This window comes from Tinamus guttatus, unplaced genomic scaffold (genome assembly GCF_059628265.1).
Source record: "Tinamus guttatus ecotype Peru unplaced genomic scaffold, ASM5962826v1 Tinamus_guttatus_pri_ptg000035l, whole genome shotgun sequence".
Lineage (NCBI taxonomy): Eukaryota > Metazoa > Chordata > Aves > Tinamiformes > Tinamidae > Tinamus > Tinamus guttatus.
In genome coordinates, this window is record NW_028288569.1 from 6,922,481 (window position 1) to 7,024,794 (window position 102,314).

Consider the following 102,314-nt stretch of genomic DNA (forward strand, 5'->3'; position numbering starts at 1 on the left):
CTTGGTTCAAAGGCAGAGCTAACACGCGGATGTGTTCAGTCCCAGACCTCATCTTTCCTTAGCTCTGTTTCTGGAACGACACGTAGTAAAGTGAAACTAGGCTGGGCCACTGGGCCTATTGCCTTCCACCCTCCACTTGCAAATGCTCATCAATAACAGATAGTACCACAGAACATGCACCAGGGCTTATTGAACTGATCTTTAATTATGGGCAAAGAAGTAAAATAACTCACTTAGCAGTTCCAAGGATAGCAGTTTCATACTGATGTTGCCAAGTTCAGCACATCCATCTTTCTGTGCTCTGCTGGCACACACATAGGTACTGACTTCAAACTAAGGGGGTATAGGAATTAGCAATGGAAGAAGACATGGTTCAGGGTGTAGAAGGTTCTCACTAGCTCCTGTTTTTCCTCAGGTCTTTGGGTGTTTTCTTTCACCCTCAAAGAGGGGGGAGAGAGGGGGAGAGAGAGAGGAGGGGGGATTTTTTTTTCTTTTTTACAATTGGGATGATAGTCTTGCAGTAAAACAAGACTTTGACACCTCAGCTCACAGACTTCAAGCTGGAAGAAGATTAAATAATCTTTATTTAAGCACAGAGCAGGGATCCGACCTCATCTAAGTACTAGAAATGGGAAAATCAAAACAAAACCAAACCAAAACCAAACCACATAGTTTGCAATTTTATTTCTCTTGATAATCCCATCGCCTTAATTCTCTTTCTTCAAAGCTCTATACGGAATACTGCCAAATCTTCTATTTGTATTTATAAACTGCACGTCTCCAAAAGACCTCCAACTGTGAGACAATGACTATTAGCTAAGAGTCAGGGTCAAGTACAAATTAATATTTCCAATAAATGTACAAATAATTTATTTTAAATTCAAAACGTAGAGGTACAAACAAAATATTTAAGAAACAATAAATTCAGAAGTGTAAACAATCATAGAAAATATACAAACTGCACCAATTTTACCACCCACCATTCTTCAAAGAAAACAGAAACACAATCAAGGCCTAATTTTTTTTTTCTCCAGATTCTAGTTAAGAGGTAGAAGACCACTGTGAGAGACTCAGCAAAATTTAGCTCAGTAGAATTACACCAGAAGTTATTTTGGCCTAAGTATTTATAAACGTAACAAGCCTGTAAAACATGCTTCTTATCAAGAGCTCTTAGTTTATACAATTAAATCCGACATGGCACTTTCCAAGAGCACCTTTCCTGATAAATACAGTTTTATGGTTTTCCAAGTAGAGGAAACTGTGCTTTTCTATTATAAGAACAAAGAGAACATTTAAAAATAGGCACGAAAAGTCCTGATTATCAAGGCAGGTGTCTAGAAAACACGATTTTTTTTTTTTAACCTCACTTGTTCTGGAAAGCCACACTGGGCAAATAACCTGCAGCTACAAAAGACAACTTTTTCAGAGATTTTGCCAGAACTTTATGTTAATTTATTTGGGTGGCAAAATCCTCCAACAAAATAAAGTTAATGGGTCTCTTTTCTACTAGATAAAAGCAGAAAAAATGTCCAATTTTACATTTTGTTGTCATTCAGTGAGTCTCTACTAAATGCTACAATTCTGTCCTTTAAGCAAAAAGCATTACTTGGTTGAGACATACATAACCAAGTTCAGTAAAATATGCCCAAGTAATCTCAGAGGAATGTATCTTCCTTTTTTGTTCCTCAATCAACCTGCTACAATTAGAAATAAAATTTGGAGTTTTTCAGACAATATATACAATTTCATAAAAAAAAATAGGAACAACTTGCAAGCTCAATGACATACAACATTATTCATGAAAAAAAAAGACAAACTAATTTTATTATATATAGACTGGTTCATAAGTGCATTATTTAAGTTGTTGCATGCATGCAGTAGGGCTTGGGGTTGTTTAGAGAACTTAACTATAAAAAAAACCTGTTAAAACTTCCATCATTTAGCTTAGCAAGGACTTTCACAAATATCTGATGAAAGCTATTTGATTTCAGAAGTAACAAAATCAAATGTGCAGTCTTAATGCCTTCTTACTCTGTGATAATAAGAACACTTTTGAAGATGTAAATACGGTAAAAATCCCAGCTGAGAGATTCAGCTCATAAGCGCTCAATGAGGACTCTGCTTCCTTTAAGGAAACGAAAACAGACTTAGGCCACGGTTCATAAAATAGCACCACAGAGCAGAGTCACCATGGTAGTACGTTAGGAACAGGTAATATGCATTTACTAGGCAGCTAAATCACCCGATCATTTAAATGACAGTCTTAGGTATGAACAACAGAGAGCTGTGATAACTGAAAATACACCACAGAAGAAGGCAGAAAAACATTACTATCTATTTTCATTAATGAAACATTGTCTTGTGAAAGGAAGAAATCATTTAAAATACAGTGAACTCATTATCCTCCTACTACCAAAAAAAAACAAAAAAAAACCCAAAAAACCAAACTTTGCAATATATAATGCTATTGGGCTTTCTTTCATGATATTATTCTTTTTTTTCAAACTATTATCTCAACAGTGTCAAATACGACATACAGTAAAAAAACTGCATGCTTGATTACATGAAAGAGATATCTGTAAACCACAACACACAGTTTACAATTGTGGAAAAAAAAGAAAGAAAGAAAGAAAGAAAAGACAAATAGCAACCATAATGGAATTGATATTATCATCAATAAAGACTGATTACCTAAATTACAACACAAAACAAACAAACAAACAACAAAAACGCATTTCTCTCTTCCCCTCTCTCCCACCTTCTAAATAGGTCAAAGAGTCATTTCTGCCACAGATTAACTCAAAGCCATGTGTGTGCCAACTACCTCACTCTGGACAAAAAAAAAAAAAAAGAGAGTTTTGCTGGCTTAACACTTTAGATAGTCTGAGCTATCTGTGCAAATTTGTCCAATCGAATTGAAGCAAATAAGGAAGCAGTTAAACCGTACCAGTGGCAGAGCTGACAGCATTGCCTGACAAGTAATCCTTAACAGCAAACACAATCTTCTGCAGAATAAGAAGCTTTGCAAAAGGAAAGTACCAAAGACAGGTTTTGTAATAGGAAAGTTACAGACATAGATTTTCATGTTAGGCCTTCTGATTCCTTTACAAAATTTCCTCCAGCTCCAAAAGGAAATGTGTGTATATTCAAGGAAAAGTACTACCTACTTAAAGAAAAATCTTATTCAGACAAACAGGAATAAATATTAAAATCACAAATTAAAACTATGATACTTCTATAACATTATTCTTTGAGAGCTTAGTGCAGACTCAAAAAAGCTGTATTTTAAGAACACATCAAATTTAATTACTTGTTTTTCTCATGTATACCTTCGTTATCTCTTTCACTACATGTCCTTTTAATGGTTGAGACAAAAATATTTATGTACAAAGCAATTACTTTTAACCCGATAGAAATGGATCCAAAATTTTATCTTTCTATATGATTTCTATATGCTATATTTAGACAACTGATCTTCTACACATGCAAAATACGTTTCACAACATCAGAAAATGGTCTCTCATATTTCAAAGCTTGCCCAAAAATGAGAAGATAAAGCTGAGTATGTTGGCAGATTTTTTTCTGTAGTTTCACAAAATCAATTTTAGATATACCAGACTACAAGTCGGAAAAGCCAACTGCTGATCCAGGCATTACCTAAAATAAACCTTCATGCATTTGTTTTTGTTAGCCCTATGAACAGAGAAAAAAGTTAATAAAACTTCTCAGGCTTCCATTAAAAAAATCCTTTTTCAAATTACAACCCTCTGACACTTTCAAAAATTGAAACTGCTTCTTCTCTATCTAATTTTGCAGCAGAGAGCCACTAAGGTAAAACAACAATACATTTGTAGTGCCTCAGTGTCTTCACTGAGTGCTATTTCTACCCAGGCAGCAATCTTTTTTTTTTTTTTTTTTTTTTTTTCCTATCTTCCACATGCCAATCCAGCACTCTAAAAGAGAGAACTAGAAACTAGAGTGAGAACTCCCAGTTCCTTCGACCCAGCTACTGCCTCCAGAGTCTGACCCGGCAGCTGTTTCACAGACAGAAATAACTTCTCTCTCAACAAAGCAGAGAAAGGCTCTTGAAGAGGCAAATCCTGCAAACCGGCCAATTTAAAACTTTGATGTCCTTCAGGAGGACAAGGGCTCACCCGTGAAGCCTGCCCAGATACCCTAATGCAACCACACCACTCCCAGCACCCAATCTCCCGATTAACAGAGCACTGCACAGCCCTGCCCTACAGTCTAGTCATGAATGCTGCTGCCCCACAAATACACCATGCACTCGGCTCAGTTGGAAATGCAGCACCTTAAAAATCTCCATTTTTTCCAAAGTTCCTCCATGCTAATCGCAGTTAGATGTCAGCTCGATTGCAGTAACTACTCTCCTGAGAAGTTCATCTTCTTGAACTTTCAGGAAGAGAGGACGGCTAATGGCTACTGTATGTACAAAGGCAAGCTTTATTGCCTCCAGGTGAACTGCACTTGGAGCTGGGCACATAGCTGGTAAAAGTCCAACATGACACGTATGTTCTCTGTGAAAGCTGTTTCTGAGGACTCATTACGCTGGCCTTATCAAGAACCAAACTCTTGAGTAGGAGTGAATTTCAGCTCAGAACTGAAAACAAGGCTTTCACAGTAATTAAACAACTTTGCATGGGACTATGGTCAGAAGAGTTGCTTTAAAAAAGCACTAGTTGATTTCAGTGACACAGTAGCACCAAAAGATAAAATCCATGGATTCAGAGAGTTAGGATATGACCCTTCATATCTGCATTTCTATGATTGACATTACTGACCTCAGAGGAATTAACACAAAAACTGTAGAGGCATCAGTTTTTCACACTGCGAAATGCAGTACTAAAACTTGAGGTGGTGACTTCTCTAGGTCACTTGATTTTTCTTTTGCAAACATCCATTACCAATTATATGACAAAAGAGATTTCCCCTCTCACTTTTGTGGTATACTAAAGTAACTGATCACTTTTAATGAAAAGAATATAGCAAGGGCAAAGCAAAATGCACACACTAACACTTACCTAAAATTTAAGGGGAAAGCATAGCCTGGTTAGCTTAGCACATTCACCAACAGACAAGAAACGCAGCTTTTTATCTACATCTTATTAGAATGCCAAATAGTGAATGTATGGAGAAAAATCAAATAAACAATCAAACAAAAAAAAGCAGCGGAGATGGCAAGGAATAGTTTTACTCGTGACATTTCCTTTTAATGCATGTAGCTGAAGGAGCTGTGATGCATCAAGCACATGAAGTCATGCAGATCCCAGTCCCAGCATGACAGCGGCATCCTCCTGGAGGCCAAGGACATGCCACCAAGTCTGCTACTGTGACACTGCAGGGCAGTCTTGAAAACTGTGTTCCCAGCTCACAAGCCCTTTGGAAACCCTTATTTAATAAAACCTGCCACTACTTCCATTATTAGTCTTACCTGGAAAAGAACCTGGAAGAAGTCTTATTTTCCTTTCGAAAGTTTTTTTCCTTTTGAAAGGAAAACCTAACCCCAGGGGAAACAAAGGCCAAAATCTGTTTGAAGTTCCTTAGTGTTTGACTCCTTTAAGACATTTCAGTGCCCCTAACTAACCTAATTCCTTGCCAAAAACTTCAGCTCAAGGACAAAATAATGTCACTATTTTGGAACCTCGCCTTGAGGAAACCCAGCTCTGAAACACTGGCAAAGATGCTCTTTAGTAAAAGTATAGGAAAAAAAAAAAAAGCCTGAAAGGCAACTGCTTTCATCTTTTTCCTCTGGTTGTGTCCATACATGCACAGACTGCATATATTAGCTCAGTTCCTTCCCATATTGTTTCCTTCTTTTCACACAGTAAGAATTCAAGTCTGCTTTTTCAAGGAAAAAAAAAGAAAAATATATCAAAGATTTACTAACACATTCACTGAACTGAGTTTACAGTAAATATCCCCACAGTCTTCAGAATTTATTACATGGAACCCAGTTATTAAGATACCATTTAGATATGTGAAAATAAAGTGCATCATGACCCTCATGAAGAACTTTGCTGATCTGAGGTTAGCATAGTTAGTGCCAGGTTTCAGCAAGACTAGTAAAATGATAATGAAAACATAAATTGGTAACAGAAATCTAAAATCCAAATCAGCACGCACAAAAAATGCAAGTTTTGTATAAACGGAGAAAAGAATAAGAAAAAAAAAATGGAATCCCTTGTCCTTCATGCAACTGAATTGACTATACAGCAACGCCGACATGCCGCATCTGAAATGAAGAATCACAGTCTGTTTGCTTTCCATCTACTATTCCTGAATTCAGCTTGCAGCTTTCTGGTGTCTGACTGATTTCACCTCGTGCAGGGGAAGTAGTAGCTTGGGGGACATCTACAGAAACAGTATCAGATGAAAAATCTTGTTTTTCTGATGAAATGCCAATTTGTGGGTCACTCCCCTCTGTTCCATCATCACAGTTTATGCCATCATCAGCCTCCTCCAGCTGCTGAACACATTTCAAATACTGTTGCAGAAGGCTGCTGTCCTGCTCACTATTAGAGCTCTCTTTACTTTCCCCATGTTCCCCCTGGCCATCCTCCACATCAGAAAGATACTCTGAAACAGAATTGTCACATTGTTTTACTGTTTCCAAAGAAAGAGAGCTCTCAGCTTCTTCTGTAAAACTCTTCTCAGAGCTACACAAGTCACTGGCACAAGCCTGATCAGCCACAGAAGAATGAAAACCAGAATCTGGGAACTGCAGTAAAGATTTTTCCTGAGGAGCATCGCTAGGTGGGATTAAGCAGCAAGGATTAACCTTGCTAACATCTGGCGAGGTTTCTTGCTCAAATGCGGATGATTGAATAGATGGTTCTGAGGGACAAGAAGTATTGGCTGAAGGGACTCCATGTTGCCAAGAAGTACCTAAATTTTGGGTCACTGAAAGCTGCCATTGTTGAAGAGATTTAACCTGTAAAGGATAAAAAGGATACCATTATGAAACACAACATGTAATGAAAGGATACGTTAATATTTTTTTCTGTTTGAGAACCAAGTTGTCCACAGGCAACACAGCTTGGCACTCAGTTTGTTTCATTCATCCTGGATGTCTAACAGTCCCATTTTACCTCCTGCTTCTACTCAGCTTATTTAACTTTCCTTACATTTTGTCCTTCTTCTTCCAAGCTATATTCTAGCATTTAGAAACACAGAGTTTCCTGTTTCACACATCTAAATGCTTCCCCCGCCACCACCAGAATACAAGAAGATAATAATTTGGCAGTTGCATCCTAATAAGCTACTGAGGCTGTCCCAAGAGAAACCTTATTCATTAAGAACCAAACGTATTCATTAGCACCTCAATATCTGCAGTATGAAGCAAAGTTTTTTGAACTCATTCTTAGGGCAAAAATAAGAGGACTAAAGCCATTACCTGGTTCCAAAGAAATTTGAGTGCCTCCTCCTGTACAAGCCTTTGAACTTTATCTTCCTCTCTTTCTTTTCTTAGTCTACAAGAACACACATTCAAAGATATACAGCTTAAGTAAGCAACATCTGGATAACAAGATCAATGAGTCTACATTAAAAAAAAACTGCTCACAGAACAGCTCTCTTGAAAGATAGCGCAGAGTCAAACATTTAGCTACTACTGCAATTTGTCATCAATATGCAATATTAAATAAATCCTCAATTTATGTCTTACAAATAAACTTTGATAACAATCATAATGATAATACCATGCAAGGAAGAGAGAACCCCTCTCATCACTGACAGCGGAATAACTCTGGAAGTTTAATTTTGAGACCCTCTATGAGACAAGTCAAGAAAAAAAAATTCAAAAGTCACACTTTACAACTGTTATTGTGATTATCCACTAAAAACATCAAAGTCCTGGTTCCAGAGGAACAGAAATGTTTCTTCTAACTCAACCCATTCACACATTCATCTGAGAAGATGAGCAGTTATGTGCGTGTCCACGTGTATGTTATGTATCCAATGATGCCACAGTCTTTCATTCCTGCTACTAGGAGCTGCTATATGCAGTTATATTGAGATCATTTTATACCTATTCTGAAACACTTGTCATGTTTATTCAGATTTGAAAACACACACAGACCTCAACTTACTTTTCTATTTCATCGGTAAGGCAAACGATGTGCTCCTGCATTCTGCTTAGCCGAATTTCATACCGCACCTCCTTGGCTCGGGGATGGTAGTTCCTCGTGTAGAATCCTCTCCAGCAGGCTTGGAGCTTTGTAGCTGCTCTAGTCACTTGCTGCAGTTCAGCTGCACCTTGATTAGCTGCGGATGATGCATCAGAATTTTCTCCTGCGCTCTGATCAGGGCAAAGAGTTGTAACTACTGGCTCAGCACCTAGTGATGCGCTGGGGTGGCCGTGCAGAACGTGCTCTTCAGAGGGGGCTAAATTATTGCTGCTGTTAGCAGTCAGTTTAGGTGTTACTGGATCAGGAGACAGCAACAATTTGCTCTCTTTAACGGTCTCTTGAGTTTCCACACTTTCTGCTGCTTTGTTGGAGTGCTCTTGGCAAACAACCCAAGAAGTTCCTTCTTGCTGGGTAGCGGCTTCTTCCCTATCTTTCACAGATTCAGCTACTGTTTCACCATCATCTTCTAGGTCCAGGCTGATTCCATGCAGCCTGGGGTCTGTAGTAGGAGACACTGGAGACGATCCTGAAGCAACTGGCATAAAAGTAGACTCTGAGGATAGAAGGCTGCTGTTTAGTTTGTCCTCATCAGTCTGTATATCTTCAAGGTATAGCTCCTTGTGACAGCTTCTTTCGAGAGGAAAAGTGTTCTTTACTGCATAGGAATGGTCATCATTGGCACTTGGTCCAACCCAAGAATTCTTCTGGACGACAGGTTCTAGACAGGCAGAAAGCCATACTCAAAAAAAATCACATAGTATTTCAACAAAGTATCCTCCTTTAATCCATAGAGATTCATATTTGGTTTTTAAATAAGCACCTAGATAGCTAAGTAGCAGGATTTAAAATGCTAATAATCATAGTCATTACTGTGTAGCATTAAGGATAATAATTACTTATCACAGTAAAATCCAGAAACCTTATAAATACCAGGTACAGTAAACTGCGCAAATTGCCTTCCTCAGAAGAATTACACTTTAATCAGATGCAACAGTCAAAGTAGCAACTTTTTAGCTTACTGGCTTTCATTTATCACCTAAAGAACAATCTTCTTATCATTTCAAGATGTGAAAAAGTGTGAAATATAAAGTGTGTTAGAAAACAAAGTATTCCTTCAGTTCAAAATCTCCCCAAATTAAAAGATAACAGGGCCTTGTTTTGAAATTCTCTCCATAAGGTAATTAGATTAAAAAAGAAAAATAATAAAAAGGGGGGTTAATCTCCACATGTAAGAAAAGAGGAGAACGTTTGCACATTACCACTTTCAAGAACTGTCTGTGGTGGCTGGGTTGGATTGCTGTGTTCATATGCAACTGGCTGAGCTTTCTTGGGGGTGGAAGATGTAGGTGGTCCTTCATTTTGGCTTTGATGCATCAGCTGCCTCTGGTGGAACCTAAGCACAGAGGTCCAATAGATTTTATATTTCTTTAAAACTTTTTTTTTGGCACAGAAATCATCTAAAAGTACTAATCGAGAGAAAAACGTGATCAGACCCTTCTAAGAGGCTAGTTATAGTATGTTGTAGGTGTAGGGTTCTCTAACAGGACCACTCACAAAGTAGAGACTCACACAACCTGTCTTCTTGCTACAGGTCTCGGATGTTTTAGGTTGCTCCTGCTCCTCCTTCCTCCCGCTCCTTTCACCTTCTTACAAGTACATGCACCAGAACAAAACACAACCCCACACAACCTTAATGCAGCTCTGCATATGTACTGATAAAGTAGTTATTTGCACAAGTAAAGTACGCAGATATTTTAAGAGAATTTTGCAGGATACACTATGCCTATACTTATAGAAGAGTTTGAATAATGGAGGAAACATCTTCTATATTTGAAAATAACTGAATGCAGGTATCACTATTACTGGGGGGGCGGAAGGCGACAACAAAATCCTACCACTAATTGACAAAAAAGAGTATTACTGCAAGCTGCAATCATCCTCCACAATCTGACAGTGGCTGTTTCAATACTGCTAAATTGAAATATCATGAGTTAGATGTCAGAAAGCCCGACTGTCTTAAAACCTTAAAAATGAAAATCAAAAGTCATATCTTACAAGCCAACTTTCTGAATTCTTCCCAAGAGCACGTCACTGAGCAGAGTAAGAACATAATCACACTTTTCAGTTTTCTCCTTGAAATTGCCCCAACACTTTCTGCAACTTCCCCACAGATACCCCATGCACACCTGCAACATGCAAGAACTTCAGCTTCTTCTATAGACTCTCAAGGCCAGTCCTTTTGGCTGAGCTGCCACTCTGCCCCTAACTACAATACTCCTGTACTTCAAGTACAATATCAGGAACAGTGTACCTCAAAGGACAACCTTAGCTCTAAACCAAACAAAAAAACACACAAACAGCACCAGCAACAAAGCAGCTAATCATGCAGCCTACCATAATGGTCTTAACTTACAGTAAAAAGAGAGTTTTCTGACTTTCTTGTGTGGGATGAATCTCAGTATATTTTTTGTTTTAATCACAGCCCCACCAAAAATCCCCTTCCATGTCTGATAGAGCACAGATTGAAAAATAATGCCTCTAGATGGTCCAGCAAGCAGAAAAATGCTTTCTGCTACTGTCTGGCTTCTCAGCTCCTTCTAGGTTACATCCTGTGACCTCATTCTCCTTCCCTTCTGCAGTCATCATTACTTTTTTAAACACTTCACAGGAAATATTATTTTATCCAACGCAAAATGAGACACATAATTAGACTCCCAAGCAAGCTTTCTAACAATAGAGAAACAAAAAGTTCTCACCTTTGTTTACTCAATATTTTTTCCAGCTTGGCATCCTCTTCAGTCTGAAGACCGTATGCAGATATAAGAGGACAAACAGTTGCCAAGTACTGGACTAACTGAACATGCTGTCCAGGTCGATACGATCTTCCTTTTCCTTGACTGTAGAGCCATTCTGCCTTTAAGCTAGTAAGGAGAAAAATAATCATCATTAATGCCTGTCATAAAACTCCTGACTTTGGTTGGGAGCCTTGTCAAAAGGTGAAATAGAAATAAGAATGGTTTGTCTTTAACCAAAAAGTTAATTTCTATTAATTTGGAAAACAAGGCAGTAGGTCTTGGACTCTGCTCATATATTGAACTAGAATGCTTTAATGCTGCATAATGATATTTTCTGGGAAAATTAACATAGTTGGACTGTTTTGAAGTCAAGAATTTTAACATGACATCTCTACTGCCATATATATACACACATATGGTACTGACAAAATGATTAAGCAAAAATTAATGTAAATTTAACTGGTTACATTTCATTTGGTTAAATTATTTTTTAAAAGAAACCCTAGATCTGAAAATAGACCCACAAGTCAGATACTTTACAAAAGAGCACGCTTTATCATTTCCCAAGAAAATACTTTTAATATCTGCAGACTTTCCTCAATCTACAAAGTCAAAGAGGTTGTAAACTTGGAAGGGATAACAGGCTGCTGATAATTTAATACCGATTTGTTAAAGTCTTACTTTGAGTCTAATAATAAAATATCCCCCAATTTTTTATTTCCGCTTAAACAAACTTGTAGTTTTACAGAATAATTCCAGTGAAACAGATGAAAAATCTCAAAACAGCAACAATATTCATTGGGCTGTTTCTCATGCATGCCTTAGCAAGACAAACACTATTTTATATCATATTCACTTTACTATTTTTTATTATATAAAAACAGAACTTCAGCTTAGCCAGACTCCATCCAATACTTTAAAAACATGATGTTACCTTTCCTTTTGAGAAATCACATATCCATCAAGAACTTTAAGGTTCAGACACCAGCTGACAATGTATGGCCTATAGTCAAAGCGACTATAGGCCATACATTGTCAGCTGGTGTCTGAACCTTAAAGTTCATGATGGACTATGTGATTTCTCAAAACCAGGAAAGAAACCTGCAGAACATAAAGAGTCTTTGTTAACGGAAGAGAACAATCGTATGCTTACTGAACGTACCACAGTTTTGCTGGTTAGGGCTAAACATCTCACACGATAATTACAAACACACTGAAAATCAATTTGCTTCTTAAACATGAACATTTTCAAAGTGCCTATCAACTACTGCCTATTGATTTTCCTATTAATTCTCCTGTAACTACTATAGCTCTTGTAAAGTATTACCTTCTCTTAAAACATAGGTGATGGTTTGACGTGTAGAAAATTATAGTATTTCTACTATTCCAGGTCACTACAGCAGCTATAGAAATGTTGACAAAATCAAGGCATACCAAAAAGCTGAGAAACACTACCCTATTTTAAAGGGAAAATCTGTCATAAAAGTAAGATGTTCTTCCAACACAGAAGTCTGTCAATTTTGGTTACTTCTGATTTAAAATACCACCACCACCATCTCCCAATGGAGATACATATATATTCATACAGGCTGAATATTTGTTTCCCTTACGCAGTGCTTGATAAAGGGGTAAAATGAGACACGAGCCCTCAAAGTTCAGTTGCGATAAGTGCATTTTAAACTTCTGTTCTGAGCAGATAATCTGCAGATAGCCCCAGCAGCTGCTCAGCTTTCAGTCTCTAGGCAATCACTGAAAATATTCTATGAACGTAGTATACTGTCAACATCCCTGGATAATAATAATCATAGTAATAAAGGCAGGTTTAAGGCCAAGCAAGGGTTATTTCAAAGCAGAGAGCCCATTTACATCTTCTACGTCTTACCTCATTTAAGTCTCTGATTTCATTTTCTGCCAAAGAAAAAACAGTCAGATTCTGAGGTAGGCAAACAGGGGCTGTACGAAGGGAGGTTATAATATTTCCATGTAGTAACAGAGTCTATAAAATAAAAATGTGCTGATGAAATGTATGCTTGTTTGATTAATGTGCAGAATACAAACTAAACAAGAATTATGGTGCCATCAAAACTATGTGTTTTTTTTTTCGTATTCTAGTGAGGAAAAAATATGCATTTTACATTTTAAAGCAAAACTTTATCATCATAACTCACAGAATTAAAGTGTATTCACCTTTACAAGTAGTATATTTAAAAAAAACAACACAAGAAACAATTCTCATGTTCTTCTGTGTGAGGGTTATGGTGATTTCTGAATGATGAGTGCTTTACCAGGCAGCAATATTCCAAGCAAATATCTTTTTGCAAAGAATGCCACAAAAACAGATATAAAATAGCAACTACCTTTAGAGACATAAGCTTGGAGAGATCTCCTAACTGAGATATGTTGTTGTCCGACAAATCAAGATGCTGAAGGGATATACAGGAATTGATCTGTTCAATGGCCTTTTTAAAAAATAAAAAATAAAGTCAATAAGAGCAAGTCTTGTACTTTTGTTTAGCCCTTAAACAGATATCAGCAATTAGAAATAATTCTGGAAGCTAAAAAATACTGCACAAGTAACCCTCCAACTAATGAATTTGACCATGCTTCTACACAGTTTGCTTTTAAAGAGATGATTACTTTTCTGTTTTCAGACAATGTTGCCAATCTCATTACATTTTGATATTAAATCACTTTCTTTTTACACCTAAATAATTCTTTTCCAAATTTTGTCCTCCTAAATTTCATATACTCGTAGATACAGAGCTTTAAATATTGTTTCCATGAAAACCAAAAATAAAAATACAGATTTCTTTGAAGTGGAACAAATTTGTAAAAATGTTCTTCTCCGCCTTTTTTCAAATTTCCACAAAACAGATTCTAGAAACTGTATAGACAAGACATACTTTACCTTCAGGTTATTTCCTGCCAAGTTCAGCCATTCCAGATGCACCAGATCCTTCAGCCCTTCCACATAACCAATACTGTTATGAGGCAAATTCAGCACCCTCAGCTTGGTCAGTTTGGATACACCCATCATTCGGACCAAACGATTGTTCGCCACGGATAGCTGCAGATTGACACACAAACAGAAGAAACAGTTTCAACCATTAGGCTTTACAAAGCAGTCCAGTTTTTATTTTAGTGGCTAAAAAAACATTCCAAGAGAAATTATTTCAATCTGTATTTTCCATTTGCAAGCAAACAATAACGCAGGCACAAGAAATGACAAGAGCAAGGAAACAAATTACTGATAAAAGAAAACTGTCTTCACAACTCACACTTAGAGAAATCCTCCTCCTAGCATTATCTAATTAAAGAAACAAAATTAATAATAAAATTAAGAAAGAAATTAATAAAATTAAATTAATTGTTTTATATTAAAAGAAGTTTTTTAAACAGAATTGCCAAGCCATTTTGCAAATTATTGCACTATTTGCAGTAAGAAATCATACTTTCAGTGATAATTACTTGGATTTGCATAGCTTTGTCTTTGGGGGACGATACTCTGATTTTTGCAAGCATCATGCATATGCTAAATATTGCTAACATTAGCACCCTTATTAATTTAAATGGACTGTTGCCGGTATTATGATTAAGTATAAGCACTAGCAATGTCAGGGCTTATATGATTTGACAGGTTAATGAGAAAGCAGAGAACGCACACACACATTTCACATTTTTGTATTTGCTATTTGCACTTCATCCTGTTCCACATCTGTCCAGATCTATCCTGAATGTAATGTAAAATGGCTACTCACAACTGCTAGTGTTTATTTCATTTTTATAAACGGAGAATAAGAATTTATTTGGAAAAGTAATAAAACAAAAATCAAATTATATGGGCAAAAAAAGGGAAATTGAAGAGGATTAATTTATAAAGCATGCAAAACACAGGAGGAAGCCAAATCCCAGTGGCAGGATGCAGCACCACTGATAGAAGTTTTCTTTCTAGGGTGATACTTCATGAAATATTTTAAAACAATTTGTCTTTGTGCAAATTCTAGTAACTAATCCTACTCCTTTGTGAAGATTCAGACCCAAAGGGAAAGAGTGTGTATCCATACTTAGACCTACAAAAGATAATTAAATTAAGCTACATCTAACATTATAAAAATCAAGCATGCAAAAGCAAAAAAAAAAAAAAAAGTGTCTAAATTGTTAGAGTTGTCAATGGCCTTTTTAAGTGTTCCTCTTCTCACCCCCACCATAAGGTTTTACTGAGTGCACTTTTAGTTATTTGAGTAACAGCCTGGACCACTGTCAATGGTAGGGCTGCACAGAAAACAAGATTTTCTATTTCAGTTAGCATCATTTGTTTTTCTATGAAGAGAGCAACTGCTAACTGATTTCAATTACAAGATGTGGCCCTAAAACAGGAGCATTTTAATTAGTATCACAGTTCCAATATTTCATAGGAAATTCAATTCTAGTAACACTTACCTGCATCAGGTTCCTGCATTTTTCCAGGTGTTCCAATTTAATTATCTGGTTTTTGTCCAGAATTAGAGTGTGAGTATCAGCATCACAGGGTAAAGTTGGACCCAGTTTTTGCAATCCTTGACCTGACCAGTTAATGACCAAGCCTTAGAAAAAAAATAAAAAATAAAAAATCCTGAGCACTTGAGAATAAATGAGAACATACACTAAAGGTGCAAAATAAGCTAAAGAGATTTGTTTTAGAATCCATACAGATAATTTACTTAGTGAAGAAAGTTCATTCGTATCATAAAACTGAAACAAATTCATTATTTCAGGTCAAATGTATTAAATAACTGATGGAATTAATGGAAGATGTGGATCCCATTCCTGTTCCACTAGAGAAATCCAGTGCAACCTGGGCATACCAGTAACAGTCTGAGTCTTTGAAGCAGGAAGAATGAAATTTAAAGCTAAATTTAAAGCTTCAAAGGTATCTACATTTTTCCATGCTGCAGGTTTTGAGCAGTTCTTTGACCTCTACCTATTTGAGTGGAAGCACTCTCTAAAGTCCTGCTTAGAGGCAAACTCAGAACATGCCTAGTACTCACTAGTACTTGTCTGCAGGATCACACTCCATGCACAAGAGCAACTACATCTACTAAAAACAAACAAACAACCTACAAAACCTAAACATTTCACCTTCCTAGAGAGTTCCACTAAACACTCTGCTAAAATATTTGAAAATTAAGGCACTTAATTTGGAAATGTGAAATACCTACGCAATAGCCTGAAGGAAAACCTGAACACCAGCCTTACATATCATGAATAATAAAGAATATCTTTCTGAATAAAAGCCTGCAGTTTCCTCTTTATCCTTTTTCTCTGTCTCAAAAACAAACAAACTCTGGCTCCACTTTGACAGCGCCATGTAAGTGAACTCAAAGAGCTTTCAGACCACGACTGACCCCTCTCTGTTATCACAACTAAGATGCTTAAATTCAATAGAAGAAATAAACTTGGGGTTCAAAACCCTCTCTTCATGGTTTTCTACCAGCTATTTTAAGGCATGCGTCTTTTTAGCTGTTTGACTTCTGCAAACTGGTGTATGTAACCATCTTATCAGGTGAAGAATGTGTCCAATTCAGAGCCAGTGATTCCACTCTAAGACTTCAATGTCCAAAGGCTTAATTGCATCTAGCTTTAGGATTTTGGTATTTGTTTCTCTTGATTCCAACAGTAGGATAAATGCTACACAGCCCAGTAACACCTCCAGGGAAAAAGTCAGAATAAGGAATCCATTCCTATAGCCCTGCTACAGATGATGTTTGGTGGGAGCAAATTATCAATACGTTAGCATATCATTTAATTAATGGAACAGACAAGTAACGTATTCTAGCCAAAAACTACTAATACAGAGACTTAGAAGGAAAAAGAATTGTCATCTACAGGGAGCTTGAACAACCAGGTTATCTGCAAATAATCGTTTCCATATGCTCATCATCTGCTATGTATTCTGCATACCACCCCTATAAACTAGTGCTTGCTTATCCCTACTACGCTCAGTACAGTCCTTCCTGCTCTCTTTATGCAGCATGTTTTAGAATGGCAGTCTTATACCCAGTTCTTGTACTATATATGAAGGACTCTTACAGTTTGTGTGAGCTTAGGATGGAGAGACACATTTTTAGTGCACGGATTTGTCAACTAGAGAATATATATTTTAAAAAAAGTCTCTGATGAGATTTCCTTCTCAAACTAACAACAGTCCACACAAAGGGCAGCAACACCCAGTGAGCAAAATTTTTGAACGTTCAGGAGAAAAAGTACTGCACTTTTCTTATTTAAACAACCATGTCTGTAAAAACGGGGGCCTCTCTAATCACAGAACTAGCCGATTTTCCAGGGGGCTCTTCATACCCAGGAAAAAGAAATAATGAAGATCGCACGTTAGGGCTTCGGCAGATCCGTACGTCAGTAGCCGCGAGGACAACCCAACTCAGAAACTCGCAAGTCGCGCTCAGGCCTCTGCTTGCTCGCGGAGCCCTGAGGCCTCCTCGGCAGCATCCCCGGTCGCCCCTAGCTCCCGTTCAGGGGCAGAGAGGGGCGCACGGAAGGCGGGTGCCGCCTCCGAGGCCCTCCCCGCCCGCCCCTGCAGGCAACGGGGCCCGGTGCGGCGCCCAACCCCGGCTGCGGCGGGGAGGGCCCCCACACACCGGGCACCGCGGGGTCTCCCTGGACTCGTAGCTGCGGCCGCGCAGCCCGGCCCGCGCCCTCGCTTCCCCGCACTACAACTCCCAGGGTGCGCTGCGCGCCGCGGCCGTTTAACGGTGCCCAACGGCCACCCTGGCGAGCCCCTCCGCGCGCGCCCCCTTGCCTGCGCCGCCCCGTTAAACCCGCCGCCACTGCACCCCTCGGCGCTGCCCTTACCCGCCGCAGCCGGCGAGGGCGCCTCAGGCCCCGCCGCCATCGCCGCTCCTGTTGCCGCCATCGTCGCCGCTTGCCAGCGACGCCAGGCAACGGGGCGCCAGGCGCCGATTGGCTATCCTGACCGCGGGGGTGGAATAGTGGCTTTTTTTTTCCCCCTTTTGTGGTGAATGCCCCGGCGCGCAGGACGGCCGCGACGATTTTAGGCGAGAACCACGAAAACGACAAAAATAAAACAGGTCAGAGCCGCTCCGGCGCTCCGCGAGAGCCGCCCCTCCCCGCGGGAAGCGCCCCCTCCCCGCCCGGTGACGCAGCGCCTCCCGGCATGCAGCGCGCGCCTTTAGAAGGCGGTTTCCCATGATGCCCTGCCCTTCTCCGCCGCGGAGCCGCTGCCGCCATCATGAAGTAAGGGCCGCCATGTCGGCGGCGGCGCCCGCCGCGGTGCTATCGGGCGCCATCGGCCGCGGGGCAGCGTCGCGCCCGCCTCCGGGGCTGCCCCGCGCCTTCCGCTAATGCTTCTCTCCCGCACAGGGTCGAGCTGTGCAGCTTCAGCGGCTACAAGATCTACCCGGGCCATGGGCGCCGCTACGCCCGCACCGACGGCAAGGTGAGGCGAAGGGGGACCGACCGCGCCGCGGCGGCCTCGCGTGGGGTCCGGGCTCGGCCTCCTGCGCGCCCGCGGCGGGCGCCGCGGCCGCGTAGCTGCTAGTGAGCCAGTCCGCTTGGTGCTGCCCCTGCGCCAGCGCAGGAGGCAACGAGTCGTGTTCCGAGAAGGGCTTGGGTGCGCTATCCAAAAGCCCTGTTCCGTTCTGCTATAAATATTGTATAGGGTTATTATAACCAACCTACCAGTTCTTTTTAGAGTGGAATATAGCAGCTTAATACTTCTGCACCTTCTGTGCAAAAAGCAATTCCTTCAGGCTGATTTAATGGAGCGCCTTCTAGGAGATCGTTTTTATTAATAAAATAAGGTTTCATACACTAAAGTTTTCAAATCGGGTTTTAAAATACAGAGCTTCCTGGTTACAGTACTCTATTATTTAAAGAAAAAGTTAGTGATGAAAGATGAGTTAAAGAGTTATTTGATAAGTCAACTTAGAGTTCAGGAACTTACATAAAGTAGTTGCTTTCCTAGGTTTTCCAGTTCTTGAATGCAAAATGTGAATCGGCATTCCTCTCCAAGAGAAACCCCCGTCAGATCAATTGGACTGTTCTGTACAGGCGTAAGCACAAGAAAGGGCAGTCGGTGAGTACGCAGCAACCAACACTGCTCTGAGCTTTCCCAATGAATAATGTGGGCACGGGTCTGATTGGGAAAGAGGTGATTTCAAGGTTAGCACAAGTGTAACCTGTATAACCAGGATGAATCTTGATCTGTTATGCTGCATATGTGAGTCACTTTATATCAGTTCATGTGTTCGTCCATATTTGAAAGGTTTGGAAGGTAAATTGCTTCAGCAGAAGCACCGTGTCTATGTTATAGTGTTGGGGGGGGCATTCAGTACCACAGTAGATTTGGCAGCTTTAAGTACTTGTGTTAATGGCGTATGATTTAAAAGAAAATGTCTACCAAAGATGAGTAATGCTGTTCAGCATTTGGAGTTGTTAATTCTTGGGACTTCCAGAGTGCTGATCATCCTTGTAAACAGATGATCTGGAAAGTAAAGGATAGGGGAAATGCTCATATATCTTCTAGAAAGCTTTGAGCTACAGCTTAATTGGAGATTGTTCTTACGTGTCTGTCACTATATGCAAAAGATAAATCATGATCTGAAGCATGAGGTATTTTCAGCGCTCCTGGCTGAATTTGCATAACAAAAACAATCTAGAAATTCTTGTATATGTGTGTAGGTCACTGTGTATGCGTACAAGTCAAAGGTTCTACAACTTGGAGAAAGTAAGTTGGTGCTTGATAGTGCATGCTAGTGCTCAAGGCAGTGTTGCCACTTAACTGGGAATTGCTGGTTCCCTTTGGAAGATTCCATCAATCCTAGCCTTTTCTTTTTCCTTATTCCCTATTCCCCGTTTTTTCTGGGGATTGCAGATGGCTGAATTTTGGAATTTCTTCATAAAGTATATGTGTGTGTGGGTTTGTTGTTGTTGTTGTTTTTTTTTTTTTTTTTTTTTTAATATATCCCACCTACAAAGGAAAGTACATTTTAATTGGTAGCCAGTAGTGTGCTTTGGCAAATCAGAAAACTAGAATTACCTCCAAAGTGAGGTGTAAGATCCTATTTCTGTATAGCTTCAATTTGAATGGCAACCTGTTGCTGTACTTGTCTTTAGGCTTTTGGTTATGTCTTTTAATCTCTTGTCTTCCTCTCCTGCCATTTTAGGAAGAGATACAGAAGAAGCGCACACGCCGTGCTGTTAAGTTTCAAAGGGCTATTACTGGTGCATCTTTAGCCGAGATTATGGCTAAGAGAAATCAGAAGCCTGAAGTGCGAAAGGCGCAGAGGGAACAAGCTATTAGGTAAGAAATCGGGTGACTGGAGCCATGCCAGGCATTTCAAAGGTTATAAAAACTTTTTCTAGAAGAGCTTTAAACTCTAAAGCTTTTGGTGGGTGGTTTTCTTTAGATCAGCATATTTTGGGCTGATTTTAGCAACATGTGGTATCAGCAGAGGGGTCTCTTCTAGCCTTCTCCCTTTATGGAAACACTTCTTTGTTGTACCTAGTTCTGTTTTCTCTGTATCAGTCTTTCTGGAGGTACTGAATGCCAGACAATGAGCCTGAAATGATGCTTGCCTTACATGATGTTCTAGACCTTTCACAGCCAAGAACTTAAAAGAAAAAAAAATGTAGACATGAATAATTTGACTCTTTTTGCTCTGAATTAGGGCTGCAAAAGAAGCCAAGAAGGCTAAACAGGCAACTAAGAAAACAGCAGTTTCTACTGCAAAGGTGAGATACAGTAGTTGAATAGAAATAATAAAGTGTTTGCTTGGAATAAGCCATGTTGTAACAACAACCAGCTGTTGTGGGGCTTAAGTGGAAATTGATACTTGCTTTTGGAAGAAGCATTTTTTGTATCCATTATCACCTGGAAGCTTCCTGAAAGAATTTGTACTAAAGTTAGACATGCATGAACAGCTCAATATAACTTTTTTTTTTTAAGAGAATAAGTGTTATGATAAAACCACTGTCTTGATAGAGGCCATTTGAGAGTATAGAAGCTTGTGACAGAAGACTTGTTGGCTAGAAGCAGATATGACATCTCCAACTAGCTAAGCACTCCCTCACAACACACTGATAAGAGCTAGCACATACTATGTTATTACTTCTTTAGTGCACTATATTACTTTGTGGGTGTTGCAGGTTTGCAGTGGTCTGTGTGATAACAGTTGGCTCATGTGATTCTGATATGATGTGGATACCTTCACTACATCACCTCATTTCAGTTGAGAATTTTAAAAGTGGACACGTTAAGTTTAGGGATGCCAGTACATTGTTTCTCTTCACTCATATTTTAATGTTTCTTTACAGGCTCCCACGAAGGCAGCACCTAAGCAGAAGATTGTGAAACCAGTGAAGGTTTCTGCTCCCCGTGTTGGTGGAAAGCGCTAATTTGCCACACTGTTAGCTGTGCTGAATAAACACCTGACCAACTTCCGTAACTTGTGCCATGTTCTGTTCAGCTGCGTGTGTGATACTGGGGGGTTAATCAAAGAAGTAACCATGTCTGCTTTCACAGACTGAAAAAACCACTTCTTGCCATAAAACATGGGGTTCCTCAGGTCTGCTCTACCAGAATGGGTGCAGTGACACAGGTAGCAGGGAAGATCCAGCTTGAAGTCTAAGAAGCAGTTCTTATCTAAAGGATAAAACAGCATGAGTACTAACTTAACTCTAGATCTAAGTCCAGTGGCATAAAAAGGAGTTTCTAAAGCCCTGGTAATTACTGAAAATAAATATTACTCATTTTGGAGATATGAAGAATTAAGTGTACTGTCAGGACTCTACTACATGTAGATGACATTTCTGAAGCAGATGCTTGACTACTTAGAACTCTTCATTGTGGGAACTGTGACTTCACTGGAATGCAGTGGATGGTTTTAGGATGTCTCAGTTGTTACTTAGTTTGAATCTTGGACTCCTGCACCATCTAAGTGACTTTCCTGTACTTGTTTTGTGGAATGCATAGCTGTGAAGTGTTACAGAGGTGGAAGGCTGAAATGGGTTCAGAAAAGGATGGTTTTGTGAACCACAAGACTGTTATGCAGAAAGATTAAGGCAACTCCTGGGTCAGCAGCTAAAGCAACTGATTGTGGGCAGCTTTTGTCAGCAAGAGGATGGCTGTAAAGGGTCCTGTCTTGTACTTTTTCCATAGGTGCTGACTAAGCTAAGTGAGCTGCTCAGCCCTGTAGGGCCCCTTTTCCTCAAAAGTATGGTCTAATCTGCAGCATGTACTACAGTACTGATAACAGCATGAGTGATTATGAAGCATGTTTCTTTCCAATGTGGTTTAGGTAGGTAAGCACCGTGCCCAAACGTTCCCTTGTCTTGATGGTAGTGGTTTTGGCAAGAGAATGTCCTTTCACCTGCTGGCTGAAGGGGACTAAACCAACTTCTTCATTTTCTGGATTAGATTCTTCACAATTTATTGGTGTCACCTGTTAATCTTTCAGAATCCAAAACAGTCTTGCACAGAGTAAATACCCCCTTCAGGGCTTTCACTATACTGTGCTGAGCAGCTGCAGCTTTTTAAAAGTAAACTGTAATACTGGCTTGGCTCTTCATACATCTGCTATCTTATAACTGCTTTGAAGAGCATTGGGCGCTTGCCTTATTGCGAAGGACAAGGAACATGGGTGGCTACACTTGAGCCAAGCGCGGTGGCTCACAGTGGGGCTGCCTGTGGTGGTACTGAATGTGTGCAGTTTAATCGAGGCAAGTGACAGGTAAGGGGAAAAAAACACCCTCGGAGCCTTGGCGCGTTAACACCCACGGGAGCTCAGGATGCAGCGGCCGCGCGGCCGTCACCTCTCACCGCTACTGCGACACGAAGCCCCCTGCGCGGCCCCTGTCGGTGCCTCCCTCCGGCCTCTCGGAGCCGCCTTCACCAACCCGCGCGCTCCAACGCCGCCGCCCTGCCCGCTCCCAAGATGGCCGCCGCGTGCCTTCCGCCCGGCCTCCCCTCTGCCCGCTCCCAAGATGGCCGCCGCCACTTCCTTGCCCGAGCGCACGCGGCTCCCCCGCCCGTCCCCCCTCCCCTCCCCAGCGCGCGGCCTTCTGACCTCACTTCCTCTTGTGCAGCAGCCATTTTGTCTTTCCGTTGCTGCTGCTGCCCGAGCTTCTTCCTCCCTCCCGCCGCCGCTGGCCGCGAAACTCCAGTTCCCCCCCGGGCCCGGCTCCCGCCGGCGCCGCCGCCCGCGGGCCGCGCTCCGCGCCCGGGGGGCGGGCGCCGGGCAGCTCGGGGCGCTGCCGCTGCGGGCGGCGCATGCTCTGCCCGCTCGCAGCCCCGGTCGGCCCCTCGGCAGCCCCCGTGCCCCGGGCTCGCCGCATGTGAGCGGCGCCGCGGGGACGCTCGCGGGCGGCGGGCGAGGGCTGAGCCTGCCCGTCAGCACGGCCCGGCCTGGGCCGCAGCAGCCCCCGCCTTCCCCAGGGCCCCCCGCCGCGGGGCCGGCTCCGCGCTCGCCCCGCTCCTCCTGCTGCCATGTCGAGCGAGGAGAGCTACCTGGCCATCCTGCGCTACCTGACCAACGAGCGCGAGCCCTACGCGCCGGGCACCGAGGGCAACGCGAAGCGCAAGATCCGCAAGGCGGCCGCGTGCTACGTGGTGCGCGGCGGCACCCTCTACTACCAGCGGCGGCAGCGCGACCGGCAGCGCTTCGCCGAGCTCGAGGTGGTGCTGCAGGCCGAGCGGCGCGCCCGCCTCATCCGCGCCGCGCACCTGGCGCCCGACGGCGCGCACCGCACGCGCCTGCAGACCTGGCAGGGGCTCTCGCACAAGTACTGGTGGCGAGGTGAGCCGCGGCGCGCGGCCGTTGCGGCCGTTGGGCGGCGCGCGGGGCGTGTGTGTGTGTGGGGAGAGGGGGAGTCCGGCCGCGGCAGAGCTGCCGCTCTTCCTTTTTCTCTCCTCTCGTCTTTCTTCCCTTCCTTACTTTTCCTTCCTCCTCGCCTTTCGTTCTTCCCCTTTTCACTCGTTCATTTATTTTTGCGCAGCCGCGTGGCGGTCCTGGGCTGTGAGGGCAGCGGCGCTGTCCCCGAGGGGCAGGTTCAAGCCCCTCTCTACTTTTGGGGGAAGCGAATATTCGCAGAGAGGCCGGGAAGGAGCCCATGGGGAGCCTGAATGGTGTCCTGCCGTGCGCCGAAGAGCTTTCGTTTCAGCTCGTCACCTGCTGAGGGAAGGGAAAACTGGCTTTAAGCCTTCCATCCCTTGCACTCATCGCCGGTTGTTCAGGCATAGGCCCTGCTCTGCTCGTCGCTCGTTTGTCGGTGCGTTTTCTTGTGGCTTCTTAAATCAGCTTTGGTTCCTGAGTGTGTGGGAACGCAGCCCTGACCCCAGCACTGACCACTTAGGGCAGAGATTTCTCAACTCTTTATGCTTTGTGTGGAGCAGGCATTCATGCCACGTGATCTATTCCAACCTTTAACCTGGTAACACCTTTTTTTTTTTTTTTTTTCTGTCCCCGGCCAACTCATGGGTTTTTTATCCATATAACTAGCAGGTCTATTCCATGCACTTTGCCCTCCTTCTTATGCCTTTCCCTTTCCTCCAACAAGAAGGTGGAAGGGCTGATCCTCTGCTGGGGCCTGAGAGATTCTGCAGCCCTTAGAAACAGGAGTGAATTCAGCATCAGTGTTCCCCATTCCCGGCCTTCGCTAGATGAGCCAGTAGCTTCGTACCTGTGTTCCCTTTGGATGAGGTCTTCAGCCTTTAGGATTATGTAGCCAGTAAACAAACTCCTCACTTTTGAGTTGCCTGGGGACGGTTTTCTGCAGATACTGCTTCCCCCCTTCTGCTTTTTTTTTTTTTTTTTTTTTTTTTTTTTTTTTAGCCACCAGTCAGCAAATCTGTCATTTTAGCTTTAGTTTTCCCTATCCTAAAATTTAGTGGGTTTGCTCCAGCTGCAGTCCATTCTTCCAGGACAGATGTCATTGCTTTGAAGAACTGTGTGTGTGTGTGTGTGTGTGTGTGTGTAAAAGGGTTTGGTGCACATAGTTTAACATATGTTCTCCTGGCCTCCAGCTGGGCTCTCATTGCCTGGTTAGTATTAGGCTGCTCCAGCATCTACCGTCATCCTTTAACTGTCTCGTTTCTTTGCCACGTCTCCTTGGGAGCTCTGGTTTCGCCTGTCATGACAATCCCCTTGTGCCACAAGTGGACAGCAGCCTTGCCCAGTTGCCCTCCCTCAAGGGGTCCAAATTACAAGCAGTTGACTTGAATGTTGTTAGCAGTAGCTGTGAGCGTCACTGTGTATAACATGGTTGCAATTTTGCAACTTCCTTTACGTGAGCTTTCCAATTCCTGTCCTTGTCAGTGAAGATGACCTCTGAGATCCACTTCCATGGAGCTAAATGCAAGATATTACAGTTTGCGTGTAAATACATTTTTTTTTTCTTTAATATTCTCAGAACCTTTCTATGATTGTTTACTTTAACTAGTAATCTTAAATGTGTACATCCTAAAATAACTGTGGATTACAGTAATGGCATTCACATGCAAGAGAATGATAGAGAGGCTGGACTAATAAAAAGAAGGCAGAAGAAGGAAGTGTAGATGATTTGCTTTATTTTTCTTAATAAATTTGTAATGTGTTTTGATAATCAATTACATAATTACATCTTTAAATTGAATGAAAAACAGAAGCCTAATTAAGCTCCATTCATTTTTTTTATTAGGTATTCTTAAGCAAGTCAAAGATTACATTAAAGAATGCAGCAAGTGCCAGGAAAAACTAGATCGTTCTAGATCTCTATCAGATCCCTCTGAAATGCTAGAGGAACTAGGACTAGATGCAAAATCGCATGAAGACAGTAATGAAACGGATGAGGAATTGAGTAATACAACATCAATCACAGCTGAATTCCCAAAGTCTGCAAAGAAGAAGCCAATAGCAAAACATGAGCTCGTATTTGTAAGTGACATTGTTTATATCTGAATGTGTTTTAAGACATTTGTTAACACTGTTTTAGTTACCTACATATTTTCCTTATCACATACTTATTCTTGTGATAATCTGGCAGTAAGAAGAGGGCGTAAATTTTGCCAAATATATCCGGTATGCAGAAACAGGCGATTGGTATATATGAGCATGTCAAAAATTACACTCCCCTTTATTTGTACAAATAGTACCCAAGGGAAAATGAATTAAAAATTTTGTAGTAATACATCGTATACAGGATTCTCATGGAGTCGCTGTCTGTTCTTTAATAAATAATGCCTGTACTTATACAATCAATTTTTGAGGAGTGTGTATAGACTTCTATTTTTTTTTTCAGGGAGCAGCACTGAAAAATGCATTCAAATGTCTTAACTGTATGTTGGGAGGGTGGGACAGACTTGAAACATTTATAGAAAAGAGAGCAACAGTAAAAATAGCCACTTTATTAAATTGACTTGAACTAACTGTGTGGTTGCAGAAACTAATGCTTTTCCTTGTTTCTGCGTAAATGCTTAAAAATGTACAGTCTAAATGTAATGAAGTTTTCATCATACTGTTTATGACAGGTTGACAGTAAGGGCCTTGTGAAGCAGTCCTCTTCCAAACACTGTCTGTCAGTGCTAAACCAGCTGAATCAGCAGAGGCTTTCCAATCAGTTCTGTGACGTGACTCTGCTCATTGAAGGAGAGGAGTACAGAGCGCACAAAGCTGTCTTGGCAGCCAACAGCGAGTACTTCCGAGAGCTCTTCATCGAGAAGGGAGCTGTCTCTAGTCATGAAGCTGTAGTGGATCTGTCAGGTGAGTTGTGGGTTGCAAAGACAGCAACTGTAATATCCTAAGTAAGGTTTACAGCATTTGAAACAGTTTCTTTTGTGTGTTCAAGATCAAACGCTTGTCTTTTTTTTTTTTTTTTCCTTCCTTTTAATCCAGAAGTATTTTGTGTTGATTTTAATGCTGAAATGGTCATCACTCTGGTTTTGCATAATCCGATCTCCCATATTGAACAGACTATGGGATTTCATCTCTTAATTTCCGGAAACCTTTTTCCTTTTTATCTTGTTTATGTGCTCTCCTTGTATTAGTCCCAGACATCAAAAAACAAGGAACATAATGAAATGCTAGAATAAATAAAGAAGGGATATTCATTAGCTTCTCTAAGAGCTCTTTTGCTGAGCACATACCTGTTTGTATCCTATCTCTGTAGATCATTACTGTGTTTTAGTATACAAAGATTTTTTAATATACAGATATTTCTGTTCTTTTCTCAACCCTTCTGGTACCTTAAAGATAGGAAACACTCTTAAAATGAATGTTCCCAGAATATCTCTCTAGCGATGGAGAGTATTGTAGATATGTCTTTTTCTTTGCTTTCTCACTGGTTCCCTACCTGGGTCTGTCTTTGCTTGACATGAACAATGGATTTCTGGTGCTTAAGAAGTTCCCCCAAATTAAGTGTGAACTTCTGTAAAATTACACCCTGTGTTTATTTTTAAGCTTTTGTATCTATATGTGTTTTTTTTTTCCACTAACCACTTTATTGTCTTTTCTCTCTGCCACATCAGTTATTATTTGAGTCTTCACTGCTTTTTGCAAAAGTCCAAAAGATATCAATTAAATTAGGGTTTACCTGCTTCAAGAATATTGTGGCCCTCCTAGTATCTTAGAACAATCTCCAGAGAATTCAAGTGTGAAAATATTCAAAAGGTTGTCTGGGCTTGACTCAGTGTAAAAAAAAAATAGAGCAGGAGGGTGCTTTTGTATAAATGATAATTAGTTGAGACCCAGTACAGTGAAGACACTGCTATTTGCAAGTGTATTTCACCCTAAATTTCAGACCTAGCCATATCAAAGGTGAACTGTTGTGCCTGGATTGGGATATTTTCTTATCATTTGAGGTCATCTGTATTTGCTCTAATCTCTTGTTTTGTTCATGGCAGGGTTTTGCAAGTCAAGTTTTCTCCCTCTATTGGAATTTGCTTATACTTCAGAATTAACTTTTGACTTCTGCAGTATGGCAGAAGTGGCCATGCTGGCCCGACACCTCTTCATGACAGAGGTCCTAGAAATCTGTGAACATGTGCACAAGCAGATGGAAGAGAAACAAATCACTGTGTACCAAAAGGGAGACATCCATACAGTGGAGTCGATACAAAACCTAGCAGGGCAGCCCGAGGTTGAGATGCAGCCCGTGGAGGGTGCAGAGCAGCCAGTGCCAGCGGTGCTGACGGTCGCAGTGGTCAACGGTGCTGCCTCGGCTGCCGAGTTGGAGGAGGAGGCAGCACTTCAGGTGGATCCCTCTCCCCCAGAGCCTGCAGAGGCCACCACGGGTGACCTCTTAGAGCCCACGGAGCACCGTGACACAACTGGAGCTCACGTCAAAACAGAGCCGGTAGAGCGCGCCTCGCACAGCCCCGTGCCAGTTGTGCAGGCTGAGCCGTCGCGTGTGGAAGCCACGGACACGCAGGGACGGGCGAAAGCCGAGGCAGATCAGAAGGAAGGCGGCGCAGGAGGTGCAGAGAGCGCTTCCGAGGACCCCACCGAAGCACTTGAGCAAAAGCAGAGCAGGCCTGGCCAAGAGCAGAGCGTTGCTGTTTCACAGCCGGAAAGCGAAGCTTCCAGCCAAGATGACACCTACAAAAGCAAGCTTCGCCAGCGGTCTGTCAGCGAGGGTGGATATATCAGGTTGCATAAAGGAATTGAGAAAAAACTGCAAAGCATGAAGGCAAATCCCAAATCTGCAGTTCAGCAGGTATCTCCTATCTGTTTAGGCCTGTTCTCAGCCAAATTGTCCCATGTTGCCAGACCGATCTGAAAATACAATTTTCTGTTTCCACACAAGGTCTGGCTTTATTTATTTTTTTCCTTTTGTGAGAAATCAGCATTACTGAAAATCAAAGTAAATTCTAACATACGACAGTTACATAAAATAAATTCACAACAAAATTTCTTCAAGCTTGGAGTTCTCCATAAAACTCAGTATAGTTAACTTAGTTTGTGTATCTTTTTTTCTGGATTTTTATGGTAAAACAGAGGTGTATTTGCTTCCTAAAACTTTTGGAAATTTAATTCTTAGCCGATATGTGACTATATTGATAATAGGCAAATACATAAATATCTTTGCTCATTACAGAAATGAGGTCCTATACTTGTTGAGGCTATTCTTCTCTTGTAGCCATAAGCCACAGTAATCCAGTTATGCTGCGCTAAGGTTGGGGTCAGTTTGTTTAAAGGGAAAAAAAAAAGTTTCAAGAGCACTGACATTTTAAAGTCAAGCACTCAGGAATGGCAAATGTTTAGTACTTAACCAGTTTTAATATTTGAATTATGAACCCCCTTTCTTACTCTTCCCCCTTTGAGAGTCTTGTCTTTGTTGTTGCTTAGTAGTAGGTGATATTTACTGCATTGGGCAGGAGTTGGTTTGTTCTTGGCACAGCGCTCACTTGGCGCTTTAAAATCTTGCTGTTAATTTCTAGAATCGCTAATTTCTAGCGGTGTTTTGTGAGACCTCATTTTCACACTAGAACGACCGGTTCTACGCTCAATGCTTGATGTGCTATCTTTATAACTCCCTTGTATATCGAGGTTATAGCGTTAGTCTCCTTTTACGGGTGGCAGCAGGAGCCCAGGCATCCAGATACTTTGATACAATCAAAATATCTGAGCACCCTATTTAGGATGGCCAGAGTATGGCAGGTTTTGTTCTCTTTGTGATCAGAAGGTTATCTTACTTTCTCGGACAGTTCCTGCTGTTTGTGGTTTGTAAGCCTGACCCTATGGTGGGGAAGGAATAGTGGCCACTCAAGGGGAAAAATGTCGGTTTAGGTAAAGTTGATGATAAAATTAATCCAAGTGTTTCTTTTTCCAACTTAGGTAGCCATGAAACTGGTACAAAGAGGGAAAAAAATGAAACAACCCAAAAGAGAGACCACGGAAAATAATGAATTAGAAGCGCAGCACAAATGCTCCGAGTGTGGAATGGTCTTCCAGCGGCGCTATGCACTTATAATGCACACACTGAAACATGAAAGAACTAAAGATTATAAATGCCCAGTAAGTTTTTTGTCTGTTAGTCTTTGTCTTTTTGAGCATTCTAAAACATTAAACACTTAGTAATTAAACCCAATATATAATGCCTGTTGGAGTCAGGTGACGGACTTAGCTGATGATACTACTACCCTTAAAACCTTTAGTTACGCTTCTTGACATAACTTTGAAGTATTAAAGACTAAAGTCCTGTATTTCCTTTCCCAGCTGTGTAAAAAGGAATTCCAGTACGGGGCCTCTCTGCGAGCCCACCTCGTCCGCCACACGCGGAAGACTGAGGCCAGCACTGCAGCTGCTGGGGAAGAGGAGACCGGTGCCTCCTCCGTGAAAGGGCGAGTCAAACGGGAGTTTATATGTGACATTTGTGGGAGAACTCTGCCTAAGCTCTATTCCCTCAGGATACATATGCTCAAGCATACAGGTGTAAAACCACACGCGTGCAAGGTAAGGAGGAATCTTTTATTTTGTTATCAAAAATATCAATGTTTTCCTGGTACTCCGATGCTCTGGTAGTTTCTCTTTGTCTAAAATTTTAGGTTAGTTTAGGCCAGTTCAGAATGTGGAAAGTTACTGTGGTGTTTCTGGTGGTTCTTATAGTCCATTTCTGGGAAAGAACGAGAGTGAGCTTGAATTAGGAAATTAGTACCCCTACATCCTTAAAATGTCTTTAGCATAATTTTTTAGTAGGCCAGTTTCACCATTAGTGAGATTCACAGGCTTCGTCATCCAGGTTTCCAGGAAATAGTGGCGTGTGTGATCTTTAGAGTTAAAACTAGCACTTTTGCTTTGAAAACCTGCTACATACTGGGTTTTGCTTGTCTTATGCCACTGGATTTGGAATTTTTAGGTTTGTGGAAAAACGTTTACGTATAAGCATGGACTAAAAATGCACTTAGCTCTCCACGAAGTACAGAAACAGTTCCAGTGTGACTTGTGTGAAAAGTCCTTTGTCACAAAAAGAAGTCTTCAGGAACATATGAGCATTCATACAGGTACGTGATGAGAAGGAAGAACCTTTTGCCTTGGGCTGCTTTTGTACGTTGGTTAATCTTCAACATTGTCCTTTGGTCTCAAAGGAACTAAGAAGTAGTTACTCTTTACTCTCCTTTTGGCCAAATATTTGAGAAAGGTGTAAGAAGGCATTTTATGTTTCTTTTGGGGCTTGTTTTACCATAGCTTAGGGTTGTATTTAAATATTCTGCACAAGAACATGGGGTGAACATGGGTAGTGCATTGCTGTGTGTTGATGTATGCCTATATCTTGTCAACCTACCAAAGACAAGGCAACAGGCTGGAATGGCCCAGAGCATCTAGAGTTAGAGCTTATCCTTTCGGAAAAAAACTTTCCAAGTTAGAGATTTAAGAATCTCCTCATCTTTTGTAAGACTTGCTGTAATAGAAGTGTTTGTAAAAATGAGAAAACTAGGTTATAACTACGTAGCTGTTCCAAATTATTTGAATAAGAGTGGTGGGTTTTTTTTTAATGGCAAGAAGCCTACTTTGTTTTTTCTTCCTATTTCTGAATATCACTGGGAGATGTCCTCTTAAACTTCTAAGTACATTCTATTCTCATTGGACTCTGATCTGGACACTGTAAGAGTTTTCATTGACAGCTCTCTTAATGTCAAAGGAGTAGTGAATCATCATATTTCTTTGAAACTCTCATGATAAGACGGCATATGAAATCTGTTCTTTTAATTGAGAAATACAGGACTTGTATAAAACTTGTTTTATACAGAAGAGTCAAATTTTAGAAAAGCTGCTATCTTGAGTCATCTTAGAATGTAAAATATGACAATATAATAATTTAATAATAATTTAATTATTAATTAAATAAATAAATATTTAATAATTATTTAATAATAATTTAATACAAACAGCATTTAAAAATATTTCATAATATGCAGAAGTTATTCGTGTTTCTTGTTTCCCGATTTGGGCAGAATCAAAAACAAGAGATGCTTTTTCTTAACAGAATTTGTTCCAGAAGTGGAAGAATTTATGAGTATTCAACACTCCTAAATTAATGGGTTGGAGCTGAAAATTTTTCTTTTAACAAGCTGTTCCATGAATTCAAGGCCCAAATCATTCACAGATAATGCTGCATTGCTGGAGGAACTCCATGTTATATCAGTACAGACAAGTGTTTTTTTTATGCTAGATGGCAGTTTCCTAGCCTACTGATTTTTTTCATGACTAATTAGTAGTTATGATATTGTGCCCTATGTTTAGAAACATTTAATAAAGTCATTTAGAATAATTGCTTTGCCTTCCATGTATTCCATGTACATTGGTACATACAAAACACACTTCAAACTTTCAGCTGTGTGTAATTAAGTTTACTGTTCTTTGTAGCACTGCTCTGTCTACTTTGGATAAATTATGTGATAGGAAAATACTTGCACAAAACATTCCAGAGGAATGGGGGCCTGGCTTTGTAATGCATGCTGTTTTGTTTTGCCAGGAGAATCCAAGTATCTCTGCTCCATCTGTGGAAAATCTTTCCACAGAGCATCAGGACTCAGTAAGCACATAAAGAAACATCAGCCAAAGCCTGAAGTTCGTGGTTATCAATGCACTCAGTGAGTTTGATGTTTTGCTTTCGTTTTCAACATTAATTGTCTCTTAAAAAGAGCTTGTTGCTGTAGTGCAAGGCTGTTCACTAGTCTGGAATAAAACTTTAAAAGCATTAAACCAAAAAATGCACTATTTTAATTCGTGCATTGCAGCAGAAAAGCTTAATTTTTAATTGTTACCAATTCTGCTTTTCATATCATTATCTCTTAATTGAGTGTGTTTGCACTTGCAGCTGGGATCAATAACTACATACAGCTTTAAAGCTCCTATGTAGGACAGAGTGATGAGCTCCTCTGAGGGGAGGAACTTTCTGCCTGTTCTTGTCCTCATTTACTGTGAGAGTTAATTTCAGCTACATATGAAAATTTCCTAGGCAATCTACAACATAATGTGCCTTTATGCCCTGCAGTGTGCACTGTGTTTAGCAAACAGCTCTGCAGAAACATCATAAACTAACTCACTGGCTGTTGCTAGATTATAGAATTTACATACAAATATCTTTGTATTTCTGAATGTGGTTTAACAGAAACACTGCAATTGAAAGAGTGCATCTCTTTGGGTGCTAAGAAGTCATTGATAATTTCCCCATGACCAAGCAGATTATACAGAGAACCTTTCAATTAACCTTCTAAAAGTTAATTAACATTTCCAAACTGCCAGTATTCTTTCTGGTATTAAATGGGGTTCTCCAGTTTGTTTGATGGACTGTACACAGCTTAGAGTACTCATGAAAAACTACTTCTGAAGGATTTTTCAATCATCTGTAGTAGTGCTACTATGTGTTAGTATAAGCAGTATTTTTAACTTTAGAAAGTGCACTTCAGTTTTATCTGCAATGTTTTTATTTAGTGCCTTGTAATGATGATAAAAGAGATCTCATTTAAAAACAAAATGCAGTTGATGAGAGGCCAATAGGGCCAGAACTGGTTAAGAAAACTTTAGGAAAGGCAATACAATTCATGTTGTCACAAGTTTTGACAGCTTCACCTGAGCAACAGCTTCACTGAGGTGTCAGCAGACTTCAGTTTTCTAGCTAACTGGCTTGGTTTGTAAAGCTCCCAGCCAGACTTGATTTTGAGTTTCTGAGTCAGTTCAGCAAGGCTGTACATGAGGTCTTTTCCTGAAATGCAGCTGGACTAAAATTCAGAGAAGTTGGTGCAAGATTAAATTAGTAGTGTGTTAGGAGTGCCCTGGGATTTAATCTCCTGGGATCTCTGAGAGCCCATATGAGGAATATTGCCCCAGCCCAAGGTGTTGATCAGCTGGAGAAGGCAACCCCACCACAGTGGGGCTACATGAGGAAGAGAAGCTGGTGATCAGGCAATGCTGTCTCGGAAGTAGCATGTTCTGCCCTCAGAGAGCAGCAAGCATGCTCTGGAGCAGACCCACCTCTGTAGTTTTCATACAAGCAGAGCTTTATGTAATCGTACCATGACAAGGCATAAGTAAAGGAAAACTTAAGGAATTTGCCTAAGCTAAAGGATGTATTACCTTCCTTTCAGGTGCTTTCTTTTAGGATCTTGAATTTGTGTTTTAATTTCTAGGAAACACCACTTGAGTGTTACAAACTACAAATTGCTGTTATCTTTGTATTGGTATTTAATACTCTGTGGTTATGGGGAAAAAAAACCCAGCTGTTTATGCCCTCATAAGTAAGTTCATGTAAATTATCTATAGAAGACAAAACAAAAATGATTGGAGGTCCTCGAGTTACATCCCATACCTTCAGATAAGCTGCTGGCCCCAAAGATCTTTGCTCTTCTCATGTGAGATGCTGCAACCCTTACTCTTACAGGTGTGAGAAGAGTTTCTACGAGGCTCGAGATCTTCGGCAGCACATGAACAAACATTTGGGTGTGAAGCCCTTCCAGTGCCAGTTCTGCGGGAAATGCTACAGTTGGAAGAAGGACTGGTATTCTCATGTGAAGTCTCACTCTGTCACGGACCCTTACAGGTAAGGGGGAGCTCGCTTAGCAGCTGAGAGGCGCTGCATGCGGATCCAGCTCTGCCCAGCAAGGAGCTGCCTGGAGAAATATACAGTTAAAGCACCAGTTGACTGTCCTTGACTGAGGTCCTGGCTACTTGATGCTGGGTGGACAATTCAGAGAGTGTGGTCAAAACTGGTAGCCTGCTGGCATGTTTTGGCAGTAATGCCTATGAGGATGCTAAGGGGATAAATATAACTGGTAAAATTAGAAATGCTGTGTGAGCTCACTGCTGTAGAATGGCAAGCGGGAGCTTTTTGTAGCTGTGAAGAAGACAGAACATGGCTCTTGCAGCCCAACAATATTATTTCTAATTGTGGAGCTATTTGTCATGCGAGCCAGTGTCAAATATCTTTACTTAAAGAAACCGCATTCCCATTACACTTTACCTACTTAAAATGTTTTTTTGGTTTAAAAATGGCAAAGCAAACATAGCATTATGGTTTCAGATAGGTTTGTCATTTAACACGTTGTAGGTGCAATATATGTGGCAAAGAATTTTATGAGAAAGCTTTGTACAGAAGACACGTGAAGAAGGCCACGCATGGTAAAAAAGGAAGAGCCAAGCAAAACCTGGAACGAGTTTGTGAGCATTGTGGAAGAAAATTCACCCAGCTCCGGGAATACAGGAGACACATGAACAACCACGAAGGTACGTAGCAAGCAGGCGGTCAGGACGTCCCCTTAAAAGCACCAGGGGTTTGTGGGTTTTCCTTTGCCTCTACATACATCCTGTTGTGCAAACCGCAGGGAATTCCTCCAGATTCTCTAGTTACAGTTTTATGCTGGTCTTGCTGTGTTGATTGTGCTTCCAGTGACTTCCAGGAATGACTATTGGGATCTTTCTAAAACTGCGGGCATCCGCAGGGGGACAGTCTGTCCTTCCTCATACTTAAGTGGAAGAATCTCTCTTTTTCGGAACTTATATGGGCACAATAAAAAGATATGTATCTAGCAAAGCACTGTGTGTAGTAAAACACTCGCCAGTTTAGAAGGCTGACAAAATACTCCTCAAACGAAAGAGTGATTGACTCAGAAATAAGGATCACTGCCTGGAGATTTGTCAGCTTTTTGCTTTACAACAAGCAGTAAACTGAATGGTGTTTGGGGAAGATGTGAAAATGTGTTAGAATGCAAAAATGTATAGGTATGTGCATCTCTAGCTGTGAAGTTAGGACACTGTATTTGAACATTTCCAGATGTGTTGCAAGGGTATATGAACTTCTTTCTTGGGACAAAAAAGCACTTCTCCCAAGCATGTCTCTTTTTAAACACCTATTAGGAGTAAATCTGATTACTTTTCTAACTACTGAAAGAGAGATTTGTGTGTTTGTTTTCTTAAATAGAAAGTTCCTCTAATGGACACCTACGCCTAGCAAGTATTAACGAATGGCAGTATTGAAATAGTGCTTGTTGCCACTGCCACCCCCCATTAATTATCAGGTACTACAGAGCTCTTCAAATGCTACAAGGGAGCGTAGAATTAAATAAATATGTGGTATTTAAACACATGTGGTATAGACGAAGGAGGAAAAGGCTCTGAATGGCATTGCAGCTATAAGAAAGGAATAAGCGATAGGAGATGGATACAAAGATTTACAGAAACAGTGTGATGAGGAAGGTAAATGACAAATACTACTAAGCAAAACATGTTTCAGAAAGGCATAACAAACAAAAAGCCAAAGGAATTTTGTCAACTTGTATGTACTTAAAATAGGTGAGAGACTGTGTGAAATGAAAAGGAGTTTGGCAGAGAAAAATCATGGAAAGGAAACAAGTTAGACTGGGCAGAGCACTTGGGGGAAAATGTATTATGCACTTAATGTATAGTGCTAGCATTGTACTGTAGTGCTACAGTGGCAGCTCTTCCTCTTGCATGAGAAAGCGGTAACGTTTCTGTGCTCCTGCTGTCTCTGCTGGCGCTCGGCCTCGCCGCAGGCACAGCCGTGGCGGCACTGACGGTGTTGTGCTTGTCTCGCCCACGGGAGCAGGTGTGAAGCCGTTCGAGTGCCTCACGTGCGGGGTGGCGTGGGCCGACGCGCGCTCGCTGAAGCGCCACGTGAGGACGCACACCGGCGAGCGGCCCTACGTGTGCCCCGTGTGCAACGAGGCCTACATCGACGCCCGCACGCTGCGGAAGCACATGACCAAGTTCCACCGGGACTACGTGCCCTGCAAGATCATGCTGGAGAAGGACACGCTGCAGTTCCACAACCAGGGCACGCAGGTGGAACACGCCGTCAGCATCCTGGCGGCAGACGTGCAGGAGCAAGAAGCCGAGCTCGGCGCGGGCGGCGAGGAGGTCGAGACCGTGGTAGTAACGGGCGAGACGCTCGAAGCCATCGAAGCGGTCGCGGCCACGGAGGAGTGCACGTCCGTGTCCACTCTGTCCGACCACAGCATCATGCAGGTGGTGAACTATGTGCTGGCGCAGCAGCAGGGGCAGAAAATGGCTGAGGTTACGCAAGCCATTGAAACCGTGGAGGTAGAAGTGGCCCACGTTGCCGACACAGAGTAAGAGCAGCGCGTGAGGGAGGGCAAGATGAGCGAGGTCTTAATATGGGGCTCGTTACGTGTCGTAACTGCAGATATCAGGCCTGCAGTGATGGCAGGTTTCAAACAGTTGATCCCCCGTGCTGAATTTCTTGGTTACGAAACAGTGCGTTGTGAATTGCAGGGAAAAAGATTAACGTGCTTCAGTGTGGACCAAGACTTTTCTTGAAGATTAGGATTTCTGCACTGGCCATAACTGACTAGTTAAATATATATTTGAAAAATAGTATTTCCTGTGTCATGGAGTAAGTATCATGCTGTAAATTAAAAATAAAATGTATAAAGAGACTGCACTAAATGACTAGAAATGCACAGTTCCTGTGAGCAGTTTTTTAACTTTTGTTTTCATGTGCGTTTCATCAAATCTGTGAGCAAATGCAGTGTTGGATTGTGTCCTCTTACTCCCTCAAGGCAGCGTAGCACTTCAAGCAGCGAGCACTTCTCCAAACCCCAGAAAATGGGAGGCTTTTGCCTTTGGGTAGATGCACCACACACTGGTAGTGTGTCCTAGTTTCCTAGAACTCCTGGGAATTCCAGGCCAGGCAGTGGCAGGTTGAGCAAAGCCTGGTAAGAAAGGTGGGATAGGCGAAGGTCCCCTCCAGTCTGAGCCGGACTGTGAGCTTCAGGCCACTGAAGGCCTCCTTGCAGGGAAACCACTTATGTAAGGGAACTCCTCATTATTGGTAAGGATTTCATCTAATTTTGCTTTCAATTTAATGTTGAAGCTTTCAATTTAAGAAGGTAACAGTTCATTTTTATATATGTGTATATTTCAAGATGAATGTATTGAATATATCCAATTAGCTATGATCAGATCCTAATTTATTATATTGTATCTTGTTGAAAGAGAGCAGAGGAGTTCTAGGAAGTATCAAATAGGACAGGCATCAGGATAGAGAACTATGAAAATCTTAATATAAGGTAAAAATGAGATTTTTCTTCAAATTAGGTCAGCTGGAGCTTTTTGCCAGTTCCTGCAAGTGTAACAACGCTTTCGAGGCACAGTAGTTACCTGGTGTGTCACTCTCCGTATTTGCTGATGGAAAAACTCCTCCTGCTTTTCCTCCTGGTCAGCGTAAATCCCGTGTTTGACCCCAGCTCAAATGCCTAAGCTGTAATAGCACGACATGTGCACGCTTTGGTGTGTTGAGGTGGGGGCGTGTTTGTGTGAAGCAGGAACCATGCACAGCAGGAGATAACGTCATGCACTGGCCCTGTGAACAGGCCCCCGCGTGGCCCTTGGCTGTTCTTGGTCTCGATAGTGTTATCGACTGCTTTCCACCTCGGACTGCAGCGAGAGGCCTGTGATCTTCAGGGCAAACACTGTAAATAGTCACGTGCAACTAGCCGTGCCCTATCTGTGAAACAAATCCAGGACAGGGCAACCAGCTCCCCTGAATTAATATTTCTACCTTTCATCTGGCTTGACTTATTTTCTGCCTTCCAAGCTACCCAATGGACAGTTCTCTTTATATTTTGTAAGTATGTAGATAAGCAGTTGTATTTTTTTTTTTTTTAATGAGCAATAGGTAGTTTGAGCTCCTGCCTTGGGGCTGCATTAATGTGTGGACAACCTTTTCAGAGGTCAGAGTCCTTTCACAGAGAAGCAGGGTCACTATTTAAACATTCTGCAGCTCTTCACGACTGCGGTCTTTTCTTACTACCAAATGGAACAAAAATAAAATCAATACTTGAAAAAGAAAGACTGCTAGCTGTAATTCTTGAGAAATGCTTTTTATAGACAAATATCTGGAGATAGCCATCATGCTTAAGCTTAAAAACTATAGGTAAAATTAACAGTTCTTACTGCCATTATGATGGGAAAAGATTTAATGAACTGCTACATAAACCTTAAATTTTACTCTGATATTTGTATCTTACTAATAATTGTGTATTACTGAAGTGAGGAAATGTTTAATAAAAATAGCTGTAAATAGTGTTAGAACATTATTTGTATATTTAATGTGTAATCTTGGAAAACTATTATCAGCACCTTAATTTAGTCCTTGGTGCATTTATTTATTTGCCCAATGTAAGGAAGAAAAAGGAGAAAGTAAATCTGAAAGCTTTGTTACCTCCTGTATAAATGCTATTCCTGACTTTATGGCTTACCCTTGGAGAGAAAAATAAAATAAGCAACCCAAAAGGTGGTTTCACACACAAAATTCTGGCAGGAATCCCAAAGCCGGAGGCTTTGACGCTCCGTTTCAGATGGACGGCACCTTCTCTCTGCCATGGCCTCAGGTAAGGAGGGAAGGTCAGTCTTGGCCTTCCTCTTCCTGCACCTCGAATGTTGCCTTAAGGTTCTTAACCTGTTAATTTGAGAGGCTCCTACCCCTTCGGTAACCTTGTTGGAGCCAGACTGCAAACAGGCAGTTAATATTATTTGATTTTTGTTAAATAAAGCACATGGAAAGTATCCACTTATAAAGTATGCCTAGCGAACTCCTGTACATAATGAAGTTGATCTGTACATTCAGCTGTTTTTATTTAGTGTTAGTTGTATAAAGTTACAGTCATTTCTGTCACTAAATAAAATGAGCTTTGCCATGAATTACTCTTGAGCAAATTTGTGTTTTGTTTCCTTTTCTAGGAGAAAAGGAATGTTACAGACCTTTATTCCCGAGTACCCCTAGTACTACTTTCTCCTCTGTTTAAGGCTGAAGCAGTTACCTTGCCTGGGACAAGGCAAGCAAGCTGAGCTGGCAGAGCAGCGCTACCCTGGAGGGCCCTGGTCAACCCCTCGCCCTGGGCTGCTGCTCTGGGCTGCTGCTCTGGGCTGCACGAGCAAGGGCTGGAGCGGCCTCTCACGGCCCCTTCTGAGGCTCCTGCCCCTACCTGTGGCGCAGCAAGTGCAACTATAGGTGAGAGACAGCACAAAATGATACTGTGGGTTTTGTCCCCTCCTCCTTTGCCCAGCCTCTGCTCTCACAGGGGCAGCACCACCTTCTGCCTGGCTGTTAAATGGAGAAGCGCAAGTGCCTCACGCCCTCAGATGGATGATAGTGCCCACGACAGAGCTGGTGTTAGAGCTGCCAAATACAAGGCTGGAGACCCCAGCACCCAGCAAACATCTCTTCGGCAGGACTTGTCCATGTGCTGGAAGTTTTCGGTTTTTATTCCTCAGCTAAGAGACTTTTCAGAAATTGCAGCTGTCCTCTTAGTCTTGGGCTCGGTTTGAGCTGAGCCTACTGGGGTTTTTGCCTGGCTTGTCCGCGCACCCTGCCTTAGGGCAGGTAGTGCCAGCATTAACATAGCCCCGGCTCTCAGCTGCGCAGCCACCCAAGCTCCTGCCATCACGGGCAGGAATCTGACATGTTAAGATGGCAGTTTGAAACAAACACCTGAGTGATACCAAAACCAACCCTAACAACAACAAAAAACATCCTAAAGCTACCTACTCTAGTTTCACAATTACTCTTAACATGGGAGGCTGCTGTTGTCAGCTACAACCACTTGCAAATCTATGTGAGCGCCGTCTGGGTGGACAGAGACTTTCCCAGGGTTGCACCTCGCTAAAGCCCAGAGGAAAATTAACACTTTATGACACTCTCCTGAACATCAACTGACCCTCCAAATGCAACATCTCTGTTTACAAAGCATGGAAAGCTGGGGAGAAGAGAGATAACAATGTAATTATGAATTGCATTACCTTAGACTAATTTGCTTGTACTTCAAGGAAAGTGCAAACGCACAATACAAAGATCTCCTCACAGCTCATCACTGTCCTTACAAATGTAGAGAAAAGCAGCAAAGTTTTTAAGCCCAAAGCTCTACATGTTGTCAGGAGAGAGAAAGGCTAAATTATATTCAGAAGAGACCCAATTACTTTTGATAACAGATGTTCTCTGCAGCTGTCTAAGGCACCAACGAATGCAGGATCTCTGCATCTGCCTCCTCAGAAACCCAAGCCCAAGGACCAAACCCAGCAACTGAAATGACAGGACGAGCAAAGCGTTTGGCTTTTAGGAGGTCGCCGTGCGTCACTGCCTCACAGGGGGAAACTCGCGCGTGGTTTGCGAGCTGCGACGCCCGCCTGGCGCACACGGGCACTGCGGAACTAACCCTCCCGCTTGGACTTGCACCGCTCCGGACTCTTAAACAGAAGGCGATGAAGAGAAATTTAACAAGTTAGGAAGCTACAAGTAATCGTGTCATGTTTTTTAATTATGTGGATGGTAACTATTCATCATCCCTGAGGCAAATGCAGAAAATTAAACACTATAGTTTTTAGGTGCCAGTTTGTGTTCTTCAATCAATATTAGAGAACAGCAACACCAGGAGATGCATTTGCTAAACAGAACAGGAAAACCTGGGGAGATGCTGACATAATCAAGCAAAAAGCAAATAACAGACTGTCAATTTTTGTGTCATTCAAATGCTTCTTGGCATAAGAAGGAAAACTAAACCATTATGGTCATTTTGAAACGTAACCTCCTCTTCTGAAGCCGAAGGGCAAAACCTCTCATCATCCTCCAATTTCTACAGTATGAAGGGGCAGTCGGGGAAAATCTTCGCAGAAATCTCCTATGGTTACTGAAATAAGCAAATACAAAGCCTTCCTGAAAAACGTGGCTCCTCCAAACCAATCCTAATCACTTCCTTGCCTCTAAGAAACCTTAGAGAGGCTTCCAGTCATGGCACCTCCATTGGCAATTTCCAGTAGTTTAGTCTTCAATTTGTGCTGGGGAGGCAGAAGCCACCACTTCCTCAGCAGGCGCCTCCCCACCACGGAGACGCAGAGGTGCTGAAGGGGCGCACGGTGCTCAACACTGTTGGTCCAAGTTTGCTGAGCAGCCGGGAGCAGCGCCCCCAAGGTAAAAGAGCACCGTAGGTCACCTGGCAGACAGGCGTGTGGGCTACTGATTTATGCTGATAAAATACGGAGCGGGCAGCGCACCTCCTGCCCTTAAAGGGAGGAAATTAAGATGACAGCTGTGCGGAACGATGCATGAAGGGTCAGGTGCTTTGGAGGCTGCGCACGTGCGACACAAGCAAGAGGAAAACACAACCGACTGCCTCCCCTACCGCAAGCTACACTCTTCACGCAAACACCACGACCGCTGTAACAGGAGCCCCTAACTCCAAGCGACGCTTAGGCCAGCGCTCAAGTGCCCTGGCAACACTTGTCAGTCGGAGCAGTTCTGCCCCACAGCAGTGACGTTAGAGCAACCGCAGGCACCCACGCAGCTACAGGGCCAAGCCTCTCGAGCACTCATCCCCGAGGTGAGGCAACCCCAGTTCATGTCCTCCCGCGCAGCGCTGCAACACAACTCCGTATTCACACGCCGAGAGATGCGGGATCGCGGCCTGCTCCCAGCCAAGGCCCAGGCGCTCCCGGAGCCTCTGCCAAGGTCTGGGGCTACGCTCCTTAGTGCGTGAGAAAGAGAGGTGCCACTTTTGCTACCTGACCTGCAGGGAGACATTTCCCAGGGCGTCTGCTGATGTGCACAGCTGCTCCCCCTGCAATTCTGAAGCACAAAAAGAGTTTTGCTGAGATGAGGCCTATTTCAGGCAGAGACACGGAAGCCTGGATCAGCAGCAAGTGAACTGAAGGAGACAAGATCGCAGAGTCACCCCATCCTTCTTACTCCGGAGTCTCTTTTGCTCGACACAAGCAACAGACAAGGTATCAGGTAACCACTAAAGAACCTTATAAAACAGTTACATGGTGTGAATTGCCACTACCTGAAAGGGGTAACTGAACAAATATAACCACACATGATAAAAATAAGTGAAAAGCAGATGCTTCATTTTGCTTTGCCTGGCTCCAACAACACCAAAATGAGCTTTGGAAGTCTTGAAGTTCGGTTCTGAAAGTGTTAATATAAATCAAATATTTCTGCTATGAAAAAAAAAATAAAAAAACTATATGTTTTTATGTTATGTTTATAACAAGGCTTTTAAAGAAAATAGTTACAGGTATTCAACTGCATCAGACTTCAAAGGAAAAAAGATTACACATACAATACAAAAATACAAAAAATACTTTTCAGAACTTACAAACTCAAAAATCTATGTGGCAAGAGCTTTCTTAAAAAAAAAATACACTGGAAGATGCACTTTCCTTTCTGCACTTACAGGTTCAGCTTAGCATAAAGAAAGGTATTAAAAGGCAGGACAAAAGCAATAAATGTATTAAACTCTACAACCAGTTCCAGACTAAAATAAATTTAACTGTAGACACTATCAGGTACTTGAATGTAAAGAGAACCTTTTTTTTTTTTCCTCTCCTCTTCCATCTTTTTTCATAACTATTTTTTGCCAGATCAGTTGTTTTACAAATACTTAATCAAAGATAGGCTGAAAACCAGGCAGCCCTTCCTAGGCCAGAAGTCTTATGGTACCGTTCTGCAGCACGAAGGCCAGGAAGTTAAACTGACCAGACCAATGCCATTTATTGCCAAAGGCAGAAAGGCAGCAAAACACTTATGAGAGTTACTAGCACTATAAATGCCTTTTTTTCTTTCTTTCTTTCTTTCTTTCTTTCAAACCTGATAGTGTCCATTGAAGCCGCAGGCATCAAGGTGTTTTGTTTTCCACGGCAAGACAGGGAAAGTGCATCTTGGAGTTTTTATACTTAAGCAGTGAGTTACTGATTTTTTTTTGGTGTGGCTTTTATTTCTTTTTAGGCATAGTAAAGAAAAATATTTCAACCAAATGGGAAGCTTAATGTACATTATCTTATCTTTTTTGGTGGTGGCTTTTATATATCAATAATTACTGCCTTTAGTATTAGTCTCTATTTAATGCACAAGGAAATGCTAACAAGCACTACTCATTGCTAATGACTTAAGAGGAACACACCAAAAATATTTTGCTTATGTTTACCTTTGTAGTGAAATATTCCTTACAGGCTGTATCTAATATACAGACAAGACCTATTTCCTTACAGTGAAACAGGCCACAGAATGTTACACACGCTACATGAAGTTTTAAACAAAACTAGAGCTAAGTTACCAGAGCCACTCAGAGCAACATAATTCCTAGTCTGCAGAGGCTTAACAAAAGATGACTCTAGGGAAAAATAATTCCAGGTTTTTAATAGTTCTGTTGTTTAAGTTTATATTCAAATTAATAGTCCAGTAACACTTCTAGCACAAGACAATGCTCACTTGCTTTAACAGTATTCTCAGAGGCCAACTGCTTCTCCTGTTTCAGAGAGGGAGCCAGAAGTGAGAATGCAAAAGCATTCAACATTAACCTGATTAAAGAGACAGTAACCTTTTTCATCCACCTTAATCATCACTGACCAAAAAGAATAAAAATAAAAATTAAAAAAAAAAAAATCTTGAAAAGGTACCACTCCAATTTCTTTATTATCTGTAACCTTTTGAAACTAATCACATGGAACTACAAAATTAGCAAATGCCTTGAAATCTGTATACAAAACATAAATTACCTCTAATTTCAAACTCAGTTATTACTGTACCACGCAAATCTTAAAAAAGCGGCTCCAAAGGCTTATACCATTCTTAAAAAAGGAAACTGTTCCTTTAATGTTACACCCTCCCCTCCCCCCAGACACCCAGGTCTCAATCCACATCATTTAGTTATTTTCGTGGTCATGGACATTTCCAAGATGAGATTTTATATTCCGTTCCCATAGCTTCTGGTTGTCAGAAAACCCATGCTTTCCTTTATTGAAGGAATTTGGTCCTGCTGAGGTTGGTGTATCCCTGTGAAGAGTAAAACAAGATTTCGTTAACTTCAAACGACTGAACACCTTTAAATCTGCCATCAGGAACAAGCAGTTACCACTTTCCAATAGAGACACTGGGAGTCTTCACTACTGCTAAGTCTTAGCTGGCCACAAAACTGACCTCTCTGCAGCACATCAAGACAGAGTGTCAAGATCGGGCAGCAGCAGAGCTGGAAGTGGCAGGAATTGCTACTATCTATAATGTGCATGTTGTGTGGGCTAAAAAAATGCTGATCAAAATCAGTTATTGGCAAAAATGTAACAAAAAGCTGAACTTTAATAGCAGCTTGTCATGAAAAACACCCTAGGAAAAAAAAAAAGTAAATGCTCAGAATCAACCCTACTCAAGTGAAGGCTTCTTTAAAAGTGTCTGTGTTGTATTTCATTTTATTTTTTTAGGCCTACACTGTCTCAAGTCTATATCAAAAAGATTAATATATATATATTTCTAAAGCAAACAGGCTATTTATGTCTTTCTGAAAGAGGTAATTTCAATCTTCCTCATGTATAGAAATTTAAGAATCTGAGCACACTATCTGACTTCAGGGCAATTTATGAAATGGGTACTGCGAAAATATATGAAATTGAGCAACAATCAGCAAGACTTGCAATCTTCTTGGACAGATCACTAGCTGTTTTCTCTTTCTGTTTTTCTCAACCCTGCCTCGGAGAAGGCGCTCACGCTACTCCCAGGCACAGCTGCAAGCTGACCCACCTCCCAATGTTCTTCATGCGCATCTTGGCTTCCGGGGGCATTTCTTCTGGTTCACTCTACAAAGAGAGGACAAGTTTAGGCCACAGATAACTGCCACTCCTATGAGTATTTCAAGATAAAAACACAGAGTACTGCCCTGCAGAAAAGGGATTTAGGAGAAGCAGAGGTTCTAAAAAGTTATGAAAAGAAACAACTACAAGTTCCTTTGCACATCTCAGTAGAAGGAGGAGCTGACAAAGTCTGGCTCAAGTGCAAACACTTTGAAAGAGAAGCAGAGTATTTCATAGCCTTCGGGAAATATATTTGGCATAGGACAGGAATCTAGCAGTTTTTCTTGTTGGCCGTTATATACTGTTATGCAGTACTTGCAGTAACACAAACATAACCTATCAACCTACTTAATGACTTCTTGCACCATCACAGACCTACAAAATTGTACATTTTTAAGAGAACCACAAGAGTGGTTTCTAACATGGAAGTCACTGCCAATTACTTAAGAAACTTTAATGGCCCAGTTATGTAAAGGAGCCTAGGTTGCCCACTCTGCCTAACTCTAACCTGCACCAATCATACTTAAAGCTATGTCAACCACCAGCTCATTACTCACATCTTCATCTTCATTGAAAGCTGCTGCTACGGAAAGGGTTTTTGGAGCGAGGGTTGGAACAGGCTCTTTAGGTTTCTGCAAAAGACAAAAAGCAGGAGTAAATCAACCTACCTTAAAACAAACAAACAAAAAATACCTTAGTATTTTAAATAACTTGGTAAAATGGAGTCAAGCATCTTCACTGCAACTGAGTGAGGTAACGACAGGGGAAAGTTTTAGTTTGACCCACACAAAGAAGTTTCTGGCTAAACAGTCAGGAAAACATCCAGCCGTTTGTGCAAGATATATTCTGAAAAGGTGGTCAAACCCTCTCATGCTACACTTCCCCAAAAGGAAGTCTTTTATGTCTAGCACACACTGCAGGGATACACAGCTTCTAGTGCATGACAATTAAATCAGAACCTAAATAAGTTGTAGTATTCAAAATTTTACTACCTCACTGCTCCCATCATTCTATTCTTACCTATCAACTTTAGGAAGCTGAATATGTGTTCTTTTTTGGGTTTTTTTTTTTTTCTCCTTTTAACAGCTTAACATCTTGCTGGCTTAAAGCAATGCAATACTTTTTAGCTATCATCAGCATAGGCCACACTGCTGAGGCTTAATTAAAATAAAAGTCCTTTATTTTAATTCCTAGCAAGCACCTTCCTGTATTTAGAATGTATCAAGCTATCAAACTCATAGCTGTTAACATTATATGTAATATGACAAAGACATCAAACATAATTTTCAGATCCCCTAAGAAAAAATGTAAAGCTACCAATAACAGTTTGCTTCTACAGTACCCAAAATTACCTAGCGCACTTCTTCCCTTTCACTTTGTGGTCATTACTTTGCCTCCATCCATAGTTTGGATGTTGACACCACAAAATCCTTGTTGCTACGGCTATTCCTGACGCATAGGGTGCAATGCCTCAATTTTGTGCCACCTTCAAAGCTTCAACCCCACAGGAAAGGGGGAAAACGACCAAAATGAAGCAGAATGAGGTATGTAACTGTAAGGTCTGGTGCTGCGTCAGTCACTCACTGAATTCAGTGAGCCAGAAATCCTGAACCAAATTTACTGACACCGGAAATAAGCTTCTACACAAGACAGTTAAGCTTGCTTGTGGCTCAGGAGACAGCTTTGTCAATGTTTCCAAGTCCGAGCTGACCTGATTGCATTTGTACCCTAAAATGCTACCAGCCCACACCCCCATCCCATCTGGAGGAAAAAAAAAAAAAAAAAAAAAAAAACACCACTCTTATCTTCTGCAGATGTGTAAAATACAGGTATTGCAGGTGCAAGTCCTTCAGGACCCAGTTTGAAATGAATCCAGAGAAGGATTTATAACATATCCATCAGAGTGGTACACAGCAGGTATAAATGAACTGCATTAAACAAGGAGGCAGAACCCACACTGTCCTTGCCCGAGTTTCTAGAGGTCTGTTTTGGTAATAAAGAGAAATATGAGACAATACCAGGGAAATCAGGATCTTGGAAAACTACTGCAGATGACCTTTGGGACCCCGTAGGGGAGTATCCTACATGGGTAGGGTACATTCACATAGCTTTAAGCATCCTAAGCCACAGAGCTCCCAGCGCTCCTTTTAAAGTAGCCTGAACAGTTTAACAGGCCTTTTAATTACCCTCGGAAAATTATTCCAGTCCATCAGATTTCATTAATGAATTATCCTGTATGTTCAAAGGCTACCTACAGTTAACTTGAATCAACAGTCTTATGCACCCTGAGACAATTCATCTACTATTAACCGCCTCCAAATACTTACATATGCCTGACTAGGTGGCCCTGTAATCCCTTCTTAAACATGAGCCAAGTTGCCCATATTTAATTCAAGGCTTTCCTTATGCAGGGAAGTGTCCCCAAAGTCCCCTTTGCTGTGATTTCCTTAAAATGTAAATCTCTCAGAACTTACATTTGCTCCTAGTTTGATGGATATTGCAGAGGCCTTCTTGGTTGTCTGACTGCCTATGGAAAATCCAAACTTGGACATTTTGGCAGGAGCAGGCTTTGTGGTGAAGTCTTCAGCTTCTTCATTAGCTGCTCGTTTCTCTGCACTGCGACTCGAACTTTCCCCTCCATTACTGGAAGAAACAGTCTTAGTTTTCACAGGTTTTTCTGCCTCTTCTTCAGGTCCTGGTGAAGTCGAAACAACTTACCAAGATGAGCTATTTTTACTGAGCAGATTGATGGGAGCAGCAACCTCATAAAGCATTATACTTTGGGTGCAATAGGTAAGGTGCTTTTAGTGACAGTTTCCATCAGTGTACACTTAGTGGACAGCAAAACACAAAGAGCAGAAGATACTGCAAGTATTCCATTACTTGCAAAGAACTTCTTGTATATGAGCCAGGAAAAGCATCTTGAAGCACCATCTCTTTACTTAGTACAGAAGTCAACGTTCATGTAGTAAATTACAGGTAGAAGACTACATCTGTTTTTTAGGGGTTAAGTTGTAATAAATAACTTTCATACTTGGAATCCCAATTCCAAACCTAGAGTAGATAAATCTAATTTAAAATTAATTCTACTAAATTTCTATAAAAAAAGAAAGAAAAAAGAAAGCAAACAAAAAAAAAAGCAGACCACAATGTCCATGCCAGTCTCTAGGCCTGTCTGGCACAATTCTAAAACCACAAAAGCAACTACAGTGAGGCCAGCGGTCACAGTGACGTTTGAAGTCACTGCTTGTCTGCATCTCATCTTTAACAAAACTGCCAAATCTGCTTGAGGAAGGAATCAGCACTAGAAAAACATATATATATATATATACATGTATATATACATATAGATGTAGATCGATTTTTCTCTTTTCAGCTTTTGTATATAATCATGGAAAATAATGATTCACACAGTAGAATACTGAAATCCCATTTTTGTTTCCTGTACAGATGGCTTCTTCAGCTAAGCCAAAGGACAAAGGTGTCCTTGGAAAATTTATTCTGAACATGGCAAGGTATTTGAGTGAAAATACATTTGTCTGCTGCTGCAATAGCAAAAGAAGAGAAAGAAAAAAAAAAACAAAAAGGGCAGCACACTGGGGAATGGACATGAAAGAGTTCATACGAGAACTCTAAGACCTGTAGCTAGCACTAGTGCCTCAATATCCGTGACCCCAGAGGACCCCCTCAACAGCCAATCCAGACTGCTAGGGAAGGACACACTTCACACTGCCCTCTCACAGCAAAAAGCTCTTAAATTAGGGAGAGCAGCGAGGGAGAAGCCAGCTCAGCTGAGCTCAGGATTGCCAAAATGACAGCTTTGGGCGAGAAAACATCAGAAAGAAAAACTAGGCAATTGGGGAAATCTGCAAGAGAAAAATAGAAAGGTGTGAAAATTAAGACAATTGAGAAAAAATAGCTAGATTGGAATAATTTAAGTATATAACTGTTCCATATTGCTTTTCTTCAGGCATCCATTCACAGGGCACCCACTACCTGCCCACCATTTAGATATATTCTAATCATAAGCATTGTCTCTGCAAGGAAATACACTCTTTTTATCTCACTCCCCTAGGCATTAGGATAACAATAAACAAGCTTAGCAAAAATAGGTATGTTATTCACCTTGCGGTAGAGCAGACAATAATAATAATAATAATAATAATCATATCAAGAGCTAATAATAATAATATCAAGAACTCTAATAGTATTCTGTAGCACTAGAAATTTGACCCAGAAAGTAGAGCCATGAAAGTGACAAAAGATTAAAAAGAAGCAGACAAAGTGACCTTGGGTACTGCTTGCTGTCTTGGCATAGTTTTCTAAACAGAAGCGTGCGAGGCTTGAGGAAGCAATTTACAGCTAGCTCATAAAACCACCCTATACAGAATATTCAGTCAGAACTGTACCTTGGTACACCACAGCCGGGAAAGTGAGTTGCTGGTAGGTAACCCTTAAAACTGGGTAACCAGCTCAAGAAGTTCTGGAGGCTCTCTTGCCTCTGCGACATAAGACTGTTACTGCTAAAAACACACTCCCATACATTAAAAAAAAAGAGAAAAAAAAAAAGTCTTGGCAAAACCTAAAGACTAAAACACCCCTTTGGGAGGGCCAACCCAGCATAATTCATTAAGGTGGTGTCCCAGCACACCAGGTAGTAAGCAGGACACTGTGGATGACTGGCAAACTGACACGATCCAATTATTGTATTATCAAAAAAGGGGGCGGGGAGAAAGCACAGCATCTGAGGAAGCGCTTCAAAACAAGTATTTCTATGCATATTCTAATGATTATCAGCACAAACACTCACTGTAGAGAACTACTCTAATTGGTTTACAGGCTTAATTTAATCTTCCAACAGATCAAAGAAAAGTCCTCTATTTCTAGATACACTTAAATTTAAAAATAATGGGAAAGGGAAGCTTTAGGTGCGCAAGCACACTATTTGCTCAAGTCGGGACTCTCTTAAGCCTGCAGAGGAGGACCAGAGAGAAGCACAGCGTCAGGAATTTAGGAGATCCGGTGACACGCCGCACAGAGGCACACGAGGCTCGCTGTGACGAGGCCGTAGCGAGAAGAACCGGCTTCAAGGCCGAGCGGCAGAGGCGCGCTGCGTGCGCGCTGCTCAAAATGGCACGCGGGCCGTTAACGGCTAGGCCTCAAGATGCTTTTTACTGCGGCGCCGCCGCCGGCGGCAGCGTTCAAATTTCTCTCAAAGCCACATAAGTACATATACTTTCAAAAACTTCATATATCTTTTTCCTTTTTTTTTTGGGGGGGGGGGGCGGTAGGCGGGGGAAGGGGCTGGCGCGGGGGAAGGAGGAGAAACGCCGCGTTTCCTTGGGCGGGGGCTGCCGGGTGCAGAAGGCCCCTGCAAGGCCGAAGCCGAGGCCGAGGCGCGGGCCTCAGGCCCCTCCTCGAGCGCGGAGCCGCCGCCCCCTCAGGCCCCGCCGCCCCTCTCTCCCCCCGGGGCGGTCCCGCACGGCACAGCCCAGCCGGGGGTGGTCGCCCCGGCTCCCCGCCACCCACAGTCTCCATGCACAGCGGCGTCCCCGGCCCCCCGGCCCTCGCGGCGAGCGGCGCGGCGCGTTCACCTCCTGCGGGCTGCGGCCGCTTCGCCTTGGGGCCCTCCGCTCTGCCGTCCGCCATCTTCGCCCGCCTCCTCCGCCGCCCGCGCCGCGCATGCGCGCCCCGCCGCGCCGCGCCGCTGGCGCCCTGCCGCGCTCCTCCCACCGGCCATAGAGAACAGCCGCGCGGGGGGCAGAGCGGCCGCTCCTCGGTCGCCCTTCTGCGGCGCGGCGGGAATGACGGAGGAGGAGGAAGCCTGGCGCTGCCTGGCCAATGAGGGCGCGCGAGGCGGCGGCCGTTAGCGCCATCCCCATCGCCGGGCGCAGCCGCCACGCCATCCCCGCCCGGCCCGCTCAGGCGTGTGCCTAAGCGCCTCCTCGGCCCGTTCCCTGAACAGTGCCAAGGACGGGGACTCCACCACCTCCCTGGGCTGCCTGCTGCAAGGCTTCACCCCTATTTCTGTGCAGAAATTCTTCCTGATGTCTAACCTGAACCTCCCCTGCACAACTCGAGGGCATTTCTGTGATTCTGTCATTTCCTCTTGTGCTATCGTAGTTATTCTGGAGAACCCAACTGCTGCCCCACAGCAACCTCCTTTCAAGTAATTGTAGGGAGCGCTAAGGTCTCCCCTGAGCCTCTTCTCCACGCTAAATAACCCCAGCTCCCTCAGCAGCTCCTCATAAGGTCTGTGCTCCAGCCCCTTCCCCAGCTTCGCTGCCCTTCTTTGGACATGCTCTAGCACCTCCATGTCCTTCTTGCAGTGAGGGGCTCAAAACTGAACACAAGATTTGAGGTGCGGACTCACCAGCACTGAGCACAGGGGGACGATCACTTCCCTGGTCCTGCTGGCTGCTCCTGATAGCAGCCAGTATATCACACAGAATCACAGAATGGCTGAGGTTGGAAGGGACCTTTAGAGATGATCCAGTTCAACCCCCTGCTCCAGCAGGGATACCTGGAGCATGTGGCACAGGGTGGCACAGCCAGCACATCACAAGTAAATTCTACTCTACATGCGGAAGACTCAAGAGCTTTCAGGTAAAGGTCTTCCAAATGGTTTTAGCTAGCCTTTCAGAGTAGGAGTGTGGATTGCCTCAGCGTGCAAACTCAAAAGAACACTTTTTCTTTATTTCCCACAGGAAAAAAAAATAGTTCAGTTAAAATCAGTCTAGTACTAGAATCAATGGAACATATTTATCTTCTTTTAATGGTGCAGTTTGGCGAACAGATTATCTCTGAGAATAATATACAAAAACAGCTGTAAAACTATGGACATTAAAGAAATGATTCACCAGTCCTGTCAAATTTGTCTAAGCATTTTTGAAAGACTACCGCATGAGAACACAGGTATTCAAGAGCATAATCCATCCCTAAATTTCATTCTCTTCCTAATCACTCTACTTCCGTATTAGCTTCTTAGAGTAGTTCTTTGCAAATTGCCTTGCTTGTACTTCTTCCTGTCTCTTTCCAAGTTTGAGTGCGTTCACCAGATCTAAGCTTTTTCTCAGATCACTAACAGACTTGCCTACAAAGCCACAATATTTCCTTTTTGGCACAAATTCCAGAGCCTTCCTCCAGTCTCCAGTATCTTTTAGTGTTAATAGAATATCCATCATTTGATCCAACGTGAGATTTTTGGCGCCTGAACTCCAAAGCAAGTACCTCTCCAGTGGAAGGCTGGCCGTTTCCAGCCCCAATCGTTTTGCTCGCGCTAAAGAAACCCCTGTCTTGATGCTTCTGTCAACCATTGAGCCAATGATGTAGACTTTATCGTGCTCAAATGTCTTCATGACTTTGGGAGAATCAGCTGTCAGATAGATGATCTTGTTCTTCGGAAACACTTCTGTGTAGCACCGCTCTGTCACAGTGATAAGTAATTTGTCCCATGCCTGTCTGTAATGTGTGATGAATTCTCTGTGGTATTGGCTGTTATCTTGGAAGTTACAGAAGTGAATGTGGAAAGGATCCATGGATTTTCGATTAGAGCTTTCACTGAATACTATCTGTTTAACCGTATTTGCTACTTCTCTGGGTGACATATCATTTTCAAAAGACATGTCAAATACTAGAGGCTGGCCAAAGATCATAGACTGAGCGACCCTCCAATTTTGCATTCTATCCATAGCACTGGCCCACGAGCAGATGAATGAATTCCTTTTGATCTCATGCGGTTTTGAATTGCCCTCCACCTGGGCTTCCTGCCTTCTTTCCCTTTTCTTTTCCATCTTTATTTTGTCATTTTTCTTGTAAAGTTCTTTTAGATACAAGAACTTTAAATACTTCTTCCTAGATGCCTTAGAAGGGCACTCCATTAAGGTTTTTAGCTGGTCATCACTGATGTTTTCAGGAACTGACCTGCCAGCCAGTCTCCACATCTCCACAGCCTCACGTGCAGCAGCCACAGTGGAGAGCTCCTTATGCTCAGACACTGCCTCACTGGCTTCTTGCGCCCCAGATTTCATTACCTTCTTCCACTCATCTAAATCCAGCTTTTCAGAGGCACTGTGTGAAGAGCCCTCCTTTAAGCAAGGTGATAAGATCAGAGTTCTATGGAGTGGAAACAAGTCCTTTTTTACCCCATGTTGTACAGCGAAGGGAAAGGCAGAGCACCTGGCAAAGTTTTTCAGAAGCGTATTCACAGCCTGCATACTTAGATGCAGGCTGGGTCCCAGCACTTGTCTGCAAAGCTGTGGTAAGATAAGAGGGGAAGGGGGAAAAAAATGTCAGTGGTCATTGAGAAAATACAGACTTTCACCTGTTTGTATTCTTTCACCAGCAACACTGGCAAACATTATGTTGCTTCTTCAGGAAAGCGAGAAGTTTGTGCTTCCATTTCATTTATAAACAGTACAAAAACAACGATATTGGTGGCACTGCTGTGAATAGACAAAGTTACTGCTTAAAACAACAGCTATGCTTACTGCAATTCAGAGTAAGGTCACCCTACCATTAACTGAAATAGATCTCAGACAATATTTATCTGCATCGTTTGATGAATGATAATAAATGATAATAAACTTTTGCATCAGGAACATGCAGGCCACCACAAGGAGACCAAAAATATTTTTATATGCATCCAGGGGTTCCTATCTGATTTCCCTACGCTGCGAAAGCACACAAGATGCTTAGTTTTGTAGTATGTTTTCTGGAGTATGTTTACATCACAGAAGATCCCATTTTTGCTTTGATCATTTGATTCTGGGAAAGCTTCTTTGCACTTACTCACAGGTCACCAGAACTAACGGTACGAACAACTAACACAGAAAGAGACTTTTTTTCCCCCGCCACTAAATTGTTCATGAAACTTATACCAGCACATAAACCTATGCACAAGGTGCACAGTCCAGATAATTCCACAGCGACGCATTTGTATTTAAATGTAAGTAATTTATAGAAATAAAAGCACTAAGAAAGTGGGGAGATCAAGGGGTCACTTCCTGAATCAGGTTATATTAGCGTAGCTGCGATTAAGAGAATATCGAGCAGGCAGATGTAGGTAGCGCCGGTAGATCTCTAACAAACCCGTTTACCTTCCAAGTCGCCGAGCGCGCAGCGGCGCCGCCGCCGCGGGAATCACTCCCGAAACCTCCGGACCGGGAGAGCTGAGAACCCCTCTCGGCACTTGCTCGTAGCGCGAGGCCCCCGGCAACGTTCTGCCCGCCCAACGGTCGAAACGAACCGTCAAACCCCACCCCAAGCCGTCCCGCGGGCTCCCCGGGAACACCGCGCCCGGCAGGGGAGGCGAAAGTGCTCCGCAGATCAGCGGGAGCGGCGGCTCCCGGCAGCCAAGAGCGTCCCCCGAGCCGTCCGCTCGGCGCCCGGCCCCGCTCCCCGCCTCCTTCCGCACGCCGGCGGAAGCGGAGCGACACACGCGGCCCAAAGGCCGCGCCGCGGTCGCCATCCCAACGCGACGCGGCGAGGCGCGCATGCGCGGGGCGTGCCTGGCGCATGCGCGGGGAGTGTGCGGCCGTTGGGCGCTGGAGGTGGATGCGAGCGGCCGTTGGGCGCGTCGGTCCTGGGAGTCGCTGCCCGCCGGCGGGATGAGCTTTCTGCTGCCCCAACTGGCCTCTAAGAAGGAGGTGGATCAGGCGATAAAAACCGTGGCCGAGAAGGTGCTGGTCCTTCGCTTCGGAAGGGATCAGGACTCCGTTTGCATGCAGCTGGATGATATTGTAAGAACTTTTGTTTGTTTGTTTGTTTGTTTTCCCCTTAAATACATTTTTTCACCCATAAATAAACTCTGATATTATGCCTACTGCGTGCAAGAGAATGTCATATGTTGCTTTTGGGTAATAAGGAATCTCATGGTAAATATCATTTTAAGCAGGATCAAATTACTGCCAGATCACCACACTACATCAAAAACTACATCAAGCACTCCGTACTATGCCGATAACATATGTCTGTTACTCCATTTTATGCTTAACTGCCACCATGCGAACCCTATGTATTTACCATACATACCAAGACACAAAGGAAGCTGAGATTTTAAGGCTTGCTGTATTTCCCCCCACACAGGCTCCTTATTTCTCAGTCCATTCAGTCATCCTCTCTCTTTCTGCCTCTCTTCAGCTTGCAAAGACATCTCATGACCTAAGTAAAATGGCAGTCATCTACCTGGTGGATGTAAACAAGGTGCCAGTGTACACCCAGTATTTCGACATCAGTTACATTCCCTCTACTGTCTTTTTCTTTAATGGACAACACATGAAGGTTGATTATGGGTACGTCACTCTACCTTACATCATCTATGCTGTCTATAGTAATTATCATCTATTTTGCCTATACTAATTAACAGTTTTTATCTATAGTACCTTGCCTGGGGGAGGTAATGTCATTGCCAGCATCTGCGCTCTTTATGACAACTGCACGGAAGGGTGGATGGCCATAAAATTAGTAGGTACTTTGAAAAACTCTCTGAGTTTTCTCTGTGGTAAGTATTTGCCAGCTGAAAAAAAAATACTATGGCTACGGTTTTAGGCAGTCTTACGCTGCATCTTTGGAAGTTTTGAAGGTCAGGTCAAAGCGTATCCCTGACTTAAGTGACCGTGACTTGAGAATGAGCTCCTCTGAGTCCTCTGACTCATTTTGCATCTTCTGTTATCGTAAGCGTTTTTGTCTTGGAACCTTTTAAAATTGTAATTTGACCTTTGTCTTATGCTTATGTTTAGGTCTCCAGATCATACTAAATTTGTAGGAAGCTTCAAAACAAAGCAAGACTTTATAGATCTGATTGAAGTGATTTACCGTGGTGCAATGCGTGGGAAGCTCATTGTGAGAAGTCCTATTGATCCCAGGAATATTCCTAAATACGACCTTCTCTACCAAGGAATTTAATGCATTGGTCTGAGGAAAAGGATTGCTGAAATGATGGATGTTCTAGATTCTCCTTTTTTTTTTTTTTTCTTTTTTTTCTCTCTTCTCAAGCATTTTAGCCACATTTGACACTGTGGGACAGTTTGAGCATTTATACTGAAGGATCATATTGGTCTCCTTCTGAAGACAGATATTCTGTTGCTTAAATACTTTCTAATAAAGCTACGTGTTCACGTGTAGAATTGATGCAAGCGAGTGTTTTTGAGCAGCACACTGGCCCCAGTCACAAAACACACACATTGCATGTATCCAGTGGCAGCATCTCCAATGCAACTTTCTTTAGTGAAGTCGTTGTGTATTCTGCTAATCGTCTACAATTTTTGTTCAAGTGTAGTAACGATCAGCCACTCTTTATTTAAAAATTTCTATTCACAACCTTTAAGTGACTATTCCTTTCTAATGGAATTTCATATTTCTGCCCATTATTAGATAAACAGATGCCTATCAGGGTGAATGACTTAGCTGGTTTTAAAATGGAGTTATGTTCTGTGGAATCACTGTATCATGTCTGCAACACGCCATCTCTGACTGGAGAGAGGCATCGCTATGTAATTTCATGAGGTACCTTTCCACTTAAATCTTTCACTAGGGTAGGCAGATATTCCAGAGTGATTTTAAATGGTAGAGAGGATAGAGAGGTATCCTTGCTGTAGGAAAAAGGATAATTCAAAATGCTAGATCCCTTGTGTGCTTTCTGTATTACAGATTTGTCTTTTTAATTAAAGATATGCATTTAAGAATCGAGTTTTTAACCACTATTTAGTCTGATTCTAGAGCTATAATTGCAGAATACAGATTTAAAGAATAATACGTATTAGAGTTGATATACCCTTACAACTTTATTTTGTACAACTTTAAATTTCAGAGAGATGAAGGATTGTGGTTTAAAGCTTACAGATATGCCACTCTTTCCTAATATTTACTTGTATTTGTTTCTTAAAAGAAAACCATCTTTAAACTTAAACCCATAAATTGCTTCACAGCAAGAGGGAAGTTCTTAGATGACTTAAAGCTTGAAAGATGCAGGAGTGGTTGTGAAAGGAAGAGACGACCAGGAAAAACACACCAGTATGCTTTTATTTATTGCCTTTCTTCTTACTTGTGCTGCTTCGGGTTGCGATAGGTGAACGTGTAAAGGGTGCTGCTCCAGTCTTGGTTTTCAGAGCACTCTTCAGGTACTTAAAGATGGCATGTAAGCAGCAGGAAGGTGCCAAGCCATACTTTTCAGTTCCAGCAGAGACAGTAGGACAGTTCACTTTCATAAGGCACCCCACAGGTTTATCAAGGGGCTTATTGCTTGATACCCATTCCTGGCAATGCTTTTGCATCCATTCTTGTATTTGTGGATCACTTCCAGCCTGGTGCTGAGTATTGTGCATGGAGTCGATGAACGCCGCAGCAAACACTTTACTCATCACCTCCCATTTTCTCTGCACGAGCAGATCAATGAACACCAAGCCGCCGTAGCCATGGGCAATGAAGGCCACCTTCTTGGCTGCACTCTTTGAAATAAAGTGATCCCACACGTACATGGTATGCTCCTCAGGGCTGCTGCTGCACCGCTTGAGGATTGACCTGAGGGACTCCATGGAAGATGATGATTCTTGCCTCTTGAAAACACTTAACCTCTCCTCTTCTGTCTTAAGATGCAAGAAGTTATCATTGGGATTGAGTACAATCACTTCGAACTGGCTTTGAAGGGCAATTTTGATGAAGGGTATCTGTGTACCATGCTCCAGGCCCTCATTGATAATGGTCTTTTGCCCCCACTGTCCAGCACGAAAGACTCCACAGTCCTGAAGAAGGACAATTAGGCTAGAGGTGCTTGTTAGTGCTTTCTCACTCATGAAAAAGAAACTTCTCGGTTCATCTTCTGTAGCATTAGTAGGAATATAGACTTTTTGCAGCATGCACGCGCTTTCGAGGAGCTCATAAACATACTGGGTAAGTGCATGTCCCAATACTTGATAGCGTTTATGATTCCTCTCGTGTGCATTCTTGTAGTAATTGAAAACAAAGGACTCATTGGTGTCCAGATGCCTCAATTCCCCTTTCATATTGAAGTCGTAGTTTAGTTGTTCTTCATACTCTGAACCCTCTAGCAGTTTCCTTAAGCTTAGTTTGTGCTCCATTTGTGACCGCTACAAATCAAGAGGATATGTGTCAATATAGTGATAGACCTTTGTACAACTGCATAAAGAAAACATGTTAGGCATCCAGTCGTAAAATGATGACACACAAAGTATTCGTAGACACAAATGGTCTTTTAGTGGTCTGTAACAAGCGAGCTGTTTGAAAAGTCTCTCACACATGCTAGTTACTAAATTACAACTGTGTTACATTATTAAAAGTACTTCCAGTTATTCTTTCAACCCTCCCAGAGCTTGCCACATGGACATCATGGAGGGAATCACCGAATAAACTAGCCACAGTTTGAAACACTGTTGCAATATAAGTGTTATTCTTTATGGGCTTTGCCCGGTAAGAAGGCCTTCTCTGTTCCAGCTGCAAGACCCAGCTATATGTTCTCCTGTAAAATTTTTAATTATCGTAGATGCAAAGTTTTGCCACAGGGATTGTAGAAAACTTCTCTCTCTAAAAAATAAACTGAAGTTGCTTCAGGTTTTATTCTTTAAAATATTTTTCTTGGTTCCTTCCACAAGTCTCTGTGATTTTTCCCCATTCCCCTGCCATTTCTCGACTTCTGTTTCGGCTCCGTTCTAGGAGATTCACAAATCCTTTTGTTGCCGCTCGTGCTCAGAGCGGGGGCGGCACCCGCGGGAGCCGCGCGCGCGGCCGTTGCGCGGCCGTTGCGCGGCCGTTGCGCGGCGGGGCGGGGCGGGAGGCGGTGCCCGGCCCGGAAGCGGCGCGGGCAGCTGCGCAAGCGGCGCTGCGGCCCGGGTAAACAACGGCGCGAGGGTGAGTGCGGGGGTCGGGCGCTTCGGGTATCTCCCCGCGGGCTCGGGGGGTGTCGGTGGCGGCGCTCCCGGGGCCGCCGCCCGCTGCCAGGGCGCCTTACCGTGTCGGGCACTCCGCGCTAGCGCCGTCCTCCGCTGCGCCCCGCCGCCGCTTCCGGAGCCTTTTAACGGTCCCCGTGCGGCTGGGGTCAGCGAAGCCGGTAGGGGAGGGTGGGAAAGGGGCGTCCCTCGGCGGGAGGAGGCGGGGGAGGGAGCGCATTGCTGTCGCCGACCCTCGAGGTTCCCCTGTGGGGAAGGGGAAGCCCCTTCCCACCCCGTCCGTCAGCTCCCCCCGCTTTCCTTCTTGCAGGCGCCCTCACGAGTAGCGCGTTGGCCGTTCCCCCACGGTCTCGGGTGATGCTGCTCTCCGCACCTGGGCACGGAGGCTGCGAGCTGGAAAATAAACGAAGCTTCTCCCGCATGCAAAATGTGCCGTAGTCAGCGCGATCCTCTGAGAGTTCCAGCTTGGAAGGGCTCCCACGGGAGACCTACAGAGTTTTTGTAAAAAGAATAAGCCCTCGTGCAAGCAGAAAGCTCTGAAGCTGTGCTCCTCCACTGAGAAAGGAGGTTGTCTCTTAACAGGAACTCATGAGTTTTATTTTCTTTTTCTTGATGCCTTTAATTTTGATGTCAGAGCCTGAGTAACTTATTAGTCATCTAATTCCCAGAAGGTCAGATTAAAAACCAGGTGCCTTCACTAAGACACACTTTAGTGAAAGTTATTTCTATTTTTTAGCAGTTCTGTTCAAACTGCCCATACGTGTGTTTCTTTTGTATAGTGGCTGTTCATTAACTTCCTTTGACTGGCTTGCTCAGAAAGGGTCTTGTTCTTGCCCAATACCTCATTCTGTGGTCCTAATTCGCTCTAGACAAATAAAGCACATTGCTAATATATATATTTTTTTTCCAGCAGAGGAGATCATGGAAGGAAGAACTTCAGCATCTTCAGGCCACATCAGTGTGAGTGTTCTCAAAATTTACAGAAACATTGCTTTAAGAGTACAGATATCACAGGGTGTGCTGGTGTATTTGTATAACTGAACTTATTCTCCCATGGTCCAAATTAAGCTTCACTGGTGCACTCTTTCTTGAGAACTGAACAGCAGTGCAGTGAACAGTAATGTCTGCTGCTCAATATATTGATATACAGTAGGTTTAACATTTGATAAATGTACAAGCATCTTGTAGCTAAGGGTATATTAAACAATAAGATAAAATCTGAAATATTAAAATAATACTCATATATGAGTTGTATGTGTAACTAGGGAACAATTCTGTAGTAAAGTCCTCAAGCTATTGGCATAGGGTTTTTTGTTTTGATTTTTTTTTAAGGTCTTGTAACTGGAGGTATTGAGCTATTGCTTCAGTAGAAGAGTTGCATAACTGGAATGTTTGTTCAGAGAGTTTTTATGTCAATGTTTATTCTTCCTAAAATGTCCACATTAGTTGTAGTTTCTAGTGATGGAAGCGCTGGTAAAAAAAAAAAAAAAAAAAAGTTGTAGGCACAGCAGCACAAAAGGCTGCTGGTTTTACTGGGTAAAGTCTGAACCTTCTGGTATTTTAGAAATAAGCTGTTACCCAAACCTTGTTTTCACACTGCTGCTGACCCTTGCACCTACAGGTGGGAACCCTTTGGAAAATATTGCTGGCTTAGATAGGAATCTGCTAAGGATGTGTGCATATGTATATGTTGATTCTATTATGTTGATTTCTATTAGTGAAAAGCTGAGTAAACTGCATATGTTGCACTTACCATAAATAGGGACCTCAACTGGTCATCTCTTGACTGTGCTTTTCCCCTAAGTTATTTGTAGGCATCGCAAACCAATGCTTTCTTAAAGTATATGAGCACTGGGAAGGTATCGTAAGGTGAGGTAGAAGTTTTGCTGCTGAGTTCTTTTGCTGCTGCATTTGTCTTTTATTCTCTTCTGTCTGTCATCACTTTGAGTTGACCTTAGCTGCTGTCAGTGTTATTGGAGAATATCTGAACCACTGTAACATGAAATGCGTATTTAAACTTAGGGAATTTTGATTAACTGTTTTCAGGAAGTTCATGACAGAAACCACCAGTCAGGCAGCCACCTGAGTCCCAAAGTAAGGAGCTGGTATCTGGCCATTAATGTGTAAGGTAGAAGAATATATTCCGACTGATAGAACAGATTTATAGGCTACTTCTCAAAAATTACACATTCTTCATTAGGAAAATGTTTACTTCAATCCTTGAATATTGGTGAGGTTACTTGTAAATAGTTACCTATGGATAATGTTTACATCCTTTATAATGTGAGGAAATTGTAATCAACTGATTGTCTCAGTATTGAAAGTAGCTTGATGTATTATTCAGATATTTGACTTAAAATGTGCTAAAACACACACATTTTTGTTTACAAGAAATGTAAATGAAGAATGAGAGTACTAACAATGCAAACTGCAAAACTGAAGTGGTATCTCCTTATGATATTGTATGTTTCAGTTAGTCTGAAGCACTTGCAGAACTGTGACTACCCTTTCTGTGTCTGCAAGTCCATAGCTCATCTGTTCTGGACTTTTAAATTTCATGTTACAAGATAGGGTTGCATCTAGTAGCTTGCAAACTAACTTCATTAACAGATTTTACATCAGCCATAACATGCAGTTAGTTTCAGCTTGTTCCTGGCTCAAGTAGACTTGGTTGTCTGAGAGATTTTACATCCATTACAGGTACCTTCATTCTAATCTAGTCATACTCACAGCATAAGGTTTTGCTTCTCAAGATGTTTGAATGAATGGCAAAGTTTGCATTATTTATTTAGCTGACATTAACTGATTTAATTAACTAGATACAAAGCATCACTCTCTTTGTTAATCTCAATGTACTTGTGGGAATATAGCTTGACTTCACATTTTTGCAAAGGTTGTCAGTAACAGCAGCTGATATCATCTTTGAGTACATAGCTCTCTTGATGCTGATTATCATATACCAAAATCCTGATCCTATTGTAGGATTTAATTGCTGCTCTTCCAAAAATTCTTTCTTGAGAGAGTACAAATACAGTGATTTCTTAACTCAAACTCTTTCTTTTTTTGCTTTATTGTTCTTTATGCTGAGATGCGGAGATTAAACTAGAGTGGAAGGGAATTAAAGGGAACTGATAAAAGTGTAAATGCCAGCTAACCTCAGTGCTGGACACATTTGAAGCTGTTATTATGAAGTTAGTGAAATAGGATGCTTTTCTTTTTCTATTGTTTTGTTTTCTGTTTGTTTTTAAGACAATTGATCTGTTAAGACTAGCTCTGCAGTGCTTCAGTACCTAATATTATCTCAGTAGTATTAGGTGTCATTTTAGCCCCAAGTTTCAGTGAAAAAGCATCTAAAGTCACAGGTCAGTGCTTCCCTTTCCAGTTCCTTATTTTGACTGATGATTGAGGGAAATTTATGCATGGAATATGCCAGCCTATGGCATCAGTGCATGATTTAGTTTTATCATGTATGTAACATCCTCTATTTTCAGTTTCATATACCAAAGAAGAAGCCAAACACCAGGTCAGAGGATACCCAAGTTCATTCCCCTCTGACAAGGCTCTCAGGCTCCCACCATTGGGTCTACCCTTTAAAAGAGGTAAAGAGAAGTTCTTTGGTGCCAAGTGCTTTGGAGCATGTTATATGTCATATTTTGCTTTGGAGGCTGGATTTTTTTTTTTTTTAATATTGAATGCTGCCTTGTAACTATATGACCAATACCTGACCCAGACTGATTTGGAAAGAGTCACTGCATAGGTCTAAGATCTACCTATCAGTCTACAGTTACAGAAATAAACATCTTAGTGCTCTGTTGCCAAACTAAATAACGAAAAAGCAGAATCAGGCTTCAAAAGTACTTTGACAGAAAGTCTCCACAATGCTAAAGTTATTCTCAAATTCTGAAGTTGTCTTGAAAATCATAAATGTTAAGGCAAATGTGTAAGGTTGTGTGGTGGTGGTGGTGGTGGCTTGTTTTTTTTATTTTATTTTATTTTATTTTATTTTATTTTATTTTATTTTATTTTATTTTATTTTATTTTATTTTATTTTATTTTATTTTATTTTATTTTATTTTATTTTATTTTATTTTATTTTATTTTATTTTATTTTATTTTATTTTATTTTATTTTATTTTATTTTATTTTATTTTATTTTATTTTATTCCTGAACTTTCTGGTTGTATTCAGAACATGTATTCCAACTGTTTCTGTTACGAGATGGAAGTCTCTTTTAAATTAATTTTTGACTTAGTTGTTATTCGTGTCTGAGAGTTGAAGCTTTAAAAGAATATGTGAAATACTGTATGGCTTTTGATTAATATTTTAAGTGATCAGTGTTAAGACTAAAAGACTGTAAGTGCACTTAGCATAATAAATGACAGTATCATCTTAATTGCATATAAAAGTCAATTTGTTAAGTAAAAATGCTTGAAGTTCATTGAAATCTTTAAGATCTAGCAGATCTTAAAAGTGCTAGGTTTTGGAAACATTGTGCAGCTGTTGACTCCTTCAAATCAGCATTGAGAATGTGTTGATGACTTTAATGCTTTCAGAATCAAGGGGCTCTTCCCCCAGAAAAGTTGTAAAAGTGAGTGAGGGAGGTTAGAGATGCTTTCACCTTACAGTAGTGCTGCCCATTTGACCCACTTCTCTCAGAAGATCTAATCTCTTGACCCTGCTGCAATGCAAGTTCACTGTGTCATTATGTCCTATCCTGTAGGTACTTAAGTGAGCAGAGCATCCAGTTACTGTCAGGTTTTTGAAATCAGCAGTAGTGCCTGCTGTGCTTGTCAGCAGCAGCCTCTTGGGCACAGCATGAAGTAGCAACATAGAAATCTCTCCTCTTCCCTCTCTCTATATATGCGTATACACACAGGTGCTTACATATATATATGTATGTAAGTAGTGATTGGACTGGGTGAATTAAAAAAGGGGGCGCTTTTTTTTTTTCCTGAATTTTTCTGACCTATGTCTATATATCTCAGATTGTTCACATGTGGGAGAGGGTTTCTTATACTCTAACACAAACCTAGTCTTTTTGTATTGTGTTTCATCTTGAAAAGATTATGAAGCATCGTAATTTCTGGTTGACAACAGGTTAACCATGAGGTAGCAGTGTGCCCTCGTGGCCAAGAAGGCCAATGGGATCCTGGCCTGCATTAGGAGGACCGTTGCCAGGAGGTCGAGGGAGGGGATCCTGCCCCTCTCCTCAGCTCTGGTGAGGCAGCACCTGGAGTACTGGGTGCAGTTCTGGTTTCTGCAGTGCAAGAAGGACATTGAGCTTCTAGAGAGGGTCCAGCAGAGAGCCATGAAGATGATTAAGGGACTGGAGCTTCTATCTTATGAGGAAAGACTAAGTGAACTGGCCCTGTTTAGTCTGGAGAGGAGAAGGCTGAGAGGAGATCTGATCAACATGTTCAAGTACCTGAGAGGTGATTGTAGGAAGGATGGGGCCAGGCTGCTCTTGGTGGTGGCTGGTGACAGGATGAGGGGTAACGAGTGTAAATTGAAACACAGGAAGTTCCACCTCCATATGAGGAGGAACTTTTCCTGTGAGGGTGACAGAGCCCTGGAACAGGCTGCCCAGAGAGGCTGTGGAGTCTCCTTCTCTGGAGATCTTCCAAACCTGCCTGGATGCCACCCTGTGCCACGTGCTCTGGGTGTCCCTGCTGGAGCAGGGGGGTTGGACTAGATGATCTCTAGAGGTCCCTTCCAACCTTAAACATTCTGTGATTCTGTGATAATTAAAAGGCATATTATTGTTTTGTGCATAGGTAGGAGTAGGGGTCTCTTCATGTTGGCAGGGTATGTAGTGTTGCACGACTTTACCCTGTAATACATGAGAATTTTTGTGCTGCGTTCAGTGGTTGCGTGCATAGGTGTCTCATATGCTTGGAGACCGGTGTCGTGAGGAGAGCAAAATGATGCCTGGGGACAGGAGGAGGGGAGAAGGTCTCCAAAGCACTTCTCTGCTGCCAGACATTTTAATAACAAGGGCATTTCCCATCACAGAATCAGTAACAGGAGAAACAATGTTTCAGGACATGCCTCCCAGACTTCTTTGCTGAAGTAGCCATAATGCATGAGCCTGATTTTTTTTCAAATCATCTTTCACTCCATGCTCGGTCAGAAAGGAAGATAAACTGGTTCATTGGCTTGCAGCCTGACTGGCAAAATTTTCAAATCTGCATATGTTTTATTAACTTTGCTATTAAAAAAAAAAAAAAAAGTCGGAGAGCATAGAGGGATAATTTCAGGAAGTACAGAAATAACTATGTTTTCGTGGAGTGTCATTGTATTTAATTTGGAAAGATCTGTACATTTTGATAAGGTAAGAAATTTTGAAAAAAGAGTTGTGGGTTTCATTACATCACTCAAGTGTCAAGCTTTCAAATTCATATTCCTTCTAAATATTGTCTTTGAGTGGAGTTTCTTTAGTTTGATTATATATGCAGGCAGTTGTTAAAGAGAGTGGGAAACATCTTGCATATTGGTGATGTAAAACAGACCCAATATTTAATTTGCATTTGGAATGGTCTTCCTTTAGGTAGGAGAGAAGTTGAACTGCCTTTTTGGTCAAATTTCTTATGAAGAAAGAGCAAATTCCTTTCAAGGAAAAGGCAGCATATGGATGCTGTAAACAAAGCATATTTTGCAAAATTGTGTGTACTTTTTGTTGCTCTATATGAGCAATTGAATTGTTCTGTCTTTCTAGTATAGTGTCTATGAAATTTTTGTCTGTTGAATCTTTATTTTGTTTATTTATTTCAGTGGAGGTTAAGTGTCAGGAACAGAGAGTCTTCCACAAAAAGAAGATGGAAAAATGACTGTGACAGATACAGCTGTAATGATGAAGAATCAATTGGGTAAGAATCATCTCAAAATTAGTTCTTCTGTGTTTATGTTGGGTGAGTTTTGTAGTCTTTCCTGAAGACGTGTATCCATGATCTCCAGTTTTGGATCATGCAGAGATGACTTTTCAAGACGCAGATAGTTTCCTGCCCCTCCAGAAAGGTGTGATTTCTGTGATCTGATGGCATTGCAGAGTTTAGTTGGAGGCCTGTAGCTAGCGGTGATCCCCAGGGGTCAGGCCTCGGTCCAGTCCTGTTCAATTTATTCATGAATGACCTGGATGAAGGCACAGAGTGCTCCCTCAGCAAGTTTGCTGATGACACGAAACTAGGAGGAGTAGCTGGTACCCCAGAGGGCTGCGCTGCCATCCAGAGGGACCTGGACAGACTGGACAACTGGGTGGTGAAAAACCTCATGCAATTCAACAAGGCCAAGTGCAAGGTCCTGCACCTGGGGAGGAATAACCCCAGACACCAGTACAGGCTGGGGACTGACCTTCTGGAGAGCAGCTCTGCAGAGAGGGACCTGGGTGTCATGGTGGACGACAAGTTGACTATGAGGCAGCAGTGTGCCCTTGTGGCCAAGAAGGCCAATGGGATCCTGGGGTGCATTAAGAGGAGCGTCTCCAGAAGGTCGAGGGATGTGATCCTGCCCCTCTACTCAGCCCTGGTGAGGCCTCATCTGGAGTATTGTGTCCAGTTCTGGGCTCCACAGTAAAAGAGGGATGTGGAGCTGCTGGAGAGAGTCCAGCGCAGGGCCACAAGGATGATCAGGGGCCTGGAACATCTGCCCTATGAGGAGAGGCTGAGGGAGCTGGGCCTGTTCAGCCTGGAGAAGAGAAGGCTGAGAGGGGACCTGATCAGTGTTCATAAGTACCTCAAGGGAGGCAGTGAGGAGGATGGTGCTGGTCTCTTTTCACTGGTGGCCGGTGACAGGACAAGAGGAAATGGCCAGAAACTGAAGCACCAAAAGTTTCACAGAAACTTAAGGAAAATTTTCTTTCCTGTGAGGGTGACAGAGCACTGGAACAGGCTGCCCAGAGAGGTTGTGGAGTCTCCTTCTCTGGAGATCTTCAAAACCCGCTTGGACGCAGTCCTGTGCCACGTGCTCTAGGTGACCCTGCGTGTGCAGGGGGGTTGGGCTAGATGATCTCTAGAGGTCCCTTCCAACCTTAAGCATTCTATGATTCTATGATTGTGAATCATGAAGCAACCATCCCTTTTCCCTGTGTTAACTCTTATCACAAGTCTGAGATCCAGGTTTCATTTGGTTCCAGATCATCTTCTCTTGCGCATGACATTTTTTGCTCTGTAGCACACAGACATGTTAAACTCTTAAAAACCAATATGATGATTTGAAGAGGAAAATAGTGACAAACTTAAGTTTTTGGAGTACTTGGAGATAAATGGCAATTGTTTAAAATGGCCTTTTGTGAAACTGTCGGCTAGATAATTGTTTATCCAAGAACTTTCTGGATAAGTACTTTGTCATAAGTACTACAGTTGACAAAGAGAAATGCAAATGTTTGTAGAATCAGATTCATTGACAGTAGCTAGAAAGCATGATAGAATTCATTACATTTATGTTAATGAAGCAACCATTACCTAATTGCATACATGTGCATGAATTAGACTAAGATCAAGCATTCTGTGCCCCATTTTGACTGAGATTTAACTCAGTCATGAAGTGATTTGTTGTCAGTTGAATGCACAGGTAAAGAAGCTGCTTAATGACAGCAGAGGATTTGGACACTGGTGAGTGCAGTGTTTTTATGATGTGTAATGGTGGATCATTTAACCCCATCTTTCTACACAGAGTGCTCCAAACTGTTGCAGGGAAGATGTAAGCTTTTCATAAATCATGACTTTCTTTCATATGTCCTCAGAGACATTATTGTCAGGCTACGTTGTGTTACCTAAAAGTGCATCTCTTTGTGACTTTAGCTGAGAAACTGGTTTGCAGGCTTTACCTGCTGGAACTTAGAAGCCAAGTGGGTTTTGTTTTTGAAACAGTTACCTCTGGATCTGTCACAGATGTTGCTGTGTGAGTAACAGATGTTACTGTTAGTATGCGAGTAACTTGAGAGAGTAAGTTCAAACATTTTTACCAAAATTTCTCCCACTAGTGAGAAATGATTTAGCATGTAATGAGACAGTAAATATTCAGGTATTAAATCTGTGCTTTTTCATTTCTCTCACTTAAAAAAAAAAAAAAAAAGTCAGGGACAAGATTGATGGTTCACTGTTAAGTAAACTTTACTTACTACCTCCAGAAAATGCCATTGTTTGCATTAGGTACCATAACATTTCTCAGTCAAAGTTAGCACATTAGCTTCATTGGATACGAGTAGAAAGCGCATATGTATTCTAAAGGAGAAGGTATCAGTTCACAAATGGTTCAGGATGGAAAAGACCTGTGACCTGTAGAGGTCATCTAGTCCACCCCCACTCAAGCAGGGTTAGCTGAAGTAGATTGCATAGGACCCTGTCCAGATGGCTTTTGAATATCTCCAAGGATGGAGAATTCACAACTTCCCTGAGGAACTGGTTCCAGTGATTTTTTGCCTCCTTCCCCCCCCCCCCCCCCGCATATTCAGACAGAACTTATTGAGTTTCAATTTATGCCCTTTTCCTCTTGTTCTGTCACTGGGCACCCCTGAAAAGAGTCTACCTCCATCTTCTTTGCAACCTCCCTTCAGATGTATATTGATATCAGCCCCAACCCTTCTCTTCACCAGACTGGACAGTCCCACCTCTCTTGGCCCTCTCCTTGTTTTCAGCTAGGATCCCCAGGTTGTGCTCTGCAAAGCTAATTTTCAGCAGGTCAGCCCCAGCATATGCCTGTGCCCAAGATTATTCCTCTCCACATGCAGGACTTGGTACTTTTCGTTGTTGAACTTCATGTGGTTCCTCTGCCTACTTCATTAGTTTTGTTAAGCAAAAGCTTGAGAATTGGCAAAAGGGAAAATATGAAGTGGTATAGTGAGTATCTTCAGAAGGCAAAAGTTTCTGTCTGGATAAAAAGAAAATATTCATCTTAACGATAAGCCTTTGTTTTAAAAATGTAGCCTTTGTTTGGTGTTACCCAAGATACATTTCCTGTCAAATATTTAGGGAGGCACATTTTACCCTAAGTGTTGACTTTACCATTGTTACTGCCACTACTTAAGTGCAAATAGTTTATCTTACTAGTGTCTTTGCAAAATGTTTCGCGTCATAGTTATGTGATTAATCTTGTAAATGTTTTATAATGCTTTTACTGTTGAGGAAGGGGATAACAGTATTTATTGCCACAGCCTGGAGACGTTCTTTTACCTCTACTGTGTTACTCCTGGGTCATCCAGGAAGGACAGCACTACTTTGAAAATCAGGTTTCTGGTTTAGGTCTGTCAAGCTTGCTTTGGGTTGGGAGGAGTTTTTAAAATGTGTGTAATTCTGCCAACTCAACACTGTAAACTTTAATTGAAATACGTGTTAAGGCTGAATGCAATACCTACCACATGGTTGTCAGGTTTTTGTGGTAATTCCTTATGTACAGGTTTCCTTTGCCCTGACACTTTCTGCTCCAGCAAAGCCAAGGAGGTTAGTAGGGATTTTTAAGGCTTGCTGTTAAAACAGAATGCTGTTGAACTAAAGAAAGGGTTGAGAAAGACTCTGCCTGTCCTCTTCCTACCTACAGGTAGAGCAGTCAATGAATGCTGCTGGCAGTTTCTCATTAAAGATGCACCATTTCATCTTGTTGGACACCAAAAGGCCAAGCACTGCTTAGGCTATGCATAGGCTGTAGATTCAGCTGAAGTAGATGAATTATGAATAAACAAAAAGTCTGTCAATGGCTTTCTGTAAACCTGGGACATGCAATGAGTTCTCATAGGGTCTATTGAAGCACCCTCATATGTGTTTGTCATCCCACCACTGCAATACTGATTTTACAAAATTTGGATACATGAGGAGAATTGTAGGCAGGAGGTTGGTGGTGTAGGCAGCTGTTATCAATGCAACTGCAGAAGGAGTCAGGAACTTTCAGATTTTAATTTGGACACCCTCTCTAACACAAACTTGGAGCAAAATGGAGGCAGTGGTAATACATGGGTGTGCACATAAATATAGTAATTGAAACAGAACTGGATCTAGTTCCAAATATTACCTAAGTAGGGGTCAAGAGACCAGGTATTTTCCCCAAGTCATGCAAGCAACTAATATCTTCAGTCCTGCCCTTTGTAAGGTAGGATAATACATTTTTGTCTTTGAGAAGTGGTTTGAGATTAGCCAGGAATAGTAGCTGACAGCATTTTTCTTATTACAGTTTTTCCTGTTTCACCCTTACATGAGTAAGTATATTTCTGTTGCCATTGTCTACATATATATTCTTTTCCTTTTGAAAAAAAAGATGGAGGAGTAGAAGGAGTAAGGTGGAGTAGGGGAGATGCCTTAAAAACAAAAAAAATTTTGGTTTTTTTTTCCATCACCAAGATGCCTCCAGATGATGTTGATGTATGATTTGCTTGCTGTGTCTGTCACTTTTTTTTTTTTTTCCTGCTTGACATCAATTCTATCTTTTGAAATTTCTTTCATATGTCTTGTTTACTTGGTTCTGTGGACAGCTTAACAGGTAATACAGGGATCTGTGTCTGAGTCCTGAAACTGACACAGAGCTACAGGCTGAGAGCTGGTCCAGCTGTGCAGCTGTTTATTTTCTTTGATCCAGTTTGTGTTCAGTCTTCATGACCTAATTTTTCCAGAAATACCACTGTTTACTACTCCCCAGATAGAAAGCACTATGTTATAGCTCTACATAGCACTGCAGGCACTATACACCCCTGAAAATGAGGTCCTGCCCAGTTGTTGGCGCTGTCTTCAGCCAGAAGAGTGTTGTGTAGAAGTGATGCTGTAGCCTGGCACCGATGCCTTTATGGATGTACTCTCATCTCCCCCATATTGTTTGTTGGGGTTCCTCTGCCCATGGCCGGGTTGCTCGTGCAAAACTGTTGTGTGGATGCATGTGTGCTCCAACTGGAATGGTCATTTTCACAAATATACCTAACCTGTCAAAGGAGGGGCCCATTTAAGTCAAAGGAAGGGCACAGATTGCCAATTCTGGAGATATTATTAGAGGGAAAGTGTAAGTTTTAGTCTTCTGTTGCTTAATCTCTTCTGAGATCTCAAAAGATGAAATGTCTTTCCCCTATAGCCCTTCAGTAACTGGACCTCTGAAGTAGATTAGGTAAGATAAAGAGGTAATCCAAGCAAATCTCCAATTTCATAAGATGAATTTGCACAAAGTATTTCATAACTGTTAAATTTAAATGGCCTTTAATGGCCCTAGTAATTGTAAAGTTTCCAACAGTTTTTTTTTTGTGTGTGTGTGTGTAGCTGAATTTTGAAAATGTTTTAATCAGTATTTTAAAAAGTATATATTATTTCAATATATTTAATATTTTTTTGTAAATGACCCGTGTTGCTCATGTATTTTTTATAGTAACTTTGAAGAAGCAGGCAGGTACAAAGACTGTAGTATACGATTAGACAGTTAGATCACAGTTAGATTTAGATCTGGTTACAGAAAGCTAACCTGACTCATTATCCAAGTTAGCGTATCAACTCCATGTGTTTTAAAAGCCCAGAGAATAGCTAGAACTTCTGACTTGGGAAGAAATCTGTATAAAATAAGTTTCTTGCTTCTTATACTAAATGGAGAGAACATTGCTCTGTTGGTATGTTCTCATTAAGCTGCTACAGTTGGGCCCTACTATATGAGGCAGTAATGTTGTTAAACTTCCTTTAGTCTGAGAAGACTGCAGTGTTTAACCATTCCAGAGAGTATTTCATTCCAAGCATTATTTGTATTGTTTCTCTCCTTAGAAACAGAACCATCGAGCCACATGGCCTCGTTACTCTGTCTCTCATGACCCATATTAATTTTCTAAGCTTTGCACTAGTTGAAGCATGTTCTCTCCTAAAGCTTCAGTCTTTAGGTCCTCAAAGTGTAATATAGACCTTTTAAGAGCTATGATATTTGAAGCAGATGCATTGCAATTGAAGATTTTGTAATGAGTTTCTAAAAATAGCCATTCTCTGCTTGAGCACTCACGGAACAAATACAGGTCTAGATACAATAACAGTGTGCATCTGCCCCTTTCTCTCTCTGCCTGTGCCATTCTGGAGCTGCCTCTTGTTTGGGTCAGTCCTCTGATGAGGCTGACAGAGACTATTGTTGTACATATGTACTTAACTTTATTTGATCTTGTTATCTGGTGTTGAATGGGAGCTATTTAAGTTTATTGACCATGGTCTAAAAAACAAATGTAAGGGTCCTCAGAGAGAGCAGCTCATTGTATGCATGTTGTGGCACTCGGCGATGATCTGATAAGACTCACCTGTGTTTGTAGCTTCTCAGATAGGTTCTCCAGACTGGAACCTTGATGTTTTTTCAATCTCCTGGAGGATGGTAGAGGGATATATGGGTGGGAGAGAGCATCTTGTTAACATGGTAAGTAACTGGGAGGGAAAAAATCTCCACATGTAGTTATTGGTCCAACAGTAAAACGTCAGGATTTCTTGGAATGTCTTCCCTGAGTTCCAAAGATTTCTTTGGCAAAGCAATTTCCAATCTTTTCTTTCATTTCAAGCATTGCTTTTCTTCAGTGCTTTTCTTGGCATACTTAAATCTACTAACTCTTCTAGGTTCTGTGCGACCATGCTGTTGAGCTGAATGCAGCATGTCAGTGGGACAGCTGTAACTTCCTAAAGGTTTTTTTTTACACAATTGCCTACCCGCTGAACAGTAGCAGCCTTTTGCTTAGGAAATACAGCTGTAGCATGTCACGTCTATGTGAGGAGAAACTGTGTTTTTTTCCAGCTGTAAAAGACAATTGCTGTAAAATGTGAACAGCTCAATTTGTCGTTTTAGACATGCCATAGAGAAAGTTTTACTTTGCTATAGTCTTATGAAAATCATATCTGAGCCTGAGTTTCAATGTCTTACTAGGACCAGTTTTTCTAGGAAAAGAAGTCCAATTCTCACCCATTTTGAAAGAGATAGATAATTTGTCAGTTTATCTCAGAGGATTTATGACATGTACTGGCTAGGAGCCCAAAAGAGACTGTCCAGGCTACCGGCCGTATTACAGAATTAATTCTTTTAAGGTGAAGACTTCAGTATTTATCTGGAAGTCTCAGTGCAGTATGCACATTTGTTTCAAGTCTTAATGGGGAGCTTTTAATAACCATAAAAATCCAAAATTTTATGCCTTTTTTTAATTATTTTTTAGCAGAATTGAAGAGAAATAATCATGGGGGGGTTCAAAACTATAAGGTTGTACTACTGTGATTTTTCCAGCAAAGTTGTGATTTAAGTTGTGATATGGGAACCACTGAATATTTCTACTTCTAAAGTAAGATGCCACGATGTGAGCACTTGTTTTCATACCTGGCTGTGCTCAAATGTGCACTTTTGGAATCATTTGTCAGGCAGTAATGATGCTACTTGCAATATTTTTCAATAAAAAAGATGCAGCAAAATTTACATACCTCTACACTGAATTTTGGCAGTTCAGAACTGTGCGTGGATGTGATAGTTATTGGTGGTAGAATAAGAAACCCTGAGGTTTCCTGACTGAGAGAAAGCAGTTCTGATTCCTCTTCTCTCAAGCGAACTGCTCTGTTGTTGTCAGGGAATTGAACTTAATTCTCTTCAAGCTATTAAGTTTGATACAGGAACAATAAACCCTTAAAAAGGTGCTTTAAAACCTTAAAAAAGGGTTTTTTAAAAGTAAGTTTTGTTGAATTCATGTGATTTAACAAGATCTCAGCACCCCATTGTTAATTTATTATTATATGTATGGCAGGCAACCCAAAGTTATCTTGACGAATGTCCTGAGGACGAAAATAGGACGAAAATACGAACAGGCGCAACCTAAAACTGATGCTAATTTTTCTGATGCTGACAAGCTGCAGTCAAATCAACTGCCTTCATCATCTGTTGCCAGCCTAAAGATATGGCAGTTTTTAAATCCTACTCTCCAAAGCCTTTTTCTATCCAAAAGGTATGTTGCTTAATGCTTTTTGCTTCCTGTCACTAAAAGAAATATTTTTTCTTGCAGATATTTTGCATGAGAAACTGTTATTTGTTGTACTAAAGTTGTCTTGTCTCATTCATGAATATTATACTCATGCCATCTGACTTGGTTGGATTCCCTTGTACGTAGTTTCATTTGCTAATAATTGAAAGAGATGGTGGCAGGCACAATGTAATAGGATTTCTGAGCAGTTGGTTTCTAGATGGGGCTTTGTTGACAGGACCAATTTGCTCTCATTTAACTGTCGGACTCTCAAAATGCCAAGTTTTCGTCTTGTGAAGAGCATGCTTGCAGGTAACTGTCCGCTTTTCTCTGACAAGGTATCAAAGTATATTCACTGTTATGGTCTCTGACTACCCACAAAAAGCTGAGAGGAGGCCTAACAGGTCAGGAGAAAGGCCAGGCCTATCAAGTCCTGTATTTTTCCCCTTCCTGCTCCATATCAGGCAGTGCTCAATTGGAGATACCTAGGATGTAGGTAAGAAACAGGACATGGGTAGAGTGAGTGTGCCTTTTTTTTTTTTTTCTTCTCCTTGTACTAGTGTTTCTTCCCAGCTCCTGACAACAGATATTTAGAAATGTAAGGGCTTCTGTTACTGGAGATTGTGTCCAAAGAACTGTGTTCTTCTGCATTAGGCTTGTCTTCTAAGTCCTAGCCTCACGGTGGATCACCTGTGTACCTCAGCTACTGCTTGCCCTTAATGTAGTCCCTCCATAAAAAGAAAATCGCCACCTTGGTGCAGCAGGAGATGCAGGTTCTCCCAGACATTGCACAGTGCTAGGCTGCACTTCATGGATGAACACGGGCAGGAGAGACCTGCAGCAGATATCCAGAAGGCAGTGTTGTTCCAAGCAGATTCCAGAAACGCCATGGCATACACCATAATCCAGCCAGAATTTCAAAGGAAAGGATAGAATTTAAAACCCCATTTGAGAAAGAGGGAAGTAAATGAAGGGCTACCCCAGCAAACTGTTGCACTTGCTTTTTATCAGATGTCTTGTGCTGCTTTTATACTTCACTGTTCAAGCAGTCACATTTTCATATTTTGTTTATTTTTAACATTTGTCCTTTCTAACACCTGCAGATGTTCTTCTGGGCCTTGACACTGCTGTATTCCCCTCCACCCTGGAAACTGAGGGAGGGAAGAAACAAGATTTATTGCTAAATTTGTGTGCACGGCTTTCTACCTGTTAACTAAGTGCTTGAGGAAATCCAATGTGCTTTACTGGAGGCTTCTTGTTCATGGGAAAATAGATTTCCTTGCTCCATGATTCTTTGTATGTTATGATCTTGTAGGGACATTATTTAGAGATAAGGATTTACTTGTTGTAAAACAGTGTTAAGATCATGTGTTAGTGGCAATGCACTGTGCATGATATCTGTTTATGGTGAAATGATGCATCTAGCCTTTTACAAATTATTTCTGCATTTCTTGTTACTTATCACATTCATCTGCTCACCTTGGATTTTTAGCTTTGTGGAGGACTTTGTTCTATGTCCCTAAAAGATGGAGTGGGGAGAGGGCGGAAGTAATACTATTTAATGATGTTGGGGATTATCAAGCCACTGAGATGCACTATTAGAAGTTTCTTTCTCTGAAATTGAGTGCAGTATTTATAATTTATCGTTATATGTATGGCAGGCAACCCAAAGTTATCTTGACGAATGTCCTGAGGACGAAAATTGGAAGAAAATACATAGACAGCCACGTAATAGTTGATGCTAATTTATCTGATGCTGACAAGGTACAATCAGGTCAACCACTCTCATCATCTGTTGCCAACCTACAGACATGTCAAATATTAAGTCCTCCTCATGAGAGTTCTTTTCTGTCCAAAAGGTATGTTGTTCACTGCTGATTTTGCCAGTCTTCCTGAAATAACATGACTTCGCAATGGAAAACAGTTTTGCTGGGCAGTTTTTGAGGCTGTCTTGAAACAGAATTTATATTCCCTGAATGGGAACTAAAATGCTGCTGCAACTAGCTATTTTAACACTGCATTTATTCTATATTTTGCTACACCTGATGTTGCTCTGTTGCTGTTTCTTCCTAGAAGGAGTGTCCATTTGCAATAAAACGGTGTTTTTGGTCTATATAAGTGACTGTTTCAAGTATATTTCAGTTGGCTTTGTGTCTAGAACCAAAATCTTGCTCTCCTGTTGCTGTTTTGTTTTTCTAGCATCGTTTCAAATAATTTATTTTAAAACATCCTCCAAATTGCCTATATGTGATAACTCATTTCTTTTTCATTAATTCCCCACTGCTCACAAGCACATCTGCAGAGTGCTGTTGTTCGAGAGATTGCTTTCTCACTGCTCAGAATCTACTTTTTCTCTTTTCTTCCTGTATTTTTCTTGACTGACCATCACAGCAATACTTGACATGCAAAATTAGTACAACTGATTAGAATTATATAATACTCGTCTCGGTCAAAGATGGCTGTTGAATTCAGAATAAGCTGGATTTTTTATTTTTTTTTTTTTTTATTTTTTGTCGTCTTCAGTAGCTTTCTCTTTGCTTAAAAGCAAAGTATCCACACAGACAAATAGCATGACATTTTGGGGAGGAAATAGAAAGAGGAAGGAAAAGAATTATTATTTGTGAGGGCAGGAATGATTGGCACTTCCTTGGTTAAAGATATCATAAATCTTCAGAAGAATAAGTCATTTTGCTCATTCTGATACATGAGCATCTGAGAGATCTTGAATTATTGATGATTCCTATTCTTTTTCTTTTGGGATCTCTGTAATTGCTTAAATTTAACCTGGCAAAGCTGCATTTTAAAATGAGGGATTTAGAACAGCGTATTTGGTCTTTTAAGTCATTTAAACTTGCGTGTATTTTTAGTAGTAGACTAAGTCTTTTTTGACTGCAAAATTTTTATGATCTGTAATATTTAGTATCACACTTTTCCACTACATGTGTTTTGAATGATGGCAATGCCTCTCTTCATACAGAAGAAAACATGGGATTTTGTATGTAGTTCTCTAAATCTCAGGAAACATTTTCCATATATTAGGCTAATATCAAAAAGGGCAGCTGGTGAGCTTTATGCTAAGGAACAGTGGATTAGACTCTTCAGTATTGCAATAGCTAAAGCTACATAGAGTTTTCTTCTGTGTCACCCCCTGAAGAGAATAATGTCTAATGACAAAGTATTAAGAACATAGAGGGAACTCCAGATGTTTTACATAGGCATGGAGCTAGTTCTGTATTAGCCGAGATTAAATGAAGGCTGTGTAGTTCTCTAGTTCCATTTGTCTTTCTGGGCAAAGTAAGGTCTCGCTCTGTTTCAGTAGCTGGTGTGCTGAGCTTGCTTGAGACACTAGTTCATTCACAAAGGGTTAATTTTCTATTCTGTGATATGCTTTTCTGATGTGAAGTGTCGGACCTTTTTTCTAGGATCAGGTATTAGCAGAAACCAGCAGGAGTGCCATTCCACCACCCCCAGCCCCTCCAAAGTGACCTGCACATTAATACATGTAACAGATTGCATAGCAAGTGGAGAAATTTAGAGGGTGTTTTTTTTTTTTTTTTTTTTTTTTTTTTTTTTTTTTAAAGACTTGATCTTGATGATCTCCCTATAGCTATGCACAGGATATTTTTGGCACCGACTCTTTTGGGGTCTGTTCTTTTGGAGAAGAATAAAAGCCCCCACCTTAACCTTAATATGTCTCCCCCTGTAATATGTCTGTGTGTATGCTTGTATAGGCACACACACTCATACTGTTTCTCTGAAAATCAAACCTGTTTTGTACTATGAAAATCTCAAGTTAATCAAATAACTGAGTGATGAGAACAAGGTGGTATCGGGGAACTTCCTCTATTGGCTAAAACTTCCTGCAGGTTCCCTGTCTCCTTTCTTTCTGTGGATGTTATTCCTTGTTCATTCTAACCCTGTGTAAAATGCATTTACTTAAATCACCTATCACTGACCTATCAATATGACAAGTATTAGATTTATATTAAACATAAGGAAACAGTTTTTTTTTTTTTTTTTGTGTGTGCTTCATACTAGTTCATTGTGATTGTTGAGAACAGTTTATACTTAATAAAAATAGTTTTTAAGTGATGTGTACACCTGTAAATCAGTGCATTTTAAGCTGATTTTGTATTGGTGAAGATTAGAAATAAAACATGTACAGATGCACATATAGACTATGGTCAGAGTTCAGCTGAAACATTCCTGTTGAAATACATGGATTGTGACATTGATGTTAAATGCCAAGAAGCACTTAATGTTGTTGTCTTTTTAATAATCAGATCAATGTCGTTATGCATGCAAATATATTTAAATTAAGAGATGCATATAGTTTCCAAAACCTTGGGGTGAGGTTATTCCGGAACTCAAACTGCCCAATCTCTAAAGGTCCTCTCTTGTTCAGTGCACCAAGTGAATAATGCTGCTTATAGAATAATTTTGCTTTATATGGCTTCATGCCTCTCATGATTTGAGAGACCATTATTGATTTTTTTCATGGTATTTACATAGTGTTCATTACTGAAGTATCTGAGCACTTTGGAAAACTTTATTATATTTTTCACACTATTCCCAAAAAGCAGTGATGCTCCAATTTACAGATGCGGCACTGAAACACAGGCATTTGTTTAGAAAGTGTCCAGTAGTTTCAAGCATCTAGTTTAGGCGTCAGGAATCTTCTTTTCCTGTGGTGGGTGGCTTTGGAGGCTCGAGCTCAGCCATCTGTGCCTTTGTGGTCATTATGTAGCACTGGGTAAATTGGCCTGCAAGATTGTAAGTTGGGCCTTATATAAAAGGATGAAAGCAAAATCACAAGTGAGGTGATAAGAAGGAATGGAGATTTTCCAGAGCAGGGTTAAACTATTTTATCTGTGAAGTATTCTTTTATTTTCTTGTTTTCTTCAAACTGTGGCAGCAAATGAAGCTGGCACCATGCAGGTTAGGTACTTTTTATCAGGAGAATGCTGATAGCTTCTTAGAAGTCTTGTGTACTGAATGTCATTAAGTTGCTGTGCAAGAATATCATGTGACCACGAAATTCAGTATAGTATTATAGTGCATATACCCGAAATCAAACTACTTATAGACTTCTTTTGGCTGTAATTAACTTTTAGAGAAACCAAAAGAGTGTTGGTGCGAGGTCAGACCTCAAATGTAAAAATATCATAATGTTCAGTCCATCAGTGCAGCTTAGTATATTGATTTTTTTCTGTTACATTTTTTAAAAAGAAATAAGAGGGAAAAATACATTTTTCTAGCATGTCCTTTTTAGAACGAATCTACCAGCTCAGCTGATACCTTGTAGTCTTCCTGGTTTTCCTTGCTGCAGTTCTTCTTTTCCTCTTTTTCTTCTATCCCCATTTACATAGTTACTTGTTTGTTTTGTTCTCCCAACTCCTCCTCAAGTTACTGTTTCAGGCTTCTTTGTTCAGGAAATCACACTTCAAATCTCTTAATACTTACACAGTGAACTTTACTAGCAGCTTAAATCTGGATTTCAAATACCCTGTGTTGCGTTATTCCTACCACAGAGATGACAAAGGCAAAGATACAACCAACCGGCTCTCATTCACCTTTTTAGTTCTTGCTACGTGTTCCTGTCTCATTTATGCTTTACAGCAAAATAGTATTCAATCTCTGATATCAAGCATGTTGCGTTTTCATCCTTTGCATCTTTTAGAAGCATCTGTTTTGTTAATAACATCAGAGTATCTAGCTGAGTATTTCCATAATGAACTGAATTAGCCTGCAGTTCATTTGCCAAGCATCACATGCTTAGGAGAGAGGCAGCAGTTTCTGGTCCTTTTCTTTTTCCTGGGATTTTCATTCAGTATTTTTTCAAAATAAAAAATAAGTTATAGTTAATGTTCTTTACAGGAATGAGCGTCGCCTGAGAAAGACAGACGATGGCCCATGTAAATTGATCGAGCCTTCTAAGGAATCAGAAAGCAATAATTTGGTCGCCACTTTTAGAAAACGTGAGCTACAGAAGAAAGGTTTGTAGTGAGCAATAATCTAGCATTTCACTATAAAAGTTTGGGGGGTTGGAAATTTTTAATATTGTAAGAAGAGCAGGCCTGCAGGCAGGATGTATGTTTCTGCAAAATGCACTATTTACAGATATGGAAAATATATCAAATGACTAAAGCTGTGCTTTTAAATAGCAATAAAGCCATGATGACTCAGATGTATGAACAAAAGGAGGTTGAAATAAGCTTCACTGTATCATTATTGCAATGCTTCCTCTACAAAAAGAATGGAGTGTATTAGAATGCTCACATGGTTTGGGGAGCCTCCTAAAATGTTCATGCTAAACAACAATATTTTTATTTGTTCCTGAAAAATGAGCTCTATACTGGCTCTCTAGAGGTGAATGCACCATCTTTCTAACATAGTTTAGCAATATTTGCAGATTAAAACAAGTTGTGGAGAATTCTGCATCCAGCAGCAGCTACAGGGAGGACTGTGGAATATAGAAAGTTAGTTGTTATTTGGGAGCTATGAACTTTTTTATACCCCTGCATTAATCATTTTTACAGCAGTTATCTTTACCTAACTGTTTTAGGTAATATACTTGGACAAGCTCACACAATTTAACAAAGGAAGAACTCTCTTGTGGAAGTTGTCTCCTTGAATGCATTTTATTTAGGCTTATCAGTTAAGAACAAATACAAAGATTTTTTTGAGATTAATCCATTAAATAACTTTGTTCATTTTCCTTTTTTTTTTCTTTCTTTCTTTTTTTTTTTTTAACATTTTGACATAGCAAACAAGAACTATATGGAAGAAGAGGGCAAGAGGAACAAAAACATGAACTCTGTTAGTTGGAAGGGATCAGGCTCCATTGATCCTGAGAAAAAGAAAAGAAGACTTAGTGATGACTGTAACACCCACATTCCAGAAAAATCGCTTCTACCACCTGTAAGTTATCCTTAATTTTAATGCGTGTGTACGCAGGCACAAAGTCACTTACATTAGTAGCAGTAGCAACATCCAAAATGCAAGAATTGCAGTGTTAGCCAGGTTGTGTAGGGGTATACCTGAGGAGTGCAGAGGAGGCAGGAAGGATGTACATGGGTGCTTCTTTCCCCTGTCTGGGAATATGCTTGTTGTAGCTGAAAGGCAGAGAGAGGTGAGTGACGGGGGCCTCTTCAGACAGGAGCATGGAACAAAACTGCTTAGGAAATACGACATTAGACCGTTGAATTAACATTTCTTTCAGAGAGTGAAACTGATTAGGGACATGCAAACTGATTAGAGATGTTCAAACAAAAGTTATAAAATATATATGGGGTTATTGAAATCTCCAAGATGGTATCTTACTCCCTGCTCTTCAGTCTATTATGCTGTCTGCAAAAGTGTTATTCTGATTTGTCACTAGGGCTTTGGGGAGGAAGGAAAAAAGATGAGAGAATTAGTTAAGGTGTGATTTTTATTCAAGCATTTGAATAGGATAAAGGTATATCTGTTGGCTTGTTTTTAAAAACCCACTGGTGTAGGTGGTAGGTACAGAGTCCTGTTCACCTGGTGGACAAAGCCATATGTTTTCAAAATAAAGATAATTACCAGCCCTTTGTTTTTCAAGGTCAGACTTCAAAGGAGCATCTAAAAGATAGATAGCAAGTTTGAACAGGGAACATACTATACTTTTAGAAGTTCTTCCTCTCACCTTTATATAATAACCTTTGAGGAATTACTCTGACTTTGAGCTATAAAATACAGCTGCACTAAGGAATAACTATTTTATCTAGCATATCACAAAACCTCAATGGTCGCTGACCTGAACTATCATAAGAAGGTCAAGAAATAAACATATACCCCATTTCTGATTTCTATTTTCTAGAAGGAGCAAAGATGGAGTTTAGCTCAGTGTCCTGACTGCAGAAACCTCTGTGGGGACGGACAAGGCCATGGGACTAATCTGGAGCAGGACCCCGTTCCCCAGCTATTAGAGACGGGCCATAAAAACGCTTCCACCCAGAGCCACTTCAGGTCTGCCCACGGCTGCGCAGAGGCACTCGGGGCAGAGTCTCCTCCCAGAAACTCGTCGGAGAAGCGGCTTCCTGACAGTGACGACGCAGTTTCAGCAAGAGTCAGTGCCCCTAGGGAACTCAAGGCGGACACGACGCAGCATCTGGCCAAGCCACAGAACAGAATCTGCAGGGGTAATCGGCCACTTGTTTCAGTTGAGCCAAGTATGTACTGTGTGCGTGTTGCTGACAATTACCCTGGGAGTGTGGTTTTCCCAGACAGAGAGGGAAAACAGGACAAGTGTTTGAAATGTATGGAGCAAGAGGTTGATGACAAAGAACATATTGCTCGTAGTACATAGTGCAGGTTAGAGAATAGTGCTTGCTATAATGTACTGGAGTGTAGAGGGTCCTGTACTGAGAAACAGCATGGATAGAAGGATTTTCCAATTCTTGTTTGAACTCTACAGCTGACTTTTGTGGCTGTGGCAAAGTAAGTTTGTATCTTTAATGGTGTCGAGAGAAATATAAACTCTTTTTGAAGCCACAACTTACCTGCTGCCTACTTAGATAAAATTTTGAGAACCTTGTCTGTAGTGAAGTTAGAAAGCAGTGGTGTTTGTTATAGCCACTGGCTGGGTGGGGCGGTGTACTTTGTACTAAAGGAGAGAGTACTCTGTACACTCTGAAATTTTCAATGTACAAAATATTCTTAAACCTGCATCTTGTAGTATATGCATACATTTTTTTGTTTTCTTCTTTAGTTGTTCTTTCCAGTGATGATGAGGATGACTCTTCTGAACCAAAATGCGCAGAGCCACTGCAGGATGATATTACTGATAATCAAGAAATAGACCAAGAGTCTGATTTACTTTTCTCAAAAATGCTATTGGAAGACAGGGTGGAAAGTCACACAGAGCAGGTAGTGTAATTTTGGCCTGTGTGTTGTTATGCCAGTCCTTTAATTATTTGTACAGTACGTGTTAGAACAGGAGAGAAATGCTTAGAACAGATATGATTAGTCCTAGCAGCAAGCAGTAGCTGTAGTAATTTATTTCAGAGGGCATTCTGGACAGTCTTCAGAGAAAACTTCTGGTTGTGATGTTTTGTGGTTTTGTAACTTACTGTGTATTTTATATTTCAAAAATAAACATTTTGAAAGGATTTTGTAGTACGAAACAGGAAAGCAATCTGGATTAGAATAGGACAGGATGGAGGTACTTCTCTGATTTTTTTTTTTTTTCCACATTCTTTTTTGTTTTTTATCAAAGTTTAAGTCAGTAGTTTTTTCTTGTCATCTAGTCTTCTATTGTAATTCAGTGCACAGAGAAACTTAGTATCTTTGTGGATTGCAGACAGGGATAGGGTCAAGTTGTTCCCTTTCATGAACATCAGTCTTGCATTCAAATTATACTATCTGTGAAGGTTGTTGCCCCATTTTGGACTTTGTGAACCTTGTGCTGCTGTATTTGACCTGGATTTTGGTTATCTCTAATTCCAAACCAAGTCAAAAGAGCCACGGCTGCCACTTTTCTCTGATATATTGCTCTAAACATAGGCATCCTGTGCCTTTAATAACAAAAGGGAGAATTTTTTCCCTTGCTCTACTTGTTTTCACTGGGTTTACGTTGGTAAAGAGCACAGGTTGTTTTTTGGCAGCATGAAGTTCAGACTTGGAGCAAGTTAGAGTTCAGCCCTTGAGAAGCAATAACCTAGAGTTTTTAGTATGGAAATTTTACATGGAAGTGAAATATGAGAGTAAACTTTTACAAGCACAAAGAGAAAATTCCTAAGATTACAGGAGGGAAATATTTCATTCAAAACCCTGTAATAAAAATGCACTTTTTATTTTACAGGTTTTGATGGAGTCAGATGAAGCTAAATGTCCTGTCACTTTACCTTCTGATTGCACACCTAGTGAAGAGATAAAACCGGCATTGGAGATTACTTTTGCTAGCTTATACATTGGGAATTTTAAATGTTCACCAACAGGTCATGCTAGGGTAAGCTGGATTATTACAGTGGCACTTTGAGAATATTTAGAAATGAGTTTTTAGAGGAGTTCTCATGCAGTATGAAAACATTACGTAAAGATCTCCTAAATGTGCCAAAACCTTCTGAAGGGGAAGCTTGAAATATCTTTAAAATAATCCTTAACTTTTTAAGTGTTTTTAAAGAAAATTTTATCTTGGAAAAAATGACTTCATTTTTTATATTTAGTATGGTAAGATAACAGATTTTTTTTTCGCAATACAGATGACAAGCTTCAGCCAAAATGACAAAAAATTCTAATTTAGCTAAGTCATTCTTTGAATATAGTGGTGGTGTAAGCAGCAACTTTAAGGGTTTGTAATTCACAGGTTAAGTTGTAAGATAACATCCTAATGGAGGATTGTTTAACTAGTCTTCTTAATTCAAGTAATGAGCTGACAGTATTCTGGAAGGCTGACAAACAGGCTTCTTGTGCCTGAGAATTCATCTATCAGCATTTCCCTTCTTAAGGAGTCTGTAGGCAGCTCTATACGGTTTTCTGCTTCTTTCTTAGTGCTGAACCCCCGTGCAAGTCAGCTTGCTGTCATTTACATTCTTTAGTAGGGATTTAGGAGTACTGTGATAAATGAAATAGTGTTGATTGCACTCTTAAATTAGCCGTTTAATTTTTCAATTTATTTAGCTAAAAGTTGATCATTAAGATTTCTTACTTGGTTTCTTTTGATCAATTTGTAAAAAGCAAGCTAACTGGTTTTTAACTTTATTTCAGTTTACAACCAAGCATATTACAATCCCTTTTCAGGGTAAGAATTTTGTTTCTTTATCTTCCTCTTAACCTTGCAAACAGTGTGTGAAAATGTTCTGTGTATGTTTCTATCTTGAATATTTTATACTTTTATTTGTTCTTACAAAGACATTGAAGCCTCTTTAAAATATAAATTTATGAATAAATAAAACTTGGTGTCCAGTGTGTAGGCATTAATGCTTTAACAGATTCTTACACTTTTAAGGCTAGCTTGTTTCAAGTGCCTTGCTCTTACAGTTCTGCATATTTAAGTGATAAATTTTGGTAATACATAACTCAAATACATGACTTATGTATTTGAAATGAAATATCAGTCTTTTGAGATCAGAGGTTTAGGCCCTCTGATATTTTAAATGAAAATGTGTGAGTTGCCTAAACCAAGAAGAATATAACTCTAGATTTGCATTCAGTCAGTTTTCCAAAGGTAATGTGTGATAAGGTTTGGGAGTAATTCTGAATTGAATGCCTATTTTCTTTCCATCAATCTGTCTGTCATGACTTGGAATTATTCTTTTTTTGCATATATGTAGGTATTAACTGAGATTATTCTGAGCAAAAATACATTTTTCATAAAGAATTATGTGTTTATGTTTATCTTTTGATGTTATGATTTGGTAAATATGTTTTATATTTATATTTTATATAGTTTGGAAAGAGTGATTTAAAATACTAAGTTCTTAGCGCATTCAGTATAATGGCAGGAATAAAATAGCAAATAATAGTTTTAATACACTTTGATCATACTTGCACACTAGTATTTATGTAGTATGCCTTTATAATTATCTATGGCTGTCTAAGGTTTATTTATTTTAAATCCTGTTATCTACAGTGGCTCTTAATAAGAATATTAAGCTGACAGTGGATACTCTGGATCTGAGAAGGTTTGGTCTGTGGAAAAGTGATGGTGGCTCTTCAAGAACGATCATTTTCCTTTGGTTGTCTGCTGATTATGTAGAGAAGATTGCAACACAGTTAGGAAAGTCTCTTTTCTGCAAGTCATGTGAGTAATCACTTTTCTTAAGCATGATGAAAAGGGATAGCATAGGGGGTTATTTTAAAAGGGTTATTTTGTACTCTCACCTCTGAATGTTGAGGAAAACTTTTTTTTTTTTTTTTTCCTGGAGTGAAGCTGTGTAAGACCTGAATATAGCCTTTGCTCAAGGACTCAGACTGGCACAATCCCACAGTATTTTACATTAACAAAGTGTTTACTACAAAATACCCTCTATTTGCAGTTATGATGCATTTGTGAAAAACAGAGTTCCCAAAGGCAGAGTTGCCTTTGTGAATTTTAACAGTTTCTACCTACAGTCACCACCTTTGTGGAAGAGGGGAAAAAAAAAAAAGTTAATCACACAGAATGGTTAAGGTTGGAAGGGACCTCTAGAGAAATCATCTAGTTCAACCCCCTTGCTCCAGCAGGGACACCTAGAGCACATGGCACAGGGTGGCATCCAGGCAGGTTTGAAGATCTCCAGAGAAGGAGGCTCCACAACCTCTCTGGGCAGCCTGTTCCAGGGCTCTGTCAACTTCACAGTAAAAAAGTTCTTCCTCACGTGGAAGTGGAGCTTCCTGTGTTTCAACTTACACCTGTTATCCTCGTCCTGTAACCAGCCAACACCAAGAAGAGTTTGGCCCCATCCTTCCTACGTTCACCTCTCACATACTTGTACATATTGATCAGATCTCCTTTCCACCTTCTCTTCTCTAGGCTAATGTTAACTTTTCCCAAGGAACGAGAGTTTTTTAAAGTGAGAGACTGAGCTGAGTGTTAGCAGTGAGCTGCTTTTACATTTTTAGATCCATATTTATCAAAGTTATTAGTGGCTTTTCTAGACAAAGCTCCCAGTGGAAAGAGTGGAAGTCAAGTCTGAAGCTGCAAGCCATCTTAAGATCAGGTTTATTTAGTTTGATTACATTCTTTCCCTAGAAGAAACCTCCAGGAGTTGCTATTAAATTTCTATGCTTAAATGTTTTATGCTTTTTAAATATGCATAATAATTTAAATCTTTTGAACTGTACATAGAGACTTGTTGAAACAAATCAGAGTAGTGGTTTTACAGTTTGATGGTGTGAAAAGTTTTCTATGATTCTGTTCTGCCGCCTTAGTGTGTTAATGCTCGCTCTTCCCTTTTTTTTTCCAGCCAAATCTAGTGAATTTGTTTTTCTTGAACTGCCCCAGCCACTCACAGACTGGGAAGAAGATAAACTGACTGAATTAATTACAGATGTGAGCAAGAAGAACAGAGCACCAGATCTCCCTGAGGTTTTGTCTTTGAAGCAAGCTTTCCCTTTGTTAAAGGAACTTTCTGCTGAGGAGAGCTCCTTTATGAGTTACTATAAGAATCTACTAAAGCAATGTGTGCCGAAAGAGAATACGTCCAATGTGCAGGAGCCTGCATTTCAGGTTAGTGAGTACCTGTCACATGCTATCTTTTGGAATTCACAAGTTAGAGTAAATTTTAGCTTAGCCAATTGCCAAGAATAAATTCTTTCTTTATCCATAGCTTAAAATAAAGTAACATTTGTGATTTATCCCTCACAATGTGGCATGGCTTAACAGTAAAATGCCAGACTTAACAGTAAGGTGCCCATAGAAAGATGGTACAGAGGTGTCATCAGCACTAGTAAGTGGAAAATAATGAATTTTTGGTTGATTCATAGCTGTGTGTGCCTAAAGCCACATGATTTCACCTCTCATGGTGTCTTCAGGATGGCAAGTTGAGAGTTAATGAAAGCAGGAGCAATAGAGGCTCATTTCTCCCCCGAGCTCTATGTGAACTGGGTGCAGCAGAGCAGAGGCAGTGTGTAGGAGGAGCAGGGCACCTTAGCCATTCCACATAGGCTTTTTGATTGTTTTTATGGTCTATTTTATATATCTAGTTGTGTAATTTTTTTTTTTTTTGACAGGAATCAAAACCAAAAGTGGCCAGGCCTAGTTATGCCCTTTCAAACAAGCAGAACAGTGGCCGCTATTCCATTTCTCTGTCCTCTGCGCTGAATGAAGAGTGGAAAGAAGTAAGAGAAGCTGAAGCAGTTAAGAAGTATGTATCTTTCACTTAGATGGGAAGGTGAAAATAAAGCACACTGAATAAAAGAAGTGCTGGAAGAAAAGTCCTGTCTTAATTTCACTTTTCTAGTTAATTTGAAAATCTCGGGTGACATGCTATATAAGTGCTATAAAATATAAAATATATATGCTATATAAATATACAGTGCTACTGAATATGAATATGGTCATTCCTGCTTCAGTCCTAATAGATAAGAGAGGATGAATGACCAAGAATGTTACAGAAATCTGTGAATACTTGAACTTTGGCTACAGATGTGCTGACATCATGGACACATCAATGGGAGGGCAGAGATCTTGTTGCCTCTGTGAATGTGTGTCTAAGTGCCTGTCAAAGCAAAACTGTTGCTAACTTAGACTGAGCTATTTTTCTTCCCTAGCCAATATTTTCTTTTACTCTTCTATCACAATTACAACTATTTAAATGTGCAATCTGTGCTGTACCATTTCTTCCCTTTTTATACAGCTATATTTATTAAAAATAAATAAAAGTTGAAGGTAAAAATAATTTCCTTTCCCAAATTTATACAATTTTTTTGGGCGAGGCAATATTTCTTATGTAAACACTCTCACTATTGAAGGAAGGAAAGGTAACAGGCTTCTGAACTACTCAGCAGCAGTGAAAACAACCACTTCAGCAGCTTTTCTGGAAAAATCTTTTAGATGTGGAGTGTGAGAATAATAATAAGAAGAAAAAGAAAAAGAAAACAGTTTGCCACTGCTACAATGTGATCTGTGTTTTCTAGTTTGATTGTTTATCCACCTCCACCTGCAAAAGGAGGCTTGGGAGTCACAAGAGAAGATCTGGAATGCTTGGAATATGGAGAATTTCTCAATGATGTCATCATTGATTTCTATCTTAAGTAAGTGCTTGGAGATTTAATTGTCCTCTTCTTTCAGAGGCTTGATGCAATCTTGAATGTAAATGTAGATGTTGATCATTAATTGTGATACAACTGTTTTAAAAATAATACGATGAAATTGTATGTTTTTTTTTTAAGCTTTTGAGTATTCTCATTAGTTTCATTTATTTCAGTTTCATTTTTATTGCCCCTCTAATAGGCTGCGATGTACTTCAGACAAAGCTGAATAACTACTGTTCCTGTTCAAGAACTAAATGTATTTTAATTATGTCCATCTTTGCACTAAATGTGAAGTCCTTAATGTCATCCAAATAATTTAGCTAGGACAGTGAGAGTTTCTTCCCACCCCACAAGGCCTAAAGCATTAGGAGCTGTGGATTTTCATTAGTTCAGTGCCTAATTTCTGCTTGAGGACTGCTACAGCTTAGGAAGGTAAAAAAGCTCATGAGGATTTCACAGAATGGGAAGTACAAAGCAGTTTTAAGACGACAGATGAACAAAATGGTGGTCTATACTGAGTAGCTCATTACTAAGTTTGCATGAATTGGAGCATCCTCAGCTGTTTTGTGCAAGAGTTCAGGAATCCTTCCGATGTACAGATACTATAGAGAGGACAGGACATGCAACATGTACCTGAATGCTTGATGTGGCTTTACAGCAAAGCCCTTTTTATTCAACTGTAAACTAGAAGTAAATTTTGCGGTATGGTTTCCACTCTTGATGTAGCTTCATCTGAACAGGAAGGTTTAAATAAAGGAATTTACTGCAGGCATTTACATCTGCTTTTTAAATGTTAGGCGTCTGCCCACATTGTCAGTGTTCACTGTGTTATGAGCTGTGTAATGGATAACTGCTGCCCAAGTTATCAGGTGAGGCTGGAAGTACCTCATGTAGGAAGATGACAGTTTTGAGAGCTTTGACAATCTGGGGTTGTTCAATAAGCACATAAGCAGATGTTTATGGTAAAATGATCAACGGTAAAACCATAAACTTCTAGAATGTCTCTTCTAGATTTTACAAGCATAGCAAGTAAAAGGGGCAATTTATACTACTGAGCTGGGTGCTTTTTGCATACTCAGTAAAATAATACTGTATGAGCTTATTCTTGGACAGGTTTTCAAACTTATCTTAATTGCAAGGGCTAGAAACATAACTAAAAATAAACTAAAGCATTAATACTGAAACACAAATCTGAGGTAAAGGGGTAAGGTAACTTGCTTGGCATTTATGTAGTGCGGTGATATACGTTGATATGCACATTCAAAATGCAGTAGACAGAAAAGCTTGACATGAAGGCAAGCTGTGAAGACAAGTGAAGGTAAGCATACCCCGTGGTGAAAAGTCAGGAAATAATTATGCTTCTTTTATGTTAGGAGTGATGGTTTTTTAGAATGGAAATTGATTTATTTTTTCTTTGATAGATACCTCTTGTTGGAGAAAGCTCCAAAACATCTTGCTGACCGTACGCACATTTTTAGCAGTTTCTTCTATAAGTGCCTGACCAGGACAGAAAAAAACTCTGAAGGAGATCCCAAAGTTACGTAAGTTGGCTTCAATGCTTCATATGCCGTAATGATCAGAGCTAGAGAATCTGTTGCTGCTATTCAGTTCTGTAGATTGTATTCTAATTAGCACATAAAATAATAAATCAGTATTTTCCCAAATTGTGGCTAAATGTAACTCGCACTCAGTTTTCAATGCTTATGTTTGAGTCTTGCCACTTCACTGAGTTATCTGACAGCTGCTTTCAATCCATTGTCATTGCTCATCTTATTGAAGATTTTTCCTGTTGTCAGAAATGATTTTTCATTTGCTCTTCATGAAATCCCCAGATTTTGGGGACTTTCAACTAACAGGGCCACATGCATGTACAGATGTGCCATCTTATTCCTGTGCTAGGCAAACATTTCTGGACAAAAGTGAGAGAAAAATGGAAAGTCTTTAAAAAGCAAGGAGACCTCCTCGAATGTGCCTTCCATACATTTTTGTGCCTGTCTTCTGACCGTGAATGTTCTGCAGCAGAGACGCCGTTATCCTTAAGAGTGCTGTTATGCCTCTATCTGATTCCTGTTGGACTGTCCTTACCCTCTACATAGGAGAAGAATGGCACTAATGCATCGTATTTCAAGGTGTCTAGCTGCTGCAAATTGTGAGATATGAGTCCCAAAGCTATCTTTGTTTAGGGTTAGATATTTACTCAGTGAATACAGTTTTTGAAGTGTGCATGCTGGAAAAGCAGGCTCCAAATTAGAATAATTAAGCTCCCCAGGTGTAGGCTACCTGGCTTGAAGTCCTTTTACTTTCTTTTCTCCACACAACTTAGCTAGTGAATTAAGTTCTGTTGTGCTCCTTTCATAAATGCTTTTCTAGGTTCTAAAAGTGCCTTCCCCTGTTATGTTCTCTAGCTTCTAAAATCACATAATAGAGGAAATCTGCACAAGTTTTCTCTTTGTGCTGCCCCTAAGGAGCCCTGCAGTAGCTTGCTTTTCCATCCCCCTTCCTACTCCTTCTGTTCCATTCCTCCCACAGTCAAGTTATCTCTCGAGCATGGACCAGGATTTATTTAGGATGGCACTAGAGGATGTCTCCTGATTAAAATGAACTTTGCATGTGGTAGACACTGGAGCAAAATTTATACTATCAATTATCATTTATTCTTGTGCAGAGTAAAAAGGCTATGTAATCTGAATTTCTCCTTGGATTTTTTTAGTCTCCTATAATCCCATCCTCATACTTTGTCTGTATCACAGAATCATAGAATGCTTAAGGTTGGAAGGGACCTCTCCAGGTCATCTAGTCCAACCCCCCTGCTCCAGCAGGGTCACCTAGAGCACGTGGCACAGGGTGGCATCCAGGCGTGTTTTGAAGATCTCCAGAGAAGGAGACTCCACAACCTCTCTGAGCAGCCTGTTCCAGGGCTCTGTTACCCTCACTGTTAAGAAATTTTTCCTTAAGTTCCTGTGGAACTTTTGGTGCTTCAGTTTGTGGCCATTACCTCTAGTTCTGTCAGTGGTCACCAGTGAAAATCTGTAGAACACTGTAGAACCATAAAGAGAATGTGATCCAACGGGTAAAGGCCAAAGCTGGAGAAAATCTGTTTTTTCACTTCTGGCTTTGCGATAGGTGTGCTGTGGCCCTATATAAGGCATTTGGCTTTTCCTTCCAACAGTAAGGTGGCTTAGGCAGGTGTATTGTGAATTAAGTGTTTGGGTGTTGGTATCGATCAGTGACGGATATTCTGGTGGGCCTTTCTGCCTTTAGTGCAGTCTGGTGGCCTGGCTAAATAATTGCAGCAAATCCTTTCCAACTTTGAAACCTATGGATAATTTATGCAAAGGAGCTCAACGTGGTTCAAGTAATGCCAACATTCATATTGGTCTGCTTGGCTTGTAAGTCACTTAGGCTTAAGGTTTTGCTGTTTTGTTTTCTCTTGGGAATTTCATGAATAAATGAAAAATCTACTGAAGCATTGGGGAAATACAGGATTACCAATCCCTATACCTTACTTGAACTGAAAAGAACTAGTAACTGTCATTTGATTTCCACAGAGCAGCACAGAGAAGACACAAAAGAGTGAGAACTTGGACTCGTCATATAAACATCTTCAATAAAGATTATATCTTTGTGCCTGTGAATGAGGAGTAAGTCTGTTCAATTCTATACACATTTTTCTGTTAATTAAAATTTAAATACTTCAATGTTCTGGTAGTTTAAAGATTTATCGCTGTATACCTGAATCAATAAACAAACATATTAGAAATAAGTATGTTAGATTTTGAAGAAGCAGCAATACTGGTATGTGAAATGAGTAATTTTTAAGCCTCTCAAATTGTGGGTTTTTTTTTTTTATATATAGTTGTCTTCAGTAAGCTTTACGTTTCTTTTCCTTAGTCATTCTGAAAGTTTTTTTAATATATTTCAAAATAATTTAAATGTGTCATTGTGATAGTTCATGTTCACTTAAGTAATGTTTCTATGAAGAAATCCCAGTAGTGCGTAGAGTTAGTGGTAAAAAGAGCAGGAGCACTTCTGCTGCCTGTGCCTGCTCCTAGCTGAATAGCTACCCAGCACATGGAAAATCACTGAGAGCTACGTATGCAGAACAGCTGAGGACAGAGATGGGGATTGAGACATGATATACCCTCTGGTATATTCTAAACCAGGGTCTTTGTCACAGATTATTTTATTATTTTATTATTCCTTCAGTGTGGGGTAGGTGGTGAGACGGTGACAAATTCCTGCGGTGGGTTTGTTCTCTTTTTTAAAAGAATTGCTGCTTAATCTTGCAGTTTCACCAAGTAAAATGCAAAGCACAATCTGTGAGAGGACCTGTATGAGATGCTATTGAAGGAACATGGTAATGGCAGCACTGGTTACCTACCATAAAACAGTTGCCAATGACCTCTCAGTGCTATAAAAACTTTTCACGTGCTTTTCAGAACCAAGTGTTACAGTTTTGCTCCTTTTTTCCCTCTCCTCGCTGCTGGGCAGGTCTCATTGGTACATTGCAGTTATCTGTTTTCCGTGGCTAGAAGAGGCCGTATATGAGGAATGTCCCCATCAGTCTTCGTTTTATGACCAGCTTCAAGAATCTCCACCCCAGTCAGAGGAGAGTCAGAGCACTACAGCTGAGTCAGTGTTGGCCTTTCCTGGTAACTGCAAGGACGGACATATGGATGCAAATAGAAGTTTATTCACAAAAGGTAGATGATTGTACCAAGCCATACACAGTTCTGGTAGTGCCTTAATCCAAGGAGAGATGTGATGTCTTAGAAAACACGTGAAATGAAAGATTAGTATAACATGTTCTTGTGTTACCATGCATTCTTGCTTTCTGCAGCTCTTCGGAAATCAATGGAACATATGAAACCTGTGGCTCAATCCTATCACAATATTTTAGCACTTATAATCGTAAATTTGAAAAGAGTTAGAAAATTCTTAAATTCTTAAAACTTTCTTTTTTTTTTCTCTCTAGGTGACAACCATGTTGCTGCAGTTCTTCCCTCAGATATTGCTAAAGTAAGAACCCTTCTGTAATGGCAGAGAAGACCTGTATTACTCTACTTCCTAGGAGTCTAAAACTTGAACAAATTACTTTTTATTATCTTGTGTGCAGCAGCTGCTGCTGCTTTTGCAGCTTGCAGCATGTGCAAAGCAGTTTGAGTTAGCCTGAAGTCCTCCTTGGTTTACCCAAGTTGTCTGTTATGGCTTCACTTTTTAAAATTTCCTATTAATTTGTCCATTTCTGAAGTAGGAACCTGACTTGCTTTACCTTTAAATCTGTGAAGACCTTTGGGTTTTCACTTGTTGTAGTTTTTTAAGTATTTTTTGTCTCTTCCTAGAACTCTTCAATTAATTCCAGAAGGCAAATTTGTAAAAGGTAAGTTTCTGTTTTCAAGCTAACATTATATTTTAAAGGTTTTATACTAAGAAATTCTGCAGTTATTGAGTCAGTTATTTGTTACAAAGCCATAACTGTAGAGGTGTTTTGCTTGCTTGTTTGTTTTTTTTCCAATATTTATCCAGTTATTGCTTAATTGGTACTGGTAGTGAGAGATTAAACTGCCCTTTTCCTTTCATTGTTTACAGGCCTTGTATACTCGTCTTAGATTCTTTAAAAGCTGGCTCCTGGCAGAACACAGTGCAGGTGTTGAGAGAGTAAGTAACTGCAGTTGTCCTTTATTAGAGAGGGTTTCTCTTCGTCAGACTTTAATGTTCAAAATACTTTTCCTTAAAGGGATACACTTCAGTGCATATTTTAAAGGAAATCTACAGGCAGACACCAAAAAAAAAAAAAAAAAAAGGCAGTATGGAGGTTTGGATGACAATACTGATTTTGTTCTGCAGCCTAGCAGTAATGTAAAAATTGAAAACTAGTTTCTTTTTAAAAAATGAAAAACACATGGAGAAGTAGATTGAGGATTTTCTAGAGTGTTTTTTGTTTGTTTTTATTCCTTGCAGTTCAATAAAGAAGATATTTCAAAGAGCAGAAATAGCAATTCTTTAAAAGCAATACTTCAAAAACTAAATGATTATTTTTCCCAAGTACTGCCTACAGTATCCTGATATCCAGCGCAGGGCTACAAGGATGATCAGGGGCCTGGAACACCTGCCCTATGAGGAAAGGCTGAGGGAGCTGGGCCTGTTCAGCCTGAAGAGGAGAAGGCTGAGAGGGGACCTGATCAGTGTCTATAAGTACCTCAAGGGAGAGAGTGAAGAGGAGATGGGGGCAGCCTCTTTTCAGTGGTAGCCAGTGACAGAACTAGAAGTAATGGCCACAAACTGAAGCACCAAAAGTTCCACAGGAACTTAAGGAAAAATTTCTTAACAGTGAGGTTGATAGAGCACTGGAACAGGCTGCCCAGAGAGGCTGTGGAGTCTCCTTCTCTGGAGATCTTCAAAACCTGCTTGGACGCAGTCCTGTGCCACATGCTCTAGGTGACCCTGCGTGTGCAGGGGGGTTGGACTAGATGACCTCTAGAGGTCCCTTCCAACCTTAAAGATTCTTTGATTTTATGTAGCTGACAGAATTCCTGCATTGAATCTACTCCTACACATGTGCAAAAGCGAAGTATCCAAATGGAAGCTGTCTAAAAGTTTTGATGTGTCCGTATAGTTAGATGGAACATTACTATGTGTTTTGAAAAGTGGAAATAAAAATGTAGTTTTTATGTGATAAGTATTTAAGTACTTGAAGAACGGATTCCAACTTCCAGTACTTGAACACACTACTAACAACTTAAGTTCTATCAAAATTTTTTTATAAAGTTGATAATACTAAGTAGCTGAAGCTAAAATTAATCGTTCTTTGTCCCTTGTATTTGTTTCACTGAAAGGAAAAAAAATCATTTAAATCATATAAAAGTAAATTCACATAATACATTCATATGTTAGGAGTGGATGGATGACTGGTAAATTTTGTGGCACCATCTTTTCCCTAGACAGAGAGACCTCCTAGCACATCTGTCTTGGGAGAAAGAATGAAATGGCAATTTTTTTTTCTTTTTTCTTTTTTCCTTTTTTTTTTTTTTTTTTTTCCCCCCCATGTCTCCAATGGAATATATTAACATAGTGCCCAACACTTTGAGCTACTACAGGGAATGTAACTCCAGAGAAGGTGGTTTCCTTGAGTCAGAGGGATGTCTTCAAAAGTCAGAACAAAAAGAGATGACTTCTGGAAGCCTGATATTTGTGAACTTTAGAAAGCAGATCTCTTACTCCTCCAGTTTGAAGAAAAGACACATCACTTTGCAATTGCACCCTGAGAGTAGCATTCTAAGGAAACACTAGTACAGGTGTTTTATTACCTCTTTTTTTCCTTAAGCCAATTTTCTTCATCTTTAGGCAGAGCTCAAGTTGAAATAAAATTATTTTCATGTCTTAAGTCATTAATATAGGATATGTGCTTCACTGATCTCTCTCCATCTTGGATTCAATATCATGCTCATTTTCTTTTCGGAAGTGACCCTATTCTCAAAAGCTGTTGGAGTGTTATGTATGTATTTTTATTCTTAGAATTGCAAGGATTTGAGGCTTGTAGAAATAAAACACAAGTTCCTACTTGTGTATTTTTATTCCCTGAAGCCTGTGTATTTGTTTCTTTTCCTGTTTCTTTTGCTTTTGAAAACAAGACCCTTATGTTTTCAGTCATATGTTCAAAATTAGTGGCCATTTTAGAAAGCTGAATCAGTAAGGATCCACTGAAGCAAGAAAACCGTGGAGAAGCCTGATGCTAAACAAGTCATAATCATATCATAGAAGGTTGAAAGTCTTTACCTGCCTTATATACTGGTAGGCTGCAAGAGCTATACTGTGTGATTGTAACTGAAGTTGTTCATAAGATTAATTCTAATAATTGTTTTGCAGTTTGCTTAGCTTGGCTTTCTTAAGGTGACCCCAGGAAAAAAAAAAATGATGTGTGGTAGCTTTGAAGGATAACTTCAGTTCCTCCTTTAGTTCAAGATTTAAAAAAATATCCTATAAGCTTGAAGAAACTCAGTGCAGTGACTTTTTATTTTAATGAAGTTATGCATCTTTCCTGTTTTGTGTACTGTATGCATTATATGGTAGAGTTGCATCTTGATGTAATAAAATTTTGGATTTTTGATAAAATTGTGTTGCTTGCTTATATGAATTCCTTTGGCAGATTCTGTGAAGGAAATTGGTTAAGACTCTTAAAACACTGTGACCAGTTCCAGAACAAAATTGAGCAACATCCTAAAGGGTACTGAGCTGGGAAGTTTCTTAAGTATTTAATCTGTTTTCTTTCCTTTATAGGTACCTGGAAGCAGAATGGGAAGTTAAACGAAAAACTCGACGGGAATTCAGTAAATCATCAATGATGGACTTCTGTCCTAGAGTGCCTAAACAGGATAACAGCAGTGACTGTGGTGTATATTTACTGCAATATGTGGAAAGCTTCTTCCAGGTACAAATGGAAACTATATACCCCACTCCCCAAAGCAAACCCAAACTTTGTTTCTGAGTGAAATATCCAGACAGAAAAGCCTGTGATGCTCAGGCTTTGTAAGTGTCAAAGCCATTTGAGAAACAGGAGACAAAATCCATTCTTCATGTAGTGGGCAGTAGTCTTTATGCCTGGAGTACAGGAAGTTTCTGTTCTGCAATTCCTGGCCAGGTGTTTCTGGCCTTGTGGTTTAGTGATAATTGACATATTGAGGGACCTTCACATATGGGTGTATTTGAAGCCCACGTAGTTTTCACATTTTTGACCTGCAAGTGGCTACAAGAAGAGATGACCAGCATGAAAAAGGTCCCTTTGTACCACTAAAATTTGCTCAGCTTGTCTGTTGGCCTTTGAGTGGTTTTGTGCAGGCAGCAAACAGAGGGATGGGGAGATCCTTCAAAGGGAATGTGCAAGGCAGAGGGAATCTGTTTCCTTCCTGTCTAGCACATTGTCTTAACATCTACATCTGGTGGGTTTCAGACACTTAGTGTCTCCCCAGTTCTCCTTCACCCTGGTGAGTGCTCCTGGCTGCCCTACCTCCGTTTGCCTGGTGGTCATACGGTTGTGTGCAAAGGCTTGTGTGGGGCCATGGCCAATTGACAGATTTTTCTTCTATAGTAGAAAAGAAGAGTTGAGATCTTTTGTAGGTGGAAGATAAAATTACTTACCAATGCTTCCAAAACAGCCATTTTCCAATGCAAAAGCAAGGCCTGAATGAAGTAAATATCGTTTGTTCTAAACATATTCAGGGTTCATAGAACACAAATCATACTGTGGTTTCCCTTTTTTCCACTTGCTGTATTGTGGGAAGGAGAAGGTGAAATGTAAGCACTGCAAAAGAATGAAGAGGGATAGAGGATAAAATAAGGACTTAGACAAACAAGATGCTGTGTGGTCTTATTGACAGAGCTGGCAGCGTACCTTGGCTGTTTAATTTGCTGTCATGTATTGTCTTGAACTGTCCCCTCCTCTCATTTCCTGATGAAGTTTGTGGGAATATTCTTGCTGCTTTGCTTTCATCTATCAGACAGACCAGCCAGTAATATTTTTTTAAAAAAAACAAAACAAAACTGAAAAGTGCTTGAGGCCACCAAACCTCTTATGTTTTATTGCCGAGTGCTGAGTGTTTTGTGACCAGAGTTTCTCCGCCGGTATGTAGCAAGATTGTGTCCAGTGGTCCCACAGAGAATGTGGTCTATGCACTGAATAAATGTTTATGCTGATGTATATCTCAGGGAAATGAGGATAACTGGTGTTGTATTCACCATGAGTAGCTCAGGATAAGTCTATGCATATATGTGATAGACATGGAGGGAGTGGATTTGATTTTGCAGCCTGTCACATGTCTCATGATGACTGGTTTGTGCACCTCAGCAATAATGGGGGACAGTTGAAAATATTTTTTGAAGCTTTCTTTAGGAAATTCATGCGTAATTCATGCTTTCATGCTGTAAATATTTCTTTCTTTTTTTTTTTCATTACTAGAATCCCATAGATAACTTTGAACAGCCAATGAATCTGGAGAAGTGGTTTCCTCGTCAGGTGATCAGAAGCAAACGAGAAGAAATCCGAGATTTGATCTTGCAATTGTACTTTCAACAGCATAGTGGCAGCAGCAGCTAATAAAGCTGCTCAGCCAGTCCTGGCAAAGACATTGCTGTATACAGTAACTGGAACTCTGCTCAGCAGAATTTCGGCTCTTGCCTTACAAGGCCAAAAAAAAAAAAAAAAAGTATTCTGTTTGTTATACCTTTTATTTAAAGATTTTCTTTTTTTTTGCATTTCGATTGTGTGCTCCTAGAATGCAGTGCTGGGAGGAAAAAAATGTACATCAAAGTGTAAATATATAAGTTAAAACTAGTTCATATTTGTTGTTAATTGAACTTTTACTTGAAATATGGAAGCCACATCCAGATATGTGCCACAAGGATGTAAAAATATTTTGATCTTATGGGGCCTGTTCAACCGTAACTTAAAGTTGAATGAGCATGTAGGAGTCGTCTTCAAAATCCTGAAGACAGGATTGACCCTATGCTGTGACTCTTTCTACTTTGCAGTTCACATAGAATGAATACTGTGTATTGCTTTAATTTAAGGATATAATGTTGACTCTCTTTAGAGATTTTGTTTGTTTCTGATTATATACAGAAATAGTCTGCATCTGCTAGAATATTCTTCTGAGTTTTGAAGCTGCTAGATTTTGTGAATTTTTTTTTCCTTCCTAATTTTCTTCATTTAAAAAAAAAAAAGCTTTTGTGGGGGAAGGGGAGTGAAAGTTCATTTCTGAGTGATTTTTCTTGAAAACTTTTAAGCTCAAAAGTGAGTTTATTTTTAATGATTTTTTTTTCTTAATCATATTTTGGAAAAAGCTTCATCTCAAGGTATGTGCCAATGCAATACGTGTGGGCACTAGATTTTTAATCCTACATGCATTATTTTTGGGAGTTATACCTCTGAATCCTACAACAGCGTTTGCTTTAAAAAAGCAAACAAGACTGTGGTGTAGCAAGCTTATTTGAAACGTTTTGCTGAAGAGTAAGCCCTTGTTTTCATTCATAAAGGTCATTGTTGTATGTAATACATCTTTAGGATATGTAATTTAAACCTAAGGCAAGTAGATTTTATACTTTGCTCAGGGGAGTTGGGTAAAGATGCCTCCATGTGTGAGTATTTTAACTTGGGACTTGATAAATTAGCACAAGTTGGCTAAGTAGGCACTGATAAATACATGGATCACAGAAAACTTCAACAGCGTTATCATATGCGCGCATTTTCTGCTGTGTCACTGCATCAGGTAAGAGGGCTGTGTTTAGAAGGAGGCTTTCTCCTGCGCCTGAGGTAAGTTTCAGTCATGTCTCATAGTTTGCAGAAGGACTATGCGTCAGCTAGCGACCAAAACTGCATGTGCCCAACCTATCTACAAAACCTACAGCTCTTAAAGCTTGCAAGTAGGTTAGAGCGTTAGGACTAAAATAAAAGGCAACCCAAAGATGTGATCAATTTTCTGGTGTCTCGAAATTCTCAGGGCCTCTTCCCTCAAGGCAACTCTGAAACTTTGTGTTGCAGAATCCGATTGTTTGTTCAGGTTCTATGCAAACATCCGAAACCAAACAACCTTCATCCCAGCCACCGCGTTGTTTCTCAAACCAGGAAGCATCATTCTTTCTGGAGAAAAGAGACAATTAAAAAAAAAAATTGTTTGCTGGTCACAGTTACCTTTTGTATAACTGTGGGCAGTCTGGTGCAAGTCATGTCTGTGTCTGACTTCCTTTTCACTTCAGTTCAGTAGTTTGTAACTACCCCCACTTCCCCCTTCCTCCTCCTCTTCCTCAGCTTCTATTCCTGTCATCCCACAGCGTTTTGAGGCTTTCATCACATAAACATCATCAGCAGCACTATTATGGGGATAATTGTGTATTTATTATAAAATAGATAAAAGAATGAATTCAGAAATGTACGCCCTTTAGCTATACCTTTTCTGTTGATGATTTTTTTGATCTTCCCTCAAATTTGTATTACAGGTTGGGGTTTTTTTACTGTAAAAATTGGTTTTCATCATAAAGTAATATTTGTTCTCTTTCAGATTGGCTGGTATGTAGATATTTAAAAGCAAAAGTCATGTGTAAACTTCTCTAAATGGGTTTTATAACATAATTTTAAAGGATTACCTTTGTTTATTAATGCTAGATATGTACTGTGAGAATGCCAATATATTTAATATTAAAAAGTCTGGCAATGCTGAACTTGATTATCCCTGTTCCTTTCCCTGCTGCCACAAATTACCAGAGTAAGTGTAAGATCCTGCTGTTTTTCATCATGTGCACAAGTATGTTTTTGTTAACCTGATTATGTATCAAAGTGATTATTTATTAAAAAGATATTCAGCTAGTGTGTCTTTTTTTAAACAGCTTGTTTCAAGCAAGGCTGCTTCTGGGGGTAACACAGTGTTGCAGTTGCTTTCTGTGCTTAGGCTGACAGTCTGGATCACCAGCCTGAAAGAGTCAACCACATGTAACCTCCCCACACACACATTTGCATTTAGCACTTGTATCTGTTGCTCTTTGCTACGGGTGTAAATTAGAACTCCCTTACCACAACTCTTAGCATGTGTCAGGCACCTTTTTGCACGTATCTTGCATCTCCCTTTCCTGTATCAGTCAAGTGGATTTAGCTTTTTAAATAGTGGTTGAATGGCAAAGTTATTTAAAAACAGTATTTGCACTACAGCAGGATTTCAGGGGCATAATTTCTGTATTATCTTACAGAAAATAATAAAGTTGTTTACATTTAGGATATGAAAGAGCATATGCTTTTTCCCTTCGTTAGGATTATATTTGTCTTTTTCATTAGGAAAAAATGTAAGCTTTTTTTGCTACACACTTCTGAACAGAAATTTTATCTGTTCATATGTTTAAAATCAAGAATCATACATTTGCTGGTGCACAGCTGTAAAGGCTTTAGTAAAATCAAGGGATTCATTAGTTTCCAAAGGTTATTTTGAAAGTTTGTTACAAGACTTGCTGTGCTTGTCTTAAAACACCTCAAAAGATGGTTGTGCTTTTTTAGTTATGCATTTTCCTATCATAAGTGCTTAGAAATTTCCAGCCATTGCAAGTCTAAATTTCAGTCTAATTTCTGAAATCATTGTTGAATTTAAAATTAATAGGTTGAAATATGATTAAAACTGCATTTAAATGTTTAGAATAATTTATTGCCCAGAAGATTGATAGAGCCATAGAAAATAGCTGCAGTTTGACAGAGCTATAAAACAGGCATTTTTATACTAGCCAAATTCTCAGTGCTGCTGAATATTACT

General features: G+C 40.7%; 8 protein-coding genes across 9 annotated transcripts; 4 read left to right on the plus strand and 4 right to left on the minus strand.

Moving 5' to 3' along the window:
* Window positions 1–5,874: 5,874 nt before the first annotated feature.
* CEP97 (centrosomal protein 97) lies at window positions 5,875–17,849 on the minus strand. The gene is given in 11 exon segments (XM_088534210.1): window positions 5,875–6,952; window positions 7,415–7,490; window positions 8,109–8,865; window positions 9,407–9,540; window positions 10,904–11,068; window positions 11,877–12,043; window positions 12,825–12,938; window positions 13,300–13,401; window positions 13,851–14,009; window positions 15,383–15,525; window positions 17,789–17,849. Coding segments are annotated over 11 exon segments (2,604 nt in total). The 3' UTR covers window positions 5,875–6,226.
* A 262-nt stretch (window positions 17,850–18,111) lies between these two features.
* Window positions 18,112–21,398, plus strand: RPL24 (ribosomal protein L24). The gene is made up of 6 exons (XM_088533586.1): window positions 18,112–18,190; window positions 18,317–18,392; window positions 18,921–19,031; window positions 20,122–20,258; window positions 20,626–20,689; window positions 21,272–21,398. The coding sequence occupies exons 1-6, from the start codon at window positions 18,186–18,188 to the stop codon at window positions 21,350–21,352; spliced, it is 474 nt and encodes a 157-aa protein (XP_088389712.1). The 5' UTR covers window positions 18,112–18,185; the 3' UTR covers window positions 21,353–21,398.
* A 2,043-nt stretch (window positions 21,399–23,441) lies between these two features.
* ZBTB11 (zinc finger and BTB domain containing 11) lies at window positions 23,442–37,371 on the plus strand. Its single transcript, XM_088533596.1, has 11 exons — window positions 23,442–23,751; window positions 25,631–25,866; window positions 26,460–26,691; window positions 27,831–28,642; window positions 29,764–29,943; window positions 30,145–30,381; window positions 30,785–30,929; window positions 32,402–32,519; window positions 34,310–34,468; window positions 34,976–35,151; window positions 36,491–37,371. The coding sequence occupies exons 1-11, from the start codon at window positions 23,442–23,444 to the stop codon at window positions 37,015–37,017; spliced, it is 3,132 nt and encodes a 1,043-aa protein (XP_088389722.1). The 3' UTR covers window positions 37,018–37,371.
* Window positions 37,372–43,651: 6,280 nt separating this feature from the next.
* PCNP (PEST proteolytic signal containing nuclear protein) lies at window positions 43,652–51,274 on the minus strand. Of its 2 annotated transcripts, none has more exons than XM_088533840.1 (5): window positions 51,114–51,274; window positions 47,994–48,162; window positions 46,077–46,151; window positions 45,470–45,525; window positions 43,652–44,731 (listed from the first exon to the last, which is right to left on the minus strand). In XM_088533840.1, exons 1-5 carry the CDS (start codon window positions 51,257–51,259, stop codon window positions 44,602–44,604), a joined length of 576 nt encoding a protein of 191 aa, XP_088389966.1. In that variant the 5' UTR covers window positions 51,260–51,274; the 3' UTR covers window positions 43,652–44,601. The 2 variants fall into 2 exon arrangements, with proteins under 2 accessions (XP_088389966.1, XP_088389973.1); XM_088533847.1 differs by having other exon boundaries at window positions 47,994–48,214; window positions 51,114–51,189.
* A 1,163-nt stretch (window positions 51,275–52,437) lies between these two features.
* Window positions 52,438–54,718, minus strand: TRMT10C (tRNA methyltransferase 10C, mitochondrial RNase P subunit). Its single transcript, XM_010217589.2, has 2 exons — window positions 54,618–54,718; window positions 52,438–53,774 (listed from the first exon to the last, which is right to left on the minus strand). Exon 2 carries the CDS (start codon window positions 53,733–53,735, stop codon window positions 52,485–52,487), a length of 1,251 nt encoding a protein of 416 aa, XP_010215891.2. The 5' UTR covers window positions 53,736–53,774; window positions 54,618–54,718; the 3' UTR covers window positions 52,438–52,484.
* Window positions 54,719–55,100: 382 nt separating this feature from the next.
* Window positions 55,101–56,454, plus strand: TXNL4B (thioredoxin like 4B). Its single transcript, XM_010217478.2, has 3 exons — window positions 55,101–55,259; window positions 55,660–55,811; window positions 56,259–56,454. Exons 1-3 carry the CDS (start codon window positions 55,128–55,130, stop codon window positions 56,422–56,424), a joined length of 450 nt encoding a protein of 149 aa, XP_010215780.1. The 5' UTR covers window positions 55,101–55,127; the 3' UTR covers window positions 56,425–56,454.
* A 1,078-nt stretch (window positions 56,455–57,532) lies between these two features.
* LOC104570331 (putative protein ARB2BP) lies at window positions 57,533–58,725 on the minus strand. Its single transcript, XM_010217367.2, has one exon. The coding sequence runs from the start codon at window positions 58,593–58,595 to the stop codon at window positions 57,540–57,542; it is 1,056 nt and encodes a 351-aa protein (XP_010215669.2). The 5' UTR covers window positions 58,596–58,725; the 3' UTR covers window positions 57,533–57,539.
* A 1,616-nt stretch (window positions 58,726–60,341) lies between these two features.
* SENP7 (SUMO specific peptidase 7) lies at window positions 60,342–99,317 on the plus strand. Its single transcript, XM_010217258.2, has 23 exons — window positions 60,342–60,380; window positions 62,912–63,019; window positions 66,192–66,286; window positions 74,119–74,316; window positions 75,993–76,190; window positions 80,209–80,327; window positions 81,098–81,252; window positions 82,175–82,526; window positions 83,066–83,223; window positions 84,158–84,304; window positions 85,063–85,096; window positions 85,928–86,098; window positions 87,243–87,505; window positions 88,009–88,142; window positions 88,915–89,031; window positions 90,453–90,572; window positions 92,580–92,672; window positions 93,523–93,734; window positions 94,007–94,050; window positions 94,374–94,411; window positions 94,621–94,689; window positions 97,309–97,459; window positions 98,984–99,317. The coding sequence occupies exons 1-23, from the start codon at window positions 60,342–60,344 to the stop codon at window positions 99,119–99,121; spliced, it is 3,153 nt and encodes a 1,050-aa protein (XP_010215560.2). The 3' UTR covers window positions 99,122–99,317.
* Window positions 99,318–102,314: the final 2,997 nt, after the last annotated feature.

Bases quoted from the DNA above. Each gene is read 5' to 3' on its own strand.
- RPL24 (XM_088533586.1), top strand. The intron at 20,259-20,625 runs GTAAGAAATCGG...GCTCTGAATTAG, and splicing joins CAGAGGGAACAAGCTATTAG to GGCTGCAAAAGAAGCCAAGA. The intron at 20,690-21,271 runs GTGAGATACAGT...GTTTCTTTACAG, and splicing joins CAGCAGTTTCTACTGCAAAG to GCTCCCACGAAGGCAGCACC.
- ZBTB11 (XM_088533596.1), top strand. From the start codon at position 23,442: ATGTCGAGCGAGGAGAGCTACCTGGCCATCCTGCGCTACCTGACCAAC. The intron at 26,692-27,830 runs GTGAGTTGTGGG...TGTTCATGGCAG, and splicing joins AGCTGTAGTGGATCTGTCAG to GGTTTTGCAAGTCAAGTTTT. The intron at 30,930-32,401 runs GTACGTGATGAG...TTGTTTTGCCAG, and splicing joins ACATATGAGCATTCATACAG to GAGAATCCAAGTATCTCTGC.
- PCNP (XM_088533840.1), bottom strand. From the start codon at position 51,259: ATGGCCGGTGGGAGGAGCGCGGCAGGGCGCCAGCGGCGCGGCGCGGCG. The intron at 48,163-51,113 runs GTGAACGCGCCG...TGTTTCTTCCAG, and splicing joins GCGGCCGCAGCCCGCAGGAG to TAATGGAGGGGAAAGTTCGA. The intron at 44,732-45,469 runs GTGGGTCAGCTT...TACTCTTCACAG, and splicing joins CGCATGAAGAACATTGGGAG to GGATACACCAACCTCAGCAG.
- TRMT10C (XM_010217589.2), bottom strand. From the start codon at position 53,735: ATGCAGGCTGTGAATACGCTTCTGAAAAACTTTGCCAGGTGCTCTGCC.
- TXNL4B (XM_010217478.2), top strand. From the start codon at position 55,128: ATGAGCTTTCTGCTGCCCCAACTGGCCTCTAAGAAGGAGGTGGATCAG. The intron at 55,260-55,659 runs GTAAGAACTTTT...GCCTCTCTTCAG, and splicing joins GCATGCAGCTGGATGATATT to CTTGCAAAGACATCTCATGA. The intron at 55,812-56,258 runs GTACGTCACTCT...GCTTATGTTTAG, and splicing joins CACATGAAGGTTGATTATGG to GTCTCCAGATCATACTAAAT.
- LOC104570331 (XM_010217367.2), bottom strand. From the start codon at position 58,595: ATGGAGCACAAACTAAGCTTAAGGAAACTGCTAGAGGGTTCAGAGTAT.
- SENP7 (XM_010217258.2), top strand. From the start codon at position 60,342: ATGGAAGGAAGAACTTCAGCATCTTCAGGCCACATCAGT. The intron at 81,253-82,174 runs GTAAGTTATCCT...TCTATTTTCTAG, and splicing joins AAAAATCGCTTCTACCACCT to AAGGAGCAAAGATGGAGTTT. The intron at 86,099-87,242 runs GTGAGTAATCAC...TTTTTTTTCCAG, and splicing joins GTCTCTTTTCTGCAAGTCAT to CCAAATCTAGTGAATTTGTT.